At 34.8% G+C, this 141,693-nt stretch overlaps 14 protein-coding genes, 1 non-coding gene and 1 pseudogene across 21 annotated transcripts; 7 read left to right on the top strand and 9 right to left on the bottom strand.

Moving 5' to 3' along the window:
- The first annotated feature begins 1,911 nt into the window (after nt 1–1,911).
- Nucleotides 1,912–3,478, top strand: LOC145585975 (WRKY transcription factor WRKY51-like). The gene is made up of 2 exons (XM_081642664.1): nt 1,912–2,889; nt 2,976–3,478. Exons 1-2 carry the CDS (start codon nt 1,988–1,990, stop codon nt 3,193–3,195), a joined length of 1,122 nt encoding a protein of 373 aa, XP_081498790.1. The 5' UTR covers nt 1,912–1,987; the 3' UTR covers nt 3,196–3,478.
- Nucleotides 3,479–5,440: 1,962 nt separating this feature from the next.
- Nucleotides 5,441–6,339, top strand: LOC145585973 (uncharacterized). Its single transcript, XM_081642662.1, has 2 exons — nt 5,441–5,833; nt 6,112–6,339. Exons 1-2 carry the CDS (start codon nt 5,459–5,461, stop codon nt 6,292–6,294), a joined length of 558 nt encoding a protein of 185 aa, XP_081498788.1. The 5' UTR covers nt 5,441–5,458; the 3' UTR covers nt 6,295–6,339.
- Nucleotides 6,340–6,496: 157 nt separating this feature from the next.
- On the bottom strand, nt 6,497–9,314 carry LOC145585974 (endoglucanase 16-like). The gene is made up of 7 exons (XM_081642663.1): nt 9,093–9,314; nt 8,351–8,764; nt 8,091–8,168; nt 7,855–8,004; nt 7,583–7,691; nt 7,259–7,422; nt 6,497–7,165 (listed from the first exon to the last, which is right to left on the bottom strand). The coding sequence occupies exons 1-7, from the start codon at nt 9,312–9,314 to the stop codon at nt 6,842–6,844; spliced, it is 1,461 nt and encodes a 486-aa protein (XP_081498789.1). The 3' UTR covers nt 6,497–6,841.
- Nucleotides 9,315–26,272: 16,958 nt separating this feature from the next.
- On the bottom strand, nt 26,273–35,812 carry LOC145585971 (putative galacturonosyltransferase 7). 2 transcript variants are annotated; one of them, XM_081642660.1, is made up of 10 exons: nt 35,345–35,812; nt 35,226–35,272; nt 35,082–35,159; nt 34,153–34,212; nt 29,400–29,502; nt 29,276–29,322; nt 28,848–29,146; nt 28,314–28,671; nt 27,710–28,231; nt 26,273–27,089 (listed from the first exon to the last, which is right to left on the bottom strand). In XM_081642660.1, the coding sequence occupies exons 1-10, from the start codon at nt 35,511–35,513 to the stop codon at nt 26,811–26,813; spliced, it is 1,962 nt and encodes a 653-aa protein (XP_081498786.1). In that variant the 5' UTR covers nt 35,514–35,812; the 3' UTR covers nt 26,273–26,810. The 2 variants fall into 2 exon arrangements, with proteins under 2 accessions (XP_081498786.1, XP_081498787.1); XM_081642661.1 differs by having other exon boundaries at nt 28,848–29,143; nt 35,345–35,809.
- Nucleotides 35,813–36,176: 364 nt separating this feature from the next.
- Nucleotides 36,177–38,717, bottom strand: LOC145584562 (uncharacterized). Of its 2 annotated transcripts, XM_081641381.1 has the most exons (6): nt 38,549–38,717; nt 37,959–37,991; nt 37,648–37,726; nt 37,433–37,563; nt 37,162–37,350; nt 36,177–36,808 (listed from the first exon to the last, which is right to left on the bottom strand). In XM_081641381.1, the coding sequence occupies exons 3-6, from the start codon at nt 37,721–37,723 to the stop codon at nt 36,437–36,439; spliced, it is 768 nt and encodes a 255-aa protein (XP_081497507.1). In that variant the 5' UTR covers nt 37,724–37,726; nt 37,959–37,991; nt 38,549–38,717; the 3' UTR covers nt 36,177–36,436. The 2 variants fall into 2 exon arrangements, with proteins under 2 accessions (XP_081497507.1, XP_081497508.1); XM_081641382.1 differs by lacking the exon at nt 37,959–37,991.
- A 1,290-nt stretch (nt 38,718–40,007) lies between these two features.
- LOC145584561 (fatty-acid-binding protein 2-like) lies at nt 40,008–48,484 on the bottom strand. The gene is made up of 11 exons (XM_081641380.1): nt 48,307–48,484; nt 47,473–48,034; nt 47,165–47,390; nt 45,994–46,069; nt 45,766–45,868; nt 44,924–44,992; nt 41,401–41,437; nt 41,221–41,295; nt 41,094–41,145; nt 40,977–41,021; nt 40,008–40,576 (listed from the first exon to the last, which is right to left on the bottom strand). Exons 2-11 carry the CDS (start codon nt 47,943–47,945, stop codon nt 40,479–40,481), a joined length of 1,254 nt encoding a protein of 417 aa, XP_081497506.1. The 5' UTR covers nt 47,946–48,034; nt 48,307–48,484; the 3' UTR covers nt 40,008–40,478.
- A 9,826-nt stretch (nt 48,485–58,310) lies between these two features.
- On the top strand, nt 58,311–60,214 carry LOC145584559 (BTB/POZ domain-containing protein At2g24240 pseudogene; annotated as a pseudogene).
- A 1,453-nt stretch (nt 60,215–61,667) lies between these two features.
- On the bottom strand, nt 61,668–67,743 carry LOC145584558 (guanine nucleotide-binding protein alpha-2 subunit-like). Of its 2 annotated transcripts, none has more exons than XM_081641379.1 (14): nt 67,392–67,743; nt 67,211–67,307; nt 67,062–67,134; nt 66,947–66,984; nt 66,747–66,836; nt 66,525–66,602; nt 66,348–66,455; nt 66,138–66,239; nt 65,640–65,695; nt 65,210–65,344; nt 62,679–62,772; nt 62,532–62,591; nt 62,374–62,453; nt 61,668–62,170 (listed from the first exon to the last, which is right to left on the bottom strand). In XM_081641379.1, the coding sequence occupies exons 2-14, from the start codon at nt 67,268–67,270 to the stop codon at nt 61,993–61,995; spliced, it is 1,152 nt and encodes a 383-aa protein (XP_081497505.1). In that variant the 5' UTR covers nt 67,271–67,307; nt 67,392–67,743; the 3' UTR covers nt 61,668–61,992. The 2 variants fall into 2 exon arrangements, with proteins under 2 accessions (XP_081497505.1, XP_081497504.1); XM_081641378.1 differs by having other exon boundaries at nt 67,211–67,304.
- A 6,690-nt stretch (nt 67,744–74,433) lies between these two features.
- LOC145584557 (G-protein coupled receptor 1-like) lies at nt 74,434–79,253 on the top strand. The gene is made up of 9 exons (XM_081641377.1): nt 74,434–74,885; nt 75,087–75,118; nt 75,263–75,432; nt 75,632–75,726; nt 76,125–76,226; nt 76,334–76,390; nt 76,814–76,957; nt 77,617–77,687; nt 78,399–79,253. Exons 1-9 carry the CDS (start codon nt 74,694–74,696, stop codon nt 78,511–78,513), a joined length of 978 nt encoding a protein of 325 aa, XP_081497503.1. The 5' UTR covers nt 74,434–74,693; the 3' UTR covers nt 78,514–79,253.
- TRNAS-GCU (transfer RNA serine (anticodon GCU)) lies at nt 74,473–74,554 on the bottom strand. Its single transcript has one exon. It is a non-coding gene; the product is annotated as a tRNA-Ser (tRNA).
- A 1,389-nt stretch (nt 79,254–80,642) lies between the features above and the next one.
- Nucleotides 80,643–85,762, top strand: LOC145585968 (polyadenylate-binding protein-interacting protein 7-like). The gene is made up of 6 exons (XM_081642658.1): nt 80,643–80,938; nt 81,261–82,108; nt 83,044–83,494; nt 83,569–83,639; nt 84,410–84,534; nt 85,051–85,762. Exons 2-6 carry the CDS (start codon nt 81,356–81,358, stop codon nt 85,352–85,354), a joined length of 1,704 nt encoding a protein of 567 aa, XP_081498784.1. The 5' UTR covers nt 80,643–80,938; nt 81,261–81,355; the 3' UTR covers nt 85,355–85,762.
- Nucleotides 85,341–92,109, bottom strand: LOC145585969 (uncharacterized). The gene is made up of 10 exons (XM_081642659.1): nt 91,949–92,109; nt 91,785–91,876; nt 91,604–91,697; nt 91,315–91,517; nt 90,525–90,656; nt 90,289–90,411; nt 90,008–90,139; nt 87,890–88,104; nt 86,870–87,023; nt 85,341–86,534 (listed from the first exon to the last, which is right to left on the bottom strand). Exons 1-10 carry the CDS (start codon nt 92,055–92,057, stop codon nt 86,316–86,318), a joined length of 1,473 nt encoding a protein of 490 aa, XP_081498785.1. The 5' UTR covers nt 92,058–92,109; the 3' UTR covers nt 85,341–86,315.
- A 3,874-nt stretch (nt 92,110–95,983) lies between these two features.
- LOC145584556 (U2 small nuclear ribonucleoprotein A'-like) lies at nt 95,984–106,947 on the top strand. 3 transcript variants are annotated; one of them, XM_081641375.1, is made up of 8 exons: nt 95,984–96,163; nt 96,664–96,704; nt 97,206–97,335; nt 97,519–97,724; nt 99,776–99,940; nt 104,838–104,888; nt 105,078–105,260; nt 106,683–106,947. In XM_081641375.1, exons 1-7 carry the CDS (start codon nt 96,082–96,084, stop codon nt 105,255–105,257), a joined length of 855 nt encoding a protein of 284 aa, XP_081497501.1. In that variant the 5' UTR covers nt 95,984–96,081; the 3' UTR covers nt 105,258–105,260; nt 106,683–106,947. The 3 variants fall into 3 exon arrangements, with proteins under 3 accessions (XP_081497501.1, XP_081497502.1, XP_081497500.1); XM_081641376.1 differs by having other exon boundaries at nt 106,677–106,947; XM_081641374.1 differs by having other exon boundaries at nt 106,610–106,947.
- Nucleotides 106,948–108,127: 1,180 nt separating this feature from the next.
- On the bottom strand, nt 108,128–110,492 carry LOC145585967 (putative voltage-gated potassium channel subunit beta). The gene is made up of 3 exons (XM_081642657.1): nt 109,521–110,492; nt 109,100–109,264; nt 108,128–108,633 (listed from the first exon to the last, which is right to left on the bottom strand). The coding sequence occupies exons 1-3, from the start codon at nt 110,226–110,228 to the stop codon at nt 108,520–108,522; spliced, it is 987 nt and encodes a 328-aa protein (XP_081498783.1). The 5' UTR covers nt 110,229–110,492; the 3' UTR covers nt 108,128–108,519.
- Nucleotides 110,493–114,607: 4,115 nt separating this feature from the next.
- On the bottom strand, nt 114,608–121,086 carry LOC145585965 (ARF guanine-nucleotide exchange factor GNOM-like). 2 transcript variants are annotated; one of them, XR_014100765.1, is made up of 4 exons: nt 120,940–121,086; nt 119,813–120,604; nt 114,965–118,741; nt 114,608–114,788 (listed from the first exon to the last, which is right to left on the bottom strand). XR_014100765.1 is itself a non-coding variant. In XM_081642656.1 (3 exons), exons 2-3 carry the CDS (start codon nt 120,488–120,490, stop codon nt 115,100–115,102), a joined length of 4,320 nt encoding a protein of 1,439 aa, XP_081498782.1. In that variant the 5' UTR covers nt 120,491–120,604; nt 120,940–121,086; the 3' UTR covers nt 114,608–115,099. The 2 variants fall into 2 exon arrangements, 1 of the variants encoding a protein (XP_081498782.1); XM_081642656.1 differs by having other exon boundaries at nt 114,608–118,741.
- A 1,133-nt stretch (nt 121,087–122,219) lies between these two features.
- LOC145585930 (protein FAR1-RELATED SEQUENCE 5-like) lies at nt 122,220–126,339 on the top strand. Its single transcript, XM_081642631.1, has 6 exons — nt 122,220–122,271; nt 122,922–123,436; nt 123,534–123,847; nt 124,348–124,911; nt 125,203–125,924; nt 126,335–126,339. Exons 1-6 carry the CDS (start codon nt 122,220–122,222, stop codon nt 126,337–126,339), a joined length of 2,172 nt encoding a protein of 723 aa, XP_081498757.1.
- The last annotated feature ends 15,354 nt before the right edge of the window (nt 126,340–141,693 follow it).

The raw sequence follows: 141,693 nt of genomic DNA, 5'->3' as shown, positions 1-141,693 counted from the left end.
CTAATAAGTACGAGGCGACTCAATATGTTTACAAGTCGCACCTTATATACATGCAACTTTAAATGTCCGACTTGTTAGGTGCTTTATTATATGACCACTACCTAATAAGTCGCCTAATACGTAAGACGCGACTCGATAGGTTAATTCTAAGAGTGTATTTAAAATAGTTACAATATCTTATATATATGAAAAGTAACTTGGGCATAATGGCAAGAACTTCAACCTTCCAGGCAAAGAACCAAAGATCAAGCATGTTGAGTGTCATAAACATTGACATTATATGAGCTAATAAAAATAATTGGAAAAAATGTTGATTTTTTACGTGTCGCCTCTTTCAACACAAGCGACACAATAGATAAATCCACGGAGTCGCCTGTTTCAACACAAGCGACACAATAGCTTAACAAATAGAGTCGCCTTATAACTAATAGGCGACTTATATAAAAGCTATCGAGTCGCCTCAGTGGCGACTCCTAAAGTTGGAAGCTATTGTGTCGGTGGCTATAGAGTCGCCTTTAAAGCGACTCGTTAGGGGTTTTTTGTAGTAGTGCTCTATTTTCTCTCTCCTCCATTTTTACAATCCTTCATACATCACCATTTTTTTCACATTTTCTCTCTCCTCCTGATTTGGATCCTTACCTCATCGTAGAAGCTTCCTTCTTCTTCAATGGTGGACTATTGAACGCAAACCTGGACAACTGCTGCCACCTCCGCCGTCGATGAAGAGGAGGATACGAACAACGCTGTCAATCTAACGAATTACCAGCGAGAAGGTTCAAGGTTGGAGTTGTTGGAACCAGCGTGGTTGTATTTGAGCTTCTACATGGAGTGTAATGTAGAGGATTACAAAGAGGAGAGAGAATATTGGGAGGAGTTTTGAGGAAGATGACGACATTTTTGGGTATTTTGGGGGGTTTGGAGGAGAGAGAGTGAGAGTGAGGTTGGAACAAAGTGATAAGAGTCACATGGGAAGAGAAAGCTGGGAATAATGAATTATTAGTTGTGAATCCTATTTTGCCTGACCAATATTATGTAATAACTGATCAATATTATCTAATTTCTGACCATTATTATCTAATACCTTACCAATATTATTTAATTTCTGACCAATATTATCTAATATCTAACCCTTATTATCTAATTTCTGATACTTAATATCTAAAATCTGACCAATATTATTTAATTTCTGATTCTTATAATCTAATACCTGACCAATATTATCTAATTTCTGACACTTATTATCTAATTTTTGATATTTTGTATGATTGGACTCACGTGAGTCCGTTCTATACAATATTTTTCCTTTTAAATTATTGGTTATCGATAATTAAAAATATTAATAGCATAGGGCCCGTTCTGATTTACTGAAATGAGCTGAACTGACCTGAATTATTTATGAGAGAAGTAAATTAGATACTTAACTAAACTAAATTGAAATTAAGCCGAAGAGAATAGGTGGATAATATGCATCTTCAAATGAAAAAAAAAACAAATAAAAGGGAACAAATTCTTCAAAACTTCGAGAAGACTTCCATATGAATGAATAAAATAAAGGTTCGAGAAGATGCTGTAATTTGTGAAATTAACTGTTCCGAGTAAATAAACATATTGAAAAATTGTTGAATAAAGAATAAAAAAAAATAAAAAAAATAGAATAGTCAATAAGTGAAATAGCGAAGCAAAGTCGCATCTACTTTAAAAAAGAGAAAAAAATCAAAATGGCAATCTCAACAATTTGACTTACAAAAGAAATAAAGTAGAGTAATAGCAATGTGGGGCCCAGCACACGGCTTTTTATCATATGTCGGGGTGTGTGTATTACCGGCTCACCCGGTCACACCCTTTGTTCCTCCCTCTATATCTGTGATTTCTCCTCCTTCCCCCTTCTTCTTCATTCCCTTACTCCCTCTCTTTCATTCTCCTTATTTCCCTTCCTTTTTAGCAGCCCAGAAACTAGATACCTTCTAAATCATAAATACAAATTAAAATGGAAGGCTATAATTATAGATCCAGGAAGATGGAAGAAGAAGTAGCGATCGAAGAGGCGGCATCAGCTGGAGTGAAATCCATGGAACATTTCCTACGCCTCTTATCACAACCTCAACAACAACAACAGCAACAGGAATTTGAGTGCAGAGAAGCTACCGAAGCTACCGTTGGTAAGTTTAAGAGACTCATCTCTGTCCTTAATCGAACTGGTCATGCTCGTTTTCGGCGTGCTCCTACTCTTTCTCTCTCCTCTGACTCCTCCAACTCCTTTGACTCTCCTTCTCCTTCTACCTTCCAATTCACCAAACCTTCTACTCCAACACCTACTCTTACTCCTACCCCTACTCCCACTCCACCACCTGCCTGTCAACTACAACAACAACAACAGCCAGAAAAACCCATTCCCTTGAGGGCTATTCGTCACCACCCTGTCACTCTAGATTTCTCCAAACCTAATCCCAACCCCAACCCGAAACAGTGTGGATCGGTTTCGAAATCGGCGTCGTTTAGCATATCATCATCGGCGAATTCGTCGTCGTTTTTGTCTTCAATTACCGGAGAAGAAACTGTGTCAAATGGTAAGCAGTTCGGAAGCGGTGCTCGATCTATGTTTGTACCACCTTCGTCATCTGGAAAGCCTCCGCTTTCGACTTCATCGTCTTCTCATCATAACAGGAGCTGCAATCATCATCGCCACCAACACAATGAATTTTCCGATGATATTTCCGGTAAAGCGTGCGGGTCAACTCGGTGTCACTGCTCGTCTAAGCGTAAGAAGTTGAGGGTCAAGAAGACAATGAGAGTTCCGGCGATCAGTTCTAAAACCGCGGATATTCCTTCCGATGATTACTCCTGGAGGAAATACGGGCAGAAACCCATCAAAGGATCTCCTTACCCAAGGTATTATTTCTTAATTAATTAATTAAAAATTAGATATTTTGGTTTAAAAATAATGTGGTTACTAATGATGGAAAATGGATGAACAGGGGATATTACAAGTGCAGTACAGTAAGAGGATGTCCGGCGAGGAAGCATGTAGAAAGGGCAACAGATGATCCGACGATGTTGATTGTAACTTACGAAGGAGAACACCGTCATTCTCCTGCACCCGCAACACAGGATCACAACTTGCAAGTGGTCCCCACCACCGCTGCACCGGCATGGTTTCAGCCTCATCATCACCCTATTTTGACTTTGTCTGATTGATTAAAACTGTTGTAGTAGTGGGTGTGTAAATTACTGCTATGACCAATGACTCAATCAGGTTAGGTTCTGAGATAGGCTTAGTAGTGTAGGGGTAAAATGGGAAAAGGGCAATGTGAGGGTATCGATGTAAATTTGGTAAAAGACAAAAAAGAGAGACGTGAAATGAGGAGTCTATGTGGTGGGGTTAGGTTAGTAGGTGGAAATTGGTCAATTGATTCTCAGTAATTGTAATTGTAATGGTGGGGGATGTTATTAAATGCTAAGTTTGACTTTTTTGTTCTCATCTTCATTTTTCCATGTGTCATATGCGTTGAATTGTCATTGTTTTTTAATTTTATAACCTTCGGGAATCAATTACTCTATTTGACTTTTCACGTTCTTTCATTTGAGTCTTAAACAATTGATTTCTTTGAATCAATTAAACATAAAATGTGAGTAAAAGTATTTAATTGTTGTAAATAATATAGACTATAAAATGGATGTAATATAATTTTTATAATTATGTATGTACATTACAGTAGTTTGTATCTTAAAATTAAATGGGTAATTTTTTTGAGATGGTGGATAATTATTTATAAGGGGGTGGATTTTTCTTTGATACAAAGACAAGATTCGTAACCCGTGGAATACGCCAATTCACGAAATGAATGGACATCATTCCATTGACTCAACTCTAATAAATACAATTAAATGCTCTTCTCTCCATTCCATTCTTCTTCCAACTATGATACGGAATATGATATTGATATTTATTGGCCTTTTGCAAAGTCAATATCACATTTGGTGGTTGATGAATTCAAAGGGTAGACCAAAACTATATACTTGTACCTTACAACCATTAGTGCAAATCTGCAATGTTGTACTCCCTTCACAATTAAATAAATGGCAAGTTTTTCTTGCACACTTATGTCAATATAAAATTTTGACGGATTATATCTTTAATATCAATAAGTAAAATAACTGTAATTAAATATTAAATAAATTACTATTGAGATAATTCCAACAAGTACCACAATTTAAATACGGCAACTAAAATGAACAATTAAAACATTTCACTTTTTTAAATACGGAAATCAATTAGTTAGTAGTATTCAAATTCTAATACTTTAGTAACTTATAAACTCTAATGACATATTCCTCAAGTTATCCTATTTTTATACACTATTATCAATTCTACAATTGTTTTTTGATTGTTAACACAATTTTTAAAAGTTTTTAATTGATTTTTGTATAAACTAGTTTAAACCCGTGCAACGCACGGTTTTTACTTAATCAAATTATGAATCAGTGAATTATAATTTAATACAACAATAATTTTTTTTTAAATAAAAAACAATATTTTTAATTGAAAAAAATACTTGAATTTCTTTTCCAAAAAAAAAAAAAAAACTTGAATTAATATTACATTGTTATCATAAGTTATTGATTATTAAACATTAAAAAAAAACACAAAAATTTAATGATTATAGTGTTTTATATGAGAATGCAATTTATAATTATAACCCGTGCAATGTAATTATATACCCATATGTCCCTATTTTGTTGGCATGTTTTGACCGGCACAATATTTTATAGCATACTATAACTTGCACAATGTTTTACAAATTTAATTGACTATTTTTAATGAAAATTAATAATCATGATTTTTTAATTTTGTTTTATATTTATGTTTATAGTTATTGAATTGTAATGTTATTACTTCGTATTATAAAAAAAAAATCAATAAATATATAATAATAGCTAAAGTATCAAATCCTACTTAGAGCAAAAAAACTTTCAAAGAAAAAATACGTTGTAGAATGATACGAAGTACGGGAGTAGTACATTTTATTATTCTAATATATTACCTTATTATGTGTTTGTTTATTATAGAAAAATACCTATTATAAAAACATGAAAGATATGCATATAGAATATATTTCGTATATAGTTGCCAAATTGAAAGTTAAATATTATATGATATATAAAATAATATTAATGAAGATTTTGTCCCAAAAAAGAAAAAAAATGGAAAGAAAAAAGTGGCGGGAAAATTTTTAATCAGAACATGACAAGTGTGATGTTAGATTCGCTTTTAGATTGATTGATTGATTGATACTATACTTGTTTTAGATATGCTATTTGTCCAATGGCAAAACATTTAGCATTTGGGTGGAACAAATCAAAGGCCCAATAAATGAAATTGAACCCAACTCATCAAAACCCAAGACTTGAGGATAAAATTGTCAAATTAAAAAAAAAAAAGGAAAAAAAAAAAAAAGAGATGGGAATATTGACACTGCCTTCATTGGTAAGGTTAAAGGCATCAATACCATTACCAGCAAGATTGAATTTGTTGTCTGACAGAGAAAAAGCTCAGTGCTTCTGCAAATCTGGTTTACAAAACACTCAACTGACCGGCACCGCAACACGGCGGAGGATGAGCGCCGATGCAACTGTAGATTCGTCGGAGACGGCGGCGGCGGAAGATGTTGTGGTCCAATACGTGGTGTTAAGGAGAGACCTGATTGACACGTGGCCTCTTGGGAGTGTGGTGACACAAGGATGCCATGCTTCTGTTGCTGCTATTTGGGAGCACAAAGATGACCCTTCTACTCTCCTCTATTGCTCCCCTCCTGCTCTCGATTCTATGCACAAGGTATTTCTCAATTATCATTACTTTATTACGAATTGCTTCATCATATATTATAATGTATGTTCAATTGAAATGTTTTGGTCCGAATGAGTCGCAAGGGCATTACAAATTACAAAAGAGGTAAAGAGATTTGAATCTATGATCTATCCTGTAGGGTCTTTATGACATGGAAATTTGTGATTATAAATTTGTTAATAAAATGTTTACATTAGCTTAGTGTTGGTGTAATAAGATTTATGAAGAGGGAATGTTAATGAGTGGTATACTTGGATGATGGGCAGGTTACACTGGAAGTTAAAGGGGAAACTCAAATTGTGAATCTTTCAGAAAAGCTCAAGTCTGCTGGGATTTTACACAAACTATGGATCGAGCAGCCTGAGAATTATCCAACATGCCTAGCCACTAAGCCATATCCTAAATCCGTGGTATCGCCTTTTTTTAGAAAGTTGAAACTTTGTAAGTGATTGTTGTTAATCTTATAGGATATGGTTACCTGTTCTAACTTCTCAGCTCAACTTTGAGTCATACAATTTCTAGCTAGGTTACTGCAAACAATTGTTTGGCTTATTACATTCATAAATCACATTTCTTGAGGTTTTACAAATCCACTGAATGAAGGAGTATGGTCAAGTGACAAAAATTGAATGTGTTTTTTGAAATGAATTGCACACAATTGTTTGGCATGTCCGCAAATACATAAATATATTACTCTGTGTATATAGATATTTAATCTGGCTGTAGTCTTTTGCAGAGTTTGTTTACATGCAAAATAAAACTCTGTGCTTATTAGTTATAACCATAATTACTTAACATCCACCTAAGAGATGACATCATGGAATCATCTTATCCCTGGTCTTCATATTATGTGGAGAATGTGTTGCATGCCATTAAGTTCTATTCAACCATGTAAGTGCTGCACAGATCACACGTGGCGACTTAGTTAGATATTAACAGACTGATAGAAATGCATTATGTACTGAGAAATGTGAGCTAGGTAATGTACTTGTTATCTTAGGATGAGGATGTTAATCTAGCCAAGGCGCCAATAGCAAGAGAGTTAATATAGGTACAGGGTTCTTCCATGTTCCCAATGTGACGCCGGTCTTCAAAATTGTCACTCTTGTCTGGACCACCGACAATGGCACCAGTGAGCTCGTTTGGGTTTGGAGCATTTTTGGTGAAATAGTCCATAAAAGTTTTAGCACAAGTCACCACATCAGACTTTGACAAAATAGGATTTGATGCTCCCCTGTGATGTGGCTGTTGTGGAAAATTCTTTCCAAATCCTACCATGTATGACCTCTGCTGTGGATTTGCTCCCAATATATAATCCATCTGCATGCCCCACCCATCATTTGATATGTTAGTATGACAGTAACTCTTGGGCTACAATGAAGGTAGTCAATTTTAGATACGAGATAATTGTACCTGTTTCTTAGCAAAAGCTAGGAGGTCAGCAGAACCAAATTGCTTGCCACCACAAATAACCTGTTGTTTGTATCTTGCAAGCAAATCACCATAAACACTGAATGCAAAAGCGGCAGCTGTAGCATATTGCAAGTTGGCTCCATCTCTCATGTAAAGCAGTCCTCCTGATGGTCACCATCACCACCAATTATGAAAAACAGCAGCAAGGACTAACATCAGAATGCTGATATAATGTTGGGTATATTACATGAAACATATGCTGTTATGCAAGGATTAACAGGATATGAGGTATGTCTTAGTGAATATAGTAGTAATTATGGGTACCAGGAGTGAAGGGAGCTTGGGCATAAGGGCTTCCGGGGAGTACTGAACATATGTAACTATCAGCCATCTTCTTGTACTCATCCAAGGTCTGCTGCCCTTGAAAATACAGCTGACAACAGAGGATCAACATGGTGATGATTTTTTTGAAAAACAGTCCAGCTGACATTTTAATTATTATGCAATTACTGATTATATATAGATGTATGTTGCTTTGCAATCTATAAAGGGAGGAAAATTGCAAGACAGCCTTTTTATCTGCAGTGAGAACTTACTTCTGTAAGAAGAATCTGGCTTCCGGCATATTTGAGGTCCCAATTAAATTCGCTTATGGTAGCATCAATTGACTGATCCTCAATATAATGGTAGTAGGTTTGGTTCTTGGTGGCCTTGTACAGCCATGTTGCTGCCCATTGCATCTCGTCCTGCATGTACAAAGTTGGCTGCTTTACAAAGCCTAATTATCTGGAATAGAGAAATGCGTAGTCTAGACAGAGAGATAGGAGTTTACATTAGAGCCAGAGAACGAGCAATAGAAGGGGCATTCTCCATCGAAGGTTCCTTTATAGCTTCCAGCAAATCTAAAGAGCTGCACAAAGGGACAAGTGGTGTATGAGACATTGACTCACTAGGTTGATTATTAATATTTTATATCATTCATGCATTACTCGCTATATTATCATGGGGTATGAATTGATGATTTTGGTGACTTAGGGAATATGTGACATTTTCATGCCATATTGCTATGCATCAGAGAAGCAGGAAAATTACTGATTTGGCCTTGTTGAGGAGTCGGTGAGAATATGGCTGATCAATTTTGCGAAAGACAATGGAAGCAGCAGCCATGGCGGCAGCAGTTTCAGCAGCAATCTCAGTGCCAGGTTTATGTTCGTCAATCTGCAAGACTGGACGTTCAGATTGCATGTTCTCAGGGCGAATCCAACACTGATGATCCACCAGGGGATCTCCAACTTGCACGTACAAGCGGTTGCGTCTGGAGCTACATTTCAGGAAATAATCAGTTCCCCATCTGATGGCATCTCGGACATGTTGGAGCTCCCCTGCAGCCTGCAGCTGAGATTCATAAAAGATGGCTCCCCATGCCAGTGTTGTCACTGTGAATGCCATTGGTAACCCATACTTTACATTGTCTCCTGCATCGTAGTATCCCCCTACCAGGTCCACCTACATTTATTTATGTAATGTTAAACATGAATCACTGAATTTAGTATGAAAAAAAAATAAAAAAATTATGAATAAATTATGGTCTAATGAAATTATGAAAATCATCTTCTTGATAAACCCATCCTTTAAATTTTTTGGGAAATATACATAGCTATTGAATTTCATTGTTGCTTATATTTTTCATTGTTGCATTTGCATATATTTTTCATTGTTTATGAGAGTCTCATGATTCAAGAGTTGATATTTTGAGCGCGTAAATGCTATTGTTTAAGGGCTAGGGGAGGAGGACGGTTAGAAAGAGAACATATGAGGATAATGATATACAGACATTGGCAAGCTTGCCATCTTCGAGGCCAGAATCACCGCGCCAGGGGACCCTGTTAGTAGGAGGCAGCTTTCCTGATCTTTGACATTCTAAGAAAATGATGGACTTGCTTAATGCTTCTTTGTAGTTGAATCCTCCTTGTCCTACCGCCTTCTTGTTTAATCCACAAACCAGCGCCACCATTATTGCCGTCCATGGCGCTATGGCTTTAGACATTATCTTCATTTAATCCCCCTTGTTACTTACCCGGGCTTGTAAATCAAATTTTGATTGGCTCCTTAATATTTTGTTTTGAATCGAATTCTCAATTAATGAACAGAATAAGTGTAAGCATATGTTGATAATTGTTTTATTTCCTTTTTTTTTCCGAAAGGAATGGAAAAACATTTGAAAGATATGGAAGGAGAGTTACAAGGAGAGCCAACCCTCTATTAACGGAATCCTAAATTTTGTAAATGATTTTGTTTTATAAATGGAGATTTACCTATTTGTTTCCTTTATTTTCGAGGTATCCACATGAAGGGCAATCCTACAATTACGACCATGTTAATCTAGTGCACAACTACCTTTCTCCATTTTGGGCCCTGTCAGTACAAAACAGTCAAATACCGTTTAATTAGATCGTAGGGTTTTTAATTTTTTTTTTGCTCGGTTGTAGGATTTTAATTTTTATTATGAGATATCTACTTAGGATATTATTTTTATTTTTTGATCGTAAATTTTATAAATAAAATTGTTCTAAAAAATAAAAAGAATATTATAAATAAGATATTTATCCTAAATAGATTATTTTTTGTATATGTTACCGTCAGATAGAAATAAAGAAATTCGATATTTATTCTAAATAAAATATTATGGACAGTTTTCAAATGGCTACAATAAAATTGTGGCCATTGTAACTAGTGAATCTCAACCCTCTATTTTACAAAATTGATCATATCCATCCATTTAGTTGACTTTAAAATACACTTTATCACAAAAAAAAAAAAAAAAAAAAAAAAAAAAAAAAAAAAAAAAAAATAAATTAAATGAGATTAAAAAAATATATATCAAATTTTATAATACTAGAAATTTTGTTCAAAAAGGATGAATTGATGAAACTTATAATTTATCTTGTTTTCAATTTTTGTTTTGATCTTTAATGTCAAATGATTGGTTTCTTAAAGATTAGAGACAAATCTCACAACTTTTATCTTCTTATTCGATCTACTTCTATTTTGCTACTTTTTCTTCTTTAACGGAAGATGATTCATTCTTTGGATAAACTGATGCAAAAATCATGGGCCTAGTAATATATAATGTTGAGTAATTGGTTTTTAATGGAGATGGGAGAATCTTTTGAACTTGTAAATTGCAAGTATATGCGTCAATCAATGGCAAAGTACAGTATTTTGTTTTAGAAACTGAAATTTTTTTAATCATAATCAAGAAAACTGTTTTTTTTATTTTTTATTTTTTTTTCTTATTAAAAAATTAAAAATTAAAGTCAATTGGATGAATGGACAAGATTGATTATTAAAAATATAGGGCCAAGATTAAAAACTAATTACAATAGCTACAAGTTTATTGTGGCCATTGAATAGTCATCCAAAATATTATTATGTTTTTAATTTTATCCGTATTGTAAAATATGTTTTTTTATAAGTCACATATGGCCCATGTGACTTTCTCGACGCTTTTTAATGTCGTTAGCATACTTCGACTCAAAAAACGTCAACAAATTAGAAAATTCTGACTCGTATATTGACGGTAAAGACATTGGATCGAGGACACCGTGTCAATAAAAGGTGGGAATTATAGTAATGTCAATATAATACTCTTAAATAAAATTATCTCATAAATCATAATAATCATTTATTTAAACAAATTTCAACAAATAAAACTCAATATATAATATATTAATACTCTTTACAAAAATTATCTCATAAAACCAATCAAATTTGTATAAAGGTTGAAGTAGAGGCTCGGCAATAGGGGCATGAGTGTTTGTTTGGAAGCCACTTCATGATGCAATCGGTGTGAAATACATGGTTACAACGAACAAGCCTTGTGTTCTCCATCTTAGTCGAGATACTTTCGAAGCAAATTGAACATCTATTATTACTATTATGGCTTGAAAGCCACTCGACTAACTCCCCTTGTTGCATTGTCTCGATTGTTGGTTTGATCTTGACAAAAATCTCGTGTACGACATCTTTGAATTGTGGGCTATCTGCATTAGATGCATCGTTATAAAATGCCTCAAGGATGCGGAAGTCATCATCTTTGTCTACGGCGGCTAATTCAGCGGTGTTGTTATCCATATTCATATTCAGTGGCACGCCGTCGCTATCGCTATGGCGATAATAATTTTTATAATAATCAATATCATCAAGATTGTAATCTTGTTCGTAGGACCCGGGAAGATAAGAAAGTTCCAATACAACCACCAGTTTGTAGGGAAAATCCGCGCCACTGATGCTAAAAAAAGAGAAACAAGTCTGAAAGTAATCGGAGATCTGTTGAGCAAGCAAGTCTCTAGATTTAGAGTAGATAAATGATGGTATTACTTGCTGGGCTAAATTATAATAATTGCCTTTAAAAAGAGCAGACATATTAAAATAGATAATCAAGGGTTCCCCACCATAAAATGGTTTGAAGCTCACGAGGAACACTCCTTGGCGTGTAGAGCGTAAATCAGGGGATATATGATCACCCTTTAGGAGGACTCGGAACAGTCTTAAATCATATAGCTTTGCTCCATATGACATGATGAACTTAGTAATCAATGAGTATGTATGTGTAATGTGTTAGTGCAATTTTAACTTTTGGATTTAAGGAGAATATGTGTATTATTATTAGAAACAAAAGCTTTAAAACTATACAAGTATATATAGATAGAGTTATCGTAGACTTTAGGTAGGATTAGGAAATAAACCGCGTGGCTTGGGGCACAATCAAAGTATATATGAATAATCCTATACCTACTATAACTTATGGTAATATATCTCCTTGTATTAATATTATTTTATTTGGTGAAAATCTCCTTGTTTATTTATTTTTATGTTTTTGAAGGGAATTTCCTTGTATTATTATTAGAATATAAACAAAAGGAAAGTCGTTAAGTATTTTTTTTTTTATTTTTTATTTTTTTTTACAGTTTGTTTTAGAGATCTAGAGATGACTAATTTCCTTATTTAAATTCTTAAATGAACCTGGTTCACACTAATTTAGTGTGGACCACTAATATTAGAAAAAATATGTTTGTTTTATTAATAATAAAAAAAAAGTCACTATAATAAAAATAAGATCACTATATAAAAGTCATTTTGGTAATACATAGGCTATAAGAGGTTAATTTTTTTAATGAATATTTTATATATTGGTCAATATGAATAATAAAGGTCACTATGTTAAAATTAGGGTAATAACATCGTATTCAAATTCACAATAATATTAACCGTTATACAAGTTTTAGTAAAGTTTACTATAGTAAAAATAAGGTTACTATGTTAAAAATAGGGGTCAATATGTTCAATATAATGTCAGTTACGTGTGTATAAATCTCGAGTCCACGATAATATTATTGTTTGTGGACCAGATCCACGCAAGTCTTTTTATATTTTTGACACACCGTAACTTTTATTTAAATATTTTTTATTTTAAACTAATTGTATAACTTGGTTAATAATTCGTTCTATTATTATAATAAAATATAGAATAAGGTAATACACTAACACAATAGGATTAGGATAGAATTTAGGAGAAGAACTCGATATAAGGAAAGCAAAAATTCTTGGGTGGACCTTATGGTCTCACGTGCCAATTGCCACAAAACATAGCCCAACCCACTGACTTGTTTCCCAAGCTTACTAATATCTCTTCTGCCACAGCCTACTAACTTCTTTCCCAAGCCTTATTTTCGACGCCATTAACAACTTTCCTAGAGCTCGACAATTCTACTCAATTCTAGGGTTTATTTTCTTCCTAATCAACCAATTTCTTCAAAATTCATGGAGAATTCTTCTATACAATCAATTGAAATGGATCTAAATCGAAGTATACATGACACTATAGAAAACTTTGATATTAATGTCATCAATTTCGATCTGAAAAAAGCTGTTGAAGATGAAAAACAAACTATTATTGAAGCTGAGGATGAGAATGAAGTTCGTGAGGAAAATCAACCTCTAATGCAAGCTCAAGGTATTATAGGATATATTTATATGCAATTGATTTTATAATTTGGTAATGTAAATTAAGCGATTATGCAATTGTTTGTTTGGAAAATTAAATTAGGCATTTAGGTATTAATTTGATAATGTGAATTAAGCGATTATGCAATTGTGAATTAAGCGATTATGCATAATTTATGTTGATTGAAAATTAAATAGGTTTACAATAGTTATAGACACGCAAAGCCACTTTTAAGTAACATAGTTGCCTTTAGTGATAGTGTAGTGATCTATTATTTAAAATAAATACATGGTACTTATATGATGCTTGTTAAAGCTTTTCTGACATGCAAAGCCACTTTTAAGTAACATAGTTGCTTTTAGTGATAGTATAGTGATCTATTTTTTTTTAAATAACAGGTGTAAGTAATAACGATGACATTAGTGGTTGGTTAGTAGGAGAAACTCGGGCAACACTTGCGGAAATACATGAATTGTATTTTCAACATGCTGCTGCAATTGGTTTTAGTGTTAGAAAAGCAAAACTAACAAGCAAATTTGGAACTAAAGATATCATCACCATAAAGTTCTTTGTATGCTCTGCAGCTGGACTAAGAAATTTTGGTAAAAAGAAGGAAAAAATTCCACATGAACTCTTGACAGAAGAAAGTTCTTCAGTTAAAAAAAAAAAAAGACAAAGTAGGAGAGTTCCAATAACAAGGACAAACTATAATGCTTTGATAATAGCAAAATTGAATGAGGAGGGGCAATTTGAGATAGTTCAGCATGTGTTGGTGCACAATAATCCACTGACTAGACCACAATGGAACCATTTCCACCGTTCAGAGCGTGCAAAGACTGAAATTAAAGGGCAAGCGATTAAGGCCATGCAAGAATCTGGACTAAGACCTATGGAATCCTTTAATTACATGTCAAATGAAGCTGAAGGAGAAGATGCTATTGGTCATACAGTGAAAGACCACATGAATTATTGTTATAAACTGAAAATAAAGGCCATTGAAGGAGGAGATTCTCAAGTAGTTTGTGACAAATTATGAGAAACTTATTCTGAGGACCCTAACTTCTTTTTCAGAGTAAGGTTGGATGCAGATGGAAGGGTTTGTAATTTGTTTTGGGAGGGATTCCATGATGCTTGAAGATTACAAAATATATGGGGATGTCATTGTATTTGACACCACATATAGAACGAGTCGTTACAACCTCATTTGTGCACCCTTTGTATGAATAAACAACCACTGGAAGAACACTATGTTTGCTTGTTCTTTTATTGGTGAAGAGACCACATATTCATTTGTGTGGCTATTTGAGACCTTCAAAAAGGCAATGGGTGGTAAATGTCCTGTCTCACTATTTACAGACCAAGATGCAGCCATGGCAGCAGTAATACCAAAGGTAATTTCTAATTTTGAAGGAACTTTTTAAATACCACTACATCTAAATATATGTTTTTACTGAAATTATATTTAGTTACCTCTATTTTAAATGCAGTAACTGTAGGGAATAATTTCAAGCCTTAATCCCACTAGCTCGAACCCCACTGTGATCATACACTAAAGTACGGTGGCGTCCAAAAGGGAAAAAGATAGAGCAAAAGAGTCGCCAACAAGTTTTTTAGGAACTTGTAAACCATTCACAGGGTGAAGGTTACACCCCTTAACGATCCATGAGATCGTCAACTCCATAAGGTCATGAACCAAATAAGGGTTCGGGGATGAAGGTACAAATCCAACCTAAAAGAGATTGAACTTGCCCAAATAATGGGCCTCTACTTTATTCTGATCGTATTCATGTGCGCTTTCTGACTAACATGCAATCAATAGGATTAACCCTAAACCTGTTTATCTATGTTGGTTGAATTTAATGCACATATAAATCTATTATTGGCGATCACTTGAATTATAATCACATTAACCCTAACAAGATTATTAATTATCTTATTAAGCGTGATTACAAGTACCAAATTCCCTTTAACATGCAATAAAGGTGTGATCAAGTAATAACAATAAATATCATCAAGCAACAAAATAATAATAAATATAACCATGATCATAAAATTATAACAATAAAATAATCATCATAATAACAATCATATTAACCATAATAATAATCATGTTAATCATAATAAAAATAGCAAGACCCTAGGCATGATACTAACAAGATTAATAACAAACCCTAGCATGTCACTAAGCAATAAAAATCAAATCTTTAGCCCTAACATGATACTAACAATCATAAATATTAGGAAGAACATAGGAAGCATCGTAACAATCATATTTAATATTAAAATTACCCTAGACATGATACTAGGAATATCATAATAACAATATAAATATGATTTCTACATCATAACATCAATTAAAACCATTAAATTACTTACTTGGATGCCTCGTACCTCTTTCTAATAACAAAATACACACGTTAGTAACTTCAAGGAAAATAATAAACAAAACAATTAAATTAAATAATTGAAAGAGAGATTTGGGACCAAACCCTCAGAAATTAAACCTTTCACGTCTAGGGCGAAGACAACTTCGAATATGGCTAGATGTTTCTAGATCTTATGAATGCGGAATTTCGTATGAAAAGCAAAGTTTTTAAAAGAAAGAAAGAAAGAGATGAATGAAAGAATGTAGATAAGAATTGATGATGAATGGTGAATGAAAACGAAGTTTTTAATACGATATTTATAGAGAAAATCAGCCAAAAAGATAAATTAAACAAAACAGAGTCTGACGCTCAGAAAACAGGGCTGGTGCCAACCCTGGCTAGCTGGCGCTAGGCACCAGCACTAGCGCCAGGCGCCAGGCCTGGTTCTAGGCGCCAAGGCCTGGGGTTAGGCGCCAAGCCTGATACCAACGCGTTTTCGAAAATCCGATAAGTTTACTGTACTGGAGGATAAAATCATATAATTTCTTCGAAAATGCTATTTGATTTTGATTAAAACTCTGAAAAGTCAAAAGTCAATTTATCAATGCTAATTGAATTAGGAATGAAAAGAACCTTCTAGAAGAATCTAGAAGACTAAAACCATTCCTAATTGCATTAGGAAGGAAAATCATATTAGGCCCTCCCCTAGATCATTGGGCCGCATATAAAGCTCAAACCGGGCCCAGTTTAGTAAAGTGGCCATAATTTTCTCAATATTCATCGGAATTGGGCTTATAATATATCGTTGGAAAGCTCTTTGCAAGCCCCATCCAAATACACTATTATTGGACCCATATCATGGACCAACCCAACTGGATTGGCTGTTTTCTTAAAAATAAGTTTTCAAAAACAGAGAGAAGAGAAAAGAAATAAAAACTATCCGCAACACTAGACTTTCCACACTTTCGCTTCATTCGATTATGATTCGACGTGAAAGGTACTCATCACTGGATTTGGTTTTGGGGAGACACAAATGGGTGTCTAAAGTAACCGTTTTTGAAACTATAGTAACTGTATAAAAATGTGCAGGTATTTCCAAATACTAGACATAGATTATGTCTATGGCACTTGATTCAAAATGCTGTGACAAGATTTGGAGTTTTGAAGAGTGATGACACATTCAAAGCTGCTTTCGTGAAATGCTTGAGTGGTTGTATTACCGAAGCTCAGTTTGAAGTATGTTGGGATTCAATGACGAAAAAGTACAAACTGAAAAACAATAGTTGGTTAAAAAGGTTATACTCACTAAAGCACAAGTGGTCAACAACTCTAAGTAAGGACTTTTTCTCCGGGGGAATCTTGTCATCTCAGAGAAGTGAGAGCACAAACCACGCAGTGGATTCAAAGCAAACAAGAAGACAAGTTTGACAAAATTCTACAACATATTTCAGAAGACAATGAAGACTTGGAGAAGGAATGAGGATTTTTATGAGTTCAATAGCATAAAATCAATTCCTACTTTCAGTTATCCAATGTCTGCCTTACTTAAACATGCTGCTGAGGTTTATACACATACATTATTCAGGGACTTTGAAGAAGAATTCAGCCTAGCCATTGGATCTCAAACTAAACTGCTATTGATTAATGGAGGCAAAATGGTTTACCAAGTGTACCTTGAAGGTAGAGACGACACAACTCAAGTAGTAACTTATGATCCTGTAAACCAAACAATTCAATGTGCCATGCAGGAATTTTGAAGAGTCGGGTTGGTTATGCTTCCATAGCCTTAGAATCATGCACATGCATTCTGTTGAAAAAAATCCCAAAGCAATACATATCTTCCAGGTGGACTAAAATGGCTAAGTTTGAAGTTTAGAAAAGAATGGAGGCAAAGCAAAGGATGAAGGGGACATTAAATAACTTCACACCCTGGCGGCTACACATGGTGAAAAAGTATTATAGTCTAATCCTTAAGAGCCACAAGTTTGAACAAGCAAGGAAAGTCTTAGAAAAAATCTTCGTAAAAGACTTAAGTGAATTGACCCGAATCCTAAGTGAATAGGGTGAAATAGTGAATTATTTAGTTTAGGGCTTCTATATTTCCTACGTAATAGGTACTCATGATTTTCTTTATTTTTTTTAACGATTTTACTTTATTTTTCCAACTATTTTTTTAAAGTGAATTTATTTTGGTGACTAGACACAAACTTGATACGAATAGACCCGACCCGAATTGACTAGATCCAAATTTGACCCGACCCGATATTGACCAGAAAATTGATCTTAAAAATTGACCCGACCCAAATTGACATGACCCGAACTTAACCTGACCCGAACTTGACCCGACCCGAATTTGACCCAAAGTGCTGACCCGATTTTGACCCGAAACCCGAATCAACCCGACTCGACCCGAACCCGACCCGAACATTTGTTGACCCGAACTTGATTCGACCTGAATTGACCCGACCCGAACCCGACCTGAATGACCTGTTTGCCAGGTCTAATATATAGCGCGGGACATATAAAATATGAAGTAATAGAAAGTTATTACCCTAACAAAAATTTTTTTTAAAAAAAAATGCTATTGGTGGGATTAGAACCCAACACCTAAAATATCATAATAGACAACATAAGGCTAGAAACCAACTCAGCCAAGTATGTTCACACCTTCACCGCACGCATTCACTAGCCACCTTCACCGCACGCATTCACTAGCCACCTTCACCGCACGCATTCACCAGCCACCAATTCGTACCCACCAATTCGCAGAAGCCCAACCACCCAAAACCACAATAAGAGAAATCCTAAAAGCGAAACCACCATAAGAAAAACCATCATAAGCGAAACCACCATAAGCAGAAGCGGTGCGAAGGAGTTCCCCAGCCACCCACGAAACCCTAAAGCCCGTTTGGGTGGTTTCGGGCCGGTGGTTTAGGGTTACGGGTGTCGGTTTTTGGGTGGGGAAAGGGAGGGATTCGATTCCGGTGGGGTCGCCGGCACAAGCCGCATCTCTTAGCGCCGGCCGCCTGAAGGGGGAGGGGGGAGGGTGGCTGACGGGAGGGGCTGGTCTTTTAAGGTGGCTAATTTTTTTTTATTTTTCTTTTTTAATTTTTGATTTTTTTTTTCGAATAAAATTAACGGAATCCGTTAGGATTCCGTTAAGTGGTAGTGATTTTTAACAAACGCTAATTTAGGTGGTAGCAAAGTAAACGGATTCCGTTAAGTGGTAGTGATTTTTAACAAACTCTAATTTAGGTGGTAGCAAAGTAAAAAAAAAAAAAAAAAAAAAAACTTTAAACCAGTAGCAAATGTGAAGACAAGTGTTTTCCCTGGTAGCAAATGTCAAAATTTCCTATTCTAAAACACAAAAAAAAAAAAAAAATCATTGGTTTATCGAGCCGTGAAAAAGATTCAACAAAAGACAAACAAATCCACTATGTGTTTTACGTCAAGCAATATGTGGAGTAACTCCCGACATAGCTGTAAAAGCAAGATGTGTAGGCGGAATTATTATAGTAAGTTGGTCTAGTAATTATAGGGGGCGCCCGTTCGGTCGCATTTTCTGCTGAGATCCCAAGTCTCCAAGTGGGCTCTCTTGGGCACTCATTCTGATTGATTGAATTGAGCTGAATTGGACTGAACTTATTAATTGGAGCTGAACTGAACTGAATATTTTATGAGAGAAGGAAATTAAGATAAGAATTGTAGGAGCTGAGCTGAACTGAATTGAAAATAAGCTGAAGAAAACAGGCCCTAAATGGAGTTTCGTTAGGTACGTAGAAATGCATTTTAAGGGGCTAGGGAGTAATTTCGCATGGTTTTTGCTTCATGTCAGACCGTTTTAAGTGTATTATGGTATTTTCTCATATATTTGGTAATGTTGGTGTATTGTAGATAAAATCATGTATTCGTACTTTGGCTTTTGATATCCCAAAAATTCCCCCTCTGTTGTCTCTTTCTTTTGCTTTTTTCTCTCTCTCTCTCTGTCTCACTTTTTCTCATCTCGCTCTCTCACTCAGTATCTCTGGTTTTTCAACTCCATAATAGCTTTGCCGGAATTTGTAAGCTTGTATAGGTGTTGGGTGAATATCGTCAGTGGTGTTATTGGTGAATATCGTCAGTGGTGTTATTGGTGAAGACTTGCCCAGCTAAAGGCGGTAAATTAAGTAAGTACAATTTATTTTTTGTGTTGGAGTTAATTGAGCTAGAATATTATATATGGTCTAATTGAAGTTGGGGGTTTGTTCAATTTCGAATTGAGTAAGGGTTGAATTAGGGTTTAATTGTAATTGGATTTTCTGGGAATAATCTTATTAGCCGCGAAATGAATTAAGGTTTATTAAGTAAGGGTTTAATTGTAATTGGGTTTTTCTGGGAATCATCTTATTAGTTGCGAAAATGAGTTAGGGTTTTATTGAAGGGATGTTGATCTCGAATTGACTTAGGGCTCGTATAAAGGGGATGAAAGATTGTGGAGTAAACTACGCAACTACTCCCTAAACTTTGCACAAAGTTGCAGATCACTCACTAAACTTTCAAAAGTTGCAAATCACTCACTCACTCACTTGAGTTTTGACCTTCAATAACAGGTAAAATGCAAGAACTCCCTAAACTTTTGACAACTCCCTAAACTTCCTCACATGATTTTTAATTATCTAGTCATTACAAAAACAATAATAATAATAATAATAATAATAATAATAATAATAATAATAATAATAATAATAATAATAATAATAATAATAATAATAATAATAATAATAATAATAATAATAATAATAATAATAATAATAAGTCAAGGTCTTCCGTAAAGCGTCGGCATCAAGAAGAAAGTATTTCCCGGGCTATTTGTTCTTGGGGTGCACCAGGTGGTAGTATGCAGCTTGTGAGGGAAACTTTGGCTGAGGATGCTCCTACTATGTCGGTGGTTGATGACGAGGACCTTGATTTGGAAGAGCGTAATATCAAGCAGTGTCGTAAGAAGATTTGTGATGGTCATTACACCGCTGCAGTCCGGGTTCTTTCTTCTTCAAGTGTTGCTCCGTATAATGATGTCACTCTTGCGGATTTGCTTTCAAAACACCCTTCTTCTTCACCTCCTTCCTTGCCCGCTGATATTCCTGTTGATCAACTTCATCTCGTTGATTCCTCTGCTGTTGTTTTAGATCGGATTCAGAGTTTCCCGCGTGGCACATCGTGTGGTAGGGATGGGTTACGTGCTCAACACCTTATGGATTGCTTGAGTGGTGCAGCTGTGGCTGTCTCAGACGAGTTGGTTGACTCTATTACCGGGGTGGTTAATCTGTTTCTAGCTGGTAGATGTCCTATGGAACTAGTAGAGTATATTGCTAGTGCTCCTCTCACACCCCTTGTCAAGCCCGGTGGTGGAATTCGTCCTATAGCTGTAGGTACCGTTTGGCGGCGTCTGGTTTCGAAAGTCGGTGCTGTTATGGTTGGGCAGTCTTTGGGAAGTTACTTTGATGGTCTTCAATTTGGTGTTGGGGTTTCTTCAGGCGGTGAGGCCATTCTTCATGCTGTGAATAGATTACTTGAGGTTCGTGGATCTGATGTTGGTCTTTCAATGTTGTTGGTGGATTTTCGTAATGCCTTCAATCTAGTTGATCGTGCGGTCATGTTACGTGAGGTCCGTCGTCGTTGTCCGGGTATTTCGCGGTGGGTTGAATTCTGCTACTCTAATCCAGCTAGATTGTATTATGGGGACCACACCTTATGGTCGTCTCAGGGGGTGCAGCAGGGTGATCCCCTTGGTCCTCTGCTTTTTGCTTTGGTTTTACAACCCTTGGTGTGTAAAATCAGAGATAATTTTGATGTATGTCTTCAGGCTTGGTATTTAGATGATGGCACTCTTATTGGTGACACGTTGGTGGTGGGGAAGATTTTGCAGCTGCTTATGGAGGAAGGGCCTCTTTTTGGGTTACATCTTAACGTGGACAAAACTGAAGTTTTCTGGCCTACAGAAGACCCCCAAAGCAGGCTTTTGGGTGTCTTTCTACCTAACATTGCTCGACCTTCGCGTGGTGTTAAGTTGCTTGGTGGTCCTGCTAGTTCTTATTTTGGTTTTAGTAGTGAGCTTGTGATGCATAGGGTGACCAAGACCATTGCACTTATGGATAAGGTTGCTACGCTGGATGATCCTCAGTGTGAGCTATTGTTACTTAGGGCTTGTACCGGAGTTTCTAAACTCTACTTTGCGTTGCGTACTTGTCCCCCTAGTACTTTTGAGGCGGCTCAGCGCACTTTTGACGAGGCTCTTCGATCTTCTTTGGACCTGGGTTTGGCGATTGGCAGTGGCGGCTTGCCACTTTACCATTTGCGTTTGGAGGGCTTGGTGTTTATTCTGCAGGTGATGTTCGGCATTATGCTTTTCTTGCTTCTCGGTTGCAATCTACTGGGTTGCAAACAAAGCTTCTACGACATGCTGACATTGTTGGTCATGGTCGAGCTTTTGAAGACGCCTTGGGTTTGTTTAATGGCGTGGTGGAGTCTGATTTTTAAAGTAATCCTAGTGAGGTCGCTGCCCCAAAACTTATGAAGAAATTGGCAGATATATATTTTACGAAGGTTACCGATTCTGCAGAATCCACCTTTTCATTATCCCCTCGTCTATCAGCATCGTGGAAATCTCAGTAGGGGGATCACACGTCTGCTTGGCTTCGAGCCGTTCCTATTTCAGGATTGGGTCAGACTATGAACGCAAAGACTTATCGATGTGTATTATGCTACCGATTGGGTGTTCCGTTGTTCTCTGCCTCGACACCGTGCTCTGCTTGTGAGGGTTTTTCCAGGGGATATTTTTGGCGATCACGCGGTGTCGTGTGCTGGTATCGTGGGTATTAAACATAGACATAATGTTGTTCGGGATACCCTAATTGATGTTTGCTATCGTTCTGGGATTTCAGCAAGGAAAGAGGTTAATATTGGGTTGTGTGGAGGGAACGGTGATGCCCTCAGACCTGCTGATGTGTTACTTTATTCTTGGGATCGTGGTCGCGATATCTGTGTTGATTTGACAGGATCTTCTCCTTTGACACAGTCAAGGTTATCTGACATTATTCCTGGACGGGTTGTGGCTGATGCAGCTCAGCGGAAGCGGGATAAGTATGAGGCTCGTTGTCAGGCGATTGGATATGGGTTCATTCCCTTCTCCTTTTCTTCGTTTGGTGAATTAGAGAAGGAGGTTGTTGCGTTGCTTAAGCGAATTCAGAGGTTCTCGACGACGCAAGACATTGGAGCACGTGCTGCAGCTCATATTTTTACTAGGGTAGGCTTTGCTATAGCTAGAGGAGTGGGGGCCCAGATTGTATCTCGGCTTCCCACTAATTTATTGTAGGTTGTATGACTTTTTGTTTTTGAGATATAATAATAATAATAATAATAATAATAATAATAATAATAATAATAATTATTATTATTATTATTATTATTATTATTATTATTATTATTAAAAAACGATTAGTATGTAATAAAATTCTAACAACAGCTATATATACACTCCAACAACTATAGTTCAATATTTTTGGGTTTTTTTTTATATATTTTTGGTTTTTTAATTTTTTTTTGTTGTTGTTTTAGTTAGAATATTTTATAGCCACGTACTAATATAAGTAAACAACCGCGCGCTATTAAGCAATCTTAATTTCAACATCACAAAAAAATTCTAAACTTTTTTTCTAGATCATGTTCGTTTCACAAAATTTGGAACTTTAAGTTTTTTTTTTAATAAACGCACGCAACTGCAAATTCATAAGACAATGAGAGTTTTTTATTTTTTTTTTATTTTTTTTTTTATTTTTATTTTTTTATATAAGGAGGCGATAAGGGATTTTTAGTACTAGATTCTCTACTAGAGTCTGCTAATTATAAATTTTGTTGAGTTTAATGTGTATAATAAATCAAACATTCAAACAAATTTTTTTTTTTTGAAGAAAAGACAACCAAACTAATTAATATGTGATATATAATGGCACACAATGAATATGCTCATCTTGTTCGAAGAACAATGATTCCTAATTGTTTGATTTGGTAAATCATTCTTTCTACTATGATGTTAATTGGATCATCTAATTTTATTTTATTTAAAAAAAAAAACGAAAAAAACGAACCAAACTAGTGCAAAGGAAAAAATGAAAAAATAATTTTTTTTCCAAGTCAAAAATTTAGTTAGTTCCCATTAGCTTACAAATGTATGATTAGATTGTTAAATTAAAAAAAAAAATTTAAAAATATCAAAGTTTAGGGAGTTTACCTATTAGTATAATAGTTTAGGCAAAGTTTAGGGAGTTAACCTGTTATATCAGGTTACTACCTGAAAAATGACCTCTAGCCACCTGAGTTAGTGAGTAAAGTGCAACATTTGGCTAAGTTTAGGGAGTAGTTGTATGCTTAACTCAAAGATTGTGTATTTGATGTTCAACACCACTACCTTCCTGTATTTCCTATCCTAAAAAGTTGGTTTAGTAATTTCGTATAGTTTGGTAATTTCGTGCATTATTCATTAAAGGCTTGAATTAAACGATTTGGTTTGAATGTGAATTCAAATAATATCCTCGCTAATATTTTTGAACAAGTCTTATTGAGGAAGAGTGAACTAGTTTGAATGTATTGTTTGTATTGAAACCATGGTCTGTAAATTGAAGGTCAATCTGTTTAATTTTGTTATCCCAGTGGTTATTTTTGTTTTTGAATTTCTTGTTGTGTACATGGTTATGATGATCTTGTTTCTCTGGTTTAATAGGTTTGTAATTTAAGGGAAGAAACTGAAAAACAATACAGTTGTGCGCATGAAGAAGAGCTGAAAACAATTTGTGGTGAGCAGCTCTTACTGATTGTCAAGTAAATTATCTAGAGTAGCGTGGTTGAAATGTGTGCAGTAGTGAAATTAATGTGTTGGTGACAACATGATCCTCAGCTCCCAAGAATGTCAAGGATCCTTCTCCTTCCAAAACTGTGAAGGCTGCAAGCAAAGCAGGTGCCGCGAAGCTGTTGGCTGCTAGCAAAGCGGGTGAAGCAAAGGTGAAGAAAAGAAAGCAAGTCTCTAATGATATGGAGTCTGAACATCTTTAGTAATGGTTCTGAAGACGGTAATAATGATTCCAATAATACGCACGGTGTGGACAATGAAGGGGAGTCTTTTTTTTTTTTCTTTTTTGATGAGTTAAATGAAATATTTAATTATGTGGATCAACCAACAAAATACAAATATATATCAGCCAGTAAAATGAACGTATCAACCAATTGACGTCTAATATCAATCAACATTAAGAACATATCATACATTAATAAAAATGTGTCAGCCAACAAAAAGAACATATTTGCCAAAATAAAAACATAATAAAAAAAAGATTTTTTTTTAAATTACCACCCAAAAATGTAATCATTTTTTAACTAACCACCGATTTAATTTTTTATTTTAAATTACCACCCCATAAATTAAATAAATGCTCAAATTACCACCCATTTCAAAAATCCGGTTGATTTTGTGTCTGTGGACCCCACCCAACGCTCATTATGACCCTTTTGACTGATTTTTTCACCGATTTTTCTCTTTAAAAACGCTCTCCTAAGTTCAATTCACATTATTCTCTATGAAATTTTGTAGAATTTGGTGAAGAAAATGTGAATTAAAGTTTAGAGAGCGTTTTTAAAGAGAAAAATCGGGGGAAAAAATCACTCAAAAGGGTCAAAATAAGTGTTAGGTGGGGCCTACAGACGGAATATCCACCGGATTTTTGAAATGGGTGGTAATCTGAGCATTTATTTGATTTAAGGGTGGTAATATAAAATAAAAAATTAAATGGGTGGTTAGTTCGAAAATGGTTACATTTTTGGGTGGTAATTTAAAAATTAACCTAAAAAAAAAATAAATAAAAAAGACATAAGAAATATATCGGCTAACAAATTAAACATATCAACCAACAAAATATACATATCAGCCAACATTAAGAACATATAAGCCAACAAAATAAACATATTAGCCAACAAAATAAAACATATAAGTCAACTAAAGAAACATACCAGTCAACTGGTGTCTAATAGCAGCCAATAAAAAGAACATATCAAATATTAAAAATAAATAAATTAAAAATTAAAAAAAATAAAATTATCAACTAATAAAAGAAATACTACCCTGCGTTACAGGTTCTGTGCAACGATTAGACATTTTCCCTCTCTGCTTTATGTCAAATCATTGCACATTACCATGTAACGGGTATTAATATCAGTCAATAAAAAAACATTAGCCAAGCCTATCGCACCATATTTATGCAATAGGCCACACCCAATACCTTCTCAAAAACATTTTAAGGCCAACGAAAATTTATTAATGAGTAATTAAGGAAAAAGGTCTGCTTATCAATATTGATCGAGTTATTTGAGAAAAAAGTTTGCAGTCAAAACAGATTCCTTAGGCCAACAATTGAATTTTCCTTATCCATAATTGACAGAGCAAAAGAAAACACAAGGAGTAACAAATAAAGATTGTATGTGATGATATTTTTATCTAACATATTAGTGAAAGATATGATTAAAAAAAAAAAAAAAAAAAAAATAGAAACTTAAACCATGAATATGGAATAAAGTAATTAAGTAGGGATGAAGATAATTAACAACAATCCAACTCTGGCTTCGAAAAAGAATGCCAACTGAAAAATTAATTGATAACAAGTCAAACAACGGAGAATGAATCAGGCGAGCAACATTCAACATCCAAACAGATAAAAATGATAGTGAATTAAGGGGTTATCTCAGTCCACCCATCACTTACATTAACACTAAGACATACACACAGGACAGATCTGCTGAGTACAGCAATTCCATTGGATTGGATGTGATTTACTTTCTATAAATCGAAACCTGCCTTAAAAGAAGATATATACATATTCCTTTGATGTCCCTGGATCCCTGAAATCACAGGCTAAGCATGTCCAAAAATCATTAATCCCGGCATGTCCAAAAAGCTTTTCAGTCTCTCTTTGATCAACAAGGAGCTCTTCTGTTGCTTGAAAGAATCATTGATATTTCATGTCTTTTCAACTATGAAAGAATATAGCATGCCAACAAGCCCATCACAAGAGTCGCAGCTGCATGTTGGAACTTGGAAGTCATAGCAGCAAAGGATTCTTCTAAATCCTCAACTGAGGCAAAAGAATACTGTAACCTTTTAAGGAATGACATTGCAATCACTTAAAAATTGATCTTCTCGGTTCAAAAACTTAAACCATAAACTTCTGTATTTAGGAATGCCTAGCTCAAGCCAAGGTTTCATGTTCCCATTGTAATGCAACACTGCAAAATTTTTGATAAATTGTAGATTAAGGCCATAGTCATGACCCAAACCTGACAAAACCCACGTATCATCAAGCGCATAAACCTGGTCCTGAAATGTAAGCAAGCTAGCCTTGGACGCAGTAGCTTCATGCTGTCTACTTTTCATTGTAAGCTGTAAATTGGAAAGGGTCAATAAGTAATTACCGGCACACGAACACAAGTATATTATATATAGCTGCAGATAAGATGCTACCTCTCTTTTAATAAAGCTTTCCTACTATGGAACATGGAAGCCAAAAAGGTTGAACAAAAAACAATGGAAGTGAGGAAATATTTCCAGGCATAGAGAGGAAAACTGGAAAAAGAATTCAACCCAATCCAGATTCCAGTGCACTACAAAGGAGCCTACTGCCTACCCCATGGAAAAAATATGGAATGGCAAGTAGAAAAATCATACATACATAAAGAAAAAAAAAAGTAGAATTTTTTCCGTTAAACAAGGATGATAAGACAAGGAAGATGATTAGATAAAATGTCTCACTTCAGGGAGACTCAAAATGAAAACCTAAAATCCCCTTCATTTCAGACCCACACAAAAAAGGAAGAGGGGCAAGCACACCCCCTTCATTTCGGGCCCACACAAAAAAAGAAGAGGGGCAAGCACACCAGCACACATGCTACTTTCATGCTCTAATACATACAAATATCAATTTCAGATCAGAACACCCATATATCCCAACAATGCTCAACCATACCAAAAGAAAGTGTTCACGTAAAAGAAAATAAACTCACCTCTTCTACCATTCTTCTGAACGTTCCAGTAAGATTAAAGTCCCTCCACCTAGCCAAGTCAATCACGTTCAATCCAGACATCCAGGCACAAGAATTTCTATTGAAATTGGTTCTACCTAGATAATTCTCCAGCTGACCCAACCTTACTGCACAATTCTCAGCAGCACCATTGACCATCCCTCCCATGTTGATTCTCCATAATGCTGACAAGTCTTGCTGAACGACAACATCATCATCCAGAACAACAATTTTGTCCAAATTTTTGAATATTTCTGGAAGGAAATAGTGTGCATGAGAAAATAGGGAAACATATTGTGTCTCATAATGCATCTTTGGAAACTTGTGAGATTGAAAGGTAATACGAGATTCCTCGGGCAATGAGGAACCGGGTATTATATTGTACTCTTCAATATTCAATACTTGAATTGAGGCTTTCTTGAACATATTTCTGACAAACCATAGCTTCATAGCATAAAAATTCTGTCTGTCTGTCAGGACATGAAAAACCAGCTTCGAACTCTCCTGAAAAGAAGTCAGTTGTAAACATCAAAACAAATAGTACGATTTGAAATGAATAAAATAAACATAAGAGAAGAAAAATTACTTTAGCATGTACAACTGTGGAATTAATTGCAACAGAAGATGCTAAAATGTTGTTGGAGAAGATAACATAATGATACAACTTTGGATCTATATATTTCTCTGTCACTGAATCTTCCAGAACCTCAGAGGAAGTGTGGAAATACTCAACAGTTAATCTCATGGACAGGCAATGTAGAGATTTTGGCATTGTCTGGACAGCAAGTTGATAAAGAAAGGCACTTTGCTTCGTGTGGAAATTAGCTTCATCTTCAGTCAGATCAACAAGTTGCCTAAATTTCTTGTCCACATTGTTGCAATCCACAGGAACTGATTTGGCTCTAGCTATTGCAGTTTCCATTTTTCGCAGCTTATCCTCAACACTGATTGACACATACAGCAAAATTAAATGTATTTCATACATTTAATCTCTTATAAAATGTTATCATAAGGATACAAAAGAGCAGAAAAAATATTTTGAACAATCATTGCAGGCAACAGCTGAAGGGGGGGTTGTGTGAAGGGAAGTAAAGGTAATTTAAGATGGTCAAATACTCACTGTGGGGGAAGATCAGCATCTGTAGAAGCTTCACTAAATATACGCTCAAAATCTTGTATATTTTGCTTCAACTCCCTTGACAAGTTCTCATGCACAGGAAGCTTGGCAATGCTCGGGAAGTATGCACGAGCAACAAATAGCCGATCCTTTAACTTTTTCACCATAGAGTCCATCATATCTTCCTTATGTTCATGACGCCAAATGCAATAGCTCCCAAACCTCAATTCACATGGAATTTCACTTTCATCACCTTTTGCTAGCTGGCGCACTTCAATGGATTTGCTGATGTTGACATTCTGCTAGGATTTATTAAATTAATATTGATGGCGGCTGGGTGACTACTACTAACCATTGCAAAAAATTCTACAAGGAAAAAAAAAACTAACTAAATTAATACAAATTATGGAAAGTATATACAGATATTATACTTTTCTTTCTGGAGAGGCTTCACGGACATTAGTCTCCACACGATGCCCTGTAGATAAACAAAAGGGTACATAATCTTTTTTTAAAAGAATTAAACTTTAAAATCATACTAAAATATTTATATACCAGGGCTTCCTTTAGGTTGATAAACATGCATAGGAGCTTTGGTCATGGATCGATTTAATCCATCTTGGTCAAATATTTCATGATCTTGTTTTCCAACACGCTCCTGATACTCGAAAAGTATATTGTAAGTGACATAGATTAAACACTAACCACAAACACAACAGGATAATTTACACTGTCTTAGACTGGTACAATGCTTCACGTTAAGATCCACACCGAAACCCATATCCAGATCAAGAATTCACATATTGGCAATTAAAAGCACCAGACTCAAGTCAGCTGCTATTCATACAAGACTGATTCACTTTGACCAGCAAGTGGCATTTGCAGTTAGATTCTCTTAGATAAGCTTCATTGATATTAGCCCACAGCCCACTAAAAAGAGCACCTAGATCAAGTTGATTGATTGAATACAGGATGCAATACTTCAACTAACAAGTGGAATTTGTAGTTTCAGACAACCTACATTAGCATTCTCAGACAAATTTCATTTAAATTTCGCCCAGAGACTTGCATCACTCAGACCAAGGACTCAGCAGAGGCAATGAAAAGTTCAGCTTGACAAAAGATAAACAACGCCCTAGGCAAAAAGTATAACGAGTTCAAGTACAAACAAACGATGTCCACAGAGCACATTCTTGAAGAAAGATGCTGATACTTCATAAAAGATTACAAATGAAGTAGATAAGAGTCCTCCAAAATAATCAAAGATCAGCAATTTGACAATTTTTGAAAATGTAAGAAAGTAACATATCCTTGAGCAACTGTGGCGCATTCCCAGCACCAGGCAAACCACTTGACTTAAAAACGAGACTTAACTTGAGATTAACATTTGGATAAAGTAAATTCCTAAGATTTACCTACCACCCTCTGGCTATCTAGAGCTTTTGAGCAAACGTAATTCCTCTTATGAGATGGCTATACACTGATACACATTTACGATGGATAAGTTACTCCAATCCACACAAAAACCACCTAAATCCCGACAAATACTTCTCTACCCAAAAAGGCCGCCAGTAAAAGTCGCTGTACATCCCACCATATATCTCCTCAATATAACCATATATTCTGGAATCAAAGCTACCGAAGTTACTGAATTTCCTAACCCTTCCACCCCCATTGGGAGAACCACAGACCAAAAAGGCATATTAAAACTTGAAAGTAGTACATTTGTCTCCGGGCATTGAATAGGGTTGGAAAAGAGCCCTATGGCACATTCCCTGAAATAACGAGGGCCCAAAATAGGAAAGAGCCAAATTTTAAAAACTAAATATTTCAAATTATGCTTGATTATCATACATCATTAATAACCAAGTACAGTTGGTACTCATATTTGCATTCCATGAACGAGGTAGTAGTTTGAATCCCACCACAAGCTTCTTTCTTATTTCAATAGAAATAGATTATGACGTTCAAATTAAGTTAAAAATTACTTTTTTGGCCATAAAAAAATATTTCCTCTGTTTTTTAAGTTGCATCACTTTGCAAATTGCGGATTCCTAGGCGATATTTGGAGATGAGGGAGATAGAGAGAATAAAAAAAAAATGGACCCATGTGACAGGAGAGAGATAGAGAGAGGTGTAACTAATTTAGCACTTCCGTTTTAGGAAAGTGATACACTGTGCGAATAAAAAGAAACGGAGGAAATAGTAGGTTATATATTCCCATACTTCAGATCCTCATTTATTTTTTGGAAAATTTATTGCATATATTAAATATAATCGGTTATTTCTTTCAAATATTAGGGCCAATAAAATAATTAGCTTAGGCAGTAGGCACCCCATGTAATAGATCAACCTAAGGAGGGGTAGTATAGGTATTCTAGTAATTTTAGCTCACTAGGTTAATAGTCCTTAGTATAAATAGAGAGAGAAGGGAAGGAAATAGATAGGCAGAAATTTGGTATGAATCTTTTGGAGAGTTATGGCCTAAAGCTATTTTGGAGAGTTGTGAGCTAAACTCACTAACGAAGATCGATAGCCTTAAGCTATTAAATTATCGTTTGTAGCCCTTCCACCATTATCAATCAATCTTAAAGCTTCAGTCTTTAATATTTCTTGCAACTTACAAAAATCAGATTATCTACATTATTCAAAGAATCAATCTTTCTCTATTATTCGACTGTTATTTGCATGAGTTAGTAAGCAGTAAATATCAGTTCATTACACCCCATAATTTTAAAACAGCACTGATTTGTCTAATCTAACAAACTACACACATTCAACTTAAGGAGAGCCTTGCCTTTATCAAGAGGGCTGGCAATAAAGGTTAGAATACTTGGTCCACAATTATCAAATAAGATTAGATACAGGAAAAGGTATGTGAGAATAGAAGCAGTAGGCGAAGGCCTGACATCTATCTAATTAAGAAATCCTCCATCTGCAACCTACATCCACTATTGATTAAAATCAGATTAGTTTTGCTTCTTGTAAACACATGTATTTCTATTTCCGAGTAACATATTATTAAGAAATATTCATGAAAAGTTTAATAAATTATAAGAAAATTAAAAGACCAAAACAGCATTGAGCACTAAAAATCCTCAAAGTGAAGAGGGATTACACTACCCACAAATGGTAAGAAAAAGAGACAGAAGTATACAGATAAACACTGCCCAATTCTCTTTGAGGAAGTATACAGACAATATTAATCTCCTGCCCTTTACAATCCTCTTAATTCCATCTATCATCAGTACATCACATCCCTTATCCCATAACGTACAACAGCCACAAACCACTGCATTGCCTTTGAAAATGGTTCCACCCTTACGCAATTAAATCCAAGCTAAAATCATGAGCTGGTAAGTAGATTTAGGATCCAACTTGTTTTGTATACAGATGTTACCACACAATTGAGGTAGCCTTTTATGCCAAAACACACTGCTTAATAATTGATATCCCCCCTCCAGACTCCCCACCCCGAGCTTCAAACCAAAGAATAAAAAAAAGAAACAAAGCTTGTCCGCAAGGAAATATCGTTAACTTGCAAAAAACCATCATGAAGAGCTCTTGGAAAAGGCTTTGCTAAAGCTTTATTTACCTACCCTGAATACCCTCCTCCACTCTCACTCCCCTCAAATATAAATTTACAAAATATATTGACTATACATACTGCCAAACAATGGATCTTTTTTGAGGTTCAATAAGTATCAGAGTAGTATATTTTTATATCAAAATAATTGATTAAAACATTACACCAGTTCAAATACATAGAAGTGAACTGGACTTCGTCTACAGATTTAGAACATTAGAGGCATTTTCACTTGACTTCAAAATAACTAAGCAGATTTGATTTCTTCAATCAATTTCACATGGCAATTCTTACGAACTTTACTTATCAAATGATACACACCAACTTTAAGCAGTCTACTTGCTTGAAATTCAAAATCAGCACATAGACAAAAGAAACATAACAGATGACTGACCCTAATAATCCAGTCCACAGATTGTCTTTCTCAAGAGCTAAAGGAAATTTGCCATGGGTATCTAATAGTATCTCTTCTTCAATCCTATGAGGATGGGCTTCCCATTTATATAAATACATAGCGAGATTCTGTGCTTGCAGAGTTGCAGCTATCTCTCACTGCCCTAACCTTAATTCAGATTCACAAAGGTGCACTTGCATTTCAGGGGTGATCAAATTGATTTCTTTCCTTCTCTTTAGAATTGGCTCACTTTCGTAGTCTCTCACTCCATTTCTCCCTCTGACCTTATCCTATCGCAGTCATATTGGAAGCCAGCATCTACTTAACTTGAATAGGTTATGTCCAATTATCATCCATTGCCTATGAGCCATTGCTTCATTCTTTAAAGGTGTACAACGCAAGCATGTGTTACTCCCGCCTCATTAAAGCTTATAATTTACTGCTTCAATTTCACCTCCAGATGAAGACTCCAAAATAAATCACTTCAAAGGTCTTGTAATAGACTAGTATTAGGAAGGGCAATTTGGGAAGTCTAGTACTTTTAGGCTAGTAGTCCTTACTCCTTAGCCTTAGTATAAATAGGGGATAATATATGCAATTATGCAATAGGCATTATGTGAATTGTGAGGAAAATATGTTGAGAGTAGTAACCTCAAGTTACTAGGAGAGTGATAATCTAAATTTATCAAGAGAGTAATAGCCTTAATCTATTAACCTATCACTTTTGTACCCAGTTTCTGCCATTATTAATCAAAGTCTCAAGCTTTTTCTTTATTTATTAGCCTTATTAAATCGAAATACAAGTCAGATTATCAGTCCATTACAGTTCTTCAATAATTAACAGTTTAAAGAACATGTAATCATGTAATGTAAGAAAGTCTGATCCAAAACTTGGCAGTAAAACCCCAAAAAAATTGAAACTATGAGTTCCATTCTCATAAAATCTCAAGATCCACTTGTAGACCTCTTAAGCACCTTAATTAATCATATAGCAGAAATAATTTCCTATACATTTTTTTTAAATTGATTGTTCAGGTAGCGAGGTGACTCAGATAAAAGAAGTAGCAACTATGGTGATCACATCACACCTCCCCTCTCCCCCCTCCCCCCACAACAAAACAAGAAAAGCATAAGAGGATCACATGGAACATATGGCAAGTAAAGACAATAAAATTATGAAGCACCTTAGCCATTGCAAAGCATTTTGGTTAAAGAATCACAATGCTGATGCACATTGTAATGGAAACCAAAAGGTATAAGTGCTATCTCTATTTAAAAATGCAAGATGAGTCTTAACCATTAAAACATTATGTAATGAAGTGATGAACCTTAGGAAGTGCAGGTGCCAATCTCTCTATAAGATCTTCGATATGTCTTGTCTCATCATGCTGCAAAAAGTAATACAAATAAATTATAAAAATTATAAATCAGGTGTTCATAAATGTATTGAGGAGCATAATATTATAAATGATAAGAAACTTAGTATGCCAAAAGAGCTACAGGCAAAATAATTATAAGGTCATACAGTAGGGCTGTAAACTTCAATCAGAAGATCCCAGAGGACAAGCCATAGACTAAGATCTATATATGCCATTCTTAATAGAATTATAAAAATAGAATTATAGAAACTTAAAAAAAGGCTCTCCTTGAAAATTGCGAATTGTAACGGTTATCATACTTGAGCAAGCAACCTATCAAAATTAGAGGTAAAATAAAATTGGAGATGATATGTTGTAGCTTAAATGGATGTTAAAAAATAACGCATGATACAACTAGGGCCCTGGAGTGATTAACCAAAGTAGGTGTTAGAGTTGAATTGTACTGAGCTTGATTCAATAGAAGTGTATGGTATAGTTGAGTTGTAGATACTAGCTACTTATGTAAGAAAGTGTAAAATTTGAGAGCATATGCCATCTGATTTGTTCCAAAGTGAAGTTATTGAACCCAAGAAGCTCTTCTAATAAAATGTTTACTAATACCTGAAAAGAGTTACTTAGATTGATGAAACAACTAGGCCCCAAGTGAGCTATAAAGCTTGTCATTTGCCAAACAATCTGAAGTGCAAACATAAGTACAAGAATGGATTTTTATAGTGTTGAAAAGTCCTTAGGGCCTAGAGGTTGTTGAGAGTAGTGAGTACAAACAAGGTACAAGTAAATTTTATAAGAAAACACAAAAGTTGCACGGAGTCGAAAATGGATTTTTTTATAGTGTTGAAAGAATGCATGATTAAAATGAATGGAGTAAACAGGCATACCTGATCCATGGTGTGGTTGGGGTTGTGGGATTGATAAGCTCCAAGAGCAACGCTATCGCTATCACTATCACTATCATGCTGCAATCAACAATAGTATCAGTCTGAGCCCCCAAATTAATAAAATTAAAACTAGTTAGTTGTTACCTGAGGAGAAGAAGAAGAAGAATCATGTTGTTGTTGAGACGGAAAATCTGCAAAGAAAAAGAAGAATGAAAGGTAGGATCTAAAGTGATTGAAGACAGATCTAAGTTTGGAAAACGAACCGGATCCAGAAAGAGAAAGAGTAACTGGAGAGTGGAAAGCATTGTGAAAACCGAGGAGAAAGACGAGTGGAACGAGCATTGATAGAATCACAAGCCCCATCACTGCTATTACGAACCCTTTCCATCTTCGCTTTGTCGCCGCTACTCCATTTGCGCCACCGCCTTTCATCTTAATTGTTATCAGAACACCCCCATTCCCACCGCCACCTCCGCCGCACTCGCCCTCCTCTTTAATTTATTAAATAAAATACCGACTGCAGTAATATCACCCTCCCTCACGCTTCTACTATCCCCCCAATTGCCTTTTTCTTGTTTTCCTTTCCCTTTTTCCTTTTTACGGAGGAGAGTATTAACTAACTCACTCTCTCACTTACTAACATTTCTACACTACAAACTACTTATGTTTTGTTGTTTTATTTTTCTTTCTTCATTAATTACTCCCTCCACCCTTGAATAACAGGCCACCCCATCATAATATTTTAACTTTGACAAGATATTATTAATCATTAAAGAAATAGATATTCCATAATTTGGTATTTATACATCTAACCTTGACTTAGAGTATTTTTTTTGGTTAAACAATGTGGAGTATTTAGTATCTACCTATACATCTATTAGTATTAAATTCCCGAGCAAATGTATCATGTGTTGCTTACTAGCTTCCTCATTAATAGGTGACTTCTTTCTTTACGGGCACTGAGGCACATGAACATAACTAATCATAGTCGTAAAATAAAATAACCAAGTACATATCCAGGTAGTTCCTATTGCATATTCATTTTAATTATTGAGTTTTTAGAGATATGCGCACACTTCAAATAACAAGTGCACATAATTAACCTTTTTCTAATTGCCTATCCGAATGAAAGTTTGGGGTACATCTGTTCAATCACACACATCTCCCACAAAGCTCATTCTAGTTTGATTTCAGCCTCATTGCATTGGCACTATCCTAAAATTAGAAAATGGTACAAAGCCTAATTAATGATCAGGAACCTTTCCAATAAAACATGATGACACCCACAATAGTAAGCGAGGACATCTACAAACTGCAATAGCATAAAATTGTATAGATTGCATGTATATAAACAACTAAGGACCCTCTCGCATATCTGGCTTCCTCTTTGCCTGTTGTGCAAGTCGAACATCTCTCTCCCTTTCAAATTCCCGGTAATCTGCCCTACTTAGGAAGGAGACCTTGTCTAAATATTGATTTGAACTTTTCTTGTAGGCATCTAATTCTTCATCATAATCCTTATTTTCTCCTTTGAATTCTCCCCAGTCCTTTTTGGTCTTATCAAGAAGACTAAGCTTTGGTTTCTTCTTTATTTGTTCCAGTACAGAATCCACAACAGAAGATGGCCCTGCTTGTGCCTTTGCCCTTTCAGCTGCTTCTTTTGAGCTGGGGTCAACCATCTTCTTCACCTCAATCTCTTCACCAGCAAAGTCTCGAAACTCAGTGACCTGAAATAGAACAAAAAGTTCACAGCTCAAGATTCAACAACCCTTATTGTCCAATAAAATATGCTCCAAACATTTAACTGTAATGTTAATTTCCCATCAATGACCAACTGAGAAAAAAAAGTGCTCTAACGTAAAGCACAAATAGTCTGCATTTTATGAAAAGAAAACACAATAGCCAGAAAGAGTCCCTCTTTCCTTCCCCTCCCCCCCCCCCCCCCCCCCCCCCCCTAAAAAAAAGGAAAAGAAAAGGGCCTAGGAGAGCTAATACAGTACAATAGAAATGATTGACACAAAATACAGAATCAAACATGAGAAAGAGAAAAGGTAACCAGTAATCATGTAATTAGTAATACCTCGATTTTTCCCCTGTTTGATGCAGAGGCAGCAGCAGCATCTCTGGCAGCTGCAAGAGCAGTAGCAGCAAGCTTCTTGGCCTCATCACTGGTTCCATTGTGTGCAGTAGCGGAGTGCTTCCTTTCTGAGGATGCCCCATTAGCCTCTTCTGGTTTTTTTGGTCCCAAACCCAATAATGACATCCAATTCTACAAAGAAGACCAAAATAATAAGAAATTAATCACTTTATTCCCTGAAGATTTAAGATGAGCATTTCCAAAAACACCTTACATTGGAAGCTTTATCTGTTTGTGGAGTTTTATTTCCATTTGGAGTACGTTTGTTTACAATGGAGTTTAGAGTATTCGTAGATACTCCTTTATTCATCTTCTGCCACACAGCATCCACTCGAGCTTTGATCTCTAGCAAAATGATATAGGTTTATCAAGATCTGTAGTAAATAAAAAAAAAAAACAAACCTAAGGGGTGCAGGCATATAATGTTACCATGATCTTCAGGCTCAGCTTGTGGAGCAGAAACTGAAGCCGTTTGGTCTTTTGATTCAACGGGAATTGCTTCCATTTCCTGCATCATCTAAAGGACATCATGAATCTGAACAGCGGCATAGTTGTTCACATCATGACCCAATGCAAGCAACAAAGATGCACACAACAATGGTTTGATAGCCCAATACAATACATTTCAAGAATTAACCAAATGTTAATCATCTTTGGTATCTGTGACTAAGAAGAAGCCACATTATTTCCAAAATACATGCAATGCACATATGCATAGTTGTACTAAAATAGTAACTCACAATGTAACCCAAATCCTTAGCTCCTTGCGCACCCTACTCGAAATACAAGAATTACAACAGATAAAGAAAGCGCAGTCATTATGCATCACAACAAAAAAAGAAAAGCAATAAAAAAATCAAAATCCAGTAAATATGGAAATCAAGAAAAGGATGAGGAATGCAGTATGCGTCTCAAATAATAATAATAATAAAAAAATAGAAATGGAGAAAAAGCAGCAACATTGATGCAAAACTCAAAGTAAGAAAGATGAAGAAGCTGTTGATTACTACTGAGTAGTAGCAGAATCTGAATCCAGACCAAAACAAATACGAAGTACTTGTTATTCAGTGAATAATAGAAAAGGAAGACCGTATTTCAACTCATATTCCCCTTTTTTCCTCTCAAAATCTCAGATTTAATTTTGATCCCAGGCCCGTAACATTCAAGAATTTTGCAACAATATTTGACTAATTTATCAAACTAAATTCTTAATCAAATTATAAGAAATACAAGTACATAGTTGTATATAAAAGAACCCTAAATTGAGAAAACTTAAAGATAAACACTAGATTGCGAAAGTGATATACGATGATTAACAAAATTGTAATACCTGCTTCAATTCAATCAAAGAAAGAAACCACTTCAATGGAGGAGAGACACAGGGAAGCCCGAGGGAACCACTTCAAAAGCTCCGATATACGGAGTACTGCTCTTTTTTTTTTTTTTTTTTTTAATTGTCAATACTCCGTTTCTAACGTCAACTCGTCAAGTAATACTCCGTTTATTTTTTAAGCAATCGTATACTATTTTTTAATTTATTTACGTAGTTTTTTTTTGTTATGAAGCAACTTGTGTGAATGCCACACAATTATTTGGTCTTCTTTGTCATCACCATTAAATGCATACCCAAGTTTTTCCAAGACTATTAACCTATATGTATGACTAATGTGTATCTAGTAGTAGCTTGTTTCTACTATAAATACATGGTGAATGCACTTGCAAATTCACCCATTCTCATTTTCATCCGTAGTGAGATAATATTACAGATAATAAAATACTTCTTTAGCTCTCTCTATATAATTTATAACATTTTTGTTTTTTTTTTTTTTTTTTTGGAAGGGCTATTTTAATTACTTGATATTTTGAAAAATCTAATTATCCATCAATATCAACTAACTACTGTAACAAAAAATAAATACTATTAACACAAATACTAGATAAAAAAAACACCTTAAGGGTTAAGATTTGATTAGAATCCTACTCTTTCACATTGCAAAATTCAAGTTACTAAACATGCTTTGAATATTTTGAGTTTGAGACTTATTCTCTTTACATTGTATCATTTGAAATCGTGTTTATCCATGCTAGTGGGCTATTATGGCTAATAATTGATCAATATACGAAATATAATTTTGCAATTAGTCTTGGACCCGGTCTACAATAAATTAGTGTAGACCCAAAATTTGATACTTTCAAATAATATAATCACATTTTGGATAATATAATCACTTTTTTAGATGATATAATTATCTTTTTATGAGTCATGTTTTGATCTCATATTAAACCATTTAATGAGATTATATAATTATTTTTAAGATGATAAAATTTAATAATCATGTTTTGAACGATGTAATTTACTATTTGATACTTTTTATAATGATAAATTCACTTTTTGAGCGATATATTTACATAACAGTTTCAAGATGATATAATCACTTTTGTAATAATATAATCACATTTCGTATGATACAATCACATTCGTATGGTATACTAGAAGGTTGGGTCTACAATAAGTTATTGTAGACCGGGTCTATTCTAGTCTTTATAATAATCTTGATATTACTACTAATCATACTTGGATTTGTAATGTACAATCAGTATTAACACCAAGAAGTTCAGTCATAAAAGAGTACATGCTGCCAATGTTTATCATGCATTATTAAGCATAAAATTAACAATTTGTTTGGATTTTAAGACAGAGAAAAAGAAAGTGCAAGGGGAAGAGAGAGAGCGAGAGAGAGCGAGAGAGAGGCGTGGAGCTCTTTCCCCTTCACGTAGTGTGTAAGTGTAACTAGACAGACGAATATCTTCATTTCGTTGAACTTTTGGAAGAATAATAACAGCCGCTGTCCAATTACTTCCACCAGCTCAGGCAATGCCGGAAGAGGAAACAAAATACACACAATCTTCTCCCTATTAAATAACTTAAGAGCAGATATGCAATTTGTCATTTTATAACTAGAAATAAAAAGTTTTCCTAATATTAGCTTCATCGTGTTTCCCCTCTACGTATATAACTGAAATTTAGGGAGGAAAATCCACTATACAACACATGTTTGACACTTGGCACAGCTGACTAATTGACCGCACGCCAAACATGGAAGCCAGAAGCCTCATGAACAGGAGGATTAACTCTGGTAGACTGATAACATAATATCAATATAAAGACGAGCCACTTCAGAACCCTTTGTAATAGGCAGGGTCAAGCAGCACAGGAAACCCTTGGCTTAGGCTCCTAATAATCCAGAAGAGTAATCAGCTTAGCACCTTCTCATAAGAGTAGCAACATTTCTTCCAATCTCTTCTTTTGTTTGCTCTGAGACAGGAACTTCTCCAATGTACATGTCAAAAAATGCCCCTGCACAGAAAATCTCCACGTAAGAACCTCAAACATGATTGCCACACTTTCTGATTTGGGGGAACAATACGAGGGGTGATGCCTAATAGATGGAATATTGCACCAGTTCTAGTTCAGTCAAAGCAAGCACCAAGCCACCAAGTACTGGTTATCATCTTTCATGGTCTGACGGTCTGACCCAAACCCCACATACTGGGCTTAAGAGACATAAACCTAGTTTTTTTTTAGCTCCGTTCCCAGTCTTTTAAACAAATGTGACCAGGATGAAATCTTCACAGAAGACTTGCATGATTGACAGAGGTAAGCACCCCCCAACACTTCAACTCACATGTAATATGTATATAATTTTATTTGCACTTAACAAAAAGGAAAGGCTAGGGATACAGAAGAAACTACTTACTACACAACTCCCTACTTTGCACTGCACCAATTTGGTTGCCTCCAACTGCATAACAAGATTGCCAGTATTAGTCATAAAATATTTTGCAACATAGCTGGATCCAACATAATTACTCACTTTCGGTAATCAGATGCCCGTCAGCAGTTCTTCTGAAGTCAATTATAGTGCCCTGAGGAATAAACTGGAAAAATAAGACGTGAAGAAATCTAAACATACAAAATCTCAATCTTTTATGGCTACTTACTGCTGGCAATGGAATATCTTTTGTGAAACAAGAACCAAAAGTTGAGAGGCATTTGAAATCAGTCTCCGGATTTGTCTGTTAAGCATGGACAGAAAAAAAAAACAAGCAGAAATCAACACAGGCAGTTAAGTATCAAGGGTAGTATAAAGGAATACGCATAAGGAATGATGAATTCATTACCTTAGCTAAACGAGCCCGAAGAGCTTTCTCAATAGCACTGCAAGGCAGAGGATATAGAAGTAAAATGAGACCAGGTAAGATTGAACAAACAGCTAATTCACCTCATCGGCAAGCATGTGACAGACTAAGCAAGTTGGATTAAATCGTCAAACAGAATGGGCTGGGTGAGGGTTAGGACAGGTTAAGATGATTGCTTCAAGATAAAGAAATAAAGTGATGGACTTGAGCAGCCAAGCATAGCCTGATTTTAGGTCAGGCAAATTTGACCATGGGCGGATTGAATTAGCAACAAGCTACCAATGAGATAAATGGGCCACTCAGGGATAGAGAAAAGGCCATTTTCTCATCTGGTAAGTAGACCATGATGACAAATAAAAGTCTGGGACAATGGCCAGGCATTATGATCTTTAAAAAGCATATCTTGAGTATACTTGTTTTTCATTGCAGACAGTGGTTATATGGGAAGAAGAATGTATAGCAACTAGATGTGCAAATTAATCCCCCACCCATTATTTTATTTTGCTAATGCAAGGTTCAAGGAAATCTAGATGTATGCAACCTTTTCTATCAGTCAGACTTTGTTAATAAAAATATATATATTTCAATCAACAAATGAAAAATGATGTAAAGTAAATGGCAGATATTCCATCATAAATTAAGGGAAAAATAATGACTCAATGCATCAAGAATAAACAATATGTAAAAATCCATGAAGATGAGTCTAAAGAGAAAGCCATATAAATCACTCTGTTTCATAAGATAACCAAAGAAGAATCCTGAACACGAAAAAATTAGATCTTACCTATCCACCAAAAAAAGAGAGAAAAAAAAGGAACCTGCCACAAAATCTTACGCCCTTTTCCCTACCAAAGTTCATTATTGCCAAAGAATTCTTATTTGCTACTGACCAGGAAGGCCCTAAGAGTAAAAGGGGCAATCCAGTGTATCCCCATGAAACCATATTACCTCATCCAATCCAATCCAAACTGTAATGGACTGACCAGACACAACCAATAACAGAGAAGAAAGCTATAGAATGGTAGAAATGAGAAGAAAGATTGAGGCTTTAATTAACATAAATAACGGTAAACACAATCGATAGGTTTAGCCTATCAAGCTCTATATTTAGCTCACAACTCTCTAATGAGTGACTTGAGGTCACAACTCTCCTAAGGAATTACTCCAAAATTCTGCCAAACTTCTTTCTACCCTCTATTTATACCAAAGCTAATGACCAAAACCTAATAATAATACAAGACTTCCCAAATTACCCCTCCTAAAGCCAGTCTATTACACAAACACATATAATTCCATGTCTTCTCACTAACAAGACAGTGATTGCAAAAAGGAAATCTTAACTTCAATACTTTTGTTAGCCAAACTATCGTGTTCCTTTTTTTTTTTTTTTGCTCTTCTTGTTAAAAGATGTCACATAGCAAAGGGGATAAGATGGAAGAAATCAAAAATATTATCCAGTTCTCAATTCTTCAGCAGGTTAGCTGAGTGTAGCACCATCCAATTCAAGTTCAAACTCATTTTTTGAGCAGTAAGTCACAAAAAAGACCTGTTCAAACTAAAATATCATAAAGTGAAAGACCCTAGCTTCCAACAAGTTCTCTTTTTGCTAGGTAATTTAGGCCCCATTCTTAGTGCCAGTCTGACCTATCCTCAGAATGCAAAGCCCATGATTAACGTGAACCAGGCAAAAGACACATACTTACATGGTTCCAACCCTCATCCTAGGGTTAGACATCCAATTCTTCAGCAGGTTAGCTGAGTGCAGCACCATCCAATTCAAGTTCAAGCTCATTTCTTGAGCAGTAAGTCACGTAAAAGTCCTGTTCAAACTAAAATATGATAAAGTGAAAGACCCTAGCTTCCAACAAGTTCTCTTTTTGCTAGATAATTTAGACCCCATTCTTAGTGCCAGTCTGACCTATCCTCAGAATGCAAAGCCCATGATTAACGTGAACCAGGCAAAAGACACATACTTACATGGTCCCAACCCTCATCCTAGGGTTAGACATCCAAATTAAACTGAATTGTCTGCATGGAAAGGAGGTAAATGCCAAAAGGTCACTGATAGCTTCTATAAAACATACCTTATCCCCCAACTGATGTACTAGAGTAACCCATGGACAGCTTCAATCACTTAGTAAAGGAGGCCCCATCTATCTTTTCATTTCTTATAGACACTTGGGCTTTATAAATAGTGCACATAAAGAAATGTCAAAGGTCATGATTAGTAAGTGTAAAACACTAAAAAGTGAGACTCGTGAACATTAATAAATGAGCACCTCAATCTTAGATTTTGCTGATTTGTCCAACGATTTCAACATTATTCCACCATAGCATTTATTCCCAAGTTCAAGTTGTTCACAATCATACTAGCTCAGTCCATATCAAAAACCTATACGATAAGAAGTTCACAACTTTTGTTTCAGACATAACTCTAGCTTTCGCTTCAGAACTTCATTTATTCTTCGCCAACCAAATACACTAAATAATGAAAGCTGCATGAAATCCTCAAGCAATATGACATCCTACTAATAGGTCTAACACCTATGACCCTTTACAAAAACCAATAATCTTATGAGTAGAAACTCAAAACATGTTTGGAAAGAAAACTAAGTTTCAGTCTACCTAAACAAATAAGGGGAAGAACAAAAGAGATACTCAATTACCCACAGTCTCCCATCCACCTGGGCCCAATAATACTGGGAGAGTTTGCACTGTGAGAGACCCACTAAAGTGGCTCAATTCACGATGATGTATTGAACAACCATCACATGATAGATCAACCCATTATAGTTTGTTTAATTAATTTACAAATTATACAACTGCAAATAACAAATCCTGACCTGAACAATCATAAGAAGCTCCTGCCACAACTAAACCCATGAGAAGTTTGCTCAGAGCTATTCAAGACCAACTCAATTGGCTAAAGAGTGTTGATCATCTAGCTAGGATCTAGTGTTAACTTCAACTAGCTCATATAGGTAACACCTGTCAACCAACACTCAGCTCACCAAGCATGATCAAGCTCTTTTGACTTTTTGAATACATGTTTTAGGCAAAGCTACATATTCTTAAGTAGTAAGTCACCAGATAAATACATTTAAGACAAATCAACTTAGCACTAAATTGACCCAGGTATTAAGACCTAGAAAGTTTAATAGGCCACATTCATATCATGATGTAGTCTGGCTCCTTAACAATGATAGCATTTCCTGTCGTGACACCTGCGATAAAATCTAAATGCAGGCATTTATAGCTACCTTACAAAGAACTATCTACATGACCGCTAGTATGTTATTCTACTTATGGTCCCCCAAAGACAACAACGTGAAACAAATCTCTACATACCCAACAAAGCCTCATCATCCCTGGTGCATCAATGATGCCAAACCCCAATTCAACATCAAAAACAAAGAAACAGACCAAACCTCAAACACATTTGAATTTTATACATAAATAATATGAGAAGATAAGTTCTAGAAGATAAGACATTAAATAATCTTACTCTTTGACTGTATAAACTTTCATGCCACTGTAGTTAACTACAAATCGAACAGTCATTCCAATATCTTCCCTGCATCATACAGATAAATTATGTTAGCATAAATTGAGTATTTGAGTGCCATTAAAGAGAAAGGGACAAATTATAATAACAATAAAGTTATGATCATCAACTAAGAATGGGAGTGAGTAAATAATGTACAAGCCAATCAACAGAACAAATAAAATGGTGAGAAAAGAATGTGTTCCCCAACTGTAATGGAGCCTTTGCTTCCATATATAGTACTCTATAGTAACTGCTCTAAATTATCAGTGTACATTAAATACATGTATTATGTCTTTGCTTCATCTTATTAGTCATATACATTTACAGTGCTCATAGAGCCCCTCTTACTACTAGATTGGAAAACTTAAATCAGTAGAGCGGCTAGAGCCTAATCAAGAAAATGTCTTCTCATAAAAGGAAAAATGTTAATGGTAAATAATATGAAGATTTAACAATATACTTCCTGGACATAATTCACACTGTTCAATAAAATACCTCTCATGAAGTTCCCACCCACAACTGGGTTTTTCTTCAAGAAAAGCATTAACCCATTAAATTTCCATAATATATATATATACAGTGCTACTATGACTCTAGCCTCATGCACTAAAGTGTGGACAAAAAAGGGTGAAGTATTGATTACACAAATAAGGGTAAGAAGTACACCAACATGTCAGCACACAAACCTCAACATAGAGGCGGTAATCCCAATTTTTAGAAAAATAAACAAACAACTCAGGATTATAAAATAAGAACAAAAGCTTGCTTGCACATATGCATTAACAAAACAATACTTATACCTAAGAAGGTCTGCATAGAAATCATTGCGTTCTTTGAGTTCTACTTCAGGAACAGAACCATATTTCGAACCCAATTTCTGACAGAGAGAAGAAGGATGGACATCTAAAATGAAAGAGAAAAGGAAATTATGGAGCTTGATCATAGCAGACAATCATTTTTAAAAATAAAAAATGAAAAATAAAACAACAGTACTATAAACAAAGCAGCATAGATGCGAGAGTACTTACAAAAACCAAAAGCATAGACCTTCAGCGATTTAATTCTGATGAGAGTCATGATCCTAGATCCCATTCCAACAAGCACCTATAAGGCATAGCAGGATAGTGAGTTCCAAGGGCTCCAAAGTAATTTACATAACTGTCATATGGTTCCTATATCAAGTCTTATTTCTGGATACAATCACAGAATGAGCCAACTAGGCAAAAGAGCAGAAGAAAATAAACAAATAAGAGATCGGCAAAGCAGACCCTTCTAGATGATCCTGTATACAGTTGCTAACACTTGAATCCTCCCCAGACCCTATTGAATCATCATAGTTATTATTGCACACAAAAGTGGAGACAAAGAAAGCCATACTTCTTGCATAACTTGACATGATCATGTCAAAGGGAGAATCAAACATGTTTTGCTTGAGGAAGACACATAATTTGCACAAAATAGTAAGTGTAACAGCCTATTCCATTGTCTGTTTGGGCAAGACACACGATTTGAATAGTGTAGCTCATGAGTACAGGTATATTTGAAAAAATAACTAAATAAGTTCACTGACAAACACCAAGATTCTTCTTTTGCTCTTAAAAAATAAACAATCAAAGCAATGTGTTATAATCCAAGATAACCAAACCATGACTACCACAAGTCCAAGATTACCAAACCATGAAAAAATACTGAAAAGGATGCATCAGAAATTCCATATCTCACCTCAGCGAAAAAGACAATAAACACACACACACGAAGGATTCTAAAGCGCAGGTTTATAAAGGATATACTAGATAAGCCTTAAAGGGGTGAAAAGGATGCATCAGAAATTCCTGAGGCCTAAAATATACTGAAATAATGTGATTTCTTTCCTAAATTAATCTAGTGCAGGAGCTAAAAGGGAGCAAAATTTCCAAAGCACTCAAGGGAAAGACATCATCAGCTTTGTTTATTATTAAAATAGGTGTTTCAATCCTGCTATTTACACAAATAAATAGTAAAAAGATAAAAACCTTGTGTTCATGGCAAGTAGTTTTCCCATAATCAATCAATCAAAACCTTAATCCCATAAGTGGGATCGGCTACATGAACCAAATTTTATTATTCCGTGTAATCAAGTTTTCCCATACTATGGTAAAAAATAGAACTTCATGTTAAATCTACAGTCTATTTCAAAGTAGAGACTAAAAGTAGAAGTACCTCTGATGACAAATTGGACTGAGTATCCTTGGCTATTATGCTATTTAAAACACCAGGAAACTGAATGCCAGTTTTGGGTTCAACTGTATCTCTTAACCACTTAAATTCAGGAAATGCATGACCAACACAATCTCGATGACTCTGAACATTGCAGGGGCTTTTGTCCATGGAAGCCAACACTTGTGTATCAGCATCCTCAGGTGGTATAGTTAACATGCTAGGAGTGCTGAAAATAGGACGCAAGTAACAAGTGAAAAAGAAATGCAATAATTTGATATATACAGGCAGATAATGAATGAATTACTTACAAGTGATCAAGTGGGGGTATGAGTGCAGCAGCTAGCGAGAGCACAGGAAATGGTTTAACATCATCAGCTGCTGCTCTAAGAAAATGTCTGAGGGAAAAGCCTGAAAACTTATGATCAAATAGCGCGGCAAAAGATTCATGTGGGAATCTGAAGCAGGATACAGTAACAGGCAGACGGCGATAAGGCTTAGTAGAGGGGGCATTGTGTTTGGGTTGTCCAAAAGAATTTGAAGGTTTGGGAAGATTAGAATCAGAATTAAATTTGGTTTGAATATGTGAAGAGCCGGAAAAGAAAAGGACGAAAGCACCGGCAAACTTAGAGAAGCAGGTGAAGGCTTGAGTGAGTGCAACAGAAGCAGGAGCCAAAAGGTATTTAGAGTGATGAAGAGAGTTGTCCACAATTGAAAGAAGGGGATCGTTCAGTAGCATCTTATAAGGGTCACCACCTCCATCAAGATCCATCATCATTACCATTTACCAATCAAATTAATAAGGGTGTTTAGATTAAATTCCAAGCAATGGCAACATATAATTAATTGGTTTATTTATGTTCAATCTCCAACCTGGGAAGCAAATGCATAATCAAACACATAACATCAATGAAACAGAATGAATTCAAAGTATGAAACCATAAACGAAGTGCTCATAATATAATATAATGTTGAAAATGGGAAAATAAAAGAAACCCAGAAAGTGTATTTCTTTGTAAGGAATAGTATAAACCAAACAAGAGAATGATCGTAAACTAAGTACCGCAAGTAAAGTAATGGGAAATGAAATATATGGAGAAACTAGGAAAATGAAAAACAAAGAGTGAGATATAGAAGAAAGAAACCTTGAGGAAGAAGATGCGAAATGAGAATATGCCTAAGAGTAATATCAATCGCTGTCGCTTCTCCCGGAGGCCAGGCAATGAGACCGAATAACATATCAAATTCAACAACTTTCTTATGTTATTCGTCTCTTTCTCGACGGAACTTTTGTTTTCTTTTTCCCGATTTGGCTCTTTTTGCAATGCCCACAAATAACATAAAGCTTTTTTTGACCCACCCCCGCCACCTCCCTTCATCAATCAATATTCATTCCGTGTTAACCAATTATTTGAATCGGCCCAACTTACCATCAATCTTAACATATTAGACTCAACACATACCCAATCACATCTAAGTCTAAGACAATATGACATGTAATAAATATGAGTTGAACTAAATTCAACCTAAGAAATAACCAATGGTGACCTAATTTATTTCGCCTCATGAACCGATTTCACCTTACTTACTTACCTTTTTGTTGTGCTAAAATCAATATAATTACAAGAATTTTTTAATAACTTTAACTTTTTTTTTTTGGGTGCAATTAATTTTGACCAACTATCATCACTATTTCAAATTTTAAGTCTTTATTATTATTATTATTATTATTATTATTATTATTAGTCTATACAAGTATACTACGGTATTAAGTTTATATACTACTATAAAGTGTTATCTAACCTTAATTCTACACTTTTAGACTTTTAGAATAAAGGCAATCAATATTTAAATTCAAATTATTTTAACTTAAAGTGGAGCTTCTAAAACACCCAATCTAACTTGTTCACATAGTCATATTATTCCATTTCAACCTGTGCAACTAGGTTGAGTGCCTGTTTGACAATTGACAACCCCCAAGTCCCTACTATACATGCCCCCACTTGCCGAGTTTATAACAACTCCATACTTCTTTTTTCTTGCACTTGTTGAAAATTTAATACGCAGGGAGACAAACACAAACGTAAAATAAAAAGAATTGATCATACTTGAAAAGGAAAAAGATATGGTTTGTTGTGATGTATTGACCTAGCTAAAAGGTAAATTTGCTAGAGGATGGGTGCAGACTTCCACCACCATCGATAATCAATTAAGCAAATGCTAGTAATTGATTTTTGATATCTGTAATTTGGGGCAAGAATCAAATTGTAAAGCATTTAGACGTTTTTCAAGTAGTAACGTATGTGGACATTTTTTGAAGATGTAACGTATGTGGACGTCGTCTATCAAGGCATAATTAACCTCCAACAACAGTAGTCACTATCATTTGAGATTTCTCCATAGAGTGATTAAATAAGGAGTAGTATACTAGTACGTAGTTGTTGTTTTCCATCATGCTCTCCCTCTCGATCTCTTTCATATTCCAACTTTAACAAAACATCAGCAGCAGTATAGTAGTGGCGGCATAACAACGACAAAGAGGAAAGAGCATCCAATTTAATCAATGACACTTTGCTAAGTTAGTTACGTAACACAAATTCACAAGGTTAGGCTGCTAGCTACCTTAGCTTGTTATGCCATCTTTGTTTTAAGGGTTACAGCTTGAATTGGGACATACCATTTAATTTGTTTGTAGCATTATTGCATTACATTCGAGCTAAAGTTCGTTGCTTCGAGTACACTCATTCAAATGACATTGAGTTTAAATGTTTAATTGTTAGTTACGAAATTCAATATTAGAAAAGCTTGGGTGTTTTCGTCTAAGGACCTAGCATACGTGTAATTTGTGCATTTCCACTATCCAAAGAGTGGCTCATTCTTGTTTAACATAATTGTTTCTGTACATTTGGTTTTAAGTCCCGATTGGAGTGCCAGTGTCTGATAGACTAATGTGTACTCCCGATGACTATCCTTCTCAAGAGATTATTGAAGCTAACATTATAGATCAATCCTTTACGTTGGTATTGCTTTCTTCTTGTTTTGGACCATGTTCGGTCCAACAAGAACTGCTTACATACCAGCAATATGTAAAGGATACAAGTTTAAATAGGTGGGAACTTCACTTGGGAAGTGCAAGTTTGCCCAAATAACAGTAATAAGGAGCTACAAATTTAATTTCATGGAATAAAGTAAACCAACTAAATACGGAGTATTAGCACATCGGATGACAGCCCACTAGGACTTTTTTGTGGTGTGCCCTGTATGCTAGATTGTCAAGCCCAAGCCCAGGCGCGACTGGAGATGCTCAAAAAAATTAATTGGAAAAGTGGAACAGAGTGGGGAGGTATAGAGGATTACCTCTCAGATATATATTACAGTGAGTCTCGATTTTGGCTATTGTTGTTGTTTATTACTTGTTGGATCACCGGGTGCTACGTACGCGTCAACCAACTTTATAAATAAAACAAATAATATTTACTCTCTTCATTCTATTATTAAGTGTATGTATTCGTATTTTAGTATAAAAAAAATCAATTTTATAATTGCGCTATTCGAATATTACGTGTATAAATTATTTTGAATAATTTGTCCGTTTATATTGCTTAATTTATTCCTTAAAATATGTGCAAAGAAGATATGTTGCATTTAAAAGAAAACAGAGGAATTATAAAATAAATAATATAGATTAAAATGATTATATATACATACGAAATACAGTATAGTTGTCAATACATATATTTAACTATTAATATATCTAATGATGTTAAAAAAAAAAAATGTAAACAAAATTATAAGTACGGAAGGAACTAACTTGCTTTATAATTCAAGAGTGGTTTTATGTTTTCATCATAAAAACTTCCTTAGGGTTTGTTCTCTTCAGCATAATTTCAGTTCAGTTCATTTCAGCTCCTAATTTCCTTCTCTCATAAAATATTCATTTCAGCTCAGTTTAGTTCAGCTCCAATTAGTTCATTTCAGCTCATTTCAGTAAATGTGAACAGGCCCTTAGTGGGCCCTTTTTCCATATAATTCTTACAATTATCATCTTATAGTAGTATAATTTTGTTATTATTACTATGGAGTATTATTTATTTATCAGTATACAATTTGATGAGGCTTTTCAACTATTATGAATATTCTTTTCATTAATGGTTATATATTTGTACGATACATGTGGTGTATAATAAAAGTTTGGATAGTATACATATTTAAACAATTATGAATTTTAAGTATTTGTATATGTAAAATTAAATTAGTACATTAAATCGAAAATACATGAGACAATTACAAATGCATCAATTATGAGAGACAAAAAAAAATTTATGTAGTAATGCAATAAGTTCATGTTATATATACATACAACATTAAATTATATGTCTATTTAACCAATCAAATTTGTCATGTTTTTAATTAATTCCTTTATTGTTATGGTTTATCATCTACTACCTACAAAGTTAAACCCAAGTAATTGAATTCTTTTACTTTCTGCCTTTTTTTTCTATAAAGTAAATCTATTATAATATGAGTGATCTCATTTTCACCTTTATATATATATATTGGCACTCGCGAAAAAAATGGATTATTACATACCCACTTACAATTGCAGGCATAAAATATATTAGCATAAATAATTTATATTAGTAATAGTATGTGTAAATATATTCATCCTGACACTGCACACAAAATGTTAATAATTTATTTAAATGCTATGTATATCATATAGTTGTCTCATATTCATAAATCATCTTGATTTGATTCAATAAATTAACTTAGTAAATAACTCAAGAGTGCATCGAAAAAGTTTCCATTGTGCCCCTTTTTGCCAAATGATTGATTTTGTACAATGATCATCTTATAGTAGTCTAACATTACTATTTTTATTATTGGTCATTTATCTATTTATAATTTAATAGTTTCACTTATTTTTCAACTATTATATTTGAAAATTCATTCATTAATTGTTACTTTCTCTTCTAAGATACATGTGTTGTCATAATTTTTTTTTTTTTTTTTTTAATAAAGGATATATCACTAAATTAAACAATCTTAGATTATATGTATTAGTATATGCAATATTAATTTTATATATTAATATGAAGATATATGCGACAAATATATACATTATTATGGTGGTGTGCTCTAAAAGATAACGTAAATAAAGTCAAAATGTGTCAATTATTATGGATATAGGGCATTATGAAATACTCATTAGTAATCGTAAAATACTTTGTATCTAACATCACATAAAAAAAAAAAAGGACAAGCAAGTACAAAACTTTCAAGCACTTACCTCAAACACGGATAAAAAATTGTGTTCACTAACTTGCGATCAATTTTACAGAGTATTATTATGTAATACATCATAATATAAAAATGGGAGAGGATACAGAGGATAAGCATTACCGAAATCAAAAGATTTATAAGAGTTTAAAAGATAGAGATGAAGAGTAGGGGGGAGGACATGGAGGATGTTATCCTAAAAGGTTGCACAGTGACATAACCTATTAAATACATAAATTACTTTTGACGACATGTACAAGTATAATGGATATGTGATATGTCCATTTTATATAGTGTTTTACCCCCGTCCTTTGGTCATAATTAGTAGTGTTTTTGGCTCTTTAGAGCCACTTTTATTGCTAATTGGTGTTTTCTAGTGTTTTTGTAGTTTTGCTTAAGTTTTGTAGGAAATTGCATCTTTGGAGCGTTTTCCGGGTTTTTCATGGAGCAACTACGAGCATTTGAAGGCATGACCGATTGCATTTGGACACCGAGTATTCAAGACCCGAAGTGGAGATTCGAATTGGGCCAAGAATGAAGCCCAATCCAAGTCCAGCATAAAGTCGGGCCCGATCGGGCGAGCTTTAGCCCGATCGGGCGAATGCCCAGAGCGATCGGGCGAAGAAAAAGGCGGGCCCGATCGGGCGCGTGTTTCTGAGGAGAAGTTTAAGCGTCGTTTAAGTTGTTTTAACTTAGGATTTTCGAGCTTAGTATTTATACGCTTTTGTTCAGCGAGTTTAGTGTTCTATTCTTTTCTCCCTTTCCCTTACTCCTTTTCTCTCTCTCTCTCCTCTTAAACTCTAGTATTATTTTCTCTCTCTACAACTCTTTGTTTAATTCCATCTCTTGTTTCCTTCAACTTTGGTAACGATTTCTTCTCCTTTAATCTTAGTTATTTATTCTCTCTCTTTTATCATGATTTGTTTAATTGCTTTGTTTAGTTTATATTTAATTATGTGTGAGTAGTTTTCTTTCTAGAGTTATGGGGATCCATAAATAATATGAAGGGGTAATTTATTGTTGTTAATTGTCAATGCTTGATTAATTTCCTATTGATTGATTTAATGTTATGCAGTTAGATTTGGCCAGATTTAATTCGTATGAGTTTAGCAATATTTATTCGAGATTCGAGAGATAAGAATTGATGTTTGTGCTTAGTTTCAATAGGCAGACTAATTTATAAATGGTTAGGTCGAGATTCGAGAGATGAGATTTAATACCGGTAAATTAACTCTGTGATTGTAATACGTAGCGAAAACCCTTTATGATCTGATTAATTGATGTATTGATGATTGATTGTTATGTTTTACCCTGGAATATCATTTATTAGTGAACCTATTGCCTAGATCTTTTATCATTTGATTTCTCCCTACTCATATTTTTCGTAGTATAGTTCCTTTAAATAACAACTTTTGGTTACTTAATAATTTAGATTATAATAATTAATTAGGAATAGAAAGACTCGTTTCCCTGTGGATTCGACCCTACTTCCCTATCTATTATTAGTTAGTGGTTTTAGGAATTACTTTTGATTAGGTGATACGACTTTAGCCTGTCAATATGCAGTAACTAAAAAATGATACTCCCTCCATACTTAAATAAGTGAATTGAAACGTTTTAAATATTTCATCTAATTCCCTTTGACTAATATTTGTGATTTATACATAAGAATAAATATAATATTTTAGGTACTTGTTAGAATCGTCTCATTGAATAGGTTATTAATATGCAATTGTTATATTTTTACTTAATTAGTTAAATTTTTGCATTGACATACATGCAAAAGAGAATCGTTTCACTTACTTATTTACGGAGACCGTAACTTCATAAAAGCCTATCTCCTCCTTCCTTGCTCTAAACCCTAGCCTCCATTATTGAATTTTGAAGGGGCTTTCATGGGTTTTAACTGGTGGAAAGCCTCAATCCTTGTTTCTTTAAAGTTTTTTTTAGGTTTATAATAATGCGTACTCCTTTAGGAGGAAATTTTCTCCCTCGAAAGAAAGGGTTTCCGGTCTCCTTCAAAAGACAAGGGTTTTTCGACCTCCTTCGAAAGACGTTTATCTCCTCTTTTCAGGGGAGAAATTTCTTAGTTTTAAATCCATGATATTAGATCTAATGGATTGTCGTGAAATTATTTCGTTGGTGAAAAAGTTATCAAGTTTTCAAATATAGACAGATGAATTAGAAGGGAAAACATCCTCGCGGCTTCAAAGGATCGTTAGATTGTCTCTCCAATAAGGCTGTATTTTTTAGCGATATAAGCGGGAGATGTTCCACAATGCAAGATCTAATCGACGATCGTAGTTTTTATGAAGGAAAATTTTATTTGATTCAATATCTTATGTATTTGTTAACGTCGAATCTCTATTGTAGATGTCGTATGACTTTAATTAATGAAATATTTTTGCTATTCAAAAAAAAAAAAATTCGGAGAGAGTAGTGTAAGGTTAATTCAAAAAAAAAAATACAAAATGGTACTCCATCCGTTTCGTAATAATCGCAACACTTTTCTTTTACATCCGTTTCATAATAATTGCAAAACTTCTAAATTGGTAAGGGTCTACCACTATTTTATTATTTTTCTCTTCCACTAACTCCCACTTGCATAAATATTTTATTATTTCTCTCTCCTACTAACCCAACTTACACTACTTTTTAACGATTAATGTATCTAATAATCAACATGTAAAAATACTAATAAATTGTTTATATTAGTAATAAAATTAACATTGAGACATTTCAACAACATGTATATAATTGATATTGGTAAATTAAAAATGATAATATAGTGTTTCTTTTTAAAAATAATTTTTCTAATGTTAAATTAAAGATATTTGCACCCATTAAACATAAATGAGAAAATAATTGTGAAATAAGGGAAGTAGTATTTAACTCCCTATCTATATCCAATTTTAATTATTTTTGTTGATGTGAAATTAGAGATATTTACATTAATAAATGTAAATGGAAAAATAATTGTGAGTCAACACGACAATTTTTCGGGTTTGGTCAGGGGGGACAAAAGAGAGATGCTTTCCATCAGACAAAAGCGGCGACATGAAACCAATTTGAAAGCGACTTATTTAGATAAAGTAGTCAAATTATGTTTATCTTACATGTACTTAGTTTTGATAGATTTAGTGAACAACAAGAAATTGACATGAGACCAAACGAGAACATGACACAAATTTTTGTCAGTCGTACTCAAAAGCAAAAGGTTAATTTTTCCTTATGATAACAAAACATAAAAAAAAAATACGTTATTTTTGATAAAATTAGAGAGCAATAAGAAAGTGACACGAGACCAAATACGAACATGTTACGAATTTTTGCTAGCCTAACTCAAAAACAAAAGGTTAATATAAGAAAAATGACAAAAAGGATGAAGTTAAAAAATAAATAAATAAATAAAAGTTAATGCAGTTAAATACTACGTAAATAAGAATCCAAAACTAGCAAATTGGCATGGCGTGTCAAGTGTGGCTCTATTTCTCACCCACCAAACTAAACAAAAAATAAGGGGAAAAAAAAATGGAAAGTGAGTATGAGAATTGGGACATGGAGGGAATTATATGAAAATAAATTACTGTAGCTATACCCTTTAAGCCCAAAGCATGTTTTCTCTTTTTAGAATGTTATAGATTGTGACCTTGCTCAAGAAAGGGAAGGTCTTAATTGTATTTTATTTTATGTAAGTTGAGTTTGAATTGCTCTGATAATTTTGAATGGACTAGTCTAGTTTACTTGGTTTACATTCTATGCTTCACTTGCACGGATGAAACTGCTAAGGTGGTTAGTATGTTGGTTCAACTTATCCATCCATCATCCATCAACATCCACCTTTGGAAACAATATATCACATTAACGTAACTAATATTTTTTAACAAATAATGTATGTTGTGTCCTGTGTGTAAAAACCTTAACTCCAGTCTTATTGTGTTATGTCATAATTGTTTGATATTGCATTATACGGAGTACATAGTACTCGTAGTATTACATGGAGGATACGAGGATTTATTTGATGGTCAAAATTTTTAAAGATATTACCCCTATGATCAAGCATATAAGATATAACCCCTCCCTAGCTCCCCCCCCCCTTTAGCGAGGAATTATCCCCACTAGGTAGAGGCTTACTAGTTACTTTTAACCAAAGAGACTACTTTGAAGATTCTGGAGGCCTCTAAACTTACCCACGAGGATTTTAAATTCAACTCATGCTTAAAAGTTAGTTATCTTAGTTGCTGTTCATGTTGTCTTGTTGCTCTAGATAGGTAGTATCATCCTAAGGATAAGTATCACCAATGATAATCAAATTATTGTTTTGTTTGCTTTCCTACTAGTGATGTTGACACCATTAGTGTTGTTTAACAAGTTGTATCCCATAGTGATCGGTAATCAATCTTTTAAATTGACATAATTTTGTTCCTAACAAGTATTTTTAGAGGAAAACCAATATATTCATTCTGGGAATACTCAATTCTTCAAAAGAATCAATTTTTATTAGAAGATAAAAAAATAATAATAAAAAAAAAATAAAAAAAATAAAAAAATAAAAAAAGTATCTTATTAGTCAAAACTTATACAAGTTAATTTAATTCGTATTAAAAAGCTAGATAAAATTTAAAAGAATAACATAGCATACTCTCAATATGTTTAAAAAAAGAAAAATCACTCTCAATAAACAATGTATAAATTATCGTATGCAACAAAGCACACATTGCAATGTACTCTAAGAAGTAAGAATACACATTTATGTAATATGGGTATGGTCCACATTCCTTCACAATATATAAGCATATAGAAGCTGTAGTTATTGTAAAAATAATTGTAATAAGGAAGTTCATATTCATTTATATTATATTGCTGCAAACTTAGTTGTATGAACTGACAAATTGGTAAAAGAATTGAAGTAGAAAGGTGAAGATTGGTTGCATTTATCACGGAAGAAAAATTGGAATGGTAATTGTATTGTTTAGTGTAAAAGAGTTGACCAAAGCATTCGTAGTTTAAGAGGAATGAATGAGTCGTGAGTGGAATTAGATGAAGAAAGTCGTCGACTAAATTCTAAACTCTTATTTATTTGAATATTTGACCAATTAAGTATTATTTGGTCTGCGGGTTGGTGTCGTTTTCTGGTCTCGAAGAATATGTAAAATCTATTCTTTTATCAAGACGCCCCACAAGACACGCTCTTCCTCCTTCGAGGGGTCCAACTTCAATACTAATCTACATTATTATTTATTCACACCATAATCTTGGATTAGGAGCAACCACTATTTAGGCACTATCCATCCCTTAATTATAATTACAATTATTGAGATTGACATTATTATTTTACCCTTTTTCCATCTTCTATGTCTTGTTTTGGCAAATAGGTCTATATATCTTAATATTTAGTCGTATAACTCCATGTTGATTTTAACCAACCATTGTTATACTCAAATATTTTGTTATATTATGAAACCTCTAGATACAACTCTTATTATTAAAGTAAACAAAGCTTGTCTTTAACAAAGGAATGAAGTAGTTTGTAAATAATCTCCCCAAAGATGTAAGAACAAGTGTAATAAATTAAAGACAGGAAAATGAAAGCAAAAAAAAGATTATAGCCTTGCTTAGAAGGCAAAACTCCAAACAGATTTAACTAATCACCAAGTATTTTATTTGATTAAAAAAAAAAAAAAAAAAAGAGTTTAGGAGTTTAGGTCCTATGAGAGGGGAAAAGGAAGAAAAGGCGGCTAGAACGTGGAAAAAGGTAAGAGGTCGCAGGCGCAGCAAACAAACACTAAACTAATTAAAGCTACGGACTATGTAATACAAGTATGTATATTTGATGATTTTGAAATTTTCCAACTTGTCTAAAATTCTTTCCTCAACTCTTCCCTACCAAGTACGAGTACCAAACACCTTTTCTTTGAAATTCACAAAACAGAATTCTGGCTTCATATCACTATTCCGTATCATCTATTTCTTGATTTTATAATTTAAATTTTAAAAAAAAGGAGATCGGCAATTCCTGGGAAAGGAGAAAGAAGAAATGGTCCCAAAAGACACAGTTACCTTGAACGTTGGCGGTAAAATCTTCCAAACTAGTTCCACTACGCTTGCTAATGCCGGGCGCAATTCCTTTTTCGGCGCACTCTTTGATGATCATTGGAATCTCAATTTGAATTCTCAATCAAAACCCGACATCTTCATTGATCGGAACCCCCAATGCTTCCGTGTCCTCCTCGACCTTCTCCGTACTGGTGAGCTCTACATCCCCCCTAATCTCCCTGAGAAGCTTCTTTTCAGGGAGGCCCAATTCTACGGCCTCTCTGACCATGTCCGCGCCTCTAAGTGGGGCCCTTTTGATGGAAACTGCCTCCGTCCCACCACCTCTGTCACCGGCCGTGCTCCCGGTGATGGCACTGCCATTCGTGCTGGCCCTGACGGTGGCTGCTGTGTCGCTCATGGCTGCATGGTCCATGTCTATGATTGGATGCTTCTGGAGCACCCTCCCCTGCATTTGGACTACCAGATTGTCAACGACGTTGGCTGGTTGGATCCTAACCATGTCGTCGTCAGCGCCTGTGAGAGGCTCGGCCGTGGAGACGGTGGTATGGGCCTCTTCAACGCGTCTAACGGAGAACTACGTCATAAATTTCAAGTCCACCATGATAATCAAGTCAAGAGCTTTACTGCTGGTGCCTTGGCTTTCAGCACTTCTGATTCTAACTCCAAAATGATTTACTCCAGCTGCAAGGGTAGAAGCAATGAGTACGGCATTGGGGTTTGGGACCAGGAGACGGGCCAGCAGGTCGATTTCTTCTACGAGCCTTTAGGATGGTCTCTTGGGGATGCAGACAGGCTGCAGTGGCTCCCGGCCTCCAACTGCCTCCTGGTGGCCACCCTTTTTCCTAGGAAGGACAACTGTTATATCAGCTTGTTGGATTTCAGAGCCAAGTCCATGGTCTGGTCCTGGTCTGACATTGGAGCTTCTGGCCCAAATCCAATTTTGGTGGATGACAAGCGTGTAAGAGATGCCATCGCCATGGAGGATGCAAGCTCCATATGTGTTGTCAATGAATTCGAGGACTTGGGGTTTATAGACTTAAGAAGCTCTGCTTCCAGTGTCAGGTGGAGCTCTAGGAGTCGCTTGGTTAATGTTATGAAAGCTAATAAGAGGATGCAACTTGCAGAGGATGAACCTTGCTATCCTAAGCTTGCCTTTCACAACTCCCAGCTATTCTCTTCCATGAATGATTCCATTTCTGTATTCTCAGGCCCTGATTGGGTGTTAACTTCCAGGCTTAGGCGTGGATATGGGGGTCCTATTTGCGACTTCTCCATTGCTGGGGATCGACTCTTTGCTCTTCACAGTGAAGAAAATGTCTTCGATGTCTGGGAGGCCCCTCCTCCCCCTCCCACTTTCTAATACAGAGTACTCCATGATTATTATACTAACATACAATTGTAAGTGATTTGTGGCTGTATATAAAAGCATAGATCTATAGTGCCTTTCTGTTTGTCCTCCCAAACATCTGTAACTTGATTGAGCAGCTCGTTGCTGAGTCTATACAGCCGCTGCTTGTAGTTTAAGGTAAACTAGAAGATATGACACAAGGCCTGTTTCTACAAATTCTATTACCTTTTATAGGGAAATTTCAATAGCAATTTATACTATTATTTCAGAGTTCTGTTAGCAAACACATACTGCTTATGTGCTACTATTGAACATAATTTGTTCATGAACTACGAGCCAATTTTTTTAACATTTGTTCAACCATTCATGAGCAGTGTATGTTTATTGATTAAGCTACTGTTAAGTTTCTACCAAATGGAGAAAAAAAGACTGAAAACAGCATATTTGGTGCTTCAAATCAAGTTCGTTGCCGAGCTGTCATTATCTGCAGTAACAAATAGACAGTAATTACAACTGATAATTGCCATTAAGATAAGCAAACAATGGTAAACTTCTGGCTAATCCGGCAAGGGACCTTAGATTACAATTCCTAATGATGTTCTAGTTTTGCTTCCATTCAAAGCGAACACCTTAGTTTGTCTCGCTAAATTATTGCGGATATTAAGGGGGTAGTTACGTTAGCCAATTTTACGTTAACTATTAGGACTAATGTAGAGTGAGAAAATGGACCTGGTGGTTAGAGCGACAAAGGATGGACCCCTCCTGAGTCCTGATTCCACAATTTTTCATTTCTATTTGAAAATATTCATCTGCTTGTTATTTTAGAAAAGGTGAAGTTTAATACAGTAGTTCTATTCTGGTTGAAGACACGAATGAGTTGAAACAAAACACAGATTGGGGTATCTTGAGGTCTTTTAGAGTATAGACTACTCAGTTTGCTTTTTAGTTCTTTTTTTTAAAAAAAAAAATAAAAATAAAAAAAAATCTAATACAGGGTATGTGGGTAGTTTCCCAGCCAAATGGGGGTATCTTGAGGTCTTTTTTCATTGAATTTTCACAGCGGCACATTAAAATGTGGGTATATATAATATAAAGGGGTTTTTCCGGTAAAACTTGTAGTGGTGCCTTAAACCTTCATCAATATAAACAGTGTTGAAATGAATTCGATGACTCTATAAGCAATAACCCTTATGTATAACAAGACAGCATAAACCTTAAATAAGACATCAGATATAGAGTTGTAAATCGGGTGTACAGGCTGTCAGGTCGTATCAGATGGGTCGCTCTAGCATTCTGGGTCAGCTTTTCTGTGCCAGTTTGAATTCAAGTTCAGGTCGGGTTTGGTTGAATTGTTCTTGGGTCAGGTCGTTCTATCCCAGTCAGCTTAAGAGCCTCTAAATTTCCCCGCGCATCTCTTTCTGCAGAGATGAATGCAAGCTTGTGGGTAGGCGGGTAGCGCATACTGAAGTCAGCTCAAGCACTATATTGCTAGGTTCAATTTGTCAACTAGGAATTCATGATGTAGTCATGAGCTCATGGAGACAAAGAAGGAAAAACATCTTGTATTCCTTGCTTTTGATAAGCACTTTACCTAAATACAAGTATATAACCACATGAATACATGAAGCTAACAGAATAGGACAAAGCAGCCTCTTCCTTCCAATCTACTAACCTCATTCAGCAAATGCAGCGGTCCGTACCTCACATGATGCTAGCAAAGTTGGAAATTTAAAAGTTGACTACGTGTTTAACTCAGCACGAGTGCATGCAGAAGTAATCTGGTCTTTTACTTCAAAATAATAACTTTTGGCAACTAAGGAATACAGGAACATATGTTTTTACTTCAGTAAGATTCCTAGCTGTCAGTAAATAATCTTCTGATTGAAATATTTAGCTACAAGGTATTCTGGCGCTCCAACAGAGTGGAGGAAAGCCAATATTAATATGTAACAGAGAATTCAAATCTGTGGCAGTGTAATCTAAAGAAGAAATATGGTGTACGGACAATACACGGTAGTCAAATTTGGTGTCAAAATTTTCTGCTCCCTCTTTTAATTAATTGAATTTGACACTTAAAATATGCTCCTCGCCCCCCAAACCACATACTACATATATTAACAAACTCAGACCGAAATGCCATTCTGTATCACAACAAACCTGCCTCAACAAGGTTTCTCCTTCTCAGAGTCTCGTCTAGCAGTTTGAAAGTCTTCTTCACAAGCTTCTGGTCTAAAGCAGTCGTTCTGTAAATCTTGAAAACTCGATCAACACGATCAGGGGCAGTGCATTGGTAATAGAGCTCCTCGAATTTCTTCTTAACAAACCTGACAGCATAATATAGTGATCAAAATATTGAATCTAAACATAAAGTTGCCTGATTTGCATTATGGATGTAAGCCAACAAATTTCACATAAAGCAAATATGAGTTGGAACAAAAAAAAAAAAAAAAGGGATGAGCAACTTCATGAATTCCACCATCCAGAACAGCTAAAGCAGACAGTAGCCAACTAGCCATGAAGTGCTTACTCATAGGCATGCTCAATCTCTTGTTTTCCAGATGTAACTGATTGATAATCCTTGAACCATTCGCATGTACTCAGTGGAACCTGTTGATTAAAGAACGACATTCAATACAAGGAGCTAATTCAACAAATTCTCAAGGCCAAAGAGCTTAATGACCTTACTTTCTGAACTTTTTTCTCAAATATATCAAACTTGTTCAGGAACAACATGATGGACGTTCTCTGCAAAAAACGAGCAAGGATTCAGGCAGTTAAATCTTGCCAGGAAAAGACTATGTACCCCATAATTCCAGAATAGTAGAGAAAAACCTCAAAGCATTGCTGCTTCAAGACCCACTCAAAGAGCTCCTTAGTTTCAACCATCCGATTCTTATTCTCATCCTCATAGAGCATTTGATCGTAACTGATTCATAGAGTAGGCACAAACTCAGTACATAATTTGCCGCCAAAAAATTGTCAGATCTCAGTTTAAAATGTTAAAATTTAAAAACATAAAGATTATGGCTTAGTAGTATATGACATCTATCAAGAAAATGAAACAGCATATGAAGTTTAATCAACTCACAGAGTCGAAATATTAGTAGAGCATGAAATGATAAGTATAGTATCATAGGTAAATCAATCAACAGTCAAACTCCTCCACCATCGCTGATCTATCTCTCCAATTCATAGTTCTAGACTTCTTTCCTCTCCAATCCCATGAGTCATAATAGTATGGAATTAGTATAGTGTCATAGCTCATAGGTAAATCAATCTAAAGGTCAAACTCCAACATCGTTGATCCGCCTCTCCAATTCATAGTTCTTTCCTCTCCAACACGGCCGCTGTTCACCGAGGCTTTGGTTGCCAGCTCCCCTGTCATCGGGTCACCAATTATTGGATCCAGGGGAAGAGGATCAAGTTGGCCTCTTTTCACCCCCACCCACCACCTATTCCCCTCTTCTCCGCCCACACAAAAAGAGGGGGAAAAAAAAAATTGTTCGGGGTCAAATTTGACCTATAAAGTTCCAGATCAATATTGGCCAAAAACAGCCACTATGTCCACTGATGATCTAGATCCAAGAAAATAAGGTAAGTTACTTCTTCTATTCATTCTCTGTACTTTACCAGAAAGGGGGGGGGGGGGGGGGGGGGGGGGGCTGGTGGTGAACTTATGCTTCAACATAGATATAATAAGTGGATTATTGGTCTCCTTATTTTATAGTCATTAGTCAAATTTGTTTTAATTAAGTCATTGAGCATGTGTTCAACTAATGAGAAGTGGATAAAAGTAGTGGGACACTAACTTAGCCACTTACTCCACGAGTCCACATTTCTAGCATTAGTTACTAAGTTTTAGGATGATTTGGTTTTGTCGGCAGTTTCAATGTGAAGGAGAATGCGATGCATTATCTTCTGTTCATTCTCTGTACTTCACTTACAACTAAGCTTCCTCTTTAAGGGACTAAGGTGGGAGGGGGAGGGGGGGGGGGGGGTCAGCAATTTTGGTAGTGATAGTTGTGGACTCGTTACAATGGTTTGGAATGAGGAACGGAGACGCCAGGGAGATGAATGATTGCAGTTACAGCAGCGGGGAGCGGAGGCAGTAGGTGCGTGTAGATGAGGACCATGAGGTAATAGTGATGCTGGTTCGGCTAATGAAGTTGTGAATCAGATAGTGATGGAAGAAAGGATCATGTTGCAAAAACACGAGTAACAAAAGTGAATTAGAGAATTCATGATTTGCTAAATCCTTGAGTAAAAAAGGTGTGGCCGGATTTTACCTAAGGTCTAGATTCATGATGATTAGGGTTAAAAGGAAATATCATAGGGACTATGAAGAGCTGGATTTCACCCAACAGAGCAACAGGATCTTAAAGTTTTCACCTTCCTTAAGGAAATAGATGATTTGGATAATTGCATGACAAGCCAAAAATAAATACTAAGTAACAAATAACTACAGCATCATGGTTGCCAGAAATAAGCCTGTATTCTATCTCAGAGTAACATATCCCAACATGAACACGCATAATTTATATTTTCTTATATTAAACATGACCTCGGATAAACATTCTGCACATAACAAGCTGGACTGAATCACGGAGATTAATTCTGACTTCAGGGTTTGAAGTTTATTTATATTGCTGCATGCATTTTCAATTTGAAGGATAGAAAATTATAGATGGATACATGTTGAATGGCATAATGGATGAATTCTATCTTATTATAATGAGCTCCAACAGAGCAAAAATTGCCCTAAATATTTTTTGCTTGGAACCCACAGGTGATGCTTTATAATTCATCAAAATCCAAAACAAGCAGCAGAGCACAGATTTGGGCCAACTTGAAAATCTGAGGTGAATTTGCTGCACCTGATGAATGTAAGTTTTTTCACTTTGATGATTTTGTACTTCAATGCAAGCGTTAGGATTCCAGAGGGTTAATTGTCCTTGGTGGTATTCCTTTATCCAAAACTGATTCTAGTCTTTCAGATAACTTAAGGCAGTGGTTTTCAGTATCCTTTTAACTTTCTCGGACAGGGTGATTTTCTGAATCTTTCAACCCCACCCGACATAAGTTCATATTAGTTTCACTTTCATTTCACTAGTTAACTAGTCTTCATCAATCAAGAATCACAAAAGAAACAAAGAGTTCAATTGAAAGGAAATTTGTTAAGATTGTTGGATCTATGAAACCTTCAAGTCCTAAAAATTAAATTACAATGTCATCACTATAGGTGATGTTAATATCCAAAATATGGGACACGCATCTTAAGTAAAACAACACTAGCATACAATAATTTTAAAAAAAAAAAAAAAAAGAAAAGTAAAAAAAAAAACAACAACAAAAGAACATCTTACTCGCTTATAGCAGCACAAAAGATTACAGCCGTGACACCTTCAAAAAGATGGATCCACTTCCTTCGCTCATTTCTTTGGCCTCCAACATCAAAAAGTCTGTATACCTCACCACTTTTCTTATTCTCTCCAACTGGGCTGTAAATTTGAAATTTTTAATCAAATGGAGAGAAGAAAAGGTGTTATAAATTGTGAATTTCTAGACAGATAAAATTAATAAAAAGTTACACACAAGCTCGTGCAGATACTGGAGACAACCTCCATATCACTACACTACAGTTCACAACTACCTAAAAGCAATTTCTTGAGCTTTTACAATACTCAAAAAAAGATAACAGACGTGTAACAAAGAGAAAGAAGCACTACCATTGTGTTTAGCTGAACGGGAAATGCAAAAATACCTACAGACAATTCATTACAGCACAATGTTTACCTGAACTGGATCTCAACAACCCCTGTTGTGCGGACACGGGCATAAAGAACATCTTCCTGGATATACAATGCCATTGACAAGGACATAGAAGATTATAATGCAGTTGTTCATAATGATATACTAATAATGCCATGCACAAATTATACATGAATCAAAATTAAGGTGCAGTAAAAAAAGAAAAAAACAAAAAACAGAATAAAAAACATGAAATATATAGTTACTTGGGAGCATCACAAGTATAAGGGGTAAAGAGCAAAAATGCTGAACTAGTGATATCCCTCAGATGCTTCTCCCAGTTGTTCTATTGTCATTTAATCTTGGTAGTTGCTAGATAACACACTTGAGGGTAAATCATTAAAGTATGCTTAATTTGAAGATAGAAGTTTAATTATGTTTTCTGCTTAAATCAAATCAGTGTAAAAAAAGCATGCGTTTTCCACCAAAAGAAAGATGAAAGGTGATGAAATGGAAGTGAGAAAATATAAAAGCATCATGCACCTTTGTAGGGATATAATCTACATCAGAAAGTCTTTTTAGGTGTTCCATAAAATAATTGGTACAGTCTGGAAGTTGGAGTTCACTGCTGCGGGCATGAGTTTCCTACAGAGAATATGCGAGTTAGTAGAACTCGTTGAAGAATACAATCATATCTACTGATAATATGGTAAACAAATCTAGCATCTTGAAACAACCAAATGCAATAACAACCTGAATAGCCGGATCTTTCCATAATTTTTCAATATCCTCAAAAAGCTCTTTAGTGAGTTGTGGATAGTCCAACCTGCCACCAATTTCCGAAAGCTTGTCTCCGATTTCCTAACAGAAGAAACATATGTTAAAATTTTGACAAAAGATAATGTTCCAACCCTGAGAGTAAAGTCTAACCTTGTTATCGGGGGACAAGGTATACTTTGAAGAGTCGGTTTGATTTAGAGCCAATTCCTTGGAGCCATCAATCAATAACTAAGAAAAGAAACAGGCATGAGATGATTAGAAATGAAGCAATTGTAATGAAACGAAAATGAAGACTAAAATAGTAAGAAAGTAAAAAGGAAGGCATGTCAAAAAGGGAAACAACTGACACACCCTTGTTCAAGTATTGCATACTTTGATAGTCTGATAGACATTGGCATGGATAACGGATGTATAGCTGTTCAATTCAGCATGATCAAATCCCATCTGAAATAGAAGTTTAATCTGCGAGCGAAACAAGTGTAAGACATTACTACTACTGGAAAGTGGTAATGACTAATGAATGAGCAAAGTGAAATAATCAATAATCAATAATCAATAATCAATAATGATACCTGCTTGAAAATTGTTGATTTACCGGATTCTCCAGCACCTTGAAAAGGAAATTAACAGCAAATGAATGTAATTAATAATAATAAATAAAGTAATTAAAAAGAAAGAGAAGCATACCAAGAAGAAGGAGCTTCTGTATATGCTTTTCAGCAATAGTTTCTCTCTCAATTCTTCTTTCGATCTCAGTAGCCTGGAATTATAAGATGAAATTGTAATTGTGAAAATGCAAAAGTGAATTTAATAATAATAAAAATAAAAATAAGAACCTGGGCATTTTCAGGATCAGGTTTAGTGGAATGTTGATGTCTGCTGCAAAGTAAACCCATGGTGCTGCTGCAGGTGCAGGTGCAGGTGCTGCTGCTGCTGGTTCACACATCCAAAAAGACAGTCATGACAAATCTAGTCAAGTAGTAGTAACAATTGAAAAGAGAGTGATGAGTAAAATACCCAATTATTCAACCTATTGATGTTAAATTAGGGTTCAGCCGCTGCCGGTGAACTTCGATAGTGGCGCTGCCGGTGTTGGGTGACTGGAATTAAGAATACACGCCACCCAAAGTTACCCTCAAATCCAATTACTTAGTTTAGATTTTGTTGCAAATTTTCCCACTGTTTTTCCTCCTCTTCCTGTTTATAAGATCGTTTGTGCTTCTTTCTTTTTTTTTTTTAATTATTTACATTTGAAAATTCAAGTCTGGTGTTTAGTGTTTACTTCCTTCCAACACATCCAACTCCCCCTCTCACCAAACCCAATACCACCGCGTACTACCGTCTTCACACTTCAAAAGTCCAAACCCCTCATTTCTTAATTCTTGTAGTTTCCTACCGACTTTATTTTGTTCACTTTGCATAAAATACTTCGTGGCACGGTTTGTATAAGGCTAGTCACACCATGTACTCGCTCATAACATGAAAAATGTAACGTATATAAAACTGATGGAGTAACTCTATAATACTAATCGAATAACCCTATAATATTGATCGATTAACCTCAAAACACTCACCGATTAATTCCTATAAAACTGATGAAGTAACCTTTGTAATACTCACCAAGCAACTTTTAAAACACTAACGAAGTAACCCATGATGTGTGGCCAGCTAGTCAACCACGTATAAAAATTTGTATGCATGAAATAATCTCTTTTTTGTACAAATTTTGTTCTACTTAATTACTACTTTAATTAAATTTTGAACTTATTTTCAAGTATGCAATTAAAATTAAATAATAATAATAATAATAATAATTGAAAAATCAGCCCGTCTTGTGTGCGGCCGGCTACACCGTGTGGCCACTTAAAGTAACCCCTATAACATTGATTGATTAAGTAACCCCTATAATACCGACCGACTAACCTCTATAACAATTACGAAGTAACCCCTTTAACACTGACCAAGTAACCCCCATTACACTAGTGAAGTAACCCCTATAGTGGTTGGCCACACGGTGTGGCCAGCCACATATAAGATTTTGTGTTGAAAAATATGAAGAAAAATCTAACTCATCTCTTGAAAATATTATTTGCTCCGATTTTGTGAGCTAAAATCTTGTGTTTTCATTGTCTGCTGGAACATTGATTTAAAAATAAAAAATTAAATAACAAAATTAAATTAAACTAAAAAAAAGCACCTTATTTCCATTTATTTGTCTATAAACTAAAGTGTTTGATTGTTAACTATTTTGTCACCCTTGCAAAATATATTATACTTACATGTGTGGTTTTTTCAAAGGTAAGAATAAGAAAAAATATTAGGAAATCCTCCTTGCAATGAAAATTCGTAATGTATATAAAGAAAAAAAAAATGGTAAATAAACTATAGTTATTACAAGGAATTATATACATATTATTGCCAACAAAATGACCACATTTGCTATACAGTATACTGCTTTGTTCGCCCCTCCATATATGTGGTAAATGCTCCAACAATGAAACTGAGAAAGAAAAGTTCTAATATTGAAGATGATGTGCTCAATTTCTCGTAAAATGGACCAAATTCCTTGGACAAAGTTGATAGCTAAAAGTAAAAGGTGGTTGTCCTCAATTTAAATATTGCAAATATGTAACTTGTTAGAGAATTGTGAGAATGCCTCAATAGAGAGCCCTGGCTTTTGCAATGAAGACTCTAATAATAACAAGGTTGAAGGTGGTAGACTTGATGAGTAAACTATTATTGTCCTTGATGATAACTCATGTCATTTTTGAGTTATGGTAGACTGACTCTTCGAAATTGTGTTTTAAGAAATTTTGAAGGAGGTGGCTTCTAAGAGTCCGGAGAGGAGGCTGGGGAGCAAAATGAGGGAAGGGGAATCTCTTGAAGAGAAAGTATCAATGAGACTTCTTTGTTTCCAATCATTGAGCACAAAATACTGTAACACCCTAGAAATTCCTTTCTTTTAAAATACCTGTTTTGCCCTTTTTAAAATTTTAATTAGGAATATCTAAGACATTACCGCCACCGTGAAAACGGCTAAGGCAACTATCAAAGACACACAACGGAAGACTAATTTCAAAACCATTCAAAACAAGTCAAGTTGAAATGTCAATCAACGAAAGTAAAGTCAAACCAAAGTCAAACGAAGTAAAATAAAATCAACCTACAACTTGGAACCATTATAGGCCCTTATTAAAACCAAAACTGAACTCAAAACTCTTTTCGTTAGTCACGCATAATAATCAAGTCATAAATAATTAAAGCAATAAACACATCATAACTTATAGAAACTAGCATGATTCGCTCTTCACTCATGCCCATTCATGAAAATGCTTCATCACCTGAAAAGCTTATCTCTACCTATTTTCACTACTCTCCATTACAAATGGGTCATCGTAGGGCCAAGATAAAGACAAGGCCAACAAACACACAAAACACACAATCAGCAAAGCTGAGTACATAAGCGTAATTAACACACTAACATACAATTACCTATCAACACACAACTTACCTTATTGTACCTGTTTTTCAAGCATACAACATTCAATGAAATTTCTCACTAGACACTACATAATTTATTTAATGCTGACTACGCATCGAACGGGTTTCCTACTAGCCTCCCCCAATAAATTGAGGTTACTGACACGGGAGCTAACGGTGCCAGCATCAAAACCACTCGTAAGTGGTGGAATTCCTGCGCATAATAATAGTAAAAGGAGTGTACAACGTCCTGTACTCCAGTAGAAATTATGGTTAAATATAAAACCCCATAACTCCCCCCATAAGTTCATACTCAAGGTATATACGTTCCAAGAGTTTTGGTGCGTAATCTCTTTCACTTTACGTTATTTATAGATTGTTAAACTCGGTGATGACTCTCAACCCATAATCATTCAATCAATCAATCAATCAATCAAAGCCTTAATCCCAAAAGTGGGGTCGGCTAACATGAACCAAATTTGATTATTCCGTGTAGTCATCAACATAAATCTTTCTCCTCCATCCCTTACGATCCAAAACTTCATCCTCACGTAAATCCATGCACTTCATATCCTTCCTCACTCCTTCCAACCAAGTCATCTTTGGTCTCCCTCTTCCTCGTTTAATCCCTCCATGGTATCAACCCATAATCATTCAATCAACAATAATTAATCAAACAATCAAATATACCAATTTAATTCTTGAATAATTAGTGACCACATAACAATTAATGTTGAACCCTTTTTAATTCTACCTCGGTGCCAATGACACCTTAAACGCATAAAGCGCCACAAATCCTATCCCTCGGTGTAAAAAACACCTTAAGTGCACTAAGGCACCAACATACAATTTATTCCTCGTGTACATAGACACTTATATGGCTCCTTTCTCATGCTTAATGCACTAATAAAAATTATATGAACCATAATAAAATTCCTTTTTAATATCTTAAACCAAATTAAACATTTAGTTTAATTAAACATGCTCTCTAACATGCCACAAATAAATATGTGGTTCATAAACAATATTCCAGACTATAATTTTCCATCCAGTAATCCATCACAAATAAATCATGCTTTATAATCCAATCACTAACAACATCCAAACCATAATTTCCAATCTAAACCTAGCATGATACTACTTGAAATCAATTAAACACCTATAGCATGCTTCTACATCAATATAATTATGCTAAGTACGCGAACGTACCTTGTATACGATCTTAATATCACCACAATTAATAAAAATCGCTCACTTCAAAGTCTCCTACAATTTAAAATCATAGAAGAGTATTAAAATCCACTCTACACAAATTTCCAGCAATATATACTATTATAAAACCCCTCATAATTTATTTAAAATAAGCTGAAATTATATTTAAAACATCATACTTTAATCCCAATTAATGGGTAATTAAAATTCCTTAAAGAAACTTGATTTTAAATACTCTACCAAAAATTTCAGCACTATATTGTAATGAAAACATGCTGTAATTTAGCCTTAAAACACTTTAATCAAAGGTCTAAACCATTATATATCATAATCCTTCAATAATTTACAAATCAAGAACCCAGGGTTTCAAAAATTGGGGCTTTTTTTTTAATTAAAAACATAATCCGAAAATTAATTAACATCGAACTCATAATCAAACATCAAAAATCAAATCACAAACCCATAATTAATATTTAGATCTAGGATTAAATTGATTTTTGAAATAAAGTTTTAATTTTTTTTTCGGAAAAGGTGGCTGGCCGGCCACCACTGCCGGCTGCCGCCAGCCGCCGACGGCCCCCCGGTGGTGGTGGCCGGCGGTAAGGGGGAGCCGAAAAAGGGGAAGGGGAAAAAGAGAAAGAAAAAGAAAAGAAAAATAAAGAGAAAAGGGAGAGAAGTTTACCTTGGGTTTTCTCCACTCTAGGCAAAATTGATTTGCCTCATATGTGGGATATTTATACCCCTTGTCTAGAAACCCTTCTCCCAAAACTTTCTTCTTTTAATTTTCCTAACCCCTTCCCTAATAAGACTTTACTTAAAATAAAACTTTCCTAAATTAAACCTCAACTTAATTAAAATAATTAATTAAATAAACTTTCTTTTATAAAATATTTCTAAACTTATTAAAATAAATAATTAAAATACTTTAAATAAAACATTTCAATTCAATTAAATACTTCTCAAAATATTTATTTTAAATAAAATATGTATAAAAATACGAGGTATTACAAATACACTTGGTGGTAAACAAAAAAATATTTATAGTCTTGTTTTGGAATATGATAAAATTTCATTCTTTCCAACTAAAGAAAAATAATTTTCTTAGAGTAATAAATTGGTGTTTCTTAAAATACAACATTAAGTCACCAACAAGGCAACAAGTAATAGATAAGAGATTGTGCAATCTAGGGGTGCTAATTAAGTGAGTCGGTCACGAGCTAAGGGGTGCTCGACTCGGCTCAAAAACTTTTTTCATATGCTCACCTCGTGCTCATTAAAGTTTCAAGCCAATAAAACCTCTGCTCGACTCGTGCTCGATCAATAAAGTTTCGACTTTCGAGTCGAGTAGCTCACGATCTGCTCGTTTACTTTTTGGCCCTTTTATAATTATAGGCCTTTATTGTTTTTGTTCACTTTGGGCTTGTTCTCTTCAGATTATTTTCAGCTCAGTCCAGTTCAGCTCTAATAAGTCCAGTTCAGTTCTTAATTTCCTTCTCTCATAAAATATTCAGTTCAGTTTAGTTCAGTTCAGTTCAGTTCAGCTCCAATAAGTTCAGTTCAGTTTAGTTCAGCTCCCCTCAGTTCAGTCAATCAGAACAGGCCCTTTGTATAGTTTACTTTTATTTATTATTAAAAATTTACTCTTTCTGTTTTGATAATATAAATTAACTCTTATTAAGTGTCAAATTTATTCATGTTAACTTTGTTTGTAAATTCTATACTAATAAAATATATTATTGAGTTGCTCATAAGCTTATCGAATCGAGTTAGAGCTTGCTCAACTCGTGCTCGTTAACATGTATCTCGAGTTGAGCCAAATTGAGCCGAGTTTTGACCGATCTTTGATCGAGTCGAGTCCGAGTTACTCAACTCAATTAGCACTCCTAGTGCGGTCTATCAATTTCTATAAGAGGGTTAATCCAAATCTGTATAGTTTTGTCACAATGTAGAAAAAAGGTGATCTAGAGTTCGTTATGTTGATGGTATAGGACGCAATTTACAAAAGGAAAAAGATTTATTCTTTTTAGACGGTGACGTATTCCCAGACTGGCTTATCTTTTAGGTCCAATTCTTGGTAGGAGAATGTCCATTATATATAGTTGCTAAAATTCCATTGCAGAGGAGTGGTCATAAATTATTAAGTGTCATGTAGTACGTAAAAAAATCTTGAAAATATTATTATTTGTATATGCAATCCTAATATTCGTTACTCATATTGTTTATTTGAAAACAAAAAAGACTAAAAAGAAACTAAAATATTTTTCATTTTTCAGTTTTCTTTATAATCATGAATTCAATAAGTCATAGTAATATTTGTTCTAAAAAATAAATAAATAAAAGTCACACTAATATTTGGCTGTTTATATGGCATATATCATATGAGTTGAAAAAAAAAAAAAAAAAACTACAGAATACCGAACGAACCATGAGATTAATGATTTATCGTTTGGGAGGTACTAAATGCAGTATGATTTTACCTAAATGCAGGACAATTTAATTTTTAGTTAAATTTTATTTTTTCAAGGTTACCCTTGTTTTAACCCTATACCCAGCATATTATTTTATTTTATTTTTTTTTTAAAAAAAACCTATACCCAACAAACTTATAAACACACTCATAGTCTTCCACCATTATTCATCCTCAAGACCTCAACATACAAATCTCAGATATTTTACATGAACTTATATTGACAAACAAGATGTTTAATCCGCATGTTTCTCAATTTGACAATACCAAAGCAATGCTATCACTAAACCTTTTCGATATCCAGATTCAACCTTATTTGTAAAAAATTCGAGGCCCTATACTACCTCTCGGATTCCGAGGCTCTTTACCACCTCCCAGAGTTGTTTTCCGGGGCCCTTCGGTACCTACCGGAGATCATTTCCGGGGCCCTTTACTACCTTCCGGATTTGTTTTCCGGGGCCCTTTACCACCTTCTGGAATTGTTTTCCGAGGCCCTTACTGCCTATAACTTTCAGAGTTTAAGTGGCATGAACATCTCATGTCAGATGAGTATTTAAGATTTTTTATTTTTCCATTTGTATTTATTAGATTGCAGGATGATAGAGTTGAATTAATTGTTTAAACTTTCCAACCTTAAAGTCTAAACACAAAGAAAATATACTGATACACAGAATAATGAGGATTGGTTATTCAATTTCTCTTTGCTCTGCCATAAAAAAGTTTTATTTTGGATCAAATTACCAAAAGACAGAAACTTTGATAATGGAGATTGGAGAATAGGAGGGAGCGAACTTCTTAGTACAGTAATAGCTAGTAAGGGAGAATGAAATTAGTTTGGGGGTATAAAAAGAGTAATATAGTCTTGATCATGTTTAAGTGTTATTTTTTAAATCCTGCATTTATTTTCCTTTAAAATTTAGAAAGGGATAAAAAAAAATTCGTCGCCTGAGAGATTCGAACTTTCGCGGGGAAACCCCATGTACTTAGCAGGCACACGCCTTAACCACTCGGCCAAAGCGACCGTTTAATGGTATCTTTTAAAAAGTAAAAATATTTAAATAAAGAAAAAAAGGGCAATAAGTGGTAGTTTAGCAAAGAAGAAAAGCAGACAAAGGCAAGTGGTGGGTGGCGTTGGAAGAAGAGAAAAGGAAGAGGCGAAAATGGCGGCGTCGGGAGGTGGCGGTGGTGGTGTTGGGAGTTTGTCCGGCGGCGATCGAGAAATACTAGCGACGGTGAACATGGTTGCTTCAACTTTGTCATTGATTGGATCTAGCTTCATTGTCCTTTGTTACATTCTTTTCAAGGACCTTCGCAAATTCTCCTTCAAGCTCGTCTTTTATCTCGCTCTCTCTGTAACATTCTTTCTCTCTCCTAACAATTTCTTCTTTTAATTAACAATCACTGCTATGTACGAGTATCTGTCAAATTGTCAATTGCACTTTTAGGTCATTTTTACAGTTTCCTCTCAAACTTCAATATCCATCATTTTCTGATATTATTTAGTAGCCAGTAAGTTTATTTGGATTACATTGTGGTTTGGTTTCTGATTGCAGGATATGCTTTGCAGTTTTTTCAATATTATTGGGTATGTTTGTATGTATGTTATGTCCAATTGTCCATCGCATCATTCATTATAATGCTCATTCATTTACTCAATTCTATGAATTGATTAGTTGTGATGTCTATATACATACACAGTTTTAATTACAGTGTTTCCCATTCTATGTAGAGATCCATCTACAGGCTTCTTCTGTTATGCTCAGGGTTATAGCACTCATTTCTTCTGTGTCGCATCGTTTTTATGGACAACCACTATAGCTTTTACCCTTCATCGTACTGTTGTGCAACACAAGACTGATGTTGAAGATTTAGAGCCTGTTTTCCACCTCTATGTATGGGGTATGCATGTTTTCCATGTCTCAGGATCTATCTTTTGTTGTTATGCTCTGTCCATTTCTACATTGTCATCATTCTCTTCAATTCATCACCTTGGTCAGTTCACCTTATCTCATTTTCTTACAGGCATGGCAATGAGTCTTGCTGCTTATCTTTTTTTCCTCGTCTTTAATTGAATTGAGTGCCTTTTGTATTTATTCAGGAACTTCTCTGGTCATGACTATCATGCGCTCCATCGGTAATCATCATAGTCATATACGTGCTTGGTGTTGGTCCCAAACAGGCCGTGCAGGAAAGGCAAGAACAGAATGATATACCTCTAGTTATCCTGTGATATATTTTGAATAGTTCTGGACCTTGTTAAGTTGTTAGATTCCTGACCTTAATGCAATTTGGTTTAATTAATTTATGAATGTTTACTTCCATATTTCTTTTCATAAGTATCATAACTAATGCGTTTACTTATATATAAAAAAAATTGAACTCCCTTTGGTGACCATTCCGTGCTTTTGACATGTGAATGGGGAATAGCTAATGAGAAAGAAGATAAGTGTAATTGTAATTTGACAGACATTAATTTGTCTTAATGTGTTTTCAAATCAGAATATTGGCTACTTAGCTACTATAAAATGAAGTTGATGGCTCATTTCTTTCATGCTTGTGTTGGATGTTAATCCGACTGTCTTAACCCGCAGGTTGTCCACTTCGGAACATTCTATGCTCCACTTTGGGGTGCGATTCTCTACAATGGTTTTACATATCTTCAAGTGATTCGCATGCTGAAAAACGCAACTCGTGTATGTACTGACTCATGCACAAAAATGTTATTTCATTGCACAGACCAATTAACTCTCTCATACTGATCATTCTAAGGCTGAGTATTGAAATGCCCTCGTAATTTCAGATGGCAGCTGGCATGTCGGACCGGGCACACCAATCTGATGCTAGGCCAGACATGAGAGTATGTTTTAGTTTGCTGTATCTTCTTTGCCAATTGCCTAAATCTCTGGTGCATTGCATTATTCATATCATTAGCTGTTCTTCCATGTTTATCACATCTGCTTCATGCTCTATTTATACTTCAATTTTTTTTCTCTTTGCAGATTTTAAATCAAATTTTAAATTTTATTATTTGTAGCCTCAACTGTTTTATACCTTAAGTGTCACGGTTTCTGTATGAGGCTTTTCTGCTGTCTTACACAACTTTTTATGGGCCTTGTAGCTCATTACTACAAAAGGAAGCTTTAGGCCCATATTATATGAAGACTTAGATGGTTACATGAACATACTTACCAATTAATATTGACTGATTGCTTTATTATTTTTGGAATTTTTTTTAAGGTCTTGCTAACCCTGGAGAAATCTCTATTTTCTTTGTTTTTAGGCTTTAAACCGATGGGGTTATTATCCTCTTATACTTATTGGCTCATGGGCTTTTGGCACGATAAATCGGATTCATGATCTGATTGAACCAGGGCATAAAATCTTTTGGCTTTCTTTTCTTGATGTGGGGACTGCTGCACTGATGGTAATATCAAGTTCTTTTTGATAATTTTACTGGATGGAAAGAAAGGGGTTGATTCTTCTGTTTTTGCTATTTTTGTGCAAATTACAATTGATCCTATGCTGTACCAGGCAATAAAGCTGACTCTTAAAATGTCTTGATCATGTGGTTCATGTCCAGCATTCTTTTGTCTTTTTATTTTATGATTATTTTGTTTTCAGCCAGATTTAGTTGCCTAGGTGGATCCTCAATTTACAAGATGCTACACTATGAGGTTGTAGGATCCAAGACAGATCGAAACCATTTTTGGTGGCCCCTCACTTTAAAGAATGCTACACTCTGAGGTTGTAGACTCAGTTCGTACTTTTAGGAGTCTCATGGTCCGGAAATAATAGTTACAAGTATACTTATAAATAATGGGATGTCCGGATAAAGTAATCACTTTTCCTGATATAGTAATGGCTTATGATTGAATTTAATAATATGCCATTATTTAAAAAAAAAAAAAAAATCTTTTTGAAAAACCACGTTATATTCTTATATATAAAGGATTGGGACAATGTAACAACTGTTTCTGGATGGAGAGATTATCTGTTCTCTTGTTAGTTGTATATGCTCCATTTTGTTGCAGTTTATTGATATTCGGAATCAGGTTCATCTTCTATTATTTGTTTGTTTGTCAGGGCCTTTTCAACTCAATAGCGTATGGTCTCAACTCTTCTGTGAGACGGGCTATTTATGAGAGATTGGATCTGTAAGTAAAGGAAAACTACAAATATATTATGCTTAGAGAAACAGTTACAATGTTGAATGCAGAGTGCTAAATAGTCCAGCAGAATATTTTAGCTGTTCTTAGTCATATAACCTGTGAATATTCCTTTGTTTGTTATTGGAGATTTGGATTAATAAACATAGTTGCTGCTAGAAATATTACTATGTTAGATTTTTAGCTAGCGAGTTTAAATGTATGTTTGGTGCTGTCTTCTGTATCTAGGTTTTTTTTTTTTTTTTTTTACCATTCCAATCATCTAGTGCCACAATCCTATTTTGGCTCTTAAAAACTCCTTCACTCTTTTTGTTGCATGCTTCATTGTGCGCTGAACTGGACTTTAGTATAGGCAGCTATTTGATCATCCGATGCCCTAAAACCCACTTGAGGACTTCTAATTGCACCAAGCATACAACATCTGGGTGTAGTCATATTCATCCCTTAGGCACATTTGTCTTCTTGCGAGGTGGGGATACTCAGAGACTTAGTGCTGATAACAATGTAACTTAACATCCTCAACAATGTCACCAATATGTGGATTTTCAAGTAGCACACTAGCACAGCTGTAACTTGTGACAGCAGTTAAATCTATCCCCATCCCCCTGGATTTTTGTTTTCAGAGTACTATTTCTGCTTTTAGCTGATAACCGTTACTGATTTTCTGGTCTGATTTGTTATGCCTCTATTACTCATCAGAATTTGGCCTGAGAGACTGAGAAGATTGGATTTGCCACTTCGGATTTCAAAAGTCAGAGGGAAACAAGAGGAAAGTGAAATGGTCCCCCTAAAATTTCAAGAACAGCAACAATAGTTTGATGTCTCTGGGTTCTGTTGTATGATTCCTTGGGATTTGGATTGTTTAAAGAATGGTGTTGTCATGTACATGTGTAGAACAGAGAGTAACGGGAAGTTTTAAGGCACAAACAAAGGGAGTTGTCTCTTGTATACATCCTGGTGTGATATCCAGCTTGTGGGAGCAGATGTTGACCTGGTGTAGCAGACAATCATTTGAAGGTATCTTTAAAAAAAGAGCTTCTGAGACTTGAACATTGTCAAAATATACCTTCCAAGTTGCTAACAGTAGGCCAGCATTGATTGATTTTCGAGGGGAGAGTATCTCTTCATTTTATGCAAGGATGTAAAAGATTTTCTGGTCTAGGGTAGCCTGTGACGGAGTGGCAATTATTTTATTTCTTGACATGATTTAATGATGTGGTGACAACTGGTGAGAGCAATTGCAGCAATCATAGGTCTCCCTCTCTTGTGGTAATTTTGATCTACATTACTAGTGTGATTTATATATTCTCTGTTGTATAAGAGCTATCAAAAGTGTTTGCACTTGTGATATTGGGTTTTTATTCTGTAAGTCAACCATTTGGTAGAGATTTTGTGATGAAAATGATAGTGCTGAGAAATTGAGGATAGCTGCTCCAGTGATGAGTCATTGCTAGTGTAGTGACTGCAATTCTATGATTTTGTTTTATAGAAACAACAATGACTTCTGTTTTATCCGTACCTTAATTGTGATCATATATTCTAACTAATAAAAGAATTAAATATTAACTGTGTAATATATTGTTGATATTTACTTCGTACAAGTATTACATTAATATATGTTTTACTAACATATAATTGCATACGAAGTATTATTTTGTCAAACTAAAAAAAAAATAAAAATAAAGGAAAGTGATAAGTGACCTTAGCAAGTACTCCCTCTGTTTCATAATGTTAGTCTCATATACTATTTTGGGCGTTTTAAAAAGATATACCCTTATTGAATATATTTCATTTATAACTTGATTTTTTTTTTAATTAATTGGTTGTGGATTGATGGCATGACTCTAAGTAAGGAAATCTTTACCTTAAATTATGCAATTATGATTTGTGCTTTCCTAATAATATTTTTTGTATTCGTAATATTAAAGCATGCACTTATACTCAATTAAGTAGTATTATATAATATCACGTTACATTTTTTATTCTTTACTACACTTTTTAATTTCCTTCCCTTAATATAAGACTAAAATATAACAAACTTCTTTCAATACCAAAAAAAAAAAAAAAAAAAAAAAAAAAAAAAAAAACTTTTTAGTAGGAAAATTTTTATTGGGGATAATTATGGGATTACTTTAGTATATAGTATAGAAGTATAGATAGATAGATTAACAAAATTTATCAAAACATCATTGTTTTAGGTGGGACCTGACTCAAGAGAAAAATAAATTAATTCAATGGGATTACATACTCCGTATGAAATATTGTATTGGAACTACAGTAATAAAGTTCTATTCCTATAACATAACCAATACCCCTTTGAATAATGTTAGTGACTTTATACACGAAAAAAAATAAAATTGTGGGCACTTGTTGAAAATGTCTTAGTAAAAAAAGTATATATTTCCCTGTTATAATTTTAATTAATTAATACTTAGAGATAAAGTATACTATCTCTGTTTTTTTTTAAGTTGACACGTTTTGATTTAGCACTATTCATACACTTCTCTTTAACCGTGTTTTGTGATTCATACGTAATAAAAATATGGTCATGTGTGGTCTTGTTAGATTTGTCATGGTATGTATTTTCATAATATCAACTTTTTGTAATTTTGTTTATCCATAATTAAAGATATTAACGATTGAATCTGTGCATTTACAAACGTGATTAAAGAAACGTGTCAACTAAAAAGAAACGGAGAAAGTATAAAATAAAAGTGAAATTAGTGTATGAACATACGTACAAAGTTAGGCAAAGAGGGATGCGGAGAGTAGAGTTGACACATTAAAGAGGTGCGCGTGGGTGATATCCTGTCCGTCCAGCTGTGAAATGACAATATTTATCCCTACGTTGATTAATTATACAAGTATTAATAATAATAATAATAATAATAATAATAATAATAATAATAAAAAAATAAAAAAGATAATGATGAAATGTTAGGTTGCAACGATGAAAACTGGAGATTACGGAGGGAGGGAGTCGTAATAAGTTAAGGGGAAGAGAGAGAAAAGAAAAAAGAGTGAGTAGTGGTAGTCGTAAAACCAAGAGAGAGTTGTGATAAAATCGAGTGGCAAACATTACAAGGGTTTGCAGGCTCAGCTAAGAGCCTTCCTTCCTTCCTTGACGAACAAAGATAAGAATTTCAGGATTGTTTGGTATAATTAATTGTTGAATTTTGGAATTGGAATTGGAATGGATCCCTTTCATCTCCTATCTTTCATCATCGACTTTCGTAAAGGTATACTCCGATTTCATCGCCTTCTTTCTTTTTAAATCTTGCAATAAACTAGACTACTTGCTTGCACCACCACTCTTTTTTATTTTATTAATTACCATGTGTCTTGTCATTTCATCGATTTCTGTTGTCAAATTTCTTCAGATCTCCTTTTTCGCCTGCTACTCTTTTTTTTTTTTTTTTAAATTTCATCAATTCAACTTGCTAATCTGATTCATCGATTCAATTTCGTAATTCTCTAGGGTTTTCAGATTTTTATTCACCTCTGCAAATATGTGAATTTTCCTAGTATGGACTTAATCTTTCTAATTTTGATGTTGATCAGGTTTTGGGTAGTCTTTGACAAAGGCTAAGACTTTGTTTTTTTCTTTTCGGAATTACGCTACTTGCAACTCTATTTCTACTCCATATTCGTAAATTATGAGCTTTTCCAAACAAGTTTCTCCAACCAACCTCAGTTCGCCGGGCAAGGCTACCTCTCTCAATCCAAATGCCGCCGAATTTGTCCCCTTTTCCCTTCGAACACCTTCCTCCGGTGCTTCTGGATCCTCTGGGAAACAGGTACTCGATCGATCTGAGTCCTCTATTTCAACCAATTCTGATGAAGAGGCCCGCCAGTACTGGCAGCAGCAGCTGCCTGATGACATCACTCCAGACTTCAATGTCCTTGGAGAGGACGACCACCGTGGACTTGGTACCCTTTCTCTTGCTGCCTTGTCTTTGCATGCTGGCGCCACCGCAACCGATGCAATTAGGTTTTCTGCTTCCTTGGGTAGTCCCTACAAGATGAATGAAGCTCTCGACTTTACTGCTCATCATACAAATGGTGCTGCACTTTCCGATAACATGGGGTATCCCATTTCTGTGTACGCTGATGATCCATCATCAACCAGTTTTCTTCAGAGAACCAGTAAGCCTTGGGAAATGCAACTTCTCAGTGCTGACCATCACTTTGGTAATGCCAGAGATGGGAACTCTTTCGATGAAACTACAAGACGCACCAATTCTAGTGATATAGCTGCTGAAACTGCCATGGTTGAGAACACTGACTTGAATCCTGTTGAGTTCCTTGTGTCACAGTTTCCAGGTTTTGCTGCTGAAAGCCTGGCCGAGGTATATTTTGCCAATGGCTGTGACCTCAATTTGACGGTTGAGATGCTAACTCAGCTTGAGGTATGCTTGATTCTTCACCTCAAAGTAAACATTTTCTTTAAGTTATGTTACTAGATTGTTTTATCAAGCATTACCAAATTCAATAATAGGGGGTCCTTTTGGCCTTACTTGGATGTTTCTGTTATTACATATTTGTGATTAGTCAAATGAAGTGGGCATTGGAAATTATGATGTGAATCATATTGGAATTCCGTGCCCTTAATTCACTGATCTTGTGTGAAATCTGAATCTCATTTCAACACTTATGTCCTATCTAAATTAGTGCTGCCTTTTAATGGTTAAACTCAGATCTTGATTTATCAAAATCGTTGGCTCTTTTTTTAGTTAGAAAAATGTGATGTACTGTGTAGCTGTATTAAGATTACAGTAATTTCAGACCTTGTATATCAGATCTAAAATGAATTTTAGATTTGCCTGTTTTGAGTTACCTAAATCATTGGCCCTTTTACTGGTTATAACTTAGTAGTTTGGTTAGATTTGGCTCATACTTTTACTGTGTTTAGTGGTGACAGTTGTATTAACATGCGTAATGGCTACATTGTTTTCTTTTCGAGCATTGTTTGACAAATGTCCATTTTTTTTTTATGACACTTGATAACAAAGTTCCCATTTGCAATCTGCCTTGGAATATTACATCCAAAATGCAATGACATTACTACAATTTTCAGTAAGAATGAAGCAGAACAAAGAATAAGCATATGCAAGAATAAATAAGCTTTTGGCCTGATTGGAAATACTACGGAAATTATTTTCATTATGATTATGCGTGAATCACACCATTCACCACAAGGATTCTGCTGTACTACTTTTATTCAGCTGTAAACATTTTGGTTTAGTTGTTGCTTTCTATTCCATTATGTTTTGTGCCATCCTATTGATTGATATCTAGTGATATTTTCCTACATTTATGATGCACTTTTTACCTATCATTGTAGCTTCAAGTTGATGGAGCTTTTAATCAAAATATGAATTCGAAGACCTTATCAGCTCCAAATCTGACATCAATGGATTTCCCTGCACTTCCTGTTCCAGACAATAAGACCAATCTGCAGAAATACACTGGAGACGAACTCCAGCAAAATGTTAATTCTTATGGATCCTCTGAAAAGGACAATATGCTTTTGTTTAGATCCAATTCTTCCTTAAGTGCTAAAGGCGCCACTGATTTTGCTTCAGCTGTTCGTAAGCTATCACCCCAGGATCCTTGCTTGTGGAAGTATGACAGAAGTGGTTCAGCTGATATTGCTGTTGGTTCAAGTAGAAACTCCCATGCTCTTTCAGGCTCTTATCATACTGGTGCTGGAAGAAGTGCCTATAGTGATAGGATGCAGGGCCGTAGCTCTGCTCGAGCTGCTCCTGCTTGGCTTGAGACTGGAGAAGCAGTTGGTATTTCCTTCTACTCTTCTAAGCCTTTTGGGTCCAATGTAAATTTCTAATATTAACACTGATCAATATTACAGGCAACTTATATACTGAAGTCCGTGAAGAAGCTCGTGATCATGCACGTATACGAAACGTGTATTTTGAACAGGTAAGCTTATGAGTTGGCAGTTTTTCTTTGCCATTGCCCTCTTGTTTCTTGGAGACCTTATTTAGTTCTCCGAATCTCTCATCTGTGAACTTTGGGATATCGAGAATCTTTGACAATCTGTCTTGTGTTTGGCTGGAAATCTAGCAATTGTATATTTGTATGGGTATAGTTATGTAAATTTGATTTTTCTACCTGCCCTTAGGTTAGCGTCTCTTGAGAGGCATAGGGATGTATGGTAGTGGAATTTGGCATGGAGACTGGGGGAATGGAAACATTTGGCTAAATTATTGATTTATTGTCGGATCAACAGCGCTGGCATAAGCTAAAACTAGGTGGCCTCTATATTCTCAAATTGTCAGTCTAAGATGAATAACTTTGATGTTAGAGCTTCTTCAAGACTAAACAGATTGTTTGCAGTTGTCCTGACATGCGTATAGGTTAGTTTTAGAATGTCTTCTCGTCTGTCATTATTAGAGGATTCAATCTACAACAAAATGTGTATAATAAAAAAAGGAGGTTATTGCCTCTCCCGTGTTTTCAAGTTGACAAATCATACTTTTTTAACATTCCTCTTGCACTTTATTTCTATTTCTGAAGTCGGAGTGGGGCAGGTTGTTTGAGGGCCTTGTGTTAGCTGAAACCTAATAACACTAGAATTTTGCATACTATTTTTACTAACGTTGCTTCCTTTAACCCTTTTCTTGATTATTGTCATGATACACTATCTTTATTGATCAAGGTTTGTGTGTCAATCTAATGTGTCTTTTCAGGCTCGTCAGGCTTACCTAATGGGAAACAAAGCATTAGCCAAGGAATTGAGTGTCAATGGGCAGCTACACAATATGAAAATGAAAGCGGCTCACAGCAAAGCTCAGGAATCTATATATCGTCAGAGGTTTGTTGTGATGCATTCTTTTTAACTGAGCTGTTGAGTGGATTGATTTATCTGCTAATCTAGCATGCGGTTTTTTGTGGAAGTACTCCGTGATACAGATGCAATAGTCTTGCAGAAATTGGTTAACATTGGAGCGGTGACAAGGATATGACATAGCTATTTACAGGAAGTGTATATGAAGAGTACCTTGTCTTTATATTGTTTCACTTCTAATTCAGAATGAAAAAATTTCAATTGCTGGCAAATTGGTCTTTAACTTGGTCATTAACAAATGCTCAACTGGCTGGGGAGATACCTTCCCAGTTCTTTTCTCGAGATATGAAACAGTGCTGCAGTTCTAATTTTGTGCTGTGAGCCTGAGAGTAGCCTGTATATATTTGTGATTGCTTTTCAGGCTTTTGTTTCTTTGGGCAGGGTAATAGGTGTGCTTTTTGATTTTGTGTGCCATGGTTATTTCACTTATATGCTTTTGTTTGATCTTATTATGTTTTCTGACCTCAGTAAGGTATTCTGCAGAAACCCGATTAGCCCAGATCAGCAGGGTGGTGGCAGAGGCCAGGGAAAGGTAATAGACCTGCATGGACTCCATGTGAGTGAAGCTATTCATGTGCTGAAGCAGGAGTTGAGTGTGTTGAGGAATGCAGCAAGGCTGGCTGAGCAGCGGCTGCATGTTTATATATGTGTTGGAACTGGACACCATACCAGAGGAAGTCGTACTCCTGCCAGACTTCCTATTGCTGTCCAGCGCTACCTGCTTGAAGAGGAGGGTCTAGAGTTCAGTGAACCGCAGCAAGGGATGCTTCGTGTTGTGCTATACTGAATTAGGGTAAAAACTTGTGTATGATTAGGATTTTTGTTGTTGACACACAAGAAGTCATCCATCACTCTTTTAAGTCATCATTTTTGTGCATCTGTACATGGGAAGATAAATATTTAGTGCATATTCAGGAGAGAACAAAGGAAAAAAAAAGGAGGGGGGCAAAAATATAAGAAGGTACGAAAATGTTGATAGGTAAAGAGGAGGAAATGGCGGCAGGCGTGTATTATTTTGGTTAGTGGCAGCAACATATTTTGGATAATATGGACTGTATTGTGTGTTGCACAATATATTGTAACACCCCCCGAACCACCTGCCAAATGTGCTCCAAACCCCTCTCCTAGTAGGTCTCTCACATGTATCAAATAGAACTCATTCAAATTAGTTGAAATTGTTATAGTATATGCTCAATCCTTGTCTTTGTAATTTTACTTAAATGTGGCATGCAAATTTAACACCCATTCCTGTCCTACAGTACAGTTTCCTTGGTTTCATAGTAAAAAAATTTTGAATCTCATTACATACCTTCAAATGCATCAACAGCTTCCACTCACCCATACATCAACCTCACTTCATAGTTCAATAGATCACTATGGAGATTACGTCATACATGTATAGCCATATTACCTTTACTAAGGGTAGTGATCATAATTATTTACATTCTTTCTGAAACCAAGGTCGTTTACTCAGTATAAATTAAAAGGTGACAAGATGAACTGTCATGTTTGTAATTGAATTAACTTTCTGGATCAAAGCTTATTATGCCTGCTCAGTTGCCAATATGTTGCACCAACTGTATAAGTCTGAACTTGCTAGCCTTTGCTTATTTTCGTTCATAAAATCGTGTTGTTCAGTTCTATTTTTTCCCTTCTTTTTGGGGATGGGGGTATTGGAAATAAATACAATCCCTTTCAGGCCCCTTCAAACTACTCCGTATCAACATGCACTATACTACACAAATTTCCTATTCTCTTATTAGAAGTTCATAGACATTGCTGTTGTTATCCCCACTTACACGCTTCAAAATTTCAAAACTTCTCCGGCTTCCTAGAAATTCAATGCGCTTGTACATCATGCAACCAACTTCTGTTGTTCTCTCACTGCAATAAATTGATCGGAGCTGGTCAGCATGCGTTGAGTCAGTGTGAATTGCAACCTCTGTTTCACGATCTGACATATTTTCCTACAGAAAATATCACAAGTCCCCATTCAAAACAGGGAATATACAAGTTAAGGCTGATATTCAACAACCACCACCCAAAATTTTGTCTGTATGGATAATTTAAGGTAGCTTAAAAAAACTACTCCGCATGCAATAAATAATATCAAATTGACGGGACCAAAGCATTATAAAAGATGAGGATTACTTGGGAAACAAGAAGAAAAAGAAAAAAGAGTTGAACACCACCATATGGTAAATGAACATATGATCAAGCTTCTAGGTATAATTTATTGTGGAGCTGCTATATCCCTATCATGACCTGAATCTACTGATGAAAAAGACGCAGCAATACTTGCCTGGTAGAAGGCATATATAAACTCCAGCAACTGCAGACAAGTAAATCCTGCGTCACTAAAATATGTTCTTGAGGAAGGGCCCAACTCAGCAAATCGATCAACTGGATACAGTATGGTGATGAAGTGATTTTTAAACACTAACTCATTCTCCTCGCTGCAAAAGAGCATATGACAAAAGTTGTTAAAAGTAGATGAAAAAGCTACTATAACTTGCAAACATCTTGCTAACATACATTTCCAGTATACCCGTAACTATTGCAGCACAACTTTAACATCATTTTGCTACAATCAAAATTAGAAAATTTCTTGACCTCTTTGTGACGGTAAATGTGTGTGTGCATGTGAATTGAATGTGCGTGCGTGTACTAGATCAAATACATGTGCCACACAAAAAGAATCCCAGTGTGAATTCTCGCGTATGCTCATTATTAAGAGTGTGTGCACACACCTATATACCATTACTTCAACGTCTCTATACAACATTTTTGTTGTACTTATTAAACATCAACCTATCATCTCTAAGCAAGGCTCTTGTCCAAGGCATGGTACAAAATTGTCATACTTATACGGGGCCTTAGTCTTATATATTTGCACAAGAAGCTTACACTAAGGTAGCTAACTTCAAATTTTCAATTTTTTTTTTTTTTTTTCAGAGACAATTTAGAGATATGTATGAATTAATCCACTATAATTGAGAGCTTGAATGTTTCTTACTATAGTCCCTCTTCAGCTTGTCAAGTATGAACTGTGTGACTTCCAAGTTCTAACAGGCTATTCTCATTAGACCCTTAAAATTGTAAATCTCCTCGCAAAACACAAGTAGGGACCCGGTTAAAATAAGCTAACTGACAAAGCAACTAGAGCACCTCTAGAGTATCACTGGGGAATAATTCATGCAGGTTTGAGAAATGCTGGTATGGAGTGGTACAACAATGACAACAACAAAGCCTTAGTCCCAAAATTTTGGGAAAGTTGACTGATATCATCAAAATTGAAATCAAAAGGGCTAGTTTAAATAACCTTTCGGTAAGTGGTCGTAATAAATTTGAGAAAGAAGCTTCAGATTCAACATGATCCCCTTCAACAGAAAGCCCATGTTTGTGCATCTCAAAGTTATTTTGGGATGTAAGAGAATCTGCATATACAGAAGCCCTAGAGGTTTGCTCGGAGATAGACCAGCAGATTGAATCTAGAAGGCTGCTGGGGTTGATTGGACGCAAGGGTACTTGACACGACTGCAACCAAAAACAAAGCCTGGTCAGGTTACCTCAAAAAAAAAAAAAAAAAAAAAAAATCACCTGTATTCCTGTAATTAGATAACTAAATGCAGGATTTTGTGGATGACTTAAATTTATATAAAAATATATATATAACTAAAACAGTTGCTGCTAAAAGAAACTTGCATTGTTATCTTCATATACACGAAGTTTTGAATGTCAAACAGATCTCCAAATCATGGCCTTGAAAAAGTACTGAGTAAAAAAGACACAAATAGGAATTTCGTGTTAAGGGCCACCTTTTGAATAGAGCTTTTTCAAGAAACCACTTTTGTTATTGTTTACACAAAATCCACCCTTCATTATACTTATCCTTGCCTTCACCACCTTCCTGTTAAAAATGATCTAGAATGGAAATGAACAAGGCATAAGTCCAAAGAGAATGAATATTTTGTTTTCACAACTTAAAAACTACCTTAAGAGGCCAAAACGTATCACTTTGAGAGAACTATCATGCTAATTACAAGTAATTCTGAAGAAAAATAATCAAAGAAAAATAAAAATTGGGTATACCAACCAAGAGGAGTAGAGGACAGGTTATAATCAATGAGAAGAGCTACAAACATAGTCCCAATTCCTTATTCAAGAGTGAGAATATATTAAAAGCCCCACCATCAGTTACTCTATCCCAAAGCAGATTTCATGGCAATATGGATCTTGAAAAGAAAAATATGGCTCCTTAGAAATGAGACCATACATGAAGACTTTACTAAATAATGTACCACATGCCACAAAATCCAAACCACAACTACTTGTTTGCCATAACCCGCAAAATTGCAAAAAGCACATCTGCAGTAGCTCTAATATAGTAAAGGGGCGAACTATAAACCCATGAAACTTATGTGAAGCAAAACACTTTCTCCAGAAAGATAAAAAACCATGAGTGTGATGAGATGCAAAAGGATGGCATATGAGCCACAAAAGCTCTTTGCCTTTCTAAAATTATTAAGGCATCATCATCAGGGTATGCTCCTAACTTTACCTACCTAGAGAGGCCTCCAAAAAAATAAACTTAAAGAATCATTGATATAAAAAGCAAAAAAAGTAGCATCGTGAAGTGTAAAATTTGGATAAAACAAGAAAAGCGGATACAAAAGACCTGCACCCTTTTATAAGTCTTTACAAAATTTGATAAACTGATCATCTAAGATTTTACTTGATGCAAATAATTCAATTTTGTGGTTTGGTGGCCTTGGAGCATTATTGAACCAAATTTGGATTCAAAGATGGATTGCCATACATTTGGACTAATTAGAGCCTTAGATGTGGCTGTGGATGGATACCTCTGAACCTAACCAAACCTTACTTATAACTTTCAATAGATTTTGTTGGGGGAAAAGCCATCAACAGAAAAATACTCAACTATTGCTACTCGAAACTGATAATACTTCCTATAGGACTTATATGGCTCCCATATGTACCAGGACCCTCGGGATACAAAAAGACCCAAAATAGCAACTTAGCAACCTCAGAGTATTAGGGAAATTAGGTCAATATATGCAAAATTAAGAGAGAATTACACTGGATGAATGAGAAAGAGATCAAAAGTAGAATTGTTTTCAACAACACTTTTTATGTCTATATGCCTCATACTATTTTTTGTAGGGCTCAACCAAACTCTTCTTTGTTTTAAAAACGCCTTAAATACAGTTAAACTTTTAACATTCAAAATATAGAAACAAATGTATTTACTCCCACTCTTTATATCGGACAATTTAACTATGAGGACCAAGAAAATTTAATGTTTTGAGCTCCTTTGCTGCATCACCTAACTTCAAACTTCCCTTGAATAAAAAGTTAAGAACTATAATAGGAATTGTAATAAACACCATAATTACAATAGGTTTAAGACTCTACACACCTGCAAACGTCGGGTACGCCGACTTCTAATGCCGAACTTTGCAAGGTTTGCCGCTTGCAGCCTTTCTTCTTGGCTTAGTTTACTTCTATCACATATAGGAATGTGATCATTGCAATTTTCTTTACAAACATCCTATATAAAATTCATACCAACAATCTGTCCAATGAGCCAAGTGGCAAAAATTGTAACAAATAAACTACAACACTCGTGGCTTCTTAAAAAAAGAATGGCTCATTACAAAATTCCATCAATATTTTAATCAGCTAGAAGGTATAATATACCTGTCTTGCAGTTACATGTTGAAGGTTTTCAAGCATTGCTCCTACATACCTAGCCAGATCAGCAGACAATCCAACAAATCGTTGCATAGATCTCTCTTTAGATGTCTTCAAAATCCACATGGGCTGCAACATATTTTACATGAATCAATTTAGCACAGGAGTCTATACCTAGGTTTCAAGAAATGTCTAACACAGCCTTAAAGCGGAAAATACATAACTTTAACTGCAATACATACGCTAACAATGTTATCACAGTGTCCAAGATATCTTTGTATGGATGACCCCTCACAAACAACATAGCTTGCACCACAACCAACAAACCATTGATCAACAAGCACAGCACCTTCTCGAGTAGCCACATCAACAACCTAAAATATGTCAGCATATGTTCATCAACATCGATCAGAGAAGACATTGATTCAATCATCTAAAAGAATGAAAGAAGCATGTGTAGGGATCTAGGATAAGGAAGTTAAGGTATGAAAAATAGTATTTCCAAAATTGATTAGTGCCTGTAATGAAAAGGTATATAAGGTGTTAGTGATCAAAATAAGTCAGAAATACAAAGAGAAAAAAAGAATAAGTATGCATAATTCAAGATAAATGGGTTGCAAACAGCACATAATAGTGAAAAGTATCACATCGGCTAACTCCTAAGGACCAAGGTGATGCCAAGATTAGATATAGCAAAACCTAGTTGCATCCAATTGGTTCATGGTTCCATGCACAAAATGGTTTTCCAAGAGCATACCACCTTTGTGTTCAGTCCTAAACTAAATAAAGCAAATACATCTCTTACTTGAGTAAATTAGATCTTTAAAAGAGTATTGTAATACTGCATTTCATTTTGAATTTGAAGTTTGTTCTCAAAGGATAGTGCAAGGCGAATTCTCCTTACAGAAGGAGGTGAAAAGGAGCTTTCTAAGTTAATCAATGAAAGGGTACTTGATACTGTGGTGACTAAGTTAAGTTATCTGCATATTAATAAAGGTAGAGTAGATAGCCAACAAAAAAGGTGAAAGATACCTTACAGCGCAGTTGTGCAGAAACATCCAAGTCGATAAATATAGAGTGGCCAGATAAATGAGACACTTTGTTGATATCTCCACAACCAGAATGCAATTGGTTTTGTCGGAACTGCTTCTGGTTCTGGTTTATCGAAACACAAGCATCCTTATCCCATTCCCTGGGGGTGGTCCAAACTGTATAGGGTAATTCATCTAACTTGACTGAAACAAACCATCCAAGAATGAAGAATTTATGTTTAGGAAGTTGAGTTTTTCTAGAAAAAAGAGTAGAGAAATGAAGGAATAACCATGATTGTTGACGGAATCAATAAACCATCCAAGAGTAACAACAAAAAGATGAGTGTGGTTCAACGCATGTTCGAATTTGTGTCCCCCAAGACTGTGAAGAAAGAGTCAAGAAGAAGCAACAGTAGAGTATTGAGTATAATCAAGTGAATTCCCATTAATAAATAAGAGAAAAAAGGATATCTGAACCAGCAAGTGGGTGCAATTGGGGTGGAGATTAGGGCTGTAATTACCGCCTAATCTTAGAGTGGCTTCCATAACTTGCTTCCTTGCTTCTGTCAATTCAACATTATCATTATCTGACGCCATTAACAGCAATCAACAGAGAAAGAGAATAAAAAAAAGACCTTTAGAAAGACCAGAGACGCAAATGACAAGGCCGGAAAAGGGAGCATCAGTCACGGATAAGGATGTGGATGTGGAAGCGGATGCGGATGCGGATGTATCTCCTGCCATACCAATACGGCAATACCAACATCCACTGCCAGTTATGCCCGCAAACTTCGAACTTTAGTCCACCGGAAAATGAATACTCAATTTACTTTGCTTCTCTATTCTAAATTGACCATCAAGTTGATTACGTGTCGATTTGAATAATCGGATCGGGTTTGATGAGGTCGGCTTAATTTTTAAAGTTGGGTAGTTAAAGTATTATATTTACATGAGTTCAAATTTTAATTGGATGTTGTCCATGTCAATTTTGGATCGAGTCGGGTCGGTGTGGTTTTGACACCCTGCAGGCTCGTTTAGGGTGTGTTCTCTTCTCCTTATTCAACCTGAACTTGAATTGAATTTATCTAAACTTATTGGAACTTACAAACTAAACTTATTACACTTTATTGAACTTATTAAACTTTATTGTACTTATTAAATCTTGGGCTCCATTCACTTCACCTATTTTTGCTGAACTGAAATTAATTCTACTAAACTTAAATTATTTTTACTAAATATTATTTCTTTACGGTGAACTAAACACAGTCTTATTGAACTTATTGGAACTTATTAAACCTTATTGAATTTATAAGAACTTATTGGATCTTATTAGACCTTATTATTAGACTTGATTAAAACTTATTACAATTTGTTTAGCTTATCGAAACTTATTACACTTTATTTAATTTATGAGAAGTTATTAGACCTTATTCAACTTATTAGACTTTATTAAACTTATTGGACCTTATTATAACTTTTTCGAACTGATCTGAACTTATTAGAAATGAAACTTATTTTTATAAGGTGAAGAGAACAAGCCCTAAGTGGGACAGAATTAAAGTAGGGGTAAATAACGAGTGCGCATCAGTTGATTAGCCACTAGCATTATTAACGGTTTAATCAATAATGTGTACCATTTATGGTAGAACTACTATTGATATTAGCGGTTCTACAACATACATGTATATTATTAGCTACTCCATCCGTGTTTAAATAAATGTAACATTTTCCTTTTCTGGTCGTGTTTAAATAAATGAAATGTTTTCGTTTTTTAGTAACTTCTCTCTATTTTTTTTAATAACACTCTTTTTAAATAACATTCTATCAACTAAGAGCACACCTCGGATTATCAGGCTTATAGACGAAAAGATGTTAATCAATTCTTTTATGGGCCATGCTTTGCAATATAATACACTTTTTATGTTATTTTATTTTAAAAAATAAAAAAATAAAAAAAAAGCATCATGAACCACCGCATCACCATATGTCCATCATCTTCGTCTTCCCCTTGCAATCTCAATGGTCTATACTATTACTATCCCCCTGTCATCTCGCCAGTCAACCACGAACCACCACCATCATCTCCGCTTTCCCTTTTTTGTCGCAGTCGCCATCACCATCACAACCCCAAATTCCTCTCCGAAAGGTCCTCTTCGCATCCCTCTTCTTCTTCCTCCTTCCTCTTCTTATTCCTCTTTCCTCAACAACCACCAACGCCGCTTCGTGACTCTAACAAGAAGACGCCCTAGTAGAAAAAAGGTGTAAATTAAGGTCATATCAACCTCTTCGGACAAAATGGTGTAAATTAAGCATTTTGAAGCGCCACAGGCGATGGTGACGGTGGTGTGCAGCTTGCTCATGTGGAAGAAGAAGGTGGGTTGGCTGGTTATGGTGGAATGAAGAATGAAGGAAGAAAGGGATGAAAATACAAAGATGCCCCCAATTAAATAAATGAAATGACATAAATACCCCATAATTCCCACACCATGTTTATCAGACCTGATAAACTTGTATTTTCTCATTAACTAATGGTCCCCACAAAACCCTTTACTTTTTTCTCTCTCCTCAAACTTATACTCCACTACCTATTATTTTGATAAATTTAATTAACCTTCCTAAAACTCCGTGAAAGTCAAAACGTTTTATTTATTTAAACACGGAGGGAGTATTTTCTTAGAACTTATCAAGACGATAGACCTGTATTTTTTCGTAAATACAATTTAGATTAATGGCCTTTTAGATTGTGAAGTCTATTTGATTAACCCTATGCATTGTGAATTTGAAGTATAGGCTAATCAAATCGCTATTGCTTGAAGGCCTTAGTTGAAGGATTGTAAATGGAACAAATATTCGTGTCTGGTTGGATGCATGGCTACCAGGGACACCGGAAAAAGCTCCTACTCATGGTCCACATTATGATCCAGGTTTTCGGGTTTTAGATTTGATTGATGCACCTTCAGCTTTCTGGAACAATAAGGCGTTGCGAGAATTATTTTTAGCTGAAGATTGTAAGTCCATTATCCAAATACCCTTAGCTACCTCTACCTAATGATTCGTTATTTTGGTGGCCATTAAAAGATGATGTTTATAATTTAAAATCTGGGTACTGACTTGGAAGAATGAGTCATATTAATGGCGTGGAGAATGGAGTTGAGGATGAGGAACAAGAGGCGTGGCGCGTTATTTGGAGACTAAGTGGTCCTTCGAAACTAAGCCACTTCTTATGGAAAATGTGTAAGGGGTAGGAGTGTTCAAAATTTGGTCTGGACCGGAAAAATGGACGGGTCGAGAAATTTATATTTCCGGTATTTTGTTTGGTCCGGTCTGATTCAAAACCCTATAAAAATAGGTCTTGGACCGGATCGTTTTTTTTTTGCTTAAAATTATAAATAAAACTTTTAATAATGATTAAAATTATCCTTAATAAGCTTGAAAAAATTTGGTCGTATGATATTTTTGTACTAAACATACAAAAAAAGACGTTAAAAATGTTGTTTTTCCTTTATTTGTTTTTCCAAAATTTCCAAAAATTGTTTGAAATTTAGAAATTTTTCTATAAAAACTCGAAAATTGGTCCAAACCTGTCCGGTCCGGGTTCGTTCTTCGATTTTTAAAATTCAATTTTTCGGTCTTCGGTCTAGTTCGATTTTGGACCAATGAATAGCCCTAATAAGGGGTGTGTTGCGGTTAAGCAAGAGCTCTTTCGAAGGTATATAGCGGGGGATGATTTGTATGGGATGTGTGTTGGTGGAGTAAAATCTGTCACTCATGTGCTTTTTGATTGTCTTGCAGCAAAAGTTGTTTGAAATGATAGCCACTTTCGGTCTATTTTAAATGATTCTCCGAACTCCTCTTTTCTCTCAAAGCTTGTATGGCTTACTGATAAATTAGATCGTGATGAGTTATGTATGCTATGTGCCATGATAAGGTCCCTTTGGTTTTCCGGGAATAAGATGGTTCACGAGGGTTTGTCTCTAAACACTTCTCAAACGGCTACCAGTTATGTAAAGCTTGTTGAGGATTATTGTATATATGCCAAGAAAGTGTTCTCCGACCAACCTCGAACTGCATGTCACTCTTTAACAACGTGACAACGTCCCTTAGAAGGTTTTATAAAAGTAAATGTGCATGCTCATGTAGCTACTTCCTATATGGGGTTGGGGGCAGTGGCAAGGAACCATCAAGGGGAGCTCGTTTGGGCTGCGGTAAGAAAAGTTGAGTGTGTGTGAGAGGTAAGAGTGTGCAGAAGTAGTAGATGTACGATATGTGCTCTTGGTGGCTAGGTGCCTGGGTGTATCATGGGTATGGTTGGAAGGTGATTCTTCTTCTCATTTTCTGTGTGTGCTGCAATTAACAACAAAGGTGCTCACCAATTTGATTAATTTATGATAATATTAGCATGTTATCTAAGTATTTTTAATGCATTTATTTCTTCTTATATTAGAAGGACAGGTAACACAGCTGCCCACCTTATAGGAAAATGAGATACTTGTGTTTGCTCGAAATTTGTTTGTATGGATTCATTTCCATAGAGTCTTATATATTTAGCGGATTTGATTTGTAATATTACTGTCTACGTGTTTCTAGAAAAAGAAAAAAAGTAAAAACAGTTGAAAATTCCTTGATTCAAAAAAGAAAACCTCAAAAGTAGTCACAGTTAGCACAGGACTGATAGAAATTGGTCCGCACCGTTTCTGATAAACCCTATACCCAGCGTTTAAGCCCTATTTTCATTGTTGTTGTTCTCGTTCACTTGTTAAACCCAGAAATGGTGAAACTGAATGCAGATTTGATTTGGAAGAGTCCTCATTTCTTTAATGCTATCAAAGAGCGCGAATTAGATCTTCGAGGTTTGTCTCCTCAATCATTTTTCTATATCTTCGTAAATTTTGTAATTCTCTGAATCATTGAGAGTGTTTATGTTTGTAACTTAGCGTTCTACAGATTATTTATTTGAATCCCGAATCAATGTCATTTAGGCTGGGAATTCCCCGTTCTACCATAACTTACCAATTAGGTTAATTTAATGCTAGTAGTTTTTAATTATCTTTGCTTGCTTAATGCTTATCAACAACACTTCTGTTTGATGGAATATCAATGTTATGTGTAATTGTTAGAGTTAATGGGGGAATTCCCCGTTCTGCTTGCTTAATGCTTATCAACAACACTTCTTGTCGCCGTCTGTTGTTGTTATCTATAATTATTTTGCTCCAAAACATCAATCGTATTGTGGACATCAATCCCGTTTGTAAATCTTTATCCTCACTATGGAAAGATCCATCAGGAACGTTTTTTCAGGTTTCAATTACAACAAACTACAATCTACTTATCTCTCCCCTTTATTCCACAGGAAACAAGATTGCATACATAGAGAACTTGGGTGCAACTGAGGTAATTTCTGTTCAGAGAGAATACATAACTACGATTTTATCCATGCGTTATGCTCCCCTCCATGTTATTGCAAGCTTTATTATACCAGTATGCATTTGTTTTAGGTTTTCTGATGACCCAGTTGCTTTGGGAATTGGGACAGGAAAAATTACTTTTTGAACCTTGTTTCTGTCACGGAGTAGTCTAGCTACTATTAAACTATTGTAAATATTCCAGATGCGATATTGTAGTGAAGCTTCCATGGAGTAGTCTAGCTACTGTTAGTCTGTTACACTATTTTAAAAGTTCCAGATGTGATATAATAGTAAAGCTTATGTTTTGCTCACATAAGCTACAGCTGGTAAAATGTGCACTGTCCAGTTTTTTTAACGGCTGATTTTGTTGAATAGCTTTACTGGTGTGTCAGCTATGTCCTCACATTTGTAGTTGTATGTTGCTGCTTAACTGAGAATACTTTGGACAATACTTGTTTGACTTTCATTTTTTCACACTGATGTGCAGGATCAATTTGACACAATTGACTTGTCAGACAATGAGATTGTAAAGCTCGAGAACTTCCCCTATTTGAACCGATTGGGAACTTTGTTACTGAACAACAATAGGATTACGCGCATAAATCCGAACATAGGAGGTGAGATGACTCATTCACTCTCACCCTTCTCTTATATTCTGCTTGCTTGAGAAAGAGGTGGGAGCTCAGGTGACAGAGTTCCTTACATCTTCATTTTGGATGTTGGGTGTTCAAGTCTTATGTACGTCAACTACCATTATCTTGCTTGAATCTTTGACAAATTTTAACTGTTTGAATTTGCAGAATATCTGCCAAAACTGCATACACTTGTTCTTACAAATAATCGACTTGTCAATTTGGTTGAGATTGATCCACTTGCATCAATTTCAAAGCTGAAATTTCTTAGCCTGCTGGACAATAATATTACTAAGAAGCCAAATTACCGCTTGTACGTGATATACAAATTGAAATCACTGCGTGTGCTGGACTTCAAGAAGGTGAAGCAAAAGGTGAGTTAAATGCATTTTCTCACATTTTGCCATGCAATTTGTTCGAGCATATTAGTTTTGAAGATTTTTGTGCTGGCAGATTTGTTCAAAGTTTTGCAGCACACATATCGAGTTGTACTTTCTAAACCCCATGATGTTTAGGAGCAGGAAACAATCGCTACCACTTTATCGGCATAGGGTTCTTTCTCTTATTGCATATCTTTGAGATTGTGTATTTGATTATGAGTCGTGGACTCATGGTTGGTACTTGAAATGGATGTAGTTTTGCACGGAAGTGTGCACTGGTTATGCCAAACTAGCTTGCATATCAAGTAGTCAGACAAAAGACAGCAATGTCTTTTCTAAATGCTACTATGGCATACGAAAGCCCTGTGACTACATGTTTATATGCAAGGATTAAGTGAAGGTGTAGTTCTTGATTTTACCATGACTTCAACAACTAATCGAGAACAAAGGAGAGAACTAGAGTTGAGGATTTCCGGTTTCAATTAACTAATTTATGGCATGAAATGACAAGAGAGTGTGAAGAGAGAATGTTTGGTGATAGTCAATTTGGTTTGGTGTTAAGAATTTTTACTATTGAAGCCACCATCCTTTATGAATCACACTAGATACTAACTATGGGAAATGGATGCATCATGGTACTTTTTAAAAAATGGGAAAAGTATAATAATGAGTGTCTAGGAAGTTTATTTGAGGTTTTAAGGAATCTTCTTTAAGACTAGTTTGAGAACATCAAGAGGCTAAAGAAAGCAATATACTCCGTATTTTTTTGTTATCGGGTTGTATTTAGGGTAATTCTTGCCACGCCCCCTACTCCCCTCCTATTTTTTTCTGGTCTGGTGATGGATTCTTAATGAAGATAGTCAAAGAGAATTTTCCTTTTTGTATGTTATTTGTAGAAATTATCTTGTTAGTGGCTAGGACAAGTAAGGGTACCAACAATTAATTAGAAATCTTAGAATTTGAAGTCGAAAGAGATTGGAGTTGGGTGAGTAATGTCAGAATGTACACTAATTGTTTGGGTGATTGTAGGTGACAAAGAATTCAATCAGGATTGGGATTTGGGACAATTGCCATATTTTAGTAGGATTCAATGATGCTATTGATCTCTATCAATCAATTCTACAATGAAACCGTAGGAAACATGATAAATCAAGGTATATGTTGGGTGGTTGAGGTGAAGGAACACATTAGGGGTCCTATGTGACAAGAGAATACCCTGTTAAGAAATCAAATTATCGAGTTCTTGACTCTTTGTTATGCTGCATGGTAGTGAACTGAAGCTTATGAGTTTGTGGGCAGATATAAGAAGAGGTAAATCAATATTGAGGTGGTTAGAGACAGTTGGAGACCTTGGGTTAACCTTTGCATTGCAAGTAGCACAGCTATAAAGATGAAGCTAAGGAATAGTGAGAAAATAAAGAAAAGAGAGTGAGGTAGCCTAATAAGAATTAGAAATAGAGGGATCACATATGAAGATAAATCAGGACATAGCTTGTGATAATATTTACATAACCTTTAAAACTGCTCTAAGTAGGTAGCTTTTCTTTTCTTGTGTTGCTAGGGCACTTTTTCCCCATAAAGTTGTGTTGCTAGGGCGCTTTTGCCCTTATGCTATTTCCTTCTCCCTGCTTACTTCTCTTTATTCTGCTAGCTCCTTTTCCTTGCATGTTCGTAACTTCAGTATGATACTTGCATTGCTGTATTATTTTGTTCCCATTCATATGTTCTTACCTACAATCTTTTCAGAAATAAATTTCTTACCCTTTCTTGGTGTGACAAATTGCTTGTGTGTGTGTGTGTTTAGAAATAAATTTCTTACCCTTTATTGGTGTGATAAATTGCGTGCGCGCGTGTGTTTATGGGTGTGCGTGTGTATTAAGGTTTAAGCTGTCTTAAACATGATTGATTTTTAGTACAATCCTTCCATTGCTTCCTTTTTCACGTGTAAGTGTGTAAATAGTCTGGACATCTGTTGCAATCACACTTTTGTTTTGCTCTGTAGTATTTTATAGATCCTTAACTTGGTGTTTTTATCATCTATATAGGAACGAGAAGAGGCAGATAAGCTCTTTTCATCCAAGGAAGCTGAAGAAGAGGCCAAAAAAGTAGTGAAGACAGTCACATCTGAGGAGGCACCCATTGTTGAGGAGGTTTCAAAAGAAGAACAAGCACCCAAAGCTCCTACTCCAGAGCAAATCATAGCTATCAAGGTATATTAAGGGGCTTGACCTTTATTGTCTCTCCTTAATGAGATTTCTGTGCTTCTCTATGATGCTGAATTTCCTGCTTTAGTATACTAAGATGTTTTATTACATTTTCATGGCATTAGGGATAAGTGTGTGAGTGTTGTACGTGTATGAGTCATACATGCATGGAAAAACGTCTTGATTATCTCTAACAACTTCACGCTGGGAACAAAATGTTGGCTACTCACAATATTTAAACTAAGATGGGCCATATTGACAACATTGTATTTATAGCATACATAATACATGGCATATATACTTCGTTGTAGATTGCTAAGTTGCTAATAATGTTTAATGTAAGTGTATTGATAGATTTATCTTAAGACATACCAACAAAATAATCTTTTATGGATTTGATTGTTATGTAGTAAAAATATGCTTAGTGTAGGTCACACTAAAATGGGCACAAATTCTTGAAAAATCATGATGTGGACACATAATAAAAAGGGATTATAAAGAAAAGAAATGAAGCATTCAAGTATGTTTAAGTCATATGGGTTTCTATGTTTCGAATACAGGATATACACCTGTGTGTGATAGACTAACATTTTATCTAAAGATATTAAAGAATGTAATAAAGGTAGAAGCAAATGAAGAAGATTATGTAAGAAATAGGAAAATTTTGCTAGAACAGCATTCTATGTGTCATATTTTGGAAATAACAACTACTACTGTATCTTATATGTTCTAAAATTTAGGTTTTTGGTACTGCTTAATAGAATGTATAAAACCTATTGAAGAGGCACATGCCACATTTTAATCGACTGGTCTATTATTATCAATATTTTGATTTTTTTTCTTGCTTTTTTTTCGTTACTTTCTCCCTCTTTGTTTTTGTATAAAAGGAACTTACAAAAACCTAATCCTCCAGTGACCTTTCTTGCCCATTTTCTTATCCCCCCCCCCCCCCCCCCAACACTCTCATAACAAAGTTTGTTGGGCTGAAATTGCCTTGTTGAAGGTAGGGAGTTTAAAATTGCTCAATTATTTTAATTTGCTACATGATTGGAATCTGGTACTTGGGAAGGAGAACATACATAAAAGCTCAACACACACTAAGGCAATGGGGTTCAGGGGTCTTGCCAAGCTTAGATATGCCTGATTGAAGTGGTGCTCTTTCTAAAATAATTATTAAAAAAAAGTTAGAGTGAAATATATTGATGTGAGCTTCAAAGAGTAAGGGATAGATTTTTCCCTACTTGATCGATTCTCATCACCCTCCCTTGTGGCTTTTTAAAAACAAAAAAATTATAAAAATTCTGATCCGAGCTTCAAACTCTTCTCTTAGATTGCCTCACTAAGGTAAATATCGGTGTATCACCTCTCAACTATTTTATTTACCTTTATACACTTGAAAATAGAAATAGAGAAGCCATGAAAATTGTACAAGGAGGATAAAGAGTGAGAATGTACCGGTGAGGTTAATAAAATACCATGAGAATTGAGTAAGAAGAGAGAGCAAAAAAGATCTAGTTTGGTGAAGAGTGTGGGGCAGGTGAAGTTGGTAATGGCTAAGATGGGGGAAGATGGTGGTTTGGAAGTGTGTGAATCGAATGAGAATAGGAAGATGGCTGGCTTATGGTGGGGGCTATAGAATGCCTTAAAGGATTAGGTAGGGAGTAGGGATGCAATTCAATCTGAGTTCGATTTGAATCCGTTTAAACATAATCCGAAATCGAATAGGATGTGGATCGGACTTGGACCCTGCTCAAAGTCCGACGGAGTATCCGAGTCCTCGGTTATATTTAAGTACATTATGTTTAGATTTTATATTCTAGGTTTTTTCGAATTTTTTACGCACTAATATGATGTAAAAAATATTATTAGAGACAATGCAAGCATTTATAAGTAATATATCACACATTATTTTTTTTTAAAAAAAGGGTACTCAGATCTATTCGGATGTCCGAATAAATGGACCGGATTGGGATCCTTGAGATGTGAGTTGGATTCTGACTCGGACTCGGATCCAGATTCAGATTTAGCCTCATCCGATCCGTTGCCATTCCCTTAAGGGACTTAGGGAGTTGTGTAATTAATTCAAGTCTAGCTCCTCGTAAGCTTGTGCGACTTGAATTTTCGTATAGCTGAGGATTTTAGGCTGCCATTTGTTACGTGGCATTCCTGAATTTTCTTTTACTTTCTGTCACCTAAAAGTTTGACAATACAAACCCTACTTTGATCCCTAGTCAGCAAGCATCAATACCTTAGGAGCGTGGCCAAGGATCAAGTCTTTGGCCTTAGCTTTGCACTTAGTCTCTAGGGCGCGTATCACTTTGTAATGAACTAACTTTTGCAAGAATATGAATTGAATAAAAAAGACAAAATATAGCAGAAAGGTTTAAGCTTTCATTGATTTCAGCCAAAAGGTTAACAAGATAACTTGAGGTTATCACTCTCAACTTGTCAAGGGGTAACTTCAGGTTATCAATCTTTTTCTATTTTCTCAATGCTCAACATCACATTAAGGCTAAGCCCTTCTTTATATATAGTACAAGCTTACTACAAAAAGCACTGCAATCTTAATTACTATTTGACTTCACTGCTGACCACAGTCACAGCACCCCTTCCCACCTTGTTGAACTCATCTTAGTGGTATATTGATTTCTTTTGTCTGCTTGTTGCTGATCCCCTTGCAAGCCGCGGTTCTTCCCCCTCCTTGTATAGACTTTGAGTAGTGGCTGTACGGCTTACCGCTGATTCATCACACACTTTGGTGCGCCTTTCACCTGTTATTACATATATATACTAACTCGAGCTTGAGTAGCTTGCGAGTTGCATTGTATTATTAATGCCCTAAGATTAGGAAGGGAAAATAGTGGGACTTGTGTTTATGGGCTTTTGTGGACCTAATTGTAAGTGGAGAGGAATATTTACCAATAGAGAATTTTTAATAATAGTGGAAGATGCCAACTTTTCAGGGGTGGAGTGTAATAGACTTTGATTTTCAGATTATAAGTTCTATTGAACAAGAAATTTAAAGATAAAAGCTTGAGTCTTTGATTGATAATGGCAGAAATTTGGATACAAAAGTGATAGGTTAATAGCTTTAGGCTATTACTCTCTTGATATCTTTAGGTTATCACTCTCTTAGTAACTTGAGGTTACCATTCTCTTTCATTCCACAATACAAATCTCATTCCCTTTTATAATCAAGCAAAACTACAAAAATAACCTAATATTAATAGTGTGTGTCATCTACAGCTCAAGAGTATCAGATTTCAGCCACTCTCTAGTGCTTCTTTAATTAATTTGTCTCCTAGTTTCATCAATTAATTTTGTCTCCTAGTGTTACTCCTTGTACCGGGTCCGTTACATGGAGGGAGTAAAAGGCACCTTCCTATTTATTTATATAAAAAAGGAAAGTGGTACATGTCCTTGCATAATGCATTTTAAGAAAGAGATTAGATAAGGTTAACATACAAATTTAGCTTAAATAGGTTAAACAAAAATAACATAACATGTCTCTCTTAACAGTGTTCATATTATATTTGTTAATGTCCATTTACCTTTTAATCACCTTAAAATGCGTGTCAAGGGGACATGTTGCAATTAATAAAAAAACTGAGGAAGTATAATTTTTACAGTAAATTTGAACAAGGAAGGGAAACTGTTGCAGCATAAGTACTTTAACTTGAAATAGCAGCTGCAAATTTCTTGTGGAACTCATTGCCCATATTGGAATCAAGAGAACTAGAAGAAATGAAGTATAGCAGAGGCATTTATATAATAGCTATTTACGGACCAAGCTGAAATAAGGAAAAAAGAAAAAAAAAAAAAAACAAGATATACGAAACAAACAAATATTCTGTTAACTTTGCTTAAATTTGTTAAAGAACAGATTGCTGGCAAAGAAATTTATAAATAAGAAAATTTCAAAAAGTAAATAGTACTAATAAAAAAGACTGAAATGTGTGTGAGCATTATTGTTTATAACGTTATACGATATTTTTCTGCAAATTGCATCGCTCCACATTGGTTGCAGGCAGGAGCCAGGCAAGGAATGTGAAGGCTAAGGTCATAGTTTGTCAACGAGGGGAAATTAAGAGTGATGATTTCTCAAATTCTCTTGGCTTGAGTTCATTAAATGGATGACTTCACAATGTCACCATTTAATGAATGTGGTGAGCATGATTTGGGAGTCTTTAATATAAAGGAATTCCATGAAATGGCTTAATAGGGACTGCAGTGCCTCTGGCTGTGTCCCACGTATGTTCTATCTTTGTCAGAAAAGAGAAATTTTGGATATACCTGATGCAGTTGGTAGATGTTACTGCAATGTAGACCAATACTGGGTATTTATGGTCTAACCAGAAATCTAAGATAGGCTAGTTAGCTTTCATCCTAAATTTGGCTGAGTAGGCATCTCACTCTTATTATTAGTGTTAGTGATATTGAATCTATTCTTTCTCAGGTTAGTGATAACTACTATTTTTAGAAACTTACTAAAGTCATTTAACACTAGATCCATAAATCAAGTACTGTGGCATTTCCTCAGTTTGTTTGCCATAAACATCTACTTTTGTATGAGATATTTCAGCTAATACATGGATTTTCTGAATCCTTATATACTTAGAGATGCTTATCATGATATTATCAATTAAAAGTGGAGTTATTATAAGCAAGTTAATATTTTTTGATATGATTCATACATGAGCTGGTATCTTCTGTACAACTTAATAACTTATGCTTTTCCAAAATTACTCACTGATGTGTTGCTCCCATGGCTTGACTCAGTGGTTACTGATTAAAACTTATGGCTTTAGTCATTGAGTTGATATTGAAGTTTAAATTGGGTGATCCTGTAACAACTGTGTCAGAGTTTATGGGACTTGATGTTGATTTTTCTTAATTTGTGCAGGCTGCTATTGTGAATTCTCAAACACTTGAAGAAGTTGCCAGGCTTGAAAAGGTTACTAGCTTGTCGTTATGATTATTTTTTCCTTTTCGTTTCAGAGATTTTCTTTGAACCTTGAAATTTTCATTTTTTTTTCTTCTCATTTAATATTTGATTGTGGGCTGGTGGTGGAGATTTAGGTCCTTTCAGTTGTTTGCTACTCATCTTACTGACTCACTGTGACTAAACATTTTACCTCTATAGGCACTGAAGTCTGGCCAACTCCCTGCTGATTTGAAGATTTTTGACACAGAGATTAATAACAATGCAGCTACCCAGGATGACAAGATGGTTACAGATGGCCAAAATGAGACAAATGTGCCGTCAGAAGATGCTGGATTGGTCAACAAGACTGATGAACATACAGCTATGGACCAAGATTAAATGGTATTGTTGCCTTTTTGTGTACTTATTAGTAACCCACCACAAGGACTCAGTCTGTTCTCCCTAAATTCTAGCGACATGCCATTGTGCAATTTAATGGCTGTTGTGAGTTGTGACGATCAAATTTCAACTTGGCTCTAGGCTATTGATCATTATTTGATTTGATTATAGTGGTTCAATGAGTAATGTTTAACATAATTTATTATGAATTTAGGGCTGTTATAAAGGGCTTAAGGCCTAGTCCAGTTTACCTTATTTTCACTTATTTCTTGAAAAGCAAGCTCTGGCAAGTTCAAATAAGGTTAGATAAGTTCAGGAAAACTAAGTTCTGAACTTCTGATCAGGGTTAATAAGGGCTATCCATGGTCAAATGACAACTGAAATAGGCTCTTATGAGGTCTAATATTATTTTGCTTTTCCAAATATTTTTAGCATCTGAATTTGTTTGTTTGTTTTTTTATTTTTATTTTTTACTCCAATCGGCTGATCTGACATACATGTAACTTCTGCTTGTATCAGTTTAATAGATGACTTGGGAGCTTATTAGACCCTAAGGTTATTGTTGTTGATCCATATGGTTTCCATTTTCTAATATTTGGGATTAAATTTACGTGTGACAAAAGTATGTGATAGGTACTCAACTATATTTGCTGGTTCTGGTTTGGAAGGTTTATTTCTCAGATACTTATTAGTGATATTGTTGGTATGTTGTTCTTTGTGAGTAACCTGCTTCCATCTGTTTTGTTTTTGTTTGGCACTTCGATTAAGGCCCATAATCTGAGTCCACATCCTTTCCAAGTTCACATTTTCCTCAGTCCTTTGGGTGGGTGCTGGGAGCTTCTAATGATAGGCTGTGGCTTGAACTTGTTATGAATGTCTGATATTCCTTTTTGTTCTTTCTTTGAATGCTTGCGTTTTGTAAAGAATATGTTGGGTTTTTACAATTTGCTACCGTGTGAAACTACTAGGAAGTTGAATCAAGTCCACTAGTGTACATGCCTTCCTCGTTTTTGTGTGTTTAGACAAACGTGTAGGAAAATCTAGTGAGATATTTTTTTCATGTTCCTATTTGTTGAGGAAATCAAGTTTGATCTAGGCTGAATAACTCTGCTCTACTGATCTCAAAGATGTTTTAAATAGATAAACACGGAATATAATGGGCCATACTTTCCTTACATATCTAATTTTTTGTTATCATCTTTCTGATGGTGTCACCTGTATCGCTATGCCTTCTGGGCTCACTTTTTATCTAAAATCTTTGGCACGTGTAAGTAATATTACACTTAGACATAGACATCTGGGTATTGTGCTTGCAATGTGTTAACTAAGCTTCTTTTTCATTTTTGGTGCAGAGCTTGGGTAGGCCTGGTAATTTGATATTGTCCCTTATATGTCTAACCCACAAACTTGGCTATGCAGTTCCAGCTCCAGCTCTTTGCTTTGAATGCTTTCCCTCCATACATCTATGGCTTGAATGTGGAGGCTACTTGAAATGCTTAAACTCATCAATTTTCCACATTATGTGTATATTGATGTGTGACTTCAGATATTAGTCATTATATAGAGAAGCTGTGTTTTGGCAACAGAATTGTAAAAACTGGAGACACTAGGCCGCTGTAGTATTTTAGTTCTTGTACATTTCAGATTTGAAAGTTCTATCCAAAGCCAAAATTTTCTGGCCAGTTATTTCCTTAGTGATGTAGTGGAAGCTTTGGGCAACCAATCAAATTGGTTTGGGAGCTGTACGTCTGTGTTTGCTTCTTTCTATTGTAATTTGGTTCTAAAATGATTTTATTTGGACCATCCTTCTCTGTTTAAACCCTTGAGATGTTATGTTTGTGACTGGAATCATCTTTTGCAATTCGTAACTACTAATGTGACAAAATTCCAACGAAGTCACATATTTGAACTTAATCATTTAGCGACTTTGTAGACCTAACGAAAGATGTGTTATGTTTACGCACCAACTATAGCCTTCAAATTTAAGGCCAATAAGTAGACCTAGGGAACACTCTACTAGTTCAATTGAATTTTGGAAAAAAAAATTTTCTCAAAATTAATCTAAAAGCGGGAATTATAACCTTAAATTTTAAGGCCATTAATAATTTCTACTTTGGCTTGGACAAAAAAAAAGGTCAAGAGCTTCCTATTTATCATTGAGACCCTTAGGTGCCATTTTGGTGGTTGAAGCCATCTATTGTATTTTGCATTGCCACCCTTTATTTGATCATTATTACCACGACCCTTTATATCACTTATTAGTAGTTGTATATGGTTTCAAATAACATTATATGCCTTCAGAATGCATGTTCCATCTCTCTTTTTATTTCATTTTTCTTAGAAATAGACTTGATTTTTTGAATTGCGAGGTATCATTCTGAGTTTAATATATACTAAGTATAATTTCGTGAATAAAGAAAGAGATCCGATCCACTCTCATAATCTTAGGAAGAGGGAAGGAATGAATCTAGAGAAAGAAGATCCCCATCCCCATCTCTCTCCCTCTCCCCCTCCCCCTTTTTCATATTAATAAAGTAACAAGTGATAGTCAAAACCACTATTTGTGTTATTTCTAGCAAGTATCAAGAATAAAGTCTAAACCTCTGAGGGGCATTCTTTAGTCATATGGGTTTGATCCTTTTGAATTCATTGTATTAGTTTCACTTCCTACTCACAGTCAGCTGGCACAGAGGAGAACAGCCCTACAAAATAGCAAATCTTCCTTCCAAAAGCTTCTCCCCTCTCTTCTTCTAAGAACATAAAATTATTGTGAAATTGCTAGAAGTTGAAAATTTGACACTTACATGAACGTAGCAACTATGTATGAGCGACTGAGAGGTTAAAATAAAAATATACTGCAATATCTGGACTTAAAAAATTGTTTTCTATCTTATTTCCATGATTACTCAAATATTCATGGAGTTTCTTCAATGCATGAATTGATAGCAAATAACCAGGTTGTATCACAACAATGAATCACAACAAGACTAACATACACAACTCAGGGACATGTTTTGGCCTCAAGCCTCTGCTTTTTATAGTACCTACACACCAATGGCAAACAAGTTGATCCCAAGGTAGCATTTAATGAAATTCATAGCAAACCAAAGCAAAATAGGTATCAAATCAGATATGTGGTAGGTACAAACTAAGTGATACCAATCGAAGTTCTAGGTAAAAATGCTATAGAATCACGAAAGAAATAGGTAATGGAGCGATCATCCAAAAGCACAACCATAAAAAGCACAGTTTGCATCCGCATTCATCTGTAGGCTTCTGGACGCTTAGGCTTGCTTTGAACAATGGCCTCAATTTTCTCCATTACTGGAGCTGTAAGCATAGGAATTACACTGATAGCTTTCATATTTTCTTCAACCTGCAACAGCAAAATTCAATTTACTAAAAATAAAATTTATGTTGATTGCTAGAGTAGAGTGGCAAGCTTAGAAAGTAAAGAATTTCATACTAGTGGCAAATGTAAGAACGTAACAGTTACACATTAAAAGCATCGCACATACTCTTACTGGTAAAATTAATTTACTAATGTGTTTAGTCACCTTTAATATAGCATAAAGCAATCAATCAATCAATCTTTATATAGCATTAAGCATAGATTGAAAAAACCGCATAACATTTGCCTACCCTGAAAATATGATGCCTTGCATGTTTTAGATGAATTGAAGACGAAATCATTTAGAATTCTGATATACTGTATGTTTTTTGAAACTAGCACTAAAAGAATTCCATCATATTTTTGGTACACCATTGATAATGAGCAAGGAAAAGAAGTAAACAAATGTAGATGGTACAGAGAGATGTCCACAAACAATAAGAAGGCTTACCTGGTATTCTTTGGTTGCACCAGTAATAACTGATGAGACATTAGGATTTGCAGCACACCAAGCAATGGCTAATTGAGGTAAGGTTACACCTAATTCATCTGCAATTGGTTTTAGTCCGTTGACTTTTTTGAGGACATCGTCAACCAAGGACCTGCTTGCTAGATTCTACCATCAAATAAATACAAGGAAGAAACCATAAATAAGCTATTCAGAAATATCATTTATACAGACGGTAGAATGATAAGATAATAAACATCCCAATGACTGATTAATTATCAAATAAGAAGGCTAGAAAAAGTAAAGGGAAATCATCATATTAAGGGACATAATTATATGAGTAGTTGAATAAAAATGTTGAATAGGAGTGAGTATAAGGGCATGAAAACAAGTACAAGTATAAAAAAGATGAATTGGGGGATACCTTGTAATTATCGAGGGCGAAACGACTATCAGGGGGAATGGTACCCTTGTTATATTTACCAGTGAGAACACCGGAAGCAAGGGGACTCCAGGTGGTGAGGCCAATACCATAGTTGGAATACAGAGGAAGATACTCAGACTCAACCTTATGCCTGGAAAGAAGATTGTACTCAGGCTGCTCAACAACAGGGCCAATCAAATCAAGACGATGAGCAACAGACCAAGCCTCGGTGATCTGTTGAGAAGACCACTCACTGGTACCCCAGTAAAAAGCATAACCCTTATCAATAACATAATTCATAGCCCTAACAGTCTCTTCAATGGGTGTTGATGAATCTGGTCTGTGACAGTATATCAAATCGACATAATCCATATCAAGACGCTTCAGAGATGCTTTGGTGCCTTCAATAATGTGTTTCCGAGAAAGACCCTTGTCATTTGGACCAGCTCCTCCCCAGAAAATCTTAGTTGATATAACCAGGTCTGATCTTTTCCAACCGAGTTCTCTGATTGCCTGACCCATAATCTCCTCCGCTCTTCCATTGGCGTACACCTCTGCGTTGTCGAAGAAGTTTACGCCGTGATCGCGGCAGCACTGGAGGAGTGACTTGGCTTCTTTCACATCCAGTTGGTTGCCGAAGCTCACCCATGCGCCGTACGACAGCTGGCTCACCTTCAAACCGGACCGCCCGAGGTTGTTGTACTGCATCCTCAAATATCTATCTCAATTGGATGTAAAAATGTAAAATGAATGTCAATCTCTTTCTCCAGCCGAAGTCAAGTGTCCAGATAGAACCCCAGATGCCAGATCTGATCTCTGCGATCTGTAATCTGGACAGTTTCGTATGATAAGATTCCTTTGCTTTTATCGATTCACACACCTGCCTCTCTTTTCTGCGACCACCACATGTCCCATTTTTCACCTTCCTAAAATACACCACTCAAACCGTGTTTTTTTTTGGTAGCACCGTCCAGTTATTATCAAGTACGATTATAAAAACAGGTAAGGAGATAACTTGAATTTTCAATGAAAAAGTAGGGTCTAGAATTAATGTTGCCCGTATGATTAGCAACGACAAAAGTGGTAGTATAGATTATGTATTTTTGGCAATGACAAGGATCATTGTGTAAAATATCTATTAAATGCCAATCCCATTTGCATGCTCCCGGTTTACAATAATTTTATTGTACATCGAACATTTTACGAAAAGTGATTCTTTTTCGTACAAAAGTGACCCTTTTTCTTTGCAAAAGTGACCCTTTTTCTTACAAAAGTGACCCCTTTTTTCACAAAAGTGACCCCTTTTTTCACAAAAATGACCATTTTTTTTACAAAAGTGACCTTTTTTTTTCACAAAAGTGACCCTTTTTTCACAAAAGAAATTAAGCTACATATGTAAAACAAAGTATCAAAATCAACAAAAATAAACACAAAATTAAAGATAACAATGTATAATCTATGTGCAAAGAAAAGGAATGGCATTCAGAATGCTACGTCTATAAGCAATTGATTCGTTCACATGGATCATCTTGGAAGAAATTCATGCACAAAAACCAGTGGGATGAACATAAAGGATTGGCTAAATTTGAAGCATCCTCGGCGAGAACAGGGATGAAAGCCTAGCATGAGGGGATGAAATCCGTTTGGAGGAGGTTTGGATTAACGATCGGAATTGACAACAGCGGGGAGGTTTGGGGGTTATTGAGAGATTGGAGGAAGGTTTTTGGTTGGAGAGGGGGGTTTTTTGGTGGTGGTGGCGGAGGTAAAGGGGGAGGTGGAGGTGGAGGCGGCGGCGGCAGGGGTTAAGCTGGAGCAGGGGTTGAGGTTTCACACTCTCTCTAGCTCACTCTCTCTCCTTTTTCAGGTAAAGGTTGAGCTGATTTACAATAATGATATTGTACATCCGATGTTTTCTAATATTTGTGATTAAATGCACGACAACTGTTGTAGTTGTTATAAATTTAAGGGATTATTAACAACAATAATTACCGTTGTTTAGATAAAAATTGGATTTTTCTGGGATAACAGTATGTTGGATTTTTAAGGAAAAAAAATGCGAAGGTTAGATATTTAATTTTCATTTTTTCTTATAAAATAGTACATCATAATTAACTATTCTAACTCTTGCTAATTACAAACTACTATACTCCTGTAGGTGTCGTTTGAAGTGCGTAAACGTTAAGCATGTGTGAATATGCTTAACACTCTTATGAAGTGAGAATTGACATATACGATTAGGGATCACGATTAGAGACAAGCAAAGTAGTGAGCCGCCAACAAGTTTTTAAGGAACTTGTAAACCGTTCACGGATCATTAAAAGACAACCACAAATAAGGGACAATGATAGGCAACAATTATTGACCTGTGAAGGTTAAACCCCATTCATAATCCATGAGATTACTAACTCCATATGGTTCGGAACCACGAAAGGAGGATTGGGGATGATGGTACGAAGTGAGTCATGGAGTCACATTCGCCCATATTGACTTCTACTTGATTCTTATTGTGAAACGTGATTCCTGCGATTTCAAAGGCATGCAAACAAAGATTTAATTTGCTCTAAACTATTATTAAGCTAAATTGGTTGAATATTAATGCAACGTATAATTCTAATTATTAGTGATCACTTTGATTAAATAACAAGATTAAAAAGGAATCTAAGCCAGTTGTCCAAATTATCTTATTAGTCGTGATTTTCAATTACATATTCTTTTTAACATGCAATATGGTGATCAATAAATATAATAAAATCATCATTAATATTGGAAGCAATTTAACCATAATATCGTTAGTCAAATCAAATAATAATAAACCTAATCATGATACTAGCAATATTAAAATAAAATAAGTAATTAAATTAATTAATTACTCACATTTCGCACGTTCCTTTAAATTGCTACATCATGAATAAATTGTTAGTAACTTCAATAAAAATATAAATCAAATTGAAATTAAATTAAAAGTAGAGTTTATTTGGTCCAAACCCTCAGTTAATTATACCTTTTCACGCATTGGTTTAAGGACAGAACCTCGGGTTAAGTATAGACTCCTTGGAGTGTTTAAGGGATGTATGGTGGAAGAATAGGGAAGGCTAGAAATTAGGTTTAAGCAAGAGAGAGAAAAGGTTTTGATGTATGAGAGAGGAAGAGAGAATGATTTGGTGCCCCGTACTGCAGAAATAAGGGGGGGGGGTATTTATAGAGGAAATGAACAGGGGATGCATGGAACCTTAGAAGAGATAAGAGCCGCGGAAAAACCCTAATTCAGCACCGTGACACGGTACTGTCCACCGTGGCCGGTACAGTACACCATGTCGCGGTGTACAGTTTGTCCAAAAATGCGTCCAAATTCATTTAGCGAGTGAGAAAAACGCGGAAAAGACAAGTGAAAGCACCGTGACACGGTGAAGAATACGTGACATGGTACAATGACTATGCTACGTTGGCATACACCGTGACACAACGTTTTAATTGTTACGCGGTAATTCTAGTTTTTTTATGCGTTTTTAAAACTAAGATAACTTTTGATCCGTAACTCGGAATAAGACATAATATATCGTTGGAAAGCTTATCAAGTCTACTTTCCAACCCAATTGAATCAGGTCAAATTCTTTTGTAGATTTTAAGATATGACTGTTTTAGTGAAAGGGTGTCGGTTTTGGATCGAGTTTAGTGTTTTGCTCATATCTTCTTCATTTTAAATCGGAATTGGGCTTATGATATACCGTTGGAAAGCTTATTTCAAGGCCTATCCAACCAGATAATATTTGGATCAAAATCAAAATTATATAGCCACGAAATCAAATTTGCTCGGTTTTGTGATGTGGGCACGAAAAGAGAAAAATAAGTAATGGTTTGGGGGAAATAGACTAAGAATTGGGTTGGTTCACTGAATGTATTGGATTGAACATGGATTTAAGCAGTCTAAAGATTAAATACTTAACCCGACCAATAATGGCGGTGAAAGGTTGTTCATCATCGGGTCTGGTTTTGGGGAGACATTTTTAGGTGTCTATAACTCCTCATATGGTTCCTTCGAGAAAAATAATACTAAAAGTGGAAAGGTGAGAATAGATTAAAGGGAAGTAAATAATTAAAAAGGTAAATAATTAAAAAAGGTAAGGTAGAGAAAGTAAAATGTTGCTTCTATTATTCTGTAATGTAAAATGTTTTCCATTGATATTAATTTCCATCATTGGGAAAAATTGATTTCCACCAATCACAAACCATATAAAAAACTAAGAAAATCATTTTGCATGAAAACATTTTACATCAAACTAAACACACCATAAAATTTATAAAATCTGCCTATAATACCTCCTCACCATAGATAAGCTACAACGCCCTTCTCTATATTTTCCATTACAAATATCTTTAGATCTTATTCATGGTGAGGAGGTATCACAGGTGGAATTATCAAGTATATTAGTTGCAATAAGATCACAAAATTTTCCATTACAATAATCCTTCCATAAAAGCAATAATCCTTCCATAAAAGCAAAAGTGAGGCTATAAATACTAACACTGAAATTTGTTTGTGCAATTTTGTTAAATTAGACCCTATAATCATTTTTTGAAGGACAAAAAATTCGTATGATTTTTAAAAACAAAAATATTTTACTATATAATAAATTTTATGATAAAATTCAATATTAGATTATTGATTAACAAGTTTTCTCCTCATTTTGTATAAGCAAATTTCAAAAATTAAATTTAGACCCCTTTCATAGTAGTTCCACTTAGGAGCCTTTATGATTGACCACCCAGCACATGCCCAAAACCTCCCCTGAAAACATGTACTAGTAAATAACACGGGGTATAAAGTTAAGAATTTAAAATAATAAACAGAGATTTATCAAAAATAAAATAGAGTAAAAGGGAGTCACAATTTCCAACTCACCTCAACAAAAAGTAAATCGAACTTTTGAAAACAAATAAAGTAGTTGGAGACTTGGAGTACTTCCTAAAATTGCAAGGCTCATAGAATGTTAAGAAAAAATCACTATTGAACTTTGACCTACGTGCAACATGAACGCAGTAAACAAATAAAGTAGTTAAAGAACTTTGTAAATTTCAGGCTCATAGAATGGAAAGAAAAAATCACCTGAACTATGTGCAATATTAACCCAATAAACAATCATCCATACAACGTTATGATCTTGCAAAGAGACAAGTATTTGACATAAAGGAAGTAGTTTACTATCCTTGATTGCCTGTGATCTGTGGAGGATAAGCCCGCACGGAAATTGCAGTGCCTGCCTATAACTCCTATATATACACAGTAAGTATAATTGAGAAAATGAACAATTAAATGAATACTAACAAGAAGATTAACATTTACCAAAAATAGAAGTGACTGGACCTTAAGATCCATCTTGTATATGTACTAACAACTTCAAATCATAGTATTTTGACCATAATTGAGGTGATTTAATGGAGCTCACCAGTTCGAAAATTCAGCACCAAAAGAGCATCTTGAACAATGTTTCCGTATCTTCTCTACGACTGAGTATCAATAAGAACTGGTAGCCCCCAAAAACTCATTGTCAGGCCATGCCATGTGAGAGTATGTCCTCGTATCAACCTTCTAAAGCCACAGGATTGCTTGGGGTAGAAACTGCACAAGCAGAAGCCTGGATTGCTTCTTTCTTAATCTGATTATGCTGCCCTCTATCCAAATCTGCATCTGAAAACACTTCAGCTTGCAAGGATGGTGCAATTTTATTCACATGTGACCATGTTATTTCCCATAAGCTATCTCCACCAGATCCAGTCCCTGGTATAAGCACTCCCCGTGTCTTCATTATAAGCAGAGAGTTTTTGAGAAGCTCGGGAACTAGTTCCTGAAGTTTCTCACTTTTCTTACCTCTAATTTTGACCATCATATAAGTTTCCATCTGGCTTAAAACAGTAATCCACAGATCACAGAATGTTGGTAATTGCATAACTTCATTAAATGATAGTAAGAACACTTTAGATAGGAGCTTGATGGCAACTACTAGCATGGCTTCAATGTTTCTGTACATTTTTGAAGACTGCCCAAGTGCAATTTCAAGAACGTCAGTAAGTAGTGGAAACATGACCACATCAAAACACTGCAACCACACATTGTGTGAAAGATGAATATCTTGTGCTCCACTCAAGCATTTTTGGAGAGATAAAAGGGCATGATTCCGAACTGCTTCTCGGTCATCCAAACAAAGCTTTTTCAATCCTTGCACAAGTCTAAACCACATCTCACCAATATCCTGAAAGAGCATAGCAGCATCATCCTCATTTGTAACTTCCTGGCTCTCAAGTGCCCACCTAACCAGGCAAGTCAATGATCCTGACATCAGATCCAGTGCATGAACAGATCGATCCACTTCACCCACACGAGACTCTGCAAATTGCCTTGCTCCATCAACGCAAAGAACAAAGTTTGAAGGCAAGAGGTGGGCTCCCTCACTCATTATGAACGACAGTGTTTCAAATCCAGCTTCAGAAGCCTCTGGGTGCCGTGCTGTAATTGCAAGAAGAGATAGGATTATACGCCAACCCATTTGTGATCTAATGCGATTGGCATTTGTCTTCACAAGTTGTCCAACTTCCTGTGTAATTTGTTCACAGTAAGCATCAGCAACTCGAGCATCAAGCTTCAGAACTAACTGCAGTGACCTTAACAGTTCATCAACTAGATCTTCTTTATAGGGGAGTAAGCGTTGACAAATCCTCAGGAGCCCAAAAACAGCCTTTTCCACCAAAGCACATGGAGCCATAGTTGATTGAACAATATTAGAGATGTGCTCGTAGACAGACTTCCATAGCAGTGAGATCCTATCCCGGTTGTTCAGAGTAACAGCAATCAATAAATCGAGACAAAAAGTTGCATTCGCTTCATCCTCAGGATAGCCACTTTCTGTCTGTATTTGCTCTGCTGCAACAATTGCACATACCAGATGCATCAAGGAATCAGCTTGCAAAAATTTGCTCTCAGTAAATATATTGTTGATTTGACACTTCTGAACTATCTCTTTGGTGCACTGTTGAGCAGCAAGATCTTCTTCAGAGGGCTGTGATATTGGCTCCTCAGTCTCAAAAGATAGGAGTTGACTGAAGCGACCCATCAGCCCAGAAGGTTTCTTGGGAGCAACACTTGTTTGTATATGAGGTGATGAAGATGAATTTGCAAGAGGCTTTACATGTCCAGGGGTAGCAGAGAACACAGGTTCGTCTGCAGCATCACAGACGGCAAAAGCAGAAAGAAAGCCAAACTCATAAAATCGCAATATGCAGTTTAGTATGTTTTGCCAGCCTGTTCGAATACAGTCACCATAACTATTTGCAATATTGAATACTGCAATTGTTGACATCCTAGCCCTTGTGTCATTACTATACGCCAACAGAAACTCCTCTAAATATGATGGATTCAAGAGAGTTGTGAACTTGCAAAGAGAGATGACTATATCATCAAGCACAGAATCAAGATGTAGATATGCTGCAATCTTAGCAGCAGCTAAGAAGCCATCGGTGCAAAGTTGGTAAACATCTTCATCCTCTGCATGATCAAATACGACAGAGATAGCAGCAACAGTTGGGCCTGCTACTATAGCAAACATATCGTCATCAAGATACGGCTTATAAGCTGCTGCAATGTACGGGGATGTATTTTGGGACTTCTGCATCAGATCAATCCAATGGCTCTCTCTCATTTCACAAGAACCAGAGCCTTGCTCTGGAGTAATACGTATCTCATCCTTACAGATTGATCTGTACAGCTCAGACAGTAGTTCTCGAGGGAGATCATTACCACCATTGATGTGCCTATTATTTCGTATAAAATCCTCCTCTGTCATCTTCTTTTTCACCTGTGAATTGTGCTGATCAGTATTCAGCAATATAATTGAATAAGAAAGCAGAAGTGCAGCATCCTTGTTTGCTAAGATATGTGGTGACTGCTCATAGTATCTTGCTGAGAACGCCTCCAGCACTCTCTGTATCTTTTGCGCCTCTCCAGGGAGTCTGAATGTTTCCAAAAAGATCCGCAAAGCAGTATCCATACTCAATCCCTTAAAATCAAAAGTCTGAGCAAACTCATTAAGGACCTGGATACAAAATTCCTCATGATTTCCCAGAAAATCTCCAACAATATTCTTATCTAACCCAGAAGTATATCTTAGAAAACAAGCAACACTTTGAGCATCAAGTTTCCCAGGTAGCAAATGTGTACTTTGAAGAAACTCCAACCCTTTCTTAGGGTCACGATTGAAATGATCAGCACCAGCCATCAATTGCCGCTTGATATACTTCATTTGGCGAAGAAATGGCACCCAGTGACAGGGTTCCTCATAACTATCACACTTGAACAACCAAAATGGTTTATACTCCTCAACTGTGATGCCAGTGTTACCCAGGCCAACATGTTCAACACCAGCCCTCTCAGCCATTCCCTGGATCACTGCAATCAAGCCTTCCAAAGCAAGGATATGCATTGTGGAGAGAGGAGTATTCACTGGAAATGCACTTTTTGACAGCAAATTAATCAACTCTTCAAATACATTTTTAGAGGTGAGATCACAATCAAAGTTAGCATACATCTCCATAATAAATGTTTTCTGCCTACAAAAATCAACAAGGGCCTCCATTGCAACCTCCTGCTGCTGATATGAAGCTCCGTATCTACTCTGTGCAAGTCTCAAAATCACAGAAGAAAAAAAAGCCTCCAACTGTAGTTTCAACTTAGTACGCAAGTGCTGATACAGATTAAGAACAATGCTACAAACCATAGAAAGAATGAGTGGACTCATAGACATGCCAAATTGCATCAGGTGGCAGAATAGATTATCTTGAATCAAGTTTAGTAAACTCGGGTGCCTCTGGAATGAAGCTCCACCCAGCTCGATGGCTGAATTAATTAAGCTCAAGGCAAAAAAGGGTACATCTTCATCAAAAGCCAAAGAGTTGGATTTCCGACTCATATCTGCATGCTCTATAATGTTCAACAAAGAGCACAAAAACTGAAGTATCTCAACCATACATGGGACTCCAAATTGCTGATTCTGGAGATGTGAATCATATTGCACTGCATCCATGGTTGTGGTTCCATTGCTTAGACCATCAACCAAGGGAGTAGAAGAATTGGAAATAGAACATGTCACAGACAGTTTACTGTATTTTGGAGAGTTATCATTAGAATCAGGTTGTGGACTACCAAGAATTGGATCATGGTTAACCTGCTGGATCTGCACAATGTTAAAAAAACAAAAAAAATATATATATATCATATACTTTTTGTTTAAACATAGGAATTTGAAATGCTGCCCCAGAATACAGAATTTAAACAAGTTCAAGACTCAAGAGCAACAGGAACATAGGGTAACAATCAACAACTGGTAAGGATCATCCTACTGAAAGAATCTCTCTCTCTCTCTCTCTCTCTCTAGGGGGGTGTTGAGGAAAATAATCACAAGACGACATCATTACATTTTACAACAAAGAACTTGTTGATTACAGCCACAAAATTTGGATCAGATCTTATTTACCTATCATTTCTGCCTACCAATCTCCCTAGCTATATCAACATAAAATTTCCACAAGGCTAACAGTCACAGATGACATCAGAGCAAAACAAGTGCACATTGCACAAGGCCAGCAAATTATATCAGCGCCATTGATCTTAAAATACATGTAAACTAGTATTAAGCATTTTATTATTTTGTACACATATCTAAATCAAATAAAGATGCTTAGATGTTTGCTCAAGAGTGGAGTATTTCCAAGAAATTTTTGGCAGAGCCAAAGAACACCACATGACATGGCTATGAAAAGCTTAACACCTCATGAAGCTCGATATAGGCATAAGCCATGAGTCAATCATCTTTGTGTATAAAAGCTCTATTTTAACTTTCAAGATCAGAAACAAAAACAAGCTAAGATACTCAAACTTTGGGATTAATGTACACGGCCAAAGTCAATACAGATTCAGAAGAAAAGGAGGTGTAGTTAATGTAAAGAGGGGAAAATTACCACATACACTAATTTCAACATGGTTAAAGAAATAATATCTATTGCTAAACATAATGACATGAAGCAACTACAGCCAAAAATTTATTTCATAAGGTGAGATTTCTGGGGAAAAAATTATGTCCAAGCCTTTAGAAGTGTTCCACTTTTGCCAAACAGAATGATATGAAGCAACTACAGCCATTAATTACTTACATAAGGTGAGGTTTCTCAATATAAAATGTCTAGGCCTTTTGAAGTGTTCCAAAAGAACATCTAAGTGGAAGAAAGGAGTTAAAAATGTTCAATACCTGATGATTAATCAAGCTTCCCTCACTATCCAGTTCATGACATACGCTGTCAAGTTCTGGAAGGTGTGCAAAAATTGAGCGGACAAGTTCATGCATTGAGTGACGAGCAATACGCTGCAATAACTCACTCTTGGCGCCCGTTTGCTGAACAACCCGAAAACAGGTTTCGACTATGTTGCAAACATGGTGATTACTCAATGCAACTGAAGCTTTACATTTTGTGCAAGCTAAAAGAACCTGAAGAATCTTCATGAGTACAACCTCTTCAGACGCTGGATCTGTAACCTCAAAATGACAGCTAGTGACTGCATCAACAATGAAATGCATTGTATCCTGGACATTAATGGTATCCATATCAAAAAAATCGAGCGTTAAGATTTTATAAACAGACGACAAAGCAACACTAGTAATAGGAGCGCCAGTTTCTTCAGATTGAATGACATCCAGGAAAGGGCGGAGATAGATGACAGGATCGATGTTGTGCCAGTGATCACGCCACGTGAACAATTTCTTTCGGAGTAGCTTAAGAGAGTGAATGAGAGAGTGCTCCCGTTGATCATCAGCAGAAGTAAAACGAGTACCCCATCTGACATTTCTTCTCATAACAGCCAATACAGCACCAATTTCGGTGTTGAGCATACACGACAACGAAGCAGGTTGCAGCTCCAGACAAGTCATAATTAGTAATGGAGACTTGAAGCTGTATCTGTATGTATGTATGTATGTATGTATTTTTACTGTATGGGGGTTTAAAAGGCACAATCCGATTTCAGCATAGCAAAATCATCATGGCTGGTACATGGAAAACAAGACAAGATAATTATAAAAAAGGTTTATGAATTTGTATATTAACATTTAACAGGACAATTGTAAACACGATCTACATTCAAGGATCTAAGATTCAGAGTCTAAGATTGCAGAATTGAGTATTATGGAACTAAAAGCAACACCACAATTCAATTTTCCAACTTGCAATTAATCAGCTAGGGCTACAATCAAATTAAAATATAGGCATCATTCTATCAGTTATCAACAAACTGCGAATTTGTTCAAATGCAATTTCACTACCTATCCAAATCTGATTTCATTAATATCAATCTGAAATTTCAAACAAACTTTTAAATTACCTGAATTCGATTTCTGGTAAACAAATCTTTTCTTCTAAATATCCGTATTTCGATTTGGGGATGACGGCACTTCTCAGATGCAGAAATCGGAACAAAGTGCAAATGCCTCTCCTATTTGCCTTGTGTTCTACTCGTATTACACTGCTAAACCACTTCAATTTTTCTTAATTAATTATTGTACTACCTGCTTCCTCCCCCTTTTTTATTTATCTTTTTTTTTTCAAAAAATACATATATTTATACCGTATTAATTTTGGAAAATTTTGCAAAAACCTCTTCTAAAGGTAGAGGAAGGCTCATGTAAGAACCCTCCTCTATATAAGAATTCAATTTTATATAAGGACCCATCCTAGCCATTCATTGGATTTGATCTAACCATCTAAAACACTCCTTTAGTAATGACATTTATGTAATTCTTTACATTTTCTCTTTTTACACTTTTAACAAAATACCCTAAATCTTAAGGTTATTCTTTTCATTTTCTCTCTCCTTAGCATATCACTTTCTCTCTCCTCAGCACTTTCTCTCTCAAAATTGGGTAAGTTTATTACTTGTTAAAGATTTTTTTTTACCGATTTCATTGTTTTTTTTGCGATTTTGCTGTTATATAAAGTGTAAAGATTACATTTGTTTGTTTAAATTTTCTTTTTTTTTTTTCCAAAATTTTTTTCGATTTCCAGATTTTTTTCCAGATTTTTTTTTCGATTTTTTTTTTCGATTTTTTTATATTTCGAGTTTTTCGATTTTATTTTTCGAGTTTTTAGATTTTTTTTTATTTTGAGTTTTTAGATTTGTTTTTTTATTTTTTCGATTTTTTTTCGATTTTTTCCAGTTTTTTTGTTTTTCGATTTTTTTTTTCGATTTTTCCAGTTTTTTTTTATTTTTCGATTTTTCCAGTTTTTTTATTTTTCGATTTTTCCAGTTTTTCGATTTTTCGATTTTTTTTTTCGATTTTTTCCAGTTTTTTTGTTTTTCGATTTTTTTTTTCGATTTTTCCAGTTTTTTTATTTTTCGATTTTTCCAGTTTTTTTATTTTTCGATTTTTCCAGTTTTTCGATTTTTTTATTTTTCCAGATTTTTTCCAGTTTTTTTTTTATTTATTTATTTTTCCTAATCATCTTTTTCCAGTTTTTTTTTTATTGTTTTTATTTTCAATTTTTTTTTTTCGATTTTTTTTTGCTTGAGTTGTTCTATTTGCTTGAATTTTATTGGATTTTAATTTCAGATTGTGTTTTTTTTGCTTCAATTTGTGTTTTTGATGATTAGGTTTTTGCATATTCATGGATTTTGATGATGTTCAACATAATTCTCCCTCCTCTGTTACTCATTCAGGTAATTTTAATTGTTTTAATACTTTAATTTTAATTTACTTATATGTTCTAAATTTTTCTTACATGCATGTTCTAAAGTAATTTTGTGAATTTATTGATTATGTTCAAAAGTTGTTTTAATGTTCTAAATTATTTCTGGTTATGTTCTAAAGTAATCTATTATGTTCCAAAATTTTCCACTCTATGTCCGTGATTTGTTATGTTCTAAAGTATTCAGCTAAGTTTAATTGTTTTAATGCTTTAATTTCAATTTACGTACATGTCCTAAACTTTTCTTACATGTTCTAAACTTTACTTGCTTACATGTTCTAAAGTCATTTTGTGAATATGTTGATTATGTTCAAAAGTTGTTTTAATGTTCTAAATTTTTCCTGGTTATGTTCTAAACTAATTCATTATGTTCTAAATTTTTTCACTTTATTATGTTCTAAATTTTATTATGTATATTATAAAGTAATTTACTATGTTCTAAAGTTTATCCTTAATGTTCTAAATTATTTTGTATGTTCTAAAGTTTTCTACGTATCTTTCTCTTTATGTTTTAAAGTTTATTATTATGTTATAATATTTTCTTCATATTGTATGACTTTTATTTTATGTTCTAAAGTTTACCTTCTAGTTTTAAATTTTATCTTTTATGTTCTATTGCAGTTGGTGTTATTTATCGTACTCCTGAGGTTGTTGGATCATTTAGCCCTGGTGGTACCACTAAGGAATGGATTCCAAGTGTTCCCGAGGAGTTAAAACCTCGTTTGGGGATGATATTCAAAGATCCTGAAGAAGGTCTTAGTTTTTACAAAGCATATGCAAATGCCGCTGGGTTTACTTCTAGGAAATCTACGACTACAAGGAAGAAGAATAACAAAGATATAATTGCTTTTCAATATGGAGTTTGCAATAAGGAAGGTTTTAGGGCAACAAAAAAATCTATTGCTCAACAAACCGTTGATGAGGAAGGAAAAGTTCGTATTACTAGGAAACGTTTAGTCACTCGTGTAGGATGTAATGCTCACATATGTATGAGATATGATGCTGGAAAGTATGTTGTTAGTCATTTCAAAGAAGAACATAATCATTGTTTATATACTCCAAGTTGTGCAAAATTTCAAAAGGATAATAGGAATATGCATATTATGCATAAAAAATTGATTGTTGATAATTCAAAGGTAATTTATTTTTATGTGTCAAATATTGTTTTAATTGTTATGATTTATTATGTTCTAAAGTTGATCCTTAATCATAGTATTTTTTTTTTGTACACAGGTAAATGTTGGTCCCGTAAGGTCTTATACTATGATGAAAGAATTAGCTGGATCACATGATAATGTTGGTGCATCTAAACAAGATTTCAAAAACTTTTATAGAGATTTGGAGGCTTATATTGCTGGATCAGATGCCCAAATGTTTGTGGATAACTTTCAAAATAAGAAATTGCTTTGGAGTGCATTTTTTTTTTACTATGATGTTGATGAAGAAGATAGACTTTGTAGAGCTTTATGGGCTGATCCTATTTGTCGAAAAAATTATGCACTTTTTGGCGATATGGTTTCCTTTGATACCACATTCCAAACAAACAGGTGATGTTCTAAATGTAGAATTTTTTATATTCTTATATTACTATCTATCATGTTTTGATGTTCTAAACATATATTCCTTATGTTCTAAATATACTGATGTTCTGAACATATATATATATATATATGCCTTATGTTCTAAATATATTGATGTTCTGAACATATATGCCTTATGTTCTACAATATATATATCATGTTTTTATGTAATAAACATTATGCTTTTGTGTTTTACACTTTATGCCTTGTTTTCTAAACTAATATCCATCATGTTCTAATGTTCTAAACATTATGTCTATAGTTTATTGTTTAAGTTTTAGATAATTCATTATGTTTTTAAACAAGTATAATATTGACAAGTCTAATAATTAAAATAAATTACTTTGCTCTATGTTTATTTTTAATGTTCTAAAGTATACCTTAATGTTCCACAATTTACCTTTATGTTCTAAAGTTTACCCTTATGTTCTAATATTTTCTGCATATATAATTTGTGTATGTAACAGATATAATATGATCTTTGGTCCATTTACTGGAGTTGATCATCATAAGAAATGTGTTACTTTTGCGGCTTCTTTTGTAGCTCATGAAGATATATCATCTTTTGAATGGGTTTTCAAAACTTTTCTTACAGCAATGGGAAATAATGAGCCTGTGTGTTTGATTACCGATCAAGATCCTGCAATGAAAGTTGTTGTTCGTAATGTTTTTCAAACTACAGAACATAGGTTTTGTATGTGGCATATTATGAAAAAGGTGCCTGAAAAAGTAGGTCGGGCAATTACCCAAGAAACTGATTTTTTGAAAAAACTTTGTGCATGTGTTTGGCATTTAGAGATTGAGCCGGCAGAATTTGAAGAAAAGTGGAACAAAGTTATTTCAAAATTCAATTTGAACAATCATGGATGGTTGACAAACATGTACGACATACGTGATATGTGGATTCCAGCGTATTTCAGAGATTTATTTTTAGGTGGCATCATGAGGACCACATCTAGATCAGAAAGTGAAAATAATTTTTTCACTATGTTCACAAATCCCCATCTCACTTTGATTGAGTTCTACATGAGGTAATATGTAAATGTCTAAATATGTTCTAAAGTTAATCTTTATGTTCAAAAGTTTTTCTTCAATGCTCTAAAGTTTTCTATTTATGTTTTATAGTTTTATTTTTATTTTATAACTCTCTTTTATGTTCTAAATTTTTTCTTACATGTTGAAAATTTTTAGTTTAATGTTTTAATAGTATTTAGATCATAATAATTATTTCATGTGTATTATTTTAATATGTTCTAATGTAATTCACTTTATGTTCTAAAGTTATCTTCTATGTTCTAAAGTTAATTTATATTTTCTTATAGGTTTGAATGTGCATTGGATGCTCAAAGGCACACTCAAAATAAAATGGATAATGATTCGAAGAATAAGCGTCCAGAGTGTAAGACGCCAATTCCTTTAGAAAAAGATGTTTCCGAGTTGTTTACAACAACAATTTTCTATGATTTTCAATATGAGCTTGAAATTGGATGTTTTAATTGTGGTGTTGAGGAAATGAAGAAGGACAATGAGATTTACATTTTCAAATTAAGGGAAGGATCTAAGAGGAGGACTGTTGATGTTGTTTTTGATCCAACTACCTTAGATACCAAGTGTTTTTGTAAAAAATTTGAACGTGATGGTGTGCCTTGTAGGCATATGATTTGGGTGTGGAAGGCAAGGATGTTAGAGAAAATTCCCAAGACCTATGTTCTAAATAGATGGTGTACAATGGCTTATAAGAAGTCCATTTTTGATTTAGAGGGTAATGTGTTGGAGGAATGTCTTAATGCAGTAGATAAGAAGATGCTATTAAATGATTTGTGGACTGAAATTCATGCTTGTGTGAGTTTAGTGCAAAACAATGAAGATGAACTAAGTGATCTTGTCAAAAAACTTCGAGCCATGAGAATAGATTTGGAACATAAGAAAACAACAAATGGAAGCAACAATCTTTCTAGCAAAGTTAAAGACATTGAAATGCTTATTGGAGCTAGTTTACCTTCTGAAGTTTTGATCAAACCTCCTAAAATTTCAAAAAACAAAGGTACGGGGGTTCATGTTCCAAATCAAGTTAATGTTCCAAATGATATCAATGTTCCAAATGATACCCATGTTCCAAATGATACCAATGTTCCAAATGATACCCATGTTCCAAATGATACCCATGTTCCAAATAGTGACAAGAGAATGAAGAGTGACAGAGAAAAAGCTGTTGAACAAAGTCAAAAGAAGAAAAGATTATGTAGAGCATGTGGAGAGCTTGGTCATCATGATAGTCGTAATTGTCCAGGGAAAGTCAAGTGATATGTAAGTAAACATTTTTTAATTTTTTTATGTTCTAATTAGTGATAAATTAAAATTATTATATGTTCTAAAATTCATCAAATATGTTCTAACATTTTTCATATATTTTAATGTGTTTATGTTCTAATTTTTTTAAAATTTTTTTTACAGGTTGATGGATATGCTATAAGTACAACCACCTCAGACATTTTATATATAGAAATAATCACATTTACTTGCACATGAAAAAAATTTTGTGTAATTTTTTTATATATTTATTTTGTATTCTTTTCAATTTATTAACATAATATCATATTATTTTTTTGTCCAATTATTCTTTAAAAATTGTATGCAACCCATAGATTGATCCACAAACCACCAATTTGAACCCACCGATTTCAACCCACCAACCTACCATTGACGAACCCCGCGATGTGAACATATCACCTACGAGGCTACAACCTAAAATCATGACGAATTAACATTCCACACCGAAAGAACGGAATTCACCATGAGAATGGGGTTGGATGAGTAGAAAAGAACAATTTTTTGCGAGTTGAATTAATTTTTTTTTTTTGGCGAATTGTACTACCTCCGGTTCACTTTAGTAGCAACTTTGGGAGGGTTTGCGAAGGTCGAGGCAAAATTTCCTAAGCATGTTTAATGAAAGATAAGGGTATAAAATTAAGTATTAATCAAGGAATAAAAAAAAAACAAATTCAACCCAATTAATCAACCACCACCAATCCAGCCATGACTACCAACCCACCACCACCAACCCAGTTACGACCACCAAACCACCGACCCTAGAAACCCAACGACCCCCAACCCACCGATTCCACCAGCCACGACCACCAGAAACCCACCGACCCTCGAACCCAATGACCCTAGAAACCCAATTACCCTCGAAACCACCAACACCGAAACCACCAACCCAACACACCGGAACCACCAAAACTGAAACACCAACCCCGAAACCCACCGATTTGAAACCCACCGATTTGAAACCCATCAGTTTTGTAATTAGGGTGTTTAAAAAAAAAGTAAGGTTAAAATTGTAATTTTATCACTAAAAAGTTACTAAAAAAGGAAAGAAATGGGAAAGTTGCAAGTAATGTGGACCAGCCCAAAAATGAAATAGTTGCAACTAAAGTGGACCGGAGGTAGTATATTGTATTTATATATATATATATATATCAAAAAAAAGATGGTGAGAGCGACAACTAATTGAAGCTTAGAGTGGAAATATCTTTGTGTCGTTTTTGGAGGAGTTTGTGTCTTTAGTGTGACCTCATTTCTTTCTTTTCCTTCTTCATTGTACAAAAGAAAAACTTCAACTTATTCCAAATTAGAAATACTTTAGAACATTATAAAAATAATGTTTCAAATTAGGTTAATGTTTCAAATGAGATTAATATTCCAAATGATACCCATGTTCAAAATAGTCATCTCCATATTTGTACAAAAAATGTACTATATATTGTTTTAAATATATGTCTAAAGATATAAACTTAAGATTTACACAATCATATATCAATTTTTGTTCAACTTTGACCACTTTCTAGCCATCTTCATCACTCTTTTCCGTTCTTCATTTACTTCTGATGTTATAATCTTCCCACAATACTCCACTCGTAACCTTTTCATTTGCTCAAACTGCAAACAAAAAAAATACAAAGGCATTAAACTTAAAATACACATGTAATTCAGAATATAATAAAAAAATACTTTAGAACATTTCCATGTAATTTAGAACATAATCAGATTAACTTTAGAACATAGACATCTAACTTATAACAAAATCAGAATTACTTTAGAACATAATCAAGTAATTTAGAACATAATCAGATAAACTTTAGAACATAGACATTAAACTTAGAACATAATCATAATTACTTTAGAACATAATCAGATTTACTTTAGAACATAATCTATCTAACTTAGAACATAATCAGAATTACTTTAGAACATTATCAGATTAACTTTAGAACATAGACATCTAACTTAGAACATAATCAGAATTACTTTAGAACATAATCAAGTAATTTAGAACATAGACATTAAACTTAGAACATAATCAGAATTACTTTAGAACATAATCAGATTAACTTTGGAACATAGACATTTAGCTTAGAACACTTTAGAACATAATCAGATTAACTTTGGAACATAGACATTTAGCTTAGAATATAATCACCAAATGCCTTCAACTACAAAATTAATGATATGTACTTTAGAATATAATCAGAATTTACTTTAGAACATATAAAAGTAATTTAGAACATAGATATGTACATTAGAACATAATCAGAATAACTTAAATTAGGTTAATGTTCCAAAACGCGTTAATGTTCCAAAATTTTTATATAGCATAATAAGAAAATAATAATTAACCAAGTCAAAACTCTAGACCTTACCATCTTTGTAAAATCATCTCCATATTTATCCTCGATAGAAACATTCGGTGGAAGAAATCTATTATCAATGACATCGAGAGTTCCTTCCAAAAAGTTGAAGCACAACAAATAATAGTGATCCGGTAAAACAGCCGGAAAGAAAACCTACGTTTAGAACATAATCAGAAACTTTAGAACATAAACAAACATGTGTTTAGAACATAATCAGATACTTTAGAACATAAACAAACATATGTTTATAACATAATCAAACATGTGTTAAAACATAATTAGATACTTTAGAACATAAATAAAAATAAATAGAACACAATAAAAATTAAAAAAAAAATTTGTTACCAATTGGAAGTTGTTAAATGTTGTTACTTCGGCATTTGTCATTTCTTTTCTCATTTGATGAAACAAAGCTTTCTTTCTATCTTCCAAACTTTCTGTATTTTTGATGTATTTTTCAGTGCAAAGAATGAGCTGAAAAAAAAAATTAAAAATACTTTAAAACTTTGACATGTAATTAGAACATTTTTAGATTTAGAACATAGGCATTTAATTTAGAACATAATTAAAAATACTTTAGAACATTGACATGTAATTTAGAACTCAATTAGAACTACTTTAGAACATTATTAGAAATACTTTAGAACATTGATATGAAAATTAGAACATAATCAGAATTACTTTAGAAAATAGACATAATTAGAACATACATATCATTCAGTTGAGAAAAAAAATCTACTCTTCTTGTCTACACCCCGCCTTTTGTTTTCACAATTTAATATGGAAACAAAAGCATCTGCAATGTTGTTGAACATGTGACTACATGCTGAAAGACTATCCATCTCATCTCTCTTAATCACAATTGCCGCTTTGTCAGCATACAAAAGCTCCCTAAAATGAGAACAAAAAATATATTAAATCAAAACCGCATTTAAATTTAGAGAAACATGTACTTTAGAACATAAGTATCTACCTTATAATATAAGTACAATGTTTAGAACATAAGTATATATAATTATTATAAGCATATAAATATAAATTGATGAAATCTTACGCGTTATCTCCTTGAGCAAAAGCATACTCAGCTGTCATTTTATGATCTACATTGTTGAAAAGTTTTTCATGATTAACCATAAAAGGTGAACGCAAGAACACTGGAAGCTTATCCTTTCCTCTTTTTTTTCTTGCTTCGTCTTCTTCTTCTTCTTCTTCTTCTTGTTTTTCTTCTTGCTTCCTATATAATTGAATTTAAAAAAAAAACAACAAAAAAAAAACAATCAACAACCATAATCAAATAATAATCAAACAGCCGTCATAGTTTAAACCTAATTTCTAATGTTTTCATAATGATTACCGTTGCTTATTTTCTTTGTTGTTCTTTTCTTCATCATGCTTCTTCTTTTCTTTTTTGGTTGTTTTGTCCTCTTTTTCTCAATGTAGGTGGAAGAGCTTAATTCAAAAAAACATCACAATTAACAAATTCACATAATTAATTTAGAACATAACAAAAAAAATATTTAGAACATTAAAACAATTTTTGACATTATAAAAAATTACAAATATACAAATTAAATATTATAAATATCCAATATACATATAAGAAAAATAAAATTTAAATAAGTTGAAATTACCAACTATTGGTGAGGGCGACAACAAATTGAAGCTTGGAGGAGAAATATCTTTGCATGTCTTTTTTGGAAGAATTGGTGTCTTTGGTGTGTCCTCATTCCTTTTCTCTTTCTTCTTTTGTCTAAACATAATCAAAATTACTTTAGAACATGGACAAGTAATTTAGAACATAATCAGAAATACTTTAGAACATAAGCTTAAATAGTTTAGAACATAATCAGAAATATTTTAAAACATTATAAAAAAAAAATAATTAATCTAAGTCAAACATCAAAACCTTCATAACCAAATAATTATGTATTTGTTATTCTATTCCTAGTTCTAAACCAAAGTTGTAAAAAACACATCAAACCACACCAAACAAATTTGTAACACACAAACAAATATATATAACTAGAACACACAAACCATTAATACTAAATTAAAGTCTTTTTTGGAGGAATTGGTGTCTTTGGTGTGTCCTCATTCCTTTTCTCTTTCTTCTTTTGTCTAAACATAATCAAAATTACTTTAGAACATGGACAAGTAATTTAGAACATAATCAGAAATACTTTAGAACATAAGCTTAAATAGTTTAGAACATAATCAGAAATATTTTAAAACATTATAAAAAAAAAATAATTAATCTAAGTCAAACATCAAAACCTTCATAACCAAATAATTATGTATTTGTTATTCTATTCCTAGTTCTAAACCAAAGTTGTAAACAACACATCAAACCACACCAAACAAATTTGTAACACACAAACAAATATATATAACTAGAACACACAAACCATTAATTCTATATTAAAGTTTTACTAAATTATCCAACATATGTTCTAAACCAAAACCATTGTTTAAATATTCCTATTACTAAGTTACATTGATTACCCTTCTTTTGCTTCAACTTTCTTGTTCATCATTTTTTCCTCCTTTTCTTTTTCTTTGGGTTCATCTTGCTTCTCATCTTGTTCTTCTTCTTTCTTCTCTTCTTTTTCTTCTTCTTTCTTCTCTTCTTGTTCTTCTTGGTTTTTCTCTTTCTCTTCTTGTTGCTTCTCTTTGTGATCACTTTCAGGGTTTAGAAAATCACAATTAAGAACATCTTCAACCATTTGATCATCTAGAGCAACTGTGAATGAAAAAGAATATAAGAAATACATGGAACATAAGAACTTTGAAAAATAAGTATAAAATACTTTATAACTAAGACATGTAATTTAAATAAATGACAAGTTACCAATTTGTGGAGAGGGCAACAAGCTATTCTCTTCATTCTCCTTGCTTTTTTCTTCTTTGTTGTTCTCTTCTTTTTCTTCTTCATTTGATGTTAAGTCTTCAAAATAATTATAAAACACAATATTAGAACATGATAATATCATAAGGATTTAATTTGGAACATAAACATAAACTTTAGAACATAAAGTATAAACTTTAGAACATATAGCATAAACTTTAGAATATATAACGTAAACTTTAGAACATATAGCTTAAACTTTAGAACATAATCATATACGAATATTCTATTTCATTCTTTTTAGTACTTTTTCTTATCCAAATCAATATATTCAAAGAACATTAATAAGAAATGAGCTTGAAAATAATGTGAAATTACCAACAATAGGTGAGGAGATACTATCATCTTTCTTGTCATTGCTTTTCCTTTCATTGTTGTTCTTTTCTCTTTCTCCTTCATTTGATGTCAAATCTTCATTATAATTATAAGACACAATTTTAGAACATAACTACATAATATAGATTTGATTTGGAACATAAACACTTGATTTAAGAGCATCATTTAGAACATACGTATAATTTAGAAATTAAGCATATAATTACCATGTCCCAATGTCTTTTCATCATTGAATTTCTTCCATGCTATGTTCATCAACATATCCAATTCTTCTATGAATGTCGGCTCATCGAAGAAATGTTGATCTTGACTAAGTATAGAAGAACTTTTCTTCGGTTGGTTTTTTTCTTCTTGATTTTTCAATGGCTATATATATAAGAATACATAAGTTAGAGTCCAATATGGCATTTATATATAAAAATTACACTTTAGAACATAGGCTGAAAATAGTTTAGAACATAAGTAATTTAGATCATAAGTAATTTAGAACATGATTATAATACCTTTGTGGTATACTTGCCCCAAATGTTGTCTATAAGATGATGCATTTTCCCACTTGTTTCTTCCTCAACAAAGAAATCTTTTGTTTGGTCCAACATGCTATACATCTCTTTCATATTCGATGCAAGACTCTTTGCCAAATCTCCAAATTTGCTTAAAAAGCCCTAACAATTTAAAACATTAAGTAATGAGTATTTAAAACATTATAGAAATAAGTAATTAAATAAATATGAAAAAAATATTAAAACATTATACCATCATGTCATTTGGAGATGTGATAGAATTACAAGACATGGATTGTTTTTCCATAACTTTCTCCTTTCCTTTGTCTTTTCCTTGCTTCTTTGACAATGGCATGAGTTTTTTGTTCATTACTTTCTTCTCCCCTTGATTTTCTCTAATTGTCAAGGGTTGCTCTTTCTTGTCGCCTTTGTCTTTCCCTTGCTTTTCTTCAATTGTCAAGGGTTGCACTTTCTTCTTGCCTTTGTCTTTCCCTTGCCTTTTTTCCAATTCCTTTTTAAATATAACTTGCAAATTTTAGAATACATGCATAAACATAATGATAGATAAATATAAAACGGTAATTACCATTGATGGACCTTCACTTTCTTTCTTTTCCTTATCCTCCGATTGTTTCTTCTTGATTCGACCCTACAAATCATAATATGAATAGATTACAAACTTTAGAACATCTGTAATAAACTTTAGAACATCTATAATAAACTTTAGAACATAAAATAAACATGCATAATACTCTTAAAAACACATGTACAATAAACTTTAGAACATATATTATAAAGTTTAGAACATATAGTACAAAATTTAAAACATAAGTATATACAAAAATCATACCACATTCAATTTCATTCTTTCTAGTATTTTTCCCTTTCCAAATCCTAGGTCTTTCTCAAACTTCAATCTTGTATAAAACTTTTCTTGGTTCCAGAATGAAAGTAGTGGAACACCACGTGGTATCTCTAACCCCTTTCTTTGTACCCGATCAAAATAGGATACCTTCAAGAACATCATTAGAAGTACTTTAGAACATTGATATATAAATTAGAACATAGATATATAATTTAGAACATCATTAGAAATACTTTAGAACATAGACATGTAACTTAGAACATAATCAGAATTACTTTAGAACATAGACAAGTAATTTAGAACATAGATATGTACATTACAACATAATCAAAATATTAGTAACATATATAATGAATGTTAAAAAAATTAAAAATTACCATAAGAAAGATTAAAGGCCCCACGAAATATGATTCTCCATCTTGCCATTTTTTACAAGTTTCCATCAAGTGCTCCTTCACAAATTTACACCAATCCAACTTCTCTATATTCTTTATATCCTTGCAACTATACAAATACTTTATGTATAGTTGGTTGCTATTCGTTGAACGAATGCAACTATTAACTACACATACAATGAAGTTGTAAATGAATTCATCAGAAACTTGATCTCTTTCTTTATCTACCGCTTTCACCTTTTCGATCCTACTAATCAATTGTCCATTTGTTGGAGCACCCTGTAAGTAATTTAGAACATGGACAAGTAATTTAGAACATGGACAAGTACTTTAGAACATGAACTTATATACTTTAGAACATAATCAGAAATACTTTAGAACATGAACTTATATACTTTAGAACATGATTAGAAATACTTTAGAACATTGACATGTAATTTAGAACATAAATATATACATTAGAACATCATTAGAAATACTTTAGAACTTAAAACATAATAATTACTTTTAGAACATATTCGGAATTACTTTAGAACATACACAAGTAATTTAGAACATAAATATAATTTAGAACATAAGCCAAATAACAAGTTTAGGATACAAGCACAAATAAAAATATTCATACCACTTTAAGGTCAAAGTTTTTTCTCCATTTTTGCATAAAATTTGCACATTCCACATTCTCCTTATTTTCCAAGGTATCAACAATTGGAATATCTCCCATTGGCAATCCATATGTCATGTGAACATCAATTTCATAAAAGAATATTTCTTCTTCTCTCCCCGGTAGCATCAAGCAACATCTTTTGGGATCAAAATTCGTAAGAAGTTGTTTTGTCAACCTAGATTCAAATTAAAAGTTTAGAATACAAAATACATATAAATTAGAATAGAAATAAAAATAAAAATAAATAATATAATTTAATTTTAGAACATAAGAGTCGATCTTAAAATCATAAAAATAAAACTTAGTGCTAGTGCTTACCAAGAATCAGCATGATGTGGTGCATTCAATTTCAAAAAAGCTCCAAATCCAATGTTCTTAATTGCTTGCTTATGCTTTTTAGAAAGATTTACCAACACTTGTTTCATCAATTCCTTAGTTGTAACTCTTTGATAAGTTGTTTGCTTATTTTTTTCCTCTTTGATTACTTTGACATCCTCACCATCATTTTCTTTTTCAATCTTTCTTTTCACATTTTTTTTCTGAACCACCTGAATAAAGTAGAACATTAGAAAGAATTTTAACATAATAAAAACATGAACTTTAGAACATTAGCATAAAGTATAGAACATTAGCATATAATTTAGAATACAAGTACTTGTTAAAAGCATATACTTTAGAACATAATCACATAGTTTAGAACATAATTCAAATTAGGAGAAAAAAGATTTAAATTAGAACATGAACTTTAGAACATAAGTTGATTGTTTAGAACACATGTATATACTTTAAAACATAAACTTGGAAATGAAAGAATGTAACTTACAAAAATAAAGTTACATATTATTTACTTTAGAACATAAGTATGAATATAGAATATAAACATGCAATTTATAACATTAGCATATAATTTAGAACATCAACAAATAATTTAGAACCTTTTTCTTATCATCTTTCACATCCTCTTTTGAATCATCTTTTTCCTCTAACTTTGGTCCATCCATCTCTTCATTAGTATCATCTTTTTCCTCCAACTTTTGTCCGTCATCATTCTCATCCTTGTCATCATCTCCTTCTTTCTTTTTTTGCATTTTTCTAGGTGGTTGAATCCTTGATGGAAGCTTGCTACCTCTCTTTCGTTTTAGACTTTGCACATGTTTCTCAAATTCATCTTTGTCAATTACTTCCGCTTCATTTTCAACAACTTTCCTTTAAAATCAAATATAAATAATTTAGAACATATATGATAATCTTTAGAACATAATAGAAAACTTTAGATCATAATAGAAATACTTTAGAACATAGTAGAAAACCTTAGAACATAATAAAAATACTTTAATTACCTTTTTCTTCCATAAGTAATTTTTTCATCTGGTATAATAGTAAGTTCTTCTGAATTTTCTTCATTTTGGCCTTGCATTTTGCTGCAATTTTAAAAAATAAAAAAATATTAGTAACATTCCAACATTAGTAATATATTTTAAACATAGGAATAGTTTAGAACATGCTGAAAAATAGTAAGATCAATTACTGGACTGTCCATGTATTCAATCTTAGAGTGATTATTATCATCTGATTTGTTTGGAAGTTGGACTCTATATTTTTCTGGGACCTCTTTGACAGTAGATTTGATCAATTCTTGAACTGATTTTGATGGTAGTTCAAGATTCATAGCAGGAAAAGATGATACAACCATTGTTACTTGTTGATTCTAAGATGAAGATCACTACATAAGACATAATAGATATGTAGTTTATGTAGAAGCTTTTACATAAATGATACAGATGAAAGGCTAACAAGTAACAACCAACTAATGTACTCTGCAATTAGTTGCTAATGACTTATCTCTCATTTATTTAGTTGATCCCTCCGTCCCAAACTACGTGTCACATGAAAGAAAGTAGTAGCAATATAAGATCGATCAATATATAGATTTTAATTTTACAAAAAAAAATGTGCAAAAATGTTTGTGCAATAAGTTTGTAACGAGTAGAGCTAGTGCATTTATTTTTGCAACTTCTACAAGTAATTTGTAATCATATGTAGTATAATTAATTACTAATACGAGTACAACTCGAGTAGGTTGTATTTAGGGATCGGAGTTAGGTCCCTGGCATAAGGCATAATTAGACTGCCAATATAAGATATAAATTTAGAGATCAAGATGCTTGAGCAAAGGCATTAATTAGACTGCCAATATATATTAGTTAAACCAAAGGCTCTAAATGAGAGAGTAATAGTATAATAACATGATATGAGACTAAACAATATCCTGCACAACTAATAAGAGCTATAGAACCAGAGTTTAACTTAGAGCATGACAATTATTCAGAATTACACCTCAACGTTCACACGGGAGCAAACTGCAGGTGCCAATGCAGGATCGCTGTAGGGATTTACTACGATTGACAGTATTAAGTCTCAAGTTGAGAGTATTTGCCTTGGTGTAGTTTCTTGCGCTGATATTCTAGCTGTAGCTGCAAGGGATTCAGTTGGTATAGTAAGTAAAACTTACAAATATTTTGCATAATGTTCAGCCAAGAAGCTAATATCTCTAGGTAAAACCCCAATACAAATCATACAATGTAAGAGTTGTAACATATTGCGCCCTGTGGTTGCTTATTATCATGCTATATGTAGACCTTGATTGATTAACTAGCAGTTATGCTTCAGCATACTTCCTTGCCCCATAGGTCAACAGAATAAATCATGTTCTAAAGATGTGCTACTAAGTAGTCACTGATGTTAAATATGGTCCTCTATCCATAGAGGGATGCAACTAACTACTAAGATATGAATATCCCACATGCCATTAGTTCAGTTACCATACTCAAGTACTCCTAGGCCTTATCGAACTTGGCTATTTCGACGGTATTGTAAAGAGTCAAAGCAACAGCACAAATGAATATAAAACCCACTCGTTCTATATACACTTCTGCAACTTCACAAATCAAAAGCATCAAATCAGCAAGCCACCAAAAGTGAGGCAGCAAGCTAAAGCTTGCTCTTTATGGTCCAGAACTAGATGTTATCCATAAATGTATACACACCAACTCAAATCATGAGCTATACATAACATTAACCACATCAATCATGCTAAAAATCCTACATATCATCCCTAACAATGCAATTGACAATTACCATACTCAAAAATTGACATTTTAATTTGCAAAAATCGAACTAATTCGAACAAAAAAAAGTAATCGACAGATCTAATTTTTCGAACATAATTATTCACAAAAGTTGAACAAAATAATTCACAAAAGTTGAACAAAATAATGAACAATAATCGAACGAAATAATGAACAAAAATCGAACAAAAATCATTCGCAAAAATCAAACAAAATAATTCGCAAAAATTGAACAAAATAATTCACAAAGATCCGAACCCTAAATTTGCTAAACCAAACTCAAAATAATCAAACTCCATAAGAAAATCCAACTCAAAATCGCACAAAATAAACTGCAAAAATCGACTCATAAAATTGCAAAAATAGAACCCTAAATCCGAACCCTAAAAATTGCAAAAATCACCAATTAAAACTTCAAATTCACTTGAACATCATGCTAATTTCATTAAAATTTGAACAAAATCGAAAAAAAAAACATACCTGAAGCAAAATCCTTCAGAATTGCAACTTCTATCAGATTTTTGGGGGTTTTAGGAGAGAGAAAATGAAAAAATCGGGAAGAAGAGAGAGAAAGTTAGAGGAGAGAGAAAAGGTTGGGAGGTGGGTAAGGGGGTTGAAAAAGTTGGACACGTGTTTTAATCTTAGCCGTCTAAAACAACTTGATCCTACGGTTGAGATGGGTTCTTATATATCTAGGGGTTCTTACCGGATCCCTCCCCTATATATATATATATATATATATATATATATATATATATATATATATATATATATATATATATATTTCATTATGAGTCAAATTTATCAAAGGTAAATCGCCAATTGAATTAGTGCTTTTTAGTTTAATGAACAATTGATTCAATATAAGTTGTTAACTCAATTGATTCAATATAAGTTGTTAACTCAATTAGGTTTTTTTTTTTTTTTTTTTTTTTTTTTTTTATATATATATATAAAGATTTTTATTTTCAAATGAATTACTAGCTTTACATTATATGAGAGGCCGAAATTTAATTAATTGTTTTACTCTTAACTGATATTAATAAAATTGACAATGGTAGATGTTGATCTTGACGGTAGATGAGAAATTATGTTAATAAACGGTGTAGTTAGAAAATTTTAACATCTTGTAGTTTACCATGAAAATAAAGTTATTATGGCTTGATAAAATGTAAAATTGATAAAAAACAACATAATAAAAAATATCCTTGGCATAAATTATTGTATCATTGTTTTTTTTCTAAGTAAGACCTTTAATTCGGTTAATATTTGGATTTAGGGTCTGAGAACTGAGGGGAACTGATTGGAGCTGAACTGAACTGAGCTGAAATGAATTGTTTATGAGATAAGAAAATTAGGAACTGAAATGTTTGGAGCTGAGCTGAACTAAAATGAAATTAAGCTGAAGATAACAAACCTTTAAAATCTAATGTTGGCTCCACTTTCTCACCAATATTCAATAATCAAGTTTACCCTTTTCCTACCTGTTTAGGGTAAAAATACCCCAGGTACGTGGCCCAATCTCATAGTGACGCGTGGCCCAATAACAAGGCGACACGTGGCCCTATGAGAGTGTGACACGTGTCCACCTGACAGGGTGACACATGTCAGCTATCTTTAAATACACAATACAACATCAGAAAGAGAAAAAGGCCCTGATTACATCAGGCCCAAATCCCGAGAAACCCTTGAAAGCCGTAAAACGGCGCCCCCCTATGACACGTGGCGACCCCTGATTGCGCAGCCAATCACGTCACGACATTCTAGGGTACAAACCCTAGAGGGGCACATATTCCCACCCCTATAAATACCCCAATCATTTATGATGGGAGAGGGGATTGTGACATAACATAAATATAGAGCATTAAAAAGCTCCAACTTCTCTTTACTTTCTCTCTCTAGCTTTTCCGATTTCCGATCACTAACTTGATCGTCGGAGGCGAATATTCCGATCACCGGAATATTCGTTGTTTTGCAGGTGTTCGAGTCTCATTGTCAGTAGAGCGTGATCAGTATCCGAGGAGATCACAAAAAACCCCGAAACATTTGGCGCCGTCTGTGGGGATACTCGTCCGTTATGGCAATAGATGATTAGACACCTAATACTGGTCCTCGTCCAGGCGAGGACGGATATGTAGAAGACTTACGTACAACCATACATTCTAGCAATCCTTTGACTGCCTCATTTCAAGAGGCCGAACAACCTCCTGTTACCCCAGCTACCCTAATGGCCGAGCTGACTAAGCTCCGCAAAGAGTTGGCCGCTAACCAGCAAAAGGGGGGAGGAGGTACTTCCAAGAAAGCAAACAACAAGACCAATGCAACTGATGCTGGTAATACCCCATTCCGTCGTCCGCATGGAAGGACTCCCCGAGTCCCACGGACCAATCTCTCTAGTCTGCTGGCGAAAACACAGTCGGCTGGGGGGAGGGGCAGACAGCCGAAAAGAGTTGAGACTGAGCCGTCACAACGTTTCAAAGACGCAAGGGATTACATTCGGCACAAGCAAAGGGAGAGGGCCGCATATTCTGACACGACCTCTACCCCAACCATGCCGGATGAAGCCTCCAACCAATCTTTCTCTCAATACACCAACGCGGCCGTCTCCAGCAGAAGTCAAGCCGCTCATACCATTACTCCCAGACCAATTCAGCCATCACAATATCAGCCCCCTCAAGTACTCAATGGGTTGATACAGCGAACTCCCCAAGTCTTTGGGCAATATGGGCCGTATGGCCAGGTGTTCGGCCAGGCTCCCTACCTGGCTGGAACGTCCGCGCAGCCTCAACCCATCGATTGACAGATGCGTTTGTTGAATTTGGGAGATAAGCCGCCTCCGTTTTCGCAAGACATACTAACGTCCCCTCAACCAGCAAAAGTGAAGAGTGTATTAGTTGGTGCCTTGATGGTACGGGCAACCCAGAGGAACATATTACCTCGTACAGGAATTTGATGTACTTGCAAAGTGTAGATGACGCTACATGGTGCAGATGCTTCCCGGCCACTCTTAAGGGGGTGGCCCAAGATTGGTTTAACAGCCTTCCGGCCGGATGCATTAATTGTTTTACCACCCTCAGTTTGTTGTTTGTGGGAAATTTCTCATACAACATCCCACCAAGAAAGACAAGTCTCAACTTGGAAACAATTGTTCAAGGGAAGAACGAAGGACTACGCTCATACGTCCAAAGATTTAACCAAGAAAAAGCCCAAATTCATAATCTTCCGGACGAAATGGCATACTCAGAATTTCTCCGGGGATTAAGGCATAATGGTTTTAAGTTTGATTTGGTAAGGAAAAAGATTCGGTCATACGCAGGTGTATTGTGGGAAGCCGAAGCCTATATTGAGGCCGCGGACTTTTGTTCGCTCACCAAATCAGAACAGCCGGCCAAGGGGGTTGAAAAGAAGCAATCTTATCAGCAAGACTCGGCCGACCGAAAGAAAGAAGGAAGCAAAAGAAAAGAAATTTGGGTAGCTGATGACAAGCAACCCAAGTCAAAGAAAAGCAAGACGTACGAGCCTCAGTATGAGTTCAACAAGGATGGCTACTCCATTTTGATGGAAATAAAGGACAAGTTTGAGTTTGAGAAGCCTCAGCCTTTGAGAGGCTCGGCCCAGTACAGAAACAAGAACAAGTATTGTCATTACCACAAGGATGTAGGTCATGACACGAACGATTGTATCAATCTGAAGAGGCTGTTGGATAAGTTGGATGACAAGGGTCTGCTGAAACCCTATGTGACCAAGTCCAAGTTCACCTACAAACGGACAAATAACACGTGCGAGAAAAAGCAACAAAGTGATAAGAAAAATGACAAGGAAGATGATGGGAATAGCACTGATTCAGGTTTTGTGGCCGTGATATCAGGAGGCTTTGCTTCAGGCGGCCCTACCATGAAAGGAATCAAGCAGGATGCTCGAAATTTTTCAAATGTGATGCAAACGGACGCCGTTAAGGCCGAGCCATTTCCTGAAGTGATCATAAGTGAGGCTGACCGTGGAGAGGTCAGGGCTTTGCACAATGATCCCATGGTCTTTGTCATGAAGATAGCAAATTTGAAGGTGGGACGAATATTGATTGACACGGGCAGTTCGGCCGATATCATCAGCCTGTCTACCCTAAGGAATTTAAGCTTCCCAGAAGATGCTCTCTAGGATATCACTCACCCCTTGGTAGGATTTGGGGGGAATGTCATTCATCCGGTCGGACAGATTGATCTTCGAATCCGTTTCGGGCAGAAGGGAGAGGGGAGAGACATGGTCGTCCGCTTCCTTGTTGTAAAAGAGTTGACCGGGTACAACGTCATCCTTGGCCGCCCCACT

The sequence above is a fragment of the Chenopodium album genome, chromosome 16 (assembly GCF_948465745.1).
Source record: "Chenopodium album chromosome 16, dcCheAlbu1.1, whole genome shotgun sequence".
NCBI lineage: Eukaryota > Viridiplantae > Streptophyta > Magnoliopsida > Caryophyllales > Amaranthaceae > Chenopodium > Chenopodium album.
This window is presented reverse-complemented; position numbering and strand designations above follow the sequence as displayed.

Bases quoted from the DNA above. Each gene is read 5' to 3' on its own strand.
- LOC145585930 (XM_081642631.1), top strand. From the start codon at position 122,220: ATGGATTTTGATGATGTTCAACATAATTCTCCCTCCTCTGTTACTCAT. The intron at 123,848-124,347 runs GTGATGTTCTAA...TGTATGTAACAG, and splicing joins ACCACATTCCAAACAAACAG to ATATAATATGATCTTTGGTC. The intron at 124,912-125,202 runs GTAATATGTAAA...ATTTTCTTATAG, and splicing joins TTGATTGAGTTCTACATGAG to GTTTGAATGTGCATTGGATG.
- LOC145585968 (XM_081642658.1), top strand. From the start codon at position 81,356: ATGAGCTTTTCCAAACAAGTTTCTCCAACCAACCTCAGTTCGCCGGGC. The intron at 82,109-83,043 runs GTATGCTTGATT...CTATCATTGTAG, and splicing joins AGATGCTAACTCAGCTTGAG to CTTCAAGTTGATGGAGCTTT. The intron at 83,640-84,409 runs GTAAGCTTATGA...GTGTCTTTTCAG, and splicing joins GAAACGTGTATTTTGAACAG to GCTCGTCAGGCTTACCTAAT.
- LOC145585969 (XM_081642659.1), bottom strand. From the start codon at position 92,057: ATGGCAGGAGATACATCCGCATCCGCATCCGCTTCCACATCCACATCC. The intron at 91,877-91,948 runs GTCTTTTTTTTA...TTGAATTGACAG, and splicing joins CGTCTCTGGTCTTTCTAAAG to AAGCAAGGAAGCAAGTTATG. The intron at 90,657-91,314 runs GTATCTTTCACC...GACATATTTTAG, and splicing joins CTGCACAACTGCGCTGTAAG to GTTGTTGATGTGGCTACTCG.
- LOC145584557 (XM_081641377.1), top strand. From the start codon at position 74,694: ATGGCGGCGTCGGGAGGTGGCGGTGGTGGTGTTGGGAGTTTGTCCGGC. The intron at 75,727-76,124 runs GCAAGAACAGAA...CTTAACCCGCAG, and splicing joins AAACAGGCCGTGCAGGAAAG to GTTGTCCACTTCGGAACATT. The intron at 76,391-76,813 runs GTATGTTTTAGT...CTTTGTTTTTAG, and splicing joins ATGCTAGGCCAGACATGAGA to GCTTTAAACCGATGGGGTTA.
- LOC145585967 (XM_081642657.1), bottom strand. From the start codon at position 110,228: ATGCAGTACAACAACCTCGGGCGGTCCGGTTTGAAGGTGAGCCAGCTG. The intron at 109,265-109,520 runs GTATCCCCCAAT...ATTTGATGGTAG, and splicing joins TCGCCCTCGATAATTACAAG to AATCTAGCAAGCAGGTCCTT. The intron at 108,634-109,099 runs GTAAGCCTTCTT...TTGCTGTTGCAG, and splicing joins GTGCAACCAAAGAATACCAG to GTTGAAGAAAATATGAAAGC.
- LOC145584558 (XM_081641379.1), bottom strand. From the start codon at position 67,270: ATGGGTTTACTTTGCAGCAGACATCAACATTCCACTAAACCTGATCCT. The intron at 65,696-66,137 runs GTGCATGATGCT...TTGTATATCCAG, and splicing joins TAGATTATATCCCTACAAAG to GAAGATGTTCTTTATGCCCG. The intron at 62,773-65,209 runs GTAAGATGTTCT...TCTATGAATCAG, and splicing joins TTTTGTGCTGCTATAAGCGA to TTACGATCAAATGCTCTATG.
- LOC145585974 (XM_081642663.1), bottom strand. From the start codon at position 9,314: ATGAAGATAATGTCTAAAGCCATAGCGCCATGGACGGCAATAATGGTG. The intron at 8,005-8,090 runs GTAAACTCCTAT...TTGTACATGCAG, and splicing joins GCTCGTTCTCTGGCTCTAAT to GACGAGATGCAATGGGCAGC. The intron at 7,166-7,258 runs GTACAATTATCT...TGGGGCATGCAG, and splicing joins TAGCTTTTGCTAAGAAACAG to ATGGATTATATATTGGGAGC.
- LOC145585975 (XM_081642664.1), top strand. From the start codon at position 1,988: ATGGAAGGCTATAATTATAGATCCAGGAAGATGGAAGAAGAAGTAGCG. The intron at 2,890-2,975 runs GTATTATTTCTT...ATGGATGAACAG, and splicing joins AAAGGATCTCCTTACCCAAG to GGGATATTACAAGTGCAGTA.
- LOC145584556 (XM_081641375.1), top strand. From the start codon at position 96,082: ATGGTGAAACTGAATGCAGATTTGATTTGGAAGAGTCCTCATTTCTTT. The intron at 96,164-96,663 runs GTTTGTCTCCTC...TTTATTCCACAG, and splicing joins GCGCGAATTAGATCTTCGAG to GAAACAAGATTGCATACATA. The intron at 97,336-97,518 runs GTGAGATGACTC...TTGAATTTGCAG, and splicing joins CATAAATCCGAACATAGGAG to AATATCTGCCAAAACTGCAT.
- LOC145585973 (XM_081642662.1), top strand. From the start codon at position 5,459: ATGGGAATATTGACACTGCCTTCATTGGTAAGGTTAAAGGCATCAATA. The intron at 5,834-6,111 runs GTATTTCTCAAT...GATGATGGGCAG, and splicing joins CTCTCGATTCTATGCACAAG to GTTACACTGGAAGTTAAAGG.
- LOC145584562 (XM_081641381.1), bottom strand. From the start codon at position 37,723: ATGGAAGCAATTCCCGTTGAATCAAAAGACCAAACGGCTTCAGTTTCT. The intron at 37,564-37,647 runs GTAACATTATAT...TCATTTTGCTAG, and splicing joins AGCTGAGCCTGAAGATCATG to AGATCAAAGCTCGAGTGGAT. The intron at 37,351-37,432 runs GTAAGGTGTTTT...TCTTCTTTGTAG, and splicing joins AAACAGATAAAGCTTCCAAT to AATTGGATGTCATTATTGGG.
- LOC145585971 (XM_081642660.1), bottom strand. From the start codon at position 35,513: ATGAAAGGCGGTGGCGCAAATGGAGTAGCGGCGACAAAGCGAAGATGG. The intron at 35,160-35,225 runs GTAACAACTAAC...TGTTGATTGCAG, and splicing joins CTTCTTCTTCTTCTCCTCAG to CATGATAGTGATAGTGATAG. The intron at 28,672-28,847 runs GTGAGTATTTGA...TGTGTCAATCAG, and splicing joins GATGCTGATCTTCCCCCACA to TGTTGAGGATAAGCTGCGAA.
- LOC145585965 (XM_081642656.1), bottom strand. From the start codon at position 120,490: ATGACTTGTCTGGAGCTGCAACCTGCTTCGTTGTCGTGTATGCTCAAC. The intron at 118,742-119,812 runs GTATTGAACATT...AACATTGTGCAG, and splicing joins GAAGCTTGATTAATCATCAG to ATCCAGCAGGTTAACCATGA.
- LOC145584561 (XM_081641380.1), bottom strand. From the start codon at position 47,945: ATGGTAATGATGATGGATCTTGATGGAGGTGGTGACCCTTATAAGATG. The intron at 41,022-41,093 runs GTGAGTAATTAT...CTTGTTATGCAG, and splicing joins CGGGCATCTGATTACCGAAA to TTGGAGGCAACCAAATTGGT. The intron at 40,577-40,976 runs GTAAGTAGTTTC...TTTTCTGTGCAG, and splicing joins GCAAAGTAGGGAGTTGTGTA to GGGCATTTTTTGACATGTAC.